This window comes from Mytilus galloprovincialis, chromosome 13 (assembly GCF_965363235.1).
Source record: "Mytilus galloprovincialis chromosome 13, xbMytGall1.hap1.1, whole genome shotgun sequence".
NCBI lineage: Eukaryota > Metazoa > Mollusca > Bivalvia > Mytilida > Mytilidae > Mytilus > Mytilus galloprovincialis.
The window spans coordinates 56,105,555-56,249,733 of NC_134850.1; the positions used below are offsets into that span (position 1 = coordinate 56,105,555).

The 144,179-nt window shown below is 31.8% G+C and overlaps 4 protein-coding genes, 2 long non-coding RNA genes and 1 pseudogene across 6 annotated transcripts; 5 read left to right on the forward strand and 2 right to left on the reverse strand.

Moving 5' to 3' along the window:
- Positions 1-16,687: 16,687 nt before the first annotated feature.
- Positions 16,688-32,427, reverse strand: LOC143056993 (uncharacterized). Its single transcript, XM_076230213.1, has 11 exons — positions 32,166-32,427; positions 30,491-30,619; positions 28,102-28,287; positions 25,955-26,177; positions 25,400-25,516; positions 24,308-24,487; positions 22,314-22,520; positions 21,065-21,214; positions 20,634-20,728; positions 19,438-19,580; positions 16,688-17,085 (listed from the first exon to the last, which is right to left on the reverse strand). The coding sequence occupies exons 1-11, from the start codon at positions 32,388-32,390 to the stop codon at positions 16,962-16,964; spliced, it is 1,779 nt and encodes a 592-aa protein (XP_076086328.1). The 5' UTR covers positions 32,391-32,427; the 3' UTR covers positions 16,688-16,961.
- Positions 32,428-40,434: 8,007 nt separating this feature from the next.
- On the forward strand, positions 40,435-43,411 carry LOC143056995 (leucine-rich repeat-containing protein 3-like; annotated as a pseudogene).
- A 1,909-nt stretch (positions 43,412-45,320) lies between these two features.
- On the reverse strand, positions 45,321-50,862 carry LOC143056996 (uncharacterized). Its single transcript, XM_076230214.1, has 6 exons — positions 50,559-50,862; positions 49,653-49,823; positions 48,818-48,991; positions 47,709-47,818; positions 46,084-46,174; positions 45,321-45,638 (listed from the first exon to the last, which is right to left on the reverse strand). Exons 1-6 carry the CDS (start codon positions 50,779-50,781, stop codon positions 45,412-45,414), a joined length of 996 nt encoding a protein of 331 aa, XP_076086329.1. The 5' UTR covers positions 50,782-50,862; the 3' UTR covers positions 45,321-45,411.
- Positions 50,863-51,963: 1,101 nt separating this feature from the next.
- Positions 51,964-59,173, forward strand: LOC143055987 (uncharacterized). Its single transcript, XR_012972194.1, has 3 exons — positions 51,964-52,102; positions 57,402-57,626; positions 58,724-59,173. It is a non-coding gene; the product is annotated as an uncharacterized LOC143055987 (long non-coding RNA).
- Positions 59,174-66,639: 7,466 nt separating this feature from the next.
- LOC143056157 (uncharacterized) lies at positions 66,640-78,488 on the forward strand. The gene is made up of 7 exons (XM_076229240.1): positions 66,640-66,766; positions 69,085-69,183; positions 71,029-71,187; positions 72,201-72,657; positions 73,643-73,793; positions 75,962-76,028; positions 78,360-78,488. The coding sequence occupies exons 1-7, from the start codon at positions 66,668-66,670 to the stop codon at positions 78,486-78,488; spliced, it is 1,161 nt and encodes a 386-aa protein (XP_076085355.1). The 5' UTR covers positions 66,640-66,667.
- A 3,238-nt stretch (positions 78,489-81,726) lies between these two features.
- On the forward strand, positions 81,727-85,428 carry LOC143056438 (uncharacterized). The gene is made up of 3 exons (XR_012972340.1): positions 81,727-81,845; positions 82,690-82,956; positions 85,239-85,428. It is a non-coding gene; the product is annotated as an uncharacterized LOC143056438 (long non-coding RNA).
- Positions 85,429-91,607: 6,179 nt separating this feature from the next.
- Positions 91,608-113,853, forward strand: LOC143056158 (uncharacterized). Its single transcript, XM_076229241.1, has 15 exons — positions 91,608-91,746; positions 92,841-92,950; positions 93,320-93,441; positions 94,769-94,893; positions 95,421-95,547; positions 96,260-96,378; positions 97,000-97,134; positions 97,493-97,672; positions 99,818-99,974; positions 101,272-101,375; positions 101,787-101,894; positions 110,465-110,593; positions 110,970-111,155; positions 112,596-112,794; positions 113,531-113,853. Exons 1-15 carry the CDS (start codon positions 91,608-91,610, stop codon positions 113,841-113,843), a joined length of 2,253 nt encoding a protein of 750 aa, XP_076085356.1. The 3' UTR covers positions 113,844-113,853.
- The last annotated feature ends 30,326 nt before the right edge of the window (positions 113,854-144,179 follow it).

Sequence of the window (144,179 nt, forward strand, 5' to 3'; positions counted from 1 at the left end):
TAGTTCATAGAATCCAAGCTAAACAAATTTGCATACAAAATTGACTTTTGTCGCCCAATTTTCAAATTAGGTAACAAAAGTAAAGTCTGTGTTACAAAAATGAATTTTGTCATGACAAAAGTTACTTTTGTCCACTGAAAGATAATTTTGTATGAAAACATTTTAAATTTGTAGTTTGCTACAAATTTTGTTAAACTGAACTCATTTTTGTTGAATAAAACTCACTTTTGTCCGTACAAAATTGAATTTCGAGTACAAAATCACAAGAGTCCAATTCGGCGCCCCGTAATTTGCACTTTTTTACCTGTAAATCGATAGGACATTTGCGCTTTAAAGTTAAATTCACCTGTATTAAATTTGATATGGAAATTAAAACACAAAAGTCAATTGTGTGAGACAAAATTCAATTTTGTGAGTCAATTTTGTCTCACAAAAGTCAATTTTGTATGCAGTTTTGTTTAGTTTGGATTCTATGAACTAATTTGCATACAAAATCGACTTTCGTGGGACAAAATTGACTTTTGTGAGACAAAACTCAATTTTGTGAGACAAAACTCAATTTTGTGGCGACAAAATTCAATTTTGTGACATTCAATTTTGTCATCAAAATTGACATTTGTGAGACAAAATTGGCTTTTATGAGACAAAACTCAATTTTGTGAGACAAAATTTAATTTTTGTCAATTTTGTCTCACAAAAGTCAATTTTGTCTCACAAATGTCAATTTTGTCTCACAAAAGTCAATTTTGTCTCACAAAAGTCAATTTTGTATGCAAATTAGTTCACAGAATCCAAACTAAACAAATTTGCATACAAAATTGACTTTTGTGAGACAAAATTGAATTTTGTGAGACAAAATTGAATTTTGTGAGACAAAATTGACTTTGTGAGACAAAACTCAATTTCGTGAGACGAAATTCAATTTTGTCTCACAAAAGTCAATTTTGTCTCACTAATGTCAATTTTGTCTCACAAAAGTCAATTTTGTCTCACAAAAGTCAATTTTGTCTCACAAATGTCAATTTTGTCTCACAAAAGTCAATTTTGTCTCACAAAAGTTAATATTGTGTCACAAAAGTCGATTTTGTATGCAAATTAGTTCATAGAATCCAAGCTAAACAAATTTGCATACAAAATTGACTTTTGTCGCCCAATTTTCAAATTAGGTAACAAAAGTAAAGTCTGTGTTACAAAAATGAATTTTGTCATGACAAATGTTACTTTTGTCCACTGAAAGATAATTTTGTATGAAAACATTTTAAATTTGTAGTTTGCTACACATTTTGTTAAACTGAACTCATTTTTGTTGAATAAAACTCACTTTTGTCCGTACAAAATTGAATTTCGAGTACAAAATCACAAGAGTCCAATTCGGCGCCCCGTAATTTGCACTTTTTTACCTGTAAATCGATAGGACATTTGCGCTTTAAAGTTAAATTCACCTGTATTAAATTGAACGGACATTTGCGCTTTTTCCTATATAGTCGTCTTCCTGTAGTTTTAATCATTATGTAAATAAATTCAATTTAAATTTGGCATTAGTTAGTCCACATTAAAACAGTCTAAGGCATGGATTTTAAAGTTATAGAGACTAGTAAAGGAAAAAAATGTATATGTCCTGATGTATTTTTTATATCGTTTTGATCAAACCCTCAAAAGTGAAGACTTTTCATGGAGATGCACCTTGAAAAATTGTATAAAGCTAGAAAAAAACCGGACAATGGGACTACTAATAGTTTGAGTCAGAAAAATGAACATAATCAAAAATAATTCGTGCTGGATTGAAATATGTAAGAAGATGTTGGTGAAAATTCTTTGCATCATAAGGATTTACAGTCTGTATCAAAGGTAAATATGTACAGGGAAAGATGAAAATCTCAACCGAATTTGCAAAAGACAAGAGAAGATGTTCACACTCTCTTTGAAGGTTATCCCTTACAGACCTCAAAATCCTAAACATTTCTCTGACAGTTTAAACCTGTCGGTCTCAAACCCGAATAAAACAGGAGAGAAGTCTCAAACACCAAATATTGCAAAAGCGCAAATGTCCTATGTAAATAGCACAAGTGTCCTTTTTTAAAAAGCGCAAATTTTCTATGATTTGAAGCGCAAGTGTCCAAAATTAAAAGCGCAAATGTCCTATGAAAAAGCGCAAACGTCCCGCGCCGATTGAAAACATAACAGTATTACATTCGATTACAGATCTAGTGACGTTTTTACACTAAATCCGATGGATGTTCGATATTTGCTGATTGATACTTTAGTCTTAAGATATTTAATATTTTTTATGAATAAACTGTTGTTATTTCAGTTTGCGTTAACACGTTGTCAGAAACTTTGAGTACGATGAGACATTTACTTAATTACATTTGTTCATATGTTGTACTGTTACACCCCTGTCCCTGGTTAGGAGAAGGTTGGGCTACCGCTTACATGTTTAACCCTGCCACATTCTGTATTCGTTTTTACCAAGTCAGGAGCCGGTTATTTAGTGGGTGTCGTTTGTTGCTGTTTGTATTTTTGTTTATTGTTGTGTGTTTTTTTTTCCAACCAAAAACAGGCTAATAGTTGTCTTGCTTGATTTGTAGTATATTTGTTATTTCGGATCCTTTCATATATGGCTATGTGGTACAGGTTTTGCTCATTATTGAAGACCAAACAGTGATTTGTTCTTGCTCTTAACTTTAGCAATATAAATTCTGGAAAGGCTTTTGCTTGAAAACAAACTGGCACACAGTTCATGTGTATAAATAAAACAAGCGTGCACAGCTGAAATGTCTCACCTGCTTTACTGACCATTTACTTTATGAAGAAAGTCTTAAAGATAAAAGTTTTACTAAAAGTATCACATAAACTTAACATCTCTAAAGTTATATGACAATGAGGTCAAGGTCAGATAAATTTTATCAGACAGACAATATTTTAAACAAGAAATACAGTTGGCCTATTGCTTATTGTAAATGAAAAACAGACCAAAACACAAAAACTTAACATTGACCAATAAATCATGAAAATGGTGTCAAGCCCAGATTATACCTGCTAGACAGACATGTACACCTTACACCGCGCGTCTGGTGTATTAAATTAGAATCTTGGTACCTTTGATAACTATTTTTAACTATTTTCATACACCAAATATAGCTGACCTATATTACTATTAGTATTTGAAAACAAGAATGTGTCCACAGTACACGGATGCCCCACTCACACTATCATTTTCTATGTTTAAAGGACTGTGAAATTGGAATAAATTCTCTAATTTGGCATTAAAATTAGAATGATCTTATCAAAGGGAACATGTATACTAAGTTTCAAGTTGATTGGACTTCTACTTTATCAAAAACTACCTTGACCAAAAACTTTAACCTGAAATTTGCACTATCATTTTCTATGTTCAGTGAACCGTAAAATTGGGGTCAAAACTCTAATTTGGCATTTAAATTAGAAAGATCATATCATAGGGCACATGTATACTAAGTTTCAAGTTGATTGGACTTCAACTTCATCAAAAACTACCTTGACCAAAAACTTTAACCTGAAGCCAAAAACTTTAACCTGAAATTTGCACTATCATTTTCTATGTTCAGTGAACCGTAAAATTGGGGTCAAAACTCTAATTTGGCATTTAAATTAGAAAGATCATATCATAGGGCACATGTATACTAAGTTTCAAGTTGATTGGACTTCAACTTCATCAAAAACTACCTTGACCAAAAACTTTAACCTGAAATTTGCACTATCATTTTCTATGTTCAGTGAACCGTAAAATTGGGGTCAAAACTCTAATTTGGCATTTAAATTAGAAAGATCATATCATAGGGCACATGTATACTAAGTTTCAAGTTGATTGGACTTCAACTTCATCAAAAACTACCTTGACCAAAAACTTTAACCTGAAGCCAAAAACTTTAACCTGAAATTTGCACTATCATTTTCTATCAGTGAACCGTAAAATTGGGGTCAAATCTCTAATTTGGCATTAAAATTAGAAAGATCATATCATAGGGAACATGTGTACCAAGTTTGAAGTCGATTGGACTTCAACTTCATCAAAAACTACCTCGACCAAAAACTTTAACCTGAAGCGGGACAGACGGACGAACGAACGGACGAACGAACGGACGAACGAACGGACGAACGGACGCACAGACCAGAAAACATAATGCCCCTCTACTATCGTAGGTGGGGCATAAAAAGACCAAAACACAAAAACTTTAAACTTCCCAATGAACAATTAAAATGAGGTCAGTCAGATGAAACCTACCAGACTGGCATGTACTTATAACAATCATTCCATACACCACACTTAGTTGACATATTGCTTACAGTACTTGAGCTACAGACCAAATTGAAAACACAAAAACTTAACATTTACCTACTGCTTATAGTATTTAAGAAATGGACCTAATAATGTAACTTTAACCTTGATCACTGATCTATGAAAGGAGGTCAAGGTTAAGTGTACCCTGTCTGACTGACATGTAGATGTTGCAAGGAACACATATACCAAATATAGCTTTTTTATAAAAAATTTCAATAAGTCACTAAACCATGAAAAATGAGGTCAAGGACAATGGATATATGACAAATAGAAAATTGTTACATATGGTATCTGCATACATGATATGAAGCATCCAGATCTTCTCTTCTGAAATATAAATTGTATAGATAATTTACGTCGTCTCTGCCACCAGATAGTAATACATAAGTCTCACATACTGTGACTTTCGTTTCAGACAAACAAAAACCAGATTTGTGTAATTCTAATCATGAGATGGCAGTATGTTTCCTTCCTGAAATCCATAGCTTGGGATATAGAAATACAAAATGTATACTCAGTTTTTAACTGAAAAATTAGTAAGGGTTTCCGTGGAACCCAGTGTCTTGCCTACGTACTTTTGCAGTTTACTGCAGGCGCAACAAAAACAAGCAAAAAGATAAATAAAATTATCATATACTTGTATACAATATTAGTAAAATTTTACAGTTCAATAACATTTGAAATTATCAAAAGGCTATGAAAGGATTACTAGGTATATTGACCAGGTTCCTAAGAACTTCCAAAGCGGGCTGATAAAGGTACCTTTATTGACTGCTTCCGGAATGTTATCACATGCCTTTCCGTTAATTTCCGTGACGTTTATCACATGCAACTTCGTGCATTTCCGGAAATTTGATTAAAAACGATAACAAAACGCGGAAAACGACAAGTGATACGACTTTTCACAAAATGTTTGAGGAGCAAAAATTATTTAAGTTAAACTTGTTTTAAAGACATAAATGAGGTAACAATATAATTGAAGAACATATGATAATTGTTGTGACAAGATAAATAAAATGCTTGTAATATCAATAAAAACAATTAAAGTTAAGATTTTTTTTTGGCTGTCTGTAAATATTATCTGAGAGTGCAAAGACAAACAAAATAAAATTTTAGTTGTTCTTGTCTGTATTTCTTCTGCTGAAGTATATGATAAAAAGATAATTACATGTCATTGTTCATATCAGACCCTTTATCGGCCCTCGTTCATGATATTAGCCCTCGAGCCTTCGGCTCTTGGGCTGATATCATAACCTTGGGCCGATAAAGGGTCTGATATGAAAAATGCCATGTAATAATCTATACATATTCCACTTGATACTGACGCAACGTTAGATATTGCTACTACCACGAAAAATAGCGCTAAGTAAATATTTGACGGAGAAATTTCCTTAGAAATGCAGAAAGAAATATTTCAAATTATATATGAAAATAAAGATTGCTTCTTAAATTTTCACATTATGATAGAAAAAGAACAGAAATATAATATCCGTGGGCTTTGGAAGACACAGACTATCAGAAAAAACGTTTACTTGGCCTTGTTCCATGTAACAAACTCGAAACATAAAACTCAAACAATTCGCGAAATGTTCACGCAACTCTAAGAAATTTTGCATGAACGTTCTATGACGTGATATATTTCAGAATTGGTTTACATGGCAGTCTCCATTAAACATTTGCATAGATATTTTTAAAAGAAGATGATGTACTAAATGTCCCAGGGGAAATTTAGTTTGGAAACTTGAAACATTTCAGTTAAAAAAATAAAATTTTGACAGATAATTTTTTTAATTGTAAGCACGACCGTTTCGTACTAAGTGTAAGCTCCAAAATTTCAAATTAATTAATAAATTGAGCTACATATTCAATTCAAAACAGCAGGTTTGTAATGTCTTAGGGAAATGTCCGATTTAAACTTTCATGCCTTCACAAAATTTTTACAGCCAAAAAAACAGAGATTTTATTTCGTGAAGATTATTTTTCGGCTTTAATTACTATACCAATAAAAAGTACTTTAAAAGTAGCAGTTGGTACACCAAATTGTATTAAGATTGCAGGGTTATCTATAAAATATACGAATTAATGAAAATGTCTTGGAAGGTTGTCCGTTAACATTATTTGACGTCGGTCTCACTAATTAGCGACAACAAGAATTTTAGCGACAACAAGCGTCAACAAGCGACAAGAAGCGACAACAAGAATTATTTTAGCGACAACAAGCGACAAGAAACTATTTAGCGACAAGAAAACAGTTTTTTTTTTTAATTAAAATTAATTATTGCAATAAATATTAAAAGAATATGCAAAAGAAAATAATTTTATCGACACGAAAATTAAAAATGATTGAAAAAAATGAAACATTATTTACATAATATTTTATCATCTATTATGAATAACAGTATTGCGTAATTAAATATTGTATTATGAGATTACCTTTCCTTGTGTTTTAGAACATATTATTTATCTTAAAATTTGTTTTTTAAAACTCTTATTATATATTCTGGCGCGTGTAGTTGTAGTCTGACGCGTGTACAAAGTTGAAGGTGTTAATTGGATGTTATTGTAGCAATAAAACAGGGGACACGCGACTCGTTAATCTCATTTGATGTTCCACATTGTGTGTACTGTTATTACCTTAGGGTGAAGCCACATCTAATGTTGTTCCTATCAAGAACAATGAATTATACTGTTAGAAAGGAAATAATATTTCATGTTTTTGTTTCAATAAATCCTTCAAAGGAAAGTTGACCTTTTTTTGGTTTTTGTTTCAATTTTATAGCGTGTGCATTTCCTTTGCTCTACCAAGCTGACTGAAGCCATTCAACTTTTATGTTTAGTATAAAGTAAATTGTCAGCATTTCAGTATTATTTTCGCAAAAGTTCGTTTATTCATACTTTGACTTTGATGAAAACAGATACATACATTATCATATACATATTCTTCATATTTAAAAATAAAAAAAAGAAGCTCAATCTCTCTCTTTTTCACAAATGTTAAATTTCTTCATCTACCAATATACTAATATAAACTTCACAATCTCTTTCTTTCTCACAAATGTTTCATTTCTTCGTCTATCTATATAATAAAACATTTTAATTAGACATATCTGCTCGTATATTTAAAAAAAAAAAACATTAAATACAAATTTCTTTATATCTAATAAAAAAAAAAATGTTTTCTTGTCGCTAAATAGTCTTCTTGTCGCTTGTTCTCGCTAAAATAATTTTTGTTGTCGCTTCTTGTCGCTTGTTGTCGCTAATTAGTGAGACCCTTTGACGTCGCCACAAGCGTAATATGCTATATATGAACGGCATGAACTGCATTTGCTGGTTTGCTTCCTGCACTTAATGTAAATGTCCTGCTTTCAACAAAACGAAATGATGCACATATTACAAAAATACACATCTATAAGACGATCAAAAAGTAAGAAAACTTCAGTATCATAATTATAAGCCATTGTCTTGTCTTTTGTACCACTGCTTGAATAAAATCATACTCGGGTGGAATATATAATGCAGCAATATTCCCCCAAAAAACACATAATTACTAGCAGTAAAATTTAATATCCTAAGTAAAATATAAAATCATATTGGATTGGAATCTCACGGCATTTCTACTTGTGTGTTATACTTTGCATTTATCCAACAAGGAAAGCAGGAAAAATTAGATAGTGCGCGTTTCCAATTTAACGTCATTTTTCTGTTACACTAAATGGTAGCAATATCTGACGTTGCGTCACTAGTATCTTTTGATTGTTAGCTGCTTCTGTCCAAGTTTGGTAAAAATCCAGGATAGTTTATGAATCTTATAAATGTTTTAAAAACTTAAACTGCAGACTGTATGTAATAATAACTGGGTCCATTTTAAAGTAAAATACGGAAAAACTGGTAAAAAATTTTATCAAATTTACTTCTGGATACTATTTTTATGATCATAAACAAGCTTCTGTCCAAGTTTGGTAAAAATCCAGGATAGATTAAGAAAGTTAATAAAATCTTAAAAACTTTAACCACAGAGTGAATGTAATGTTTTCTGGCAGAAAAACTAAGTCCATTTATAAGTTACATACAGAAAAACAGGAATTTTATTTTTAAAGATTTACTTCTGGATACTTACTATCTTATGATCATAAACAAGCTTCTGTCTAAGTTTGTAGAAATCCAGGATAGTTTAAGAAAGTTATTAAATATCAAAAATTTTAAGGACGAGTGAATATTTGTGGACATCGCACACTGACTACTGAATGTAGGATTGCTATGTCATGCTTTTTTGACTAAAGTCAAAGGCAAAAATCAGGTGGTAAAACCTATTTTTAGAGGGTTTTTCGTTTTACAATGCTGGATGTTAAACTTCATAGACACATTTTGTCGGAATGAGGTAATTAAATCCAATGTCTTGTGCAGGGGTCGAATTTAAGCTTTTTTGTGTACTGGCCAACCGGACCAGTGAACCGTAAATCTACTGGTCCGGCACCAAATCTACTGGTCCTAAATAATGACATTCATTCGACAACACTAATATAAATGGAATTTGTTTCGCAGCTATTTTTTTTTGTTTGTTAATAAACTGAGATTGTGTTGCAATCAGTGATTTTTATCAACAAAATCTACTGGTCCGACGTAAATTCTACTGGTCTCGGGACCACTGGAACAGTGCTAATTTCGACCCCTGGTCTTGTGCAAAGAGATTGCAAAGCACCTCTTGAGAAAATCTCTTTTATGTCCATAAGTGACCTTCTTCAAAACAAGATTTTTCTCATCTTACATGCCCTCCTTTTAAAATTTCAGTATAAATTTCTGTTCTTCTCACCAGTAGACCTACTTTAAAGACATACAAGCCTCTGGCCTATACTACAAATTGTTCCTATTGGGTTAATGTAATTTTGTCCATTATATGTAGGGGTTTAAATGAGAAAGCAAAAACAATTATGATGAACAACATGCTAATCACTATATAGCTCTATAAGAGTAATTGGTGAGGGCTCCAATAAATTAAACCCACAAATTAAAACAATAACCATTTATTGAAAACAGAAAGCACAGTGTACACAATTAAAGACATAATTAATCCTGCATGACAGGACATAGTTACAATAAATATATCAACTCTCAAAAAACTCTCTTAATTACATAATTATAAATCAATGCTTCATGATATGATATCCATGAAATACTTTAATATTCTGAGAAAAAAAAATATACTGCATTCAAAATAAGTTTGTTCTACAGAATGTAAAATTAACTTTGGAACATTTTTTCCAGCACTCAAATGTATATTACATCTCACATACATAAATTACAGTTCTAACAGGGGAAGGGTAGAGTTAAAACCTAAAATAGTCATTATTAAAGAAAAGTCTTCACATTTGTTATTTGAAAGTACAACAATTTGTATTACAATGCCCAGTTACTTAGATAATATTACATATTGTAGGTTTTTTTGCACTTACACTAAAACTGTTATCCTTATTGATATATCATGTTTCAAGAGCATGTGCTCAATGTTTGTAAATCTAACACATGATTAATGCACAAATTTGTTTACATGATTTTTATCCGTATAATCAATTCCCCCCCCCCCCTATATACATTGTATTACAAATATTAATCTTTTTTTGTTTCTAGTGAACTCATCAATTCAAAGGATTAAAATTATATTACAAAAATTCCTGGACATAAAAACATAAAGCTGAAAAAAATTATAAACTGGCTATTCATTTAAAAATGATTTGTGAATAAAATGCAATCGTACCACATCTCCTTAATTTCCTAATATATTGTTAACTGATGTCTTTACAAGAAGAATTAAAAACATACACTAAGTCCTTTATAGAACCACTAAAAACATACAATCAGGTTTTTTGGTCCCTTAGTGTGTTGTAATGATATTTGATTAAACTTTAAAACAAATTTGACACATAAGAAATAGTTTACATGATGATCTTATCAAAACTGTGTTAAAAACCACACACACACACACAAATACTCATTAAATCATAATCTAAGCACCATAAATTTTCATTATATTTAATTTCATTCAGTTTTGCATAGATGTTAGTAATACTGTTAAATCTGTAATTGTCTGTTTTCATATATATATATATAAACTGAAATGCTGTACATGTTTTTAAATTAAAAAAAATATAGATGAAATGTTAAACTTTGTTCATGCCAAGCATATGTTGTGTGAGGATATGCATTGTTTTCATTCCTAGAGCTTGTGCTAATTAGAAATTAAGGTGAGAGTGCAAGCTACATTTTGACGCATGTTCACTCCAGACATGTAGATACAAGCTAGCGTGAAGATAAAGACAGGAAACAATTGGGCATCACATATGATAATGTTTTTCAAAGGAAAGAGTGTTATACAGACTTTATCTATAAGCCAACTATTCAAGACCATCATGGGTAGTCAAAGTTGCAAACAAAAACATGCTGTTGTCCTTATCCATCATTATTTGTCAATTAGATCTGCACTTTCAATTAAAAGTATCTGTTTTGAAGCTGAGGTAATGTAAAACTCATAAAAAAGAAGGTAGTTCAATAAAAAAACAACATTTCTTTAACACAAATTTAAGTGGTTTTTGTATATCCTATATGTTTCCCAGCAATTAATCTCTATATATATAACTGTAAAACAAACAATTTCTATTATTTTGAAAAACAAATTATGCACCATAAAATCTTGATGACTACTTACAATACTTGAAAGACATATCAGTTAAATATTCACCCACGCACACACATCTACACATAATTCATTTGATTTTCTATTTTTTTTTTCAACACAAAATAAGGATCTTAAAACAAGGTATATATCTTACAATTCAATATCTTTTTTAACTGATAGTTTAAGCAGTCCAATAATAATGGTGTGATGGTACCCCAGATTTGATTTGAAAGGATAGTTTTCAAAATACATTTTTTTTGTAATCTATTACATTTTAATTATTCTTTTAAAGAGGTATAAAAGGTAAAAATTTCATAAGTTTAAATATGTTATTCTTAATTACAGTTGGTATATACTAAATACACCAAAAAATGCTATCAAAGAAAGACAACTGCACTCTTTTAGACATTATAAAGTTGAGTATATAAATGTTTAGCTTGAAATGTGGTATTAAACAACATTTTTAGGTACACTGAAATAGCAATGTTTTCAAGAAATATAATACAAGGAGAGTGTAGGCATCACAAAATCGGCACTATCAAAAATGTGTGCATATTTTAGTGACAGAAAATTTGTTTTTATTCTTATGAGAACATGTATTCAAAATGAAGCAACCAAGAATGTCTGTAGGATTGGATCTATAAACTACTGTTTCTTTACAGATAATGTTTGTTAAGGTGGTATCCAACACTTTAACTAAAATCAATTTTGCTCGTTTAATTTTTATAAAATTTTGACAAAGTATTTACTTAAATTGACCCTTTGACAAAAATATAAAAATTTCAAAAAATTTGAACCAACCGTTTTATCAGAAAATTAAACTGGTTATATAGCAGTTTGACAAACACTGATTTTGAACATTGAGAAGCTTAATATTCCCTTAACAACACAATGTAAGTAAAACGTTTAGCCGATTTTACAGAGTTATCTCCCTGTAGTGTTAGGTACCAACTATATAATCAGAATAAACCATTTGTGCAATGCAATTTCCAGTTCATGCTTACTGCAACTTACTCTAATAGTAAACAAAGCAAACCCAGACTATGCCTCAATTAACAGCAGATTATGAACATAGCACTAAACCTAAACTGCACCCAATAAGATATAAATATAACTGTAAATTCAGAAATTTTTAAGTGTGATTGTAAAATAACGGACAAAATATGTGAGAAAAATTATTACGTTTTCAGAAAATGCTGGATACAAATAATGTTATCAAAATTTAAAACATCAAAATTCTGAATTTAAAGTACATTATAAATGAAGCTGATGATATACCTGCAAATATACATTAATGAAATAGCAAAGCATATATCCAACTCCCTATGATGCAATATTAGACAAAAATTCTCAAACATTTCGTTCATTTCACATGATAACATTTTCTTTAAGTCTCTGAGAATCAATGATTACTTTCTTTTATAAATTATTGTATACATTTATAAACAAGAATGTGTCCAAAGTACACGGATGCCCCACTCAATCATTTTCCATGTTCCATGGACCGTGAAATAGGGTAAAAATCTAATTTGGCATTAAAATTAGAAAGATCATATCATAGGGCACATGTATACTAAGTTTCAAGTTGATTGGACTTCAACTTCATCAAAAACTACCTTGACCAAAAACTTTAACCTGAAGCCAAAAACTTTAACCTGAAATTTGCACTATCATTTTCTATGTTCAGTGAACCGTAAAATTGGGGTCAAAACTCTAATTTGGCATTTAAATTAGAAAGATCATATCATAGGGCACATGTATACTAAGTTTCAAGTTGATTGGACTTCAACTTCATCAAAAACTACCTTGACCAAAAACTTTAACCTGAAGCCAAAAACTTTAACCTGAAGCCAAAAACTTTAACCTGAAATTTGCACTATCATTTTCTATGTTCAGTGAACCGTAAAATTGGGGTCAAAACTCTAATTTGGCATCTAAATTAGAAAGATCATATCATAGGGCACATGTATACTAAGTTTCAAGTTGATTGGACTTCAACTTCATCAAAAACTACCTTGACCAAAAACTTTAACCTGAAGCCAAAAACTTTAACCTGAAATTTGCACTATCATTTTCTATGTTCAGTGAACCGTAAAATTGGGGTCAAAACTCTAATTTGGCATTTAAATTAGAAAGATCATATCATAGGGCACATGTATACTAAGTTTCAAGTTGATTGGACTTCAACTTCATCAAAAACTACCTTGACCAAAAACTTTAACCTGAAATTTGCACTATCATTTTCTATGTTCAGTGAACCGTAAAATTGGGGTCAAAACTCTAATTTGGCATTTAAATTAGAAAGATCATATCATAGGGCACATGTATACTAAGTTTCAAGTTGATTGGACTTCAACTTCATCAAAAACTACCTCGACCAAAAACTTTAACCTGAAGCGGGACAGACGGACGAACGGACGAACGAACGGACGAACGAACGGACGAACGAACGGACGAACGAACGGACGAACGGACGCACAGACCAGAAAACATAATGCCCCTCTACTATCGTAGGTGGGGCATAAAAAAGGATAATTACCTAGTCTCTAAATATAATGGTCCATTTATATACACATATAATTCATTTTCAAATTCAAAACTATTTATACATATGACATTTTCCATTTGCTTATATGTAACAAAAGTCATCAGTTTTTTTTATAATTTTCTATGATTATACAGTAAAAGATTGTATCAATACTTTAATGTACATTGGTATTAAAATACAAATAGCTCCCTTGTGCAAACTGTTCTGCTAAGTTTGCCTTTATATTTCATAAAAGCTACAAAAAGGTATTGATTTCTATTATGAATGGTATAACTTAATGTTTAATGAAAATGTATGTGTAGATATTCCAGACCATAAGAGTAATTGGATCGTATGTGTATAGTCCTACCGTAAGGTTGGACAGAATGAGCATACTCATACTTGAGGGTCTAATATGAGCAGGACCATTTATGTAATTGACCCATATGGGTTAATTTTAGACACACATTTATCTAATCTTTTATTGAGTTTTACAAATACTCATATGGTCTGGAACATAGACTTTAATAAAAAACAAATGAAGGAAAAAAATATGAACGGCATCAATGTTCTGATAGAGACAAGAAAAAAAGAAATGGCTAAGTTTTGGCACTGGAATATTTTTGAACATCAAATAAAAATTTGATTTCTTCTTTTTCAGATTAAGTACTGGTATTAAATATTAATGCTCTACTACTGAGCTAAAACAAGATGAGAAAAGAATCAACACTTTTGACCAAATGATTGAAAAAAAAACAATACTTATAACATGATAATTACATTTCATAGATCACTATCTAAAATCTTTTAAAAACTGTACCCCTGAAAATTCAATTCAGAGCTTAGCACACAATTAAAACCAGATGCTCCGCAGGGCGCAGCTTTATATGACCGCAGAGGTTGAACCCTGAACGGTTGGGGCAAGTATGGACACAACTTTCAAGCTGGATTCAGCTCTAAATTTGGACTGTGATTAAATAGTTGACACAGCATAGGTTTCTGACACAGAATGAATGTGGTCTAATGAACTTAAAATGTTTGTTTTGCCTTTGAGCAATTCACTATGCTGTTGAATATTAATCCTCTCAAAAAAATTGAAGAAATAGCAATAACTACTCATTTAAATACATCATAAAATATTAAAATGTAAAAAAAGTGCTTGTTATCACTGAATGGTAAAGATTGTTTTAATTTATCAGTTGGTAGTAAAAGTGAATATACATTGTATATTGTATAAAACAATGATTTAAGTTGATTCAACTACTATTCTGGACAAAGAAAGATAACTCCAATCAATTGAAAATTTCTTGCTATTGCACAATATTGTGCAATTAGATATTTCTTGCTATTGCGCAATACTGTGCAATTGAAAATATTTGCTATTGCACAACACTGGGCAATTGAAGATTTCTTGCTATTGCTCAATACTGTGTAATTGAAAATTTCTTGCTATTGCACAATACTGTGCAATTGAAGATTTCTTGCTATTGCTGAATACTGTGCAATTGAAAATTTCTTGCTATTGCACAATACTTAATATAATAATTTTGGATCCTGATTTGGACCAACTTGAAAACTGGGCCCATAATCAAAAATCTAAGTACATGTTTAGATTCAGCATATCAAAGAAGCCCAAGAATTCAATTTTTGTTAAAATCAAGCTAAGTTTAATTTTGGACCCTTTGGACCTTTATGTTGACCAATTTGAAAACGAGACCAAAAATTAAGAATCTACATACGCAGTTAGAATCGGCATATCAAAGAACCCCAATTATTCAATTTTTGATGAAATCAAACGTTTAATTTTGGACCCCGATTTGGACCAACTTGAAAACTGGGCCAATAATCAAAATTCTAAGTACATTTTTAGATTCAGCATATCAAAGAACCCCAAGGATTCAATTTTTGTCAAAATCAAACAAAAAGTTTAATTTTGGACCCTTTGGACCTTAATGTAGACCTATTTGAAAACGGGACCAAAAATTAAGAATCTACATACACAGTTAGATTCGGCATATCAAAGAACCCCAATTATTCAATTTTTGATGAAATCAAACAGAGTTTAATTTTGGACCTTTTGGGCCCCTTATTCCTAAACTGTTGGGACCAAAACTCCCAAAATCAATCCCAACCTTCCTTTTATGGTCATAAACCTTGTGTTTAAATTTCATAGATTTTTATTTACTTATACTAAAGTTATGGTGCAAAAACCAAGAAAAATGCTTATTTGGGCCCCTTTTTGGCCCCTTATTCCTAAACTGTTCGGACCTCAACTCCCAAAATCAATCCCAACCTTCCTTTTGTGGTTATAAACCTTGTGTTTAAATTTCATTGATTTCTATTTACTTATAGTAAAGTTATTGTGCGAAAACCAAGAATAATGTTTATTTGGGCCCTTTTTGGCCCCTAATTCCTAAAATGTTGGGATCAAAACTCCCAAAACCAATCCCAACCTTCCTTTTGTGGTCATAAACCTTGTGTTAAAATTTCATAGATTTCTATTCACTTTTACTAAAGTTAGAGTGCGAAAACTAAAAGTATTCGGACGACGACGACGCAGGACGACGACGCCAACGTGATAGCAATATACGACGAAAAATTAAAATTTTTGCGGTCGTATAAAAAGTATCTTGCAGCAAAAAACTTTTTAACCTTTTGGTCATTCTTCCTGATCTAAGATATAATTTAATAACTAATTGATATGATACAAAATTTATATCATGTTTTATCATTCAAATATCAAATGTAATTATAAAGTATAGTTGATCACTCCAACAAGATTGATTTTTTCGCTTGAGCCGGTACGGTGAAAGCGAGAAAAGCAATTGATTTGAGATGACCTATAATAATCTGTTTATCGCTATTTTACCTATGACGATGTTGTCAATTTCATGTCAATTTCATTAGCAACGCCACGTGCATCCTTAATTTCTAGCGATAATTTTCCATCTCAAGTGAGTAGTATGATATGAAAACACAAAAAAAAGATCAAAAGAAAAATGCACAAAAAAGCAATAATTATAAATAAAATAAAGGCAAATTTATTTCAAATTTCTCATAAATGACCCAATCTGTATCTGTGCTGGAATGTCTAGTGTCACTCAAATGATGTGACAACAAAAAACATACACAAGTAAATAATTTATACAGTTCCAGAATTAATGCAGGAGGGGGGGGACTTTGAGGACTATTTATTTCAGCCTTCATTAACGATTCTAACATCTTTATAAAACAAATCAATCAGAGATCTACATCTTCTTGAGCTGTTTCGATTATCATGATTATTCAAAATTTACAAGAAAATGTTGACAGTAGATACAAAAATCCTGAAGTTTTTACATTTCAATTTCTAACATTTTCCATGCATGGCTGTTTTAACAGTTGGACGACTTGTTTCCAAGCATGTCTGTATTAATTGGTGGGAAACTTGACAAAGTTGTAGATTAACCTTGATCTGTATGATTTCTGCAGTAAGATTGTCCTCTGACAGAACTCAGTCTACATGGGGTCCCACCACGTGTCAGGCCATTACAACGAGAACTCATACTGCTGCTAGGTGTTGAACCCCTACAATAAAGTTATTGATATATATGTAGGTATATATAAGAACAAAGGATAACATTACTATGCTTGTAAAAATTATTTCTAGAACATTGCCAATTAATTAGACAGCTTACATTTTGGAACAGAATTAGACTTGCAAAAAAAAGGACTACATATATAACTTTCAGAGGACCTGAGGTCATCCCTGGTTTTTGGTGGGGTTGGTGTTGTTCATTTCTTAGGTTTTCTATGTTGTTTTTTTGTATCAGTGTTCTCCGTTATTCACTAAGCATGCTAAGGTAAGGTGGGTGTTTTGAAAAATTCACTTGCAATCGGGTGTGTTTTTTTGTTTTAACATTTCCAACTGGTGTTTTTACTGTTGGTGGGATCATAAAAAGAAGGATTAGAATTGTATTTACATTTATTCAAACTGAACGGTTCTTTTGTTATCACTGCTAGCCTTTCATTTGACAAATTAGTTTTTCACATCTTGGATAGCCGATATGGCTCCTCCTGTATATGTATAGATTATTAATCCAGGTTTCTGTCCTGTTTCTCGCTTTAGTGCTGTATTTTTGGCACACAGAACAGTAACATCCTCCTTCTCTGACAATTAGCCATATTTATCAGCTTGGGAACAACCTCTCAATTGAGGGGTATGAGGGGTAACCGCCCAATGTAATGACTATCCCTTTTATGAGGGTACATTTCACGAGATCCAAATGAGAACATATTCATTTTATTTACAGAAACTTTTCCCCAAGAATTATACCATCAATTTTGTATTATATGTCCAAGAATTTTGTAATATTCCTCTTTATCATAAAAAATAATGGAACCCTCTAGAAAAGTTGTTCCAAATATAAAGATTTTTCCAATTATGAGTTTTTCTCTTTTGATTTCTTCAACAGTATTGGCATGACCTCTTGCCAGAAAGACAGTGCCTCAGTAAAGGGATATCTGTCATTTTGGGGATTGTTCTCAAGCTGTTTATCTTCGCGATCGCTTGCGTGCCTTTTTCGTTGTTTTAAATTTTTTTTCAGTTTCAATACAACTAATTGTCTTAATTGGCCCAGAATTTCCTTATCACCATCGTCATCTGCCTTTTTCTTCTACCAATTAATAGAAGAAAACATTGAAATTTGACAATCCGCCATTTTTGTCAATGAAAACAAAGCGAGGCGCGATTAGTATATAAATTTTAACGGTGCAGAACCGACAAAAATCCGGAATTTGAAAAAAAAAAGCCGACCATCTCCTAAAATGGAAAGGTGGTTGGCTTTTAAAAGAAGAGGGTTGGCACACCTGGCTTAAATGCCAAATGGAAAACACTATGTATACTACTGTTTGTCTTTGGTCTTTTATATTTTAGCCATGGCTTTGTTAGTTTATTTTCAACTTATAAGTTTGAATGTCCCTTTGGTATCTTTAGCCGCCATTAAGAAATGGTCATTTTCAGTGGTGTCCCACTTAGAATCCCTGTTGATAACAGCAATCTTTCATCTAAATATAAATACAATAATCAGAATTACACATTCTAAATCCTTTTGCCTTGTTCTAAATTGTAAAAGACACAAACAAAAATATACTGTTAATAATTGAATCTTTCAATATATAATTGTGTTTAACACTTAACGGGGCTTGCAGGTCTAAATCAAATTTTTTAATTTAATATAGGATTTCGCTATATTTTTCTATAAATGAACTTTATCGTATACTTAATAGAAAAATGAAATAAAAAATGGGGTCACCGTTCATTTACGCTCACTATCTGCCTCCGAAAGAAGTATACATTTTTGATAAGGTCCTTTTTTTCTGTTAAACTAATAGGAGAAATAGAGGTAATATCGAAATTAAAAAAGAACTAAATTACAGAAATCATTTAAATTTTACAAATATTTAGTTTATGTACAGCTTATTCGAAAACAACAATAAAAAATATAGGTCACCGATGAGAAAAAAAGATATTTCAATTTTAATGCCAAAAAAATGCATTTTTGCACCAAAGGGACCTAATTTGGAGTTTTTTCTTCTTTTTTTTTCAACTTCTGATACTTTATTTCACTATAATAGTTGTTAACAAAGCCCCTTAATGTTACAATAATGGCACTAATTTTTAATATGATAAAGTAATAACTACTAAAGGTAACAAATAAAATTTGTAATAAAATATAAATGTTTTATTTTTTTCTGAAAATTTGTACCTGCGAGCCTCCTTAATATATTCTTTTTAGCTTATCAAGCTTATGAATTAAATAATTTGTTGACTTGCTTTTGAGACGTAATTGGTGAGTTGCTTGATTTGTAATAAATCCACCTTCCCTAATTTAATATTAAAAGAAAATTTAAGAAAGTGATATATATATATATGTATACCTGACATTTCTGTAGTTGATTGAAGTTGAAGGCTGTGGTGTACTGGTCCTAGAGAATACAGGTGTACCCTCTCTGGAATGTGTAGAAAATCTCTCCATCGAACTATTCAATACAAATCTATGTACTCTGTCCACGTCTTCAGGCTAAAAATTAAAATATATGGCGACTACATTCGGATGTAAAGTTCTGCTTATGAATTTTACTCTGCGACTAAAAGTAAAGGCAGAAGAGGGGTCAAAAGGAAGCATTTCTAAGTGAAAATAAAATTGAAAATGGAAATGGGGAATGTGTCAAAGAGACAACAACCCGACCAAAATAAAAAAACACAACAGCAGAAGGTCACCAACAGGTCTTCAATGTAGTGAGAAATTCCCGCACCCGGAGGCGTCCTTCAGCTGGCCCCTAAACAAATATATACTAGTTCAGTGATAATGAACGCCATACTAATTTCCAAATTGTACACAAGAAACTAAAATTTAAATAATACAAGACTAACAAAGGCCAGAGGCTCCTGACTTGGGACAGGCGCAAAAAATGCGGCGGGGTTAAACATGTTTGTGAGATCTCAACCCTCCCCCTATACCTCTAACCAGTGTAGAAAAGTAAAAGCATAACAAAAAGGCTGTTACTGCATGCCAGCTCAGCTTAAAAATTTGTATCATCTATAAGTGAGCTTTCTTTTCTGATTTAGTTTTATTTCAGTAACATGGAGATATTGATAATCAGAAAAAACAGTTTCAATATAATTCCACACAATGCTACTTGGATCAACTAGATTAAATGTGCAAGAGACATCGATCATGATAATCATTTACAATAGAAAGCTCCAAAACTTTAATTTAAATTGTATATTTCTGTTCTAATCAGAAATTTTATACTAGTACAGCCACAAATAATCAATTAACAAATAGGAAGTCAACACCAGCTGACCTCTTCCAAAATTTTTTAAACAAAAAATAAAGATGATTCATGATTGCAATACTAATTACAAAGACTACATCTTTGCATGAAGACATATCTCTACAATTACATTTTTAAAAGTGTCCTTTCAATGGTCAGTATAAACAAGTTTCACAGAAATTGTTCTAAACTGTAATCTATGGCAAGCAAATATTCCATTATCAAGGATATAAGAAATGATGCCACATTTACATTCAGTGACATACTTCATTACAAATCATTGTATGATATCTTACCATAGTAGAAGAATCTGGTCTAGCCTGTGTTTCTATCTGTGTAACATTCGGTGTTGTTCTCATACTGGTATCATTACCTATACCACTCTCGTTTACTGTAAAACAAACCCAAAAACAATTATCACTTGTAAGTATGAAACAGTGCAAGCAAAGTAGTTTCAAGAGTCATTTTTATGAAGATCTGAGGTAGAATGTTAGATTTTTGTCTTCTTTAAAATGAAAGCATCAACCAATGTGAAAAAAAAATAAGATTCTATTAACAGACAAAATAGCCTTTATGTCGATCATCATGTGATGATTTGAAAGACAATTTTACTCCATGTAACACATTTTGTTTGTTAATTTTTTAGATAGATTAATTTTGTATCACAATAAATTTATCTGCACATGCTATAGAAACCGTATAATGATGATATATATTTATCACTCACATGAAAACTGTAGTCTTCCAACTATATTTGTCAAGTTCTGTAACTCTTCATGTGTGACTGGTTGAGTTGCATCAGGATCGGTTCCTGTAAGTCTTAAAGGAGCCTTTTGTATATTACCTTTGGATTTCCAAATATAGTATAAACCATTTGCTGCAAATTGAAAAAAAAAAATTCTCTTAAATGTGGACAGAAAGTAGCTCCTGTCTATGACATCTAAATTGTATTCAGTGTACTAAGTTTTTGTAATCCAATAAACATAAATATCGAAACCACAAAAGATATGAAAGAACCTTAAAATAAACTGTTAAATTTAAAAGATATAGATTCTCATATTCTTAAACAAGAGGCTGTCACATTGACAGCAAACCAGATTTAATAACATTTATTTGTGTCCTGGCAATATCACAAGAACCATAACTGATGAACGGTGAAAGTGAAAATCGTCAATATCAAATTTGACCTCCATTTTGTCATCAGTATCAATATATTAAAATTTGAAAAGCTTAGGTTGAATGGTTCATGAGTAAATGCAACAACATGAATGGAAAGGCCATTTTTCGATCTTTCAAGAATCATAACTCCTGAACGATAAAAGTCAAAATCGTCATTATTGAACTTGACCTCCATTTTGTCATCAGTAACAACATATTAAAATTTGGGAAGCTTTGGTTGAACAGTTCATGTGTAAATGCACGGACAGGACTGGAAACACCATTTTTCAAATCTTTCAAGAACCTTAACTCCTGAACAGTAAAAGTCAAGATTGTCATTATTGAACTTCACCTCCATTTTGTTGTCAGTATAAACATATTAAAATTTTAAAAGCTTTGGTTGAACGGTTCATGAGTAAATGCACGGAAACATTTGGTTGCAGCCCGGCCACCCGACCGCCTGCCGTACAACCCCAAATCAATAACCTACATTTTTGTCACAAAAATCCAGTTAAAAATCACAGTAACTTCTGAATTTACAGTAATTTGTTTACATTCCATGTGCTGACGGACATTATTAAATTTTTGATTAAAATGGAAATGTCTCTTAAATCAAATGATGAAATGGATGTGATGGAGTTGAGACAATATAGAAATCTTACTGTTATCTGGTAGATTGAAAAGCTCAAAAAATTCTTTGAGTATTAAATATAGAATATAATATTATGAAAATTTCAAAAAGCAACTACAAGGTCAAAATATCCAAAATTGAGTTTGTTGGCTGGTAAAAAAAATGTCAACTTTTATTGTGGTTTTACCCATTATAATAGAGAAGTCCACTCCAGCCATCCTTATAAATCCTGCTCCATTCCCAGACTGGATCTCTATAGCTGAGTTAGCAAAGGTAACAATGAGGATAAGAACACGAGACATTGAAGGAACCTGTAGGTAGGCTGTAAGGAACATTATCAGCATCAAAAATACTATATGTTGTCCAAACATCAATAATATTGTTATCTTCTCCTCTGGAAAAAGAAATATACATGTCATTAGAGTTGTAAAAGTACATTGTGCTGTTAAATAATATGATCAAAATTTCAGTGTGAATGACACATATTTTCCTTGTTTTTTTTTTAAGGATGTACACCTCTGAGGAGCCAAAAATTTCTAGAATTAAACTTTTTTTCTTAACCTGATTTTTGGGTTTATAAGACTGTAACAAAATAATTGGTGAAGAAAAAATCATATGGTGGTGCACTTCTTTTTTTGCTACGGCCCTTTGAAAATGCCCAAATTTGATGATTTTCCCATTTTTCATCGATTTTTACCTATTTTTGGGCTATTATCGTGAAAAAAATCACAGTTCCACATTTAAACTTTTTTTCATACTTTCTATAAAGATGAAGTGGACCAATCTGAATATATTTTACCTAAGAAAACTATAGGTAGGTGTTAACATCAGAAAGTTTTATTATATTTTGACGCTTTTTTGTGTAAAATTTACCATGCTGTCAATTTTGTATTTTTTTGATTTTTCTCAGTTTTAAGAACACAATGCCTATTATTTCAACTGTTTTGTTATACATGATTGAAGAAATACATATCTAAGAAATTTGAAAAGACCAAAATGATATGGGATGTACATGATTCTTTTAAAATCATTTTTTGTATCCCTCACCCATTTTCTCAAAATTTTGGCTAAAAATACTGACTTGATTGGTCGTAAAATTTGAAAACTGGATTACTCAAAAACCATTCATTGTAAATACACAATTTTTTCACAGTGTTATGTTTGATTATGATATTTTTAAGATTCATTGATATTTATTACTTGTATCACATGTTTTGGAAATTATTTAAGAACGATATTTCAACGAAACTGAACGAGACTGAAAAGTCAGAAGAATACATCCTTAATAACACTCTTTATGATCAGGTACAAATGAGAGAAAAAAACAGGTCCATACTTCTTTATTATATACCATTGTTATTTTTTTCCCATTAAAGCTAACTTTGTTTGTTAATGTATATTATATTGGATTTTTTTGTTCATTGTTTTGTACATAAACCAGAGCGCTAGATTTGTTTGAATTGTTTTACATTTGTCATATTGGGGACTTTTATAGCTGAATTAGTGGTATTGGGTTTGGTCATAATTGAAGGCTGTACGGTGACATATAGTAATTGATTTTTATGTCATTTGATCTCTGTTGGAGAGTTAGTTGTCTCATTGTCAATCATACCACATCTTCTTAATTTTGCAATTAGATCAATGTTTTACTTAGTTTGCTAATACAAATTCTTGGATATGTTAAGTGTATCTGTATTTCTATTTCTTTTCCATACATTCAAATACATGTTTATTATGAAATGTTTGTATCAGATATATACATTGTTTGAACTATAAACAATAACAGATCATAAGTATAATGTATAAAACATTTTCAAAATATTTTGTAAATATGATTTTAAGCTTTACTAAAGAATGTGACTTCTTGACCTAGAAATAAATTCCTTATTCATACGTACATTTAATTCTAATAATCGCGTTCACACCCTCTTCTTTTTTAATTCGAACTGATTCAAATTGGCTAATTCTCAATATCTAATTCTCATTAGAAATGTGGTTTTGTTAATACGAATTAAAAGTTAACGTCGTTTGGACAGTAAAGATGATTTGATGCGCATTGCAATTTGAAATGGAATTTAAATTAAGACGTAAAACGTTTCTAATGCAAATTAAACTAATTCAAATAAGTTAATGTGAATTGAATTCCAATTACTTGTGAACACAGCTAAAGAAGAAACCTACCCGTAGTTCCTAGTAAATGAGAAAACCAAGAAATCTTTTTGTCCAACTTTTCCTGCATACTATTTATAGATTTCATCAAATCTGTCACGGTTGAATTTATTTTTACCATCTTTTCATGCATCACTACATACTGTTTCTTCAGATCCTGGTGATTTTGTAAAAGATGCTGTGTACTTTTGTCTGAAAAATTAATCATTTATCTCAAAACCCAAGCGTTCACTGAGGTTTTCATTAACTGCAAATAGGATTCTTATCACTAATGAAGAATTTGTTTACAGTGGTGTTAAATCATTTGTTCCATATTTAACAAATTTAAAGAAAAGTCTGAAAACGGCTCATCGATAAAAGGAGAAAATAAGAATTAAACATCAGCAGGATAGCAACTCAACAACGCAAGGTTTATGTACTGTAGTTTCAGAAATGATTGCATGTACTTTTTAATGCTATCGTAGGTTCCAAATTGCAAAAAAATGTAAGGATTTATTTTGGCGATCAATCATTATGCCAGATCTATCTTGATATCTGTTTACAGTATTTATACACAAACACCTTTTTTTATCCATTAACCTAAGGACTTACAATTGTATTTCTTTAAATGATAGGTGTCACATATGAACTGGGTTCCAAGAAAGGACATCATGGTACATAATGTCAATGATTGATATTTCATGTCAGCTTTGAAACTTTTGATTTATGTGAATAATAAAAGGTAACTTATCCAAATTTCAGGTACAATTTTTTTATTTTCAAACTAATTGAGTCTTATACTTAAAGTAACATCAGTCAGGATATTACTTTGTTAAAATTATCTCCCTATCTTATTTTTATAATCGTAAACGGAACCCATTAATATTGTAGCTATATATATAGTGATGACACGCTGTCAATTTAGCTCTTGAAAACCATTAAATTTATCTGCATAGTATCATTACAATCCTTATATGCCAGTTGTATTTTAAAAGACAAATGATTCTACTAACTATTGAGCATCTTTGAATGAACTTTTATACATTTGACAACTTAAAACTTTTGTCTGATTGGTTGACGTTGTCAGGGGGGATTTTCCAAAGTTCAAAAATATTCCAATCTTACCTAGTTTATCTATTGTATCTTGAGCTTTTGTCTGTATGTTCATTAGATCTTGTATGATAATTTCATGGTTTGTCTTTTGTTCTTGATTCTGACTCTGTAAAGTTGTCATGGCTTCCTCTGAAAAAAGATAACCAAATGATCTATATTATTTAAATATAGATATAAATTTTAAAAAATCACTGTTTTTCAGAAAAATATGTAGTCATCCATTTTTAGGCTTCAGTTTGTTAAAATATTCCAATCAAAATATAATAAAAAATATTGATTTTCACAACTTGATACTACAATTCTTAGTTTTCAAAAACAAATTGTCTTTAAAGTCTCTTCAGGTGTTCATGTATCATGGCTTATTACAAAAAAAATTAAAAAGTTAAAACAAATCTGGTTTTAAACAAATTTTATAATAAGTGACTCGGAGGGAAAAAATTAAGCTTCAAGTTGATTTTACTATATCATCACAGTAAACTACCTGAAACCAAATTTGAACATGGAGAAAGTTTATAACAGACAGACACACAGACTAAACATAACTCATAAATGGAGCATAACAACAACCTAATTTGTTCTTTATATTGTAAGTCTGATCTGCCAGTTCTTTATTTCCAGCAGCAATCAAAGCTTTTTCTGTTTTAAGTGATGCCATATTGTCCGTTATCTGGGTCATGACTCCCTCTTGTGTTATCTGTAACTGTTGATGATGGCCTAGCATTTCCTGTTGACTCTCGTATAACTTTCTAATGGTGTCTGTAGCCATGTTGTGTAGTGCTTCCTGATTATTCTATAAATAAATAAATAATAATAATATTAAGGGGGTAGACCTGGTATATGGGAGACAACTCTTACACATGCATTGAAAGTCATTAGTGAGTTTTAACATAGCAGTAAATTAAACAGTGATCAAGCATTTATGTTGTTTACATTTGGCTGTGAGAATGATGCAGACAGATACAGACAGCTGTACATTTTTGACACCACAAAACAATAAACTAAAGAACATCTTCTTTTAATGATATGAATGAAAATGTAGAAGTTACCATTCATACATGAAACACTTAAAACAACACCAATGAACTGACTTTGAGGAGTTCTAGAGCAACTATATATACATGATATACTGACTTAAGAACCTTGTGGCATTACTTTAGAATAAAATCTTGGAAGTTTTGGGAAATTCGATTTGAACATATGAATTACATAATGAAGTAAAATGGTTTTAGTGAAGTCATTGATACAGAGATTTTACTCATGTTTGTGTTTTTTTTTTTCCCCCAATATAAAAAGCACAATTCTAGAAGATATGATCTGAACATCAATCCTAGTACAAGCATATGCTAATAGATAATCTACATTAACACAAAGTTAGTACTTAGATAGTGGCAGACGGTAAAAAACAATGAATTCTGATAGCGTCTGCTATTGATGACAGGGGCATTTGGAAGTCTGGGGAGTGAAACCAATAAATAAATGTGATAAAAATTATGTCAACTCGTCCCAAGGATACTCGTCCCATACTGAAGATTTCTGATTTCCTTATAAATTAATTAGAATTATTATTGGGACAGTAATCCTTTCCCTATAACACATTAAAAGAATGCAAAGACAGTCTGTAGAAGTTTTTGTAAGGGAAAAATGAATTTTCTACCAAAATTCTACTTTTTTCGTGTGTTAGCCAACTTGTTGAAAAATAAACGGCCAAATTCAATAAAATTTTGTGATTTTAAAGATTAATAACCAATAAATGTTTAAACAATTATTTGCTGGAATTAAACGACAAAAATGTTTTCTGGCTAAATTTGAAAAAAAAATATTATCTGAGCTGGCCATTTGGTGATTTTTACCTACTAGTGTTTTCGACTGTTTTTAGGGTACCCCAAAACTGGTCATATTCAATATACCCTACACATAAAATGAAACTGTGAATCTCCTTAAGACTTTGGCAGATGATTCATGGACCCTTACCTTTTCAATGATATAAATATAAGAAAAATTAAACGAGAGGAAAATTTTGGTTTTACCAAGGCCTACCCCTTAATTAAATATAGTCATGATAGTGCCTGTTGGATTTCATACTGTTACATTTACCTTTTCCAGTCATATAACAAAGGGAGCATGCGTGATAATTTTTCAAATATAAAAATATATCATTCTAGAAACATGGGACACGTGCATGCATTCCAATGTCTTTGACTTATTATAAAATTTTAGAAATATTGTATAAATAATTTTAGTAATGAAAATAATAATGTGTACTGTAGATATTAATATTAATAATAAGAGAGAAAATAATATGTATTATTAGAAAATTTATACAGCATGTATCATGTGTATAGAAAAAAACAATTTGTAGCTATATAAAATCGGGTAATAACAAGAATATGTCCATAGTACATGGACGCCCTGGGTCTACTCGCACTCTTATTTTCTTTTTTAATTGGACCGTAAAATTAAGGTTAAAACTCTAATTTGGCATACAATTTGGAAAGATCATATAATAGGGAACATGTGTAGTACTTTGTGTACTAAGTTTAAATTTGATTGGACTTCAACTTCATCAAAAACTAACTCGACCAAAAACTTTAAACGAATGAACGAACAGATTGAAAAACATAATGCCCATAAATAGGAAATAAAAAAAAGGAACTTTTGTAACTCTTATACTTTCAATCTTATAGCTGCTTTAGAACAGATAGAGGTAATCAGACCTTTATTAATTCCATGCTGTCCAGCTGATCTGTAGCTGCTGTCACCAAATTACTGACGGTCATCTCTGTCATCCTTCTAAACTGTTCCTGCTGTGTTGCGTAACACATTGCCCTAGCTCTGTTACCTACAATCTGATAGGCATTCCATGTTGGTCCATCCATCTCCCTTGTACAGTCAGCTAAAGTCTAAAGATAAATAAAACAACACAATCAATTCCATGTATTATGTAATTTATCAGAATTTTAGAGAGAGAAACTAGAGGCTCTAAAGAGCCTGTGTCGCTCACCTTGGTCTATGTGAATATTAAACAATGGACACAGATGGATTCATGTCAAAATTGTGTTCTGGTGATGGTGATGTGTTTGTAGATCTTACTTTACTAAACATTCTTGCTGCTTACAATTATCTCTACCTATAACAGTACTTTCTGTGGAAAATGTTATTGAAAATCTTCAAATTTTAAGAAAATTGTTAAAAATTGACTATGAAGGGCAATAACTCCTTAGGGGGTCAATTGACTATTTTGGTCATAGTGACTTATTTTTAGTTCTTACTTTGCTGTACATTATTGCTGTTTACAGTTTATCTCTATCTATAATAATATTCAAGATAACAAAAAAAACCAGCAAAATTTCCTCAAAATTACCAATTCAGGGGCAGCAACCTAACAACCGATTATCCGATTCATCTGAAAATTCCAGGGCAGATAGATCGTGACCTGATCAACAATTTTACTTCCTGTCAGATTTGCTCTTAATGCTTTGGTTTTAGAGTTATAAGCCAAAAACTGCATTTTACCCCTATGTTCTAATTTTTAGCCATGGCGGCCATCTTGGTTGGTTGGCCGGTCACCGGACACATTTTTTAAACTAGATACCTAAATGATGATTATGGCCAAGTTTGGTTAAATTTGGCCCAGTAGTTTCAGAGAAGAAGATTTTTCTAAAAGATTACTAAGATTTACGAAAAATGGTTAAAAATGGACTATAAAGGGCAATAACTCCTAAAGTGGTCAACTGACCATTTTGGTCATGTTGACTTATTTGTAAATCTTACTTTGCTGAACATTATTGCTGTTTACAGTTTATCTCTCTCTATAATTATATTCAAGATAATAACCAAAAACAGCAAAATTTCCTTAAAATTATCAATTCAGGGGCAGCAACCCAACAACGGGTTGTTCGATTCATCTGAAAATTTCAGGGCAGATAGATCTTGACCTGATGAACAATTTTACCCCATGACAGATTTGCTCTAAATGCTTTGGTTTTTGAGTTATAAGCCAAAAACTGCATTTTACCCCTATGTTCTATTTTTAGCCATGGCGGCCATCTTGGTTGGTTGGCCGGGTCACACCACACATTTTTTAAACTAGATACTCCAATGATGATTGTAGCCAAGTTTGGATTAATTTGTCCCAGTAGTTTCAGAGAAGATTTTTGTAAAAGATAACTAAGATTTACGAAAAATGGTTAAAAATGGACTAAAAAGGGCAATAACTCCTAAAGTGGTCAACTGACCATTTTGGTCATGTTGACTTATTTGTAGATCTTACTTTGCTGAACATTATTGCTGTTTACAGGTTATCTCTATCTATAATAATATTCAAGATAATAACCAAAAAAAAGCAATATTTCCTTAAAATTATCAATTCAGGGGCAGCAACCCAACAACGGGTTGTCCGATTCATCTGAAAATTTCAGGGCAGATAGATCTTGACCTGATAAACAATTTTACCCCCGTCAGATTTGCTCTAAATGCTTTGGTTTTTGAGTTATAACCCAAAAACTGCATTTTACCCCTATGTTCTATTTTTAGCCATGGCGGCCATCTTGGTTGGTTGGCCGGGTCACGCCACACATTTTTTAAACTAGTTACCCCAATGATGATTGTGGCCAAGTTTGGTGTAATTTGGCCCAATAGTTTCAGAGGAGAAGATTTTTGTAAAAGTTAACGACGACGACGGACGCCGGACGCAAAGTGATGGGAAAAGCTCACTTGGCCCTTCGGGCCAGGTGAGCTAAAAAAGGACAGCCTCTACAATTTCAATTACAAACATGGCAGTCTTAGACTATCAAATAAAATGTTAAATCTCATTTATAGTACTGTTAATTCAGAAAAATTATTGAGTGCATTTATCAAGAACAATCATGTATGTGATTAAAATGGAACTCCTGCACACATGATTTGATTTGATTTTAGATTTATGGTGCTTTTAAGCTCCTCATTTAATCTATTTCGTGGCTGGCAGTTTTTATTGGTGGTTGATGCCATAGTGCCAGGAAAAAAGAACCTCAGTGTTGACCTGCTAGTGATTACAGTAGTAACTACTTAAACCACTCAGCCATGTGACGATACATTATATATACCTTCAATCACAGTTCTTACCATGTCAGTAGTACATTTAAATACAGGTCTCCCTTCTGCCTGTGATTGACAGTTCAGTAGTTGTACTGCTAGCTTGTTCAATTCCTCTTCAGTAAGCTCCCCACACCTTTTCTTTAGACTAAATACTACCTATGAATAAAAGATAAAATGTAGGTCTTGAATTTCAAAATAGCCAAGTTGTAAGTACAAAATGTACACATGGTGTAGGCACACAAATATTTTATATATGTATTTATTATCATACTTGTAAATAGATTCAATTTGAAACTGTTGTACTGTTGTTATTTTGCATTAAATTTGATGTTCTGTTCTAACATGTCTAAGATAATGTGTTTGAAATAATAATTAAAAAAAATTCATACACTGAATGATACCAGACTTCCTACCCTTCTCAAAGGTAATGCCTGCCTCATATTATGGGGACGAAGTCCCCAATTGCGGTTGAAATATTAAAAAAAAAAAAAAATTCCTGAAATTTTCATTCTACTAATCATGCTAATGAACTCAAAATAGTTAACTTTTTTTTTAGACTTTCTTAAATCCCTGCATTTGTGCAGAAATCTACTTCCTTTTCAGGTCTTGTTTGCATATATATTTATCAGTGTAGTAAAATAGGATTGGTACTCAAAACTAATTCATTTTAAAATGGGGACAAAGTCCCCATTAACAGTAGAAAAAATCAATAAAAAAAAAAAAATAAAAAAAATCGGGAAAATTTTTCCGAAATTTTCATTGTACTAATGAACTCAAAATCGTTCAATTTTTTTGATGTCATGTTTTGAATTCCAGCATCTGCACAGAAATCTACAATGTACTTCCTTTTCCGGTCTCGTTTGTATGAAACTTTGAGTAAAATATATATTTATACCAATTTCATTTTTAATAATTTCTTGATATGAAAAAACGTGACTTGATGATAGCGTTTCTTTGTTTACATTGCATATAACGCCATAACTAAAATAACACCACAACTAAAATCCCTAACAACAGAAATAAAATCGGAAACATTACAGTATAATATTTAAGTTACACAACAATAATTCAAACAGACTTCGTCCCCATTTACAGGTAATGCCTGCCTCATATTAATTGTTTGATATGAAAAAAATGTTACATGATGAAAGCGTTTCTTTGTTTACATTGAGTATGACGTCATAACTTAAATAACAACTAAATCCTTAACAGAACCAAAATTGGAGATGTTGCTGTATTTCCGCTTCTTTTATTAATGTGTTTGAATCAAAAAACAAATCATACAGACTTCGTCCCCATACACCTTATCGCTATTTGTCCGCCATTACTGGATATTACACAGGTTCCCATAAAATTTTGACGTCATAAAACAAAATATCTTACGCCACAATAGAAAAGTGATTGTTGCATGCGTCAAAAGTTCAAGCGGCCAGGTCAGCTGGCCGATAAGGCTAATAACGATAAGGTGTATTCACAGGTAATGCCTGCCTCATATTATTTTATCCTTTGAGAAAGATTTTTTTATAGCATTGGATAAAATATTATAATTATACACATGTATAAGGAAAGTTCACAATGGAACTTGTTCTATGATAAAAGTTCTTTGGAACAACTATTATGGGGGGACTTAATTATATTCTGTGACTATCAGGTATATATAAGTATAAGCAGGAACATATATACTGTTCACATATATAATTACTATATGATAACAAGAATCTAAAGGAGACATCTCGTTCAGTTCACTGGCAAACTTCAGAAACTTTTTGTCTGTTGAAACCACTTCAAATTTCACATTTTTCGAGAATGATTTATCTATATCTGTGTCGGGGCCAAAAAGCCATCCTTTTATAGAGTCTAGGACCAAACTGTCAGTGTGGATAAAGCAAACTATCAATATGAAAAAAGAATAACTAATGCGCTGCATTTCAACAAATTAACAACAGGAAGTGGATTTTCATATTTTGAATGCCCCTCGCTGAATTATTTAGTCTATTTTGATTGGTTATTATTTTTAACGTTTTTTCGACACAAGTCATTTCGTCCCAACAGCAAACACCATATCGCTTCATAAAGGATTAGTCAGCATCAGTTCTATTTAATAACGGTTTATCACTTCCAATTGGACCTTAACGTGCAAAACTATGAAGTTGTTTTTATTTTGTAGTTTAAGTGAATAGTTTGGCATAAATGAAATAAAGTGAAGAGATTTGTTATGCAACCATGACTCGGCGGCTTGGTTAAGTCGGCACCGAAATATTCTGATAGACACAAGATGAATTTGTCTTTGTTGTACATAGTTAATTTCGCAGTCATGGTTAACATAGTTCTCTGCAAGTTATTAAGCCATTTCTATATATAAAAAAAAAAAAAAAAAAAATAGGCTATTTTGTCGGCTTGAATTAAGATATTTTAATCAGAGCCGGAAAATCATAGCAAATTTGCTATTTTAATGGCAAGTGCCTGCAAAATAGCCACTGTCCCTTTTAAGGCACTGTGTGCGCGTATCCGCATGCGGGTACCCGTATCCAAAAATTATGCCGTTAGTTTTCTCCTTTCAATGGTATTACATTGTCAATTCGGGGCCTTTTATAGCTGACTATGCGGTATGTACTTTGCTCATTGTTGAAGGCCGTGCGGTGACCTATTAAATTTCTGTGTCATATTGGTCTCTTGTTGAGAGTTGTCTCATTGGCAATCATACCACATATTCTTCATTATATCAGGGGCGGATGCGGGAATTTTCGAAAGGGGGGGGGGGTGCTAACCCAGGGCACCCAGGGCACCCAGGGCAAAGGGGGGTGCAAAACATATGTCCCGATACAAATGCATTGATCGGCAAAAATAAAGGGGGGTGCGCACCCCCGGAACCCCCCCCCCCCCCTTGGATCCGCCACTGTTATATTTCGTAGGCTGTATGCGTACCCGCAATTGATTTTATAATGAACTACCGGTTATTTCCTGACTTTGTGAATTCAGTGAAGATCAAATTCGAAACAGAAACAAAAATTTAAAATATCTAAAACGACTTAAAATAAAGTTATACGTTACAATTCAATAATTATACGTCTAACCTAAATATAAAGACCTGATATAGAAGCAGCAAGCAATAGATCCGGAGTTCTGAATGGATATATTATATAATTATCAAATGCATCTCCTGAATTTAAGACGTAATTATGGAATTTTACCGTATTACTTTAAATTGTGTATTCACTCAAACTTTATTTTTAATCGTTTAAAATATTTTATTTTGTTTCTGTTTCGAATTTCAAGTTATAAGAAATAACTTTCACACCCGAGTTTTTTAACATCAAATTCAGTATAATTTTATTCTTTTAATTATGCATTTTACATTTATTTTCTATTTTTCTAACGAATACCTTAGATATATTTGAGTCATATTGTAGACATGGAACACATTAGTTATAAATTCATATTTATCTTCAGGTTATTATTTGATGTAGCAATACACATATGATGTTAGTCTTGTGACCTTCAAATTAACACTTGAGGTAAGCAAATAGTTGTATTATGTTGTTAATTATTTGCTTATTTTGCTTACTTTATAGTGCTGAGTTGCTGCATGTAGATATTTTAATGTTTTACTGTTTTGCTTAGTTTATTACTATTTATGGAATCATGTAGAGTATATTATTTACATGGTAACAGAATATTTATTAGTTTATGAGCTGCATAAACTAATACATGTAAGACACAAGTTTAAGTTGAGTCTTGGAGACAGAAATATAGATGTAAAAGTTAGAGCAATGGACTTGTTCATAAACATGTTAGAGTTATCTTTCTTTGCACCAGTATTTATAGTATTTTATAATAATGTTTTGTAGGGTATTTATATGAGACAACTGTCGTTCTAAGACCTTTAATAAAGAATCCTTATATTTACAACCGAGTTTATGATGATGCCCATTTCCACCCGGTTTCACAAAGTAAAAAATATAACTTGCCATTATCTTCACTGAATTCACAAAGTCAGAAAATAACCGGAGCCCCAACTTTTGAGACACCAGTTGTATAGTCTAGCTATGCAGTAAAATAAGTGGACAATGCTTCTCGAAACATTTTTTATCCAATTTAAATAAATACACGATACATGACAACAATCATAAACATGTAATTTGATATTTTTCTTGACTTTTAATTCGTTTTTTAGTCAACAAATTGTTATGATCATCTAATTTTGCTTTCACTAACGTAAACTAATCTCAAATGTTACAATTATAAATGTATTAAAGGTATGACCCAATGAGCAAATTAAGGCAACAGTAGTATACCGCTGTTCGAAATTCATAAATCGATTGAGAAAAAACTAATCAGGGTTACAAACTAAAACTGAGGGAAACCATCAAATATAAGAGGAGAACAACGACACAACAGAAACACTAAAATTCAACACACACTGACTCGAACTATAATATAACAATGGCCCTTTTCCAACCTTGGTACAGGACATTTTAAGAATTAATGGTGGGTTGAACCTGGTTTTTTGGCTTGCCAAAACTTCCGGTTTTATGGCAATGTTAAATACAACATAAAAATATCAACATTACATGACAGGACTACAATATAAATAAATTGAAGAACATACAGGACAGAGAAACACACAAATAAACAATACAACAGAACATTACGACAAGCTAATAGTTATTAACGATACCAGGCTTATAAATAAACTCATCATAGATACCAGGACGTAATTTTGTATATACGCCAGACGCACGTTTCGTCTACAAAAGACTCATCAGTGACGCTCGAATCCAAAAAAGTTAAAAAGGCCAAATAAAATACGAAGTTGAAGAGCATTGAGGACCAAAATTCCTAAAAGTTTTGCCAAATACAGCTAAGGGCAATCTATGCCTGAGGTAGAAAAGCCTTAGTATTTCCAAAAAATCGAATTTTGTGAACAGTCAATTTATAAATAGAATCATATCAATGATAATTCATGTCAGCACAAAAAGTGCTGACTACTGGGCTTGTGATACCCTCGGGGAAATAAATCTCCACCAGCAGTGGCATCGACCCAGTGGTTGTTTAATTTAATACGTCAGACAAGTGTTTCGTCTACAGTCAGACTCTTCAGTGACGATTAGGTCAACATAGCAAAGAAAGCCAAACAAATATGGAAGCATTGATGCCCAAAATTCCAAAACGTAGGGTCAAATACGGTTAAGGTTATCTGCCTGGGATAAGAAAATCCTTAGTATTTAGAATAATTCATACTTTAGCAAAGAGTAAATTTATAAAAATGACTATATAATAGATATACATGTTATCACCGAAGTGGTGACTAGTTACAGAATAAAAATGAATACGTAAAACAACCTAAATCAACACATAAAAACAGCACAGCCGAACAATGTATTATATGTTAGCCGAAAAGATCGACGCACAAAAGTGACGTCACATTTAAATTTCAAAAAATTTCCCAAAAATAGGATAAAGTTCAAGATTTGGTTTGTAATACTAATATTACAATACTTATTAATATAAAAATGTGGTAGCAATTATACAATTTTGAATTGTATTATCTGGCTATGTCGGTATTTCTTCTAAATCAAACTGCAAAACGATTACATCGTGTTAATTTAGTTGACCCAAACTAAAATCTTATAAATGAACTGGGTGATTTATTATCTTTACTTTAACACACGAATAGAAAGGAAAATAATAAGATTTACAACTACAAACGCTAAGACAGTTGACAATATCCGACCAGAATAACAAATATAACATCAAGGCTGAATACATGAATTTTGGATAGGAAAATACCGTGGCACGTCTTAAAGCAATGCAAATTAACAGCTGCAAAACAGTCACAATCGGGAATTAGTCACGTTCGGTACTTAAAGATCAGACGACGTAATGACAAACCATAATTTAAGACGTGGTAAAAATGTCCTTAGTTAGTTTAGACAAAAACACATCGCATGGATCAACCAATTCGTGATGGTGTCCATAAAATTTACGGAGTGTCATTTTTATCTGCCCTCCTGTCAAACAGAGTCAATAAAGATTTGTTTGAGCATATATATTTAATTGGGTTATGCGTAAAGTTAAGTAAGAGTTTGTGGTAGTCTCACTGATTGTGTTTTGTCCTTGTAGGTTGAGTCAGAAAAATCTTTTATCACATTATGTAATAAATCTCTATATCATCAATATTTAAGTTTCCAATTTCATAAAATAAAATGCGCATTTTGATATTGATATAAACATAAAGACATGCGGTATAGGAACTTACAGGAAAAAAAGATACATTCAAAATAATCGTTTTGTAAGCCTGGTAAAATGTATAAAGTAAAATAACAAAAATACCACTTTCCAAGGAAAATTAAAAACGGAAAGTCCCTTATCAATTGTAAAAAAGATCAAAAACATCAAACGAAGGGAAAACAACTGTTCATGGCTAGCTTTTGTTTGATATATTAAAACGACTAAGCGACTATAGCTTTAATTCCAATTTGTCTGCATGACTGTTTTTCACTCATTTAATAAAATTGAGAATGAAAATGGGGAACGTGTCAAAGCAACAACAATCCGACCAAAGAACAGACAACAGCCGAAGACCACCAATGGGTCTTCAATGTAGCGAGAAACTCCCGCACCAGGAGGCATCCTTCAGCTGGCCCCTAAACAAATATGCATACTAGTTCAGTGATAATGGACGTCATACTAAACTCCGAATTATACACAAGAAACTAAAATTAAAAATCATACAAGACTTACAAAGGCCAGCGGCCCCTGACTTGGGACAGGCACGAAATTGCGGTGGGGTAAAACATGTTTTTTTGAGATCTCAACCCTCCCCCTATACATCTAGCCAATGCAGTAGAACAAACGCACAACAATACGCACAGTAAAACTCAGTTTAAGAGAAGTCCAAATCCGATGTCAGAATATGAAACCAAAGAAAATAAACAAAATGACAATAATACATAAATAACAACAGACTACTAGCAGTTACTGACATACCAGCTCCAGACTTCAATTAAACTGATTGAAAGATTATGTCTTCATCATATGAATATCAGGCACAATTTCTCCTGTCAAGGGTTTATTATTATATCATCATGACATATATGAGAAGAACATAACCCATGTCATGCCAACAACTAGTTTTAGCATAAATGTGTTTAATTCCGATGCAAAGACCCTCTAACTGTATCGATATTAAAGCCAAAATATGCAATTTTTAATGACCTGACAGTATCGTAACTTTATCCCTTCTTGATAAGTCTGTTTAAATGTTTGTTAGCTTTTGAGGTGAATATTGACATTTATGTGCTTTGTAAAGAATATTACCATAAAAGATTGGATGTGAAATACCTGAACGTATAACATTTCTGCATGTTGAGTTATATTTACGAATTATTTCCTTGTACCTATGATAAAATTAAGTAAATGTTTTGACTAGTTTGTGATATCGAAAACCCTGGAATAATAATTTTTCAGTAATACATAAATTTCTCTGGCTAAAATCTAACACGTTGTTACATACACGAGCGAATCGCACAAGTTGAGAAACATAAACACCATGATATGGTGACAAGGGAACGTCACCATCTAAAAATGGATAGTTAACGATATGAAATGAAAAATCATCTCTTTTATCATATTTTTTTTGTATTAAGCTTCCCGTTAATGATATAGATATCAAGTTCAAGGAAAGGGCAGTGGTCATTGGTAGTATTCGCTTTATTTAAAGTAAGTTCAACAGGATAAAATTCTTTAGTATACATACTGAAGTCGTCATTATTGAGAGCCAATATATCATCCAAATATCTAAAAGTATTGTTAAATTTTTGTATCAAATGCTGTTTCGATGGGTCTTTGCTGATTTTAGTCTTAAATTGTAACTCATAACAATACAAAATCAGGTCCACAATAAGTGGTGTACAGTTAGTCCCCATGGAATTCCAATAACTTGACGATATACGGAATCTCCAAAGTAACTCATAACAATACAAAAACAGGTCCGCAATAAGTGGCGCACAGTGAGTACCAATTGGAATTCCAATAACTTGACGATATACGGAATCTCCAAAGAACAAATATTTAGGAATTTTTTTAGCACATATTGTGTGACATTGAACGCATTTATGTTTTATGAATCTGTGTTGTTCTTTTTTGAAACTTGAATTTGCTTCGTCTGAAAATAAAACTTAAATATGATATAATTGCCAATGTTTCCTGCACAAACCAAAAAACGTAGAAGTTATCAGCTTTAGGTCACAGTACGGTCTACAACAATAAGCGAAATCAACACCACACAGCAAACTATAAAAGACAGCGACATGATAAATGTGTAATAATACAAAGGAGAAAACTAACGGCCTTATTCGTGTGAAAAACGATAAACAACAACCGAAAACGGGATCGTGGCTCTGTTAAACTTTTGGTATACTAATATATAAGTTCGTGCATGTTAAAATGTAATGATACGGACTTTGATGAAATATCTGTGGTCCTAACTCACGACGACGTCAAATGGTTATGAGGAACCGCGACTGAAATTGACAAACTATAAGCTTGACGGTCCAAATGATAAATTCGTTTGAACAAACAATCCATATGTATCGCAATTGAACATGGACATGTTTGCGCAGTCCCAGATCTGTAGATGCCAGATGAGGGAGCTGCCATTAGGTTTTTAGGGGAGGAGGCTAGAATGCAATTTGAAAAAAGGCAAGACAGGTGTTTTGAATACAAAATACAAAAACAGGATGAGCCCTTAGTTTAAAAAAAAAAGGCAGGATGACAATTTATGTAAAACAAAGTAAGGATAAACTATATTATAAAAAAGAGACAGGACCGATAAGGATGAAAAATAAAAAGGCAGGACAGAGATTATAACTAAAATAAATGCAAGATTTGTTTTTTATCCGAGCTCTCCCCTAAAAATTAAATTGTAGCTCCCTTACACATTGACTGAATGTGGATTTGTATCATGTGGATGGCGGAAGATGTGATCACATCAGGAGATGCTTACCCAACCACACATTCGATCTAGCTACTATTAGAGTTCACGCGATTACCTCCCGTTATATCTTTACGTAATTTACGAAATGGTTACACATTCTTACGTAATCATAAAATTTAGAATGGAAATGGGGAATGTGCCAAAGAGACAACAACCCGACCATAGAAAAAAACAACAGCAGAAGGTCACCAACAAGTCGTCAATGTAGCGAGAAATTCCCGCACCCGGAGGCGTCCTTCAACTGGCCCCTAAACAAATATATACTAGTTCAGTGATAATGAACGCCATACTAATTTCCAAAATTGTACACAAGAAACTAAAATTAAAATAATACTAGACTAACAAAGGCCAGAGGCTCCTGACTTGGGACAGGCGCAAAAATGCGGCGGGGTTAAACATGTTTGTGAGATCTCAACCCTCCCCCTATACCTCTAGTCAATGTAGAAAAGTAAACGCATAACAATACGTAATCATGGTTGTTTATGAAAACTGTAGTTACTGGTGTAGAACTGTTTATGCATGGTATTGGTATTTTCCAATGAGATGTTTTAGAAAATGTACGAGACGTCCTTTGACATAACCCTGGTTCATCAACTGTCTGGTCAGACACTGGAATAAAAACTGTTTGATTGCATGTAACTGAACACACATATTTGCAAACGTGTCATCCATTGTCATGTACACTGCATTAAAAACTGATTATTTTTTTTTAATTTATTGACCTCACATTGTGTTTGTGAAACCAGCAACAGATACACATGATTTACTGTTTTTCTTAAATTACAAACTTTTTGTAACCAATGTCCTTATTAGTAATTATACCATGATTGTACTTTTTATCGCGTTTAAATGTTTTTAATCTTTCCACACCAGTGTGCATTCATGTACATATAAACGTTTACCGTAAGTCATAAATCTTTTATACTCGTTAGCATAAATCTCTATTACATGTACGCTATTTTTATACCAGGAAGCGTTGTTCACCAAAACCATGAAAACATATGTATGTAAATAATATTTTGTCTGGACAACTAAATGAATATGCGTCAGTTCTAAAAACTCTCTAAAGTCACAAATACTAACCATCTGCGAGATAATCTATAACGGTGAGTAACATAGAAGACATACAATTATAACACCCTTTCAGTTTCATATCCTTCCGAAGCTCTTTTACATGATCTACTTTCACCAGGAACGTATTCTCATTTAAATAAGTACCTTGTGAATAAATATTATCCTTCAGATAACTGTTTTTTTTTGTAATTTTCTGCCTGACATAATTTGTAGTTTTTATTTCTTTTCAGAAATATCAATAGAAAAGACTTGAAATAGTGAGAACACATTCCCTTTTTTCCACCAGCAATATAGTTGGTTAGATTTTAAAATATTGCAACATGCGAGTGGACTGTCATCAAAGTGTTGTTTTAATTACGTTGTGAAGTAGTAAAAACTTCTCATTTTTCTGAATATAGAATTATTTTTAAGTTATCTTTGCTGAAATATGTATTTTCTTAGGACTTTTAATTTGATGACATTGCTCTCCGTATTAGGCACGATGCTTATGTTGCCAATGTTACAATGCTCTCCGCCAGCCTGTGACTATGATGTTATGACGTTTAACAAACCACCATCATATGATTTAGATTCAAAGCACGTGATTACGGTAGATAGGTATGTGTATGTATACAACAAAGACAAAGATACAAGATGCAATCTTAACATCAACACAATTTTAAACAAGTTTACCTTTCCTGAAGAATTGTTTGTTATTGGTGTGTTTAGCTTTCATTGCGACGGAAATGTTAGAATATCATTCGATATTCAAATACAGCCGTTTTTGTCAACTTTTGTGATTAGCGATGTAGAGTTTGCTTCCTGTATTCTTAGTGTTACTGATCTAGATACGTTGCTTTTAAAGTCAAAAGCACGAGTTCTGGTAATGAATCGAGTGCAGCTCGTAACCGATGCCCACCCTAATTGTTGTGAAGGTTTCAATAAACTTACATCTTTATCAATGATTGCTATGGTTGAGGATGAAATGAACCTCATAAAGAAAATATTTAAATCATCAGATTCATTGAAAGAATTTTTTATTTTGGGATGTAAAGGAATCGTGAAACAATCAATCATACGAAAAAGATTTCCCAAACTACAATTATTACATTTATCACACTGTGCTGTCGATGGAACTTTAACATTTCCATGGACTTCAAGTATAGCCCATCTTCCTGAGAACCTTGCAGTGTCAGAATATTTTATAGAGGCGGATTCGATTCATCATCGTTTAAACATTGCAAAGACTATGTTTCGTAGAGCATTGACATTAGTAAACAATGGAATTACAATCCCTGAACAAATTCAAGTGAGCGGTAACTTACATTTCATTGAAATTTCGGATAATCTGATCCACAAACTTTCATATCAGATGTTCATAAAGACGCATGGAATGCAGTGTTTAGTGTTAAAACGAAATCATATAATAGAAGTAGAGGAGTTGAGTTTTGCAGGTCAAACTGAGCTATTGTATTTAGATATGAGTTACAATGAAATTAGAACACTACCTCCTCACATTTTTGATGATCTGCACGACCTAATTGATTTAGATCTAAGTCATAACAAATTACACAGACTCCCAAATGAAATATTTATTCGTCTTAACTGCTTAGAAAGACTAAAGATGGATAATAACTCTATTATAACATTAAACAACAATATTCTTCCAATACACAGTGTAAAACTGAAATTTGTTAGTTTCAATAATAACCCACTTAAAGATTTTCCAGTTTCGATACTGTATATCAGGAGTTTGGAAAAGGCAGAAATACGATACACTAATATGTCGTTTAGTAATTTGGACACAACTCTGAGACGTGTTGATCGTTTATTGCTGATAAAAAGTATTATTCGATCGTCCAGTCCTCTTTTTACTAACATTTATGAAACTACATATAAGTGGAGAAATTTAGATCTAACAGGCAGTAATATTTCTGGATTGTTCATTCCCGATGGTCTTGATCCGACTTATAAAGAGATATTTTTGATTGTCTTCAAACATTTCAAATTCATTCTTCATGAAAATAAGTTTATATGCAATTCTGATATCCTTCCCTTCAATCATTTAATGAAAGGATTTAAAGACCTTTCGTACTGGAGTGGGAAAGAATATTTCTATACAGATTGGACATGTAGTTACCCGGAAGAGTTGAATGGAAAGACAGTCTTGACAATTGAAGCAGAAGATGTTTATAGCAATATTAATAGTAACTGTCCGTCTGATTGTAAATGTTTCAGATATTCACAAAGCAAAGTTACAATTATCGATTGTCGTAATAGAGGTCTTTCTCATTTTCCTAAAAGTGTTCCCTCAGGTATGGTTGACCTTTAGTTGGATTTAAATAATATAACGATATTAAGTTTTCAAACATATTTCTTTCATGTGAGACAGCTTTGTATGTCTAACAATATTTTGTCTAAAATTGATTCTGATATTTTTAGCAAAATGCCTAATTTAAAAATTTTAAAGCTAGATAGAAATTTAATTTTTTATTTACCTGAAAGTTTGCAATCACTCACATTGGACCAATTAACATTAGACCACAACCCACTTAAATGCGACTGTAAAACGCTTTGGTTGAAGAAATGGATTATGAACAGTACTTCGTCGATTCAAAATATAACCGAAGTCACATGTCAAAATGAAGATGGTAAAATTAATCAGTTTATAGCTGTTCTTGATGACGAGTTTTCCTGTTTGCAATGGTCATCGTATATAAATATAGCTATCTTCAGCACAGTTATAGCGTCAGTACTCTTTGCAATATTTATTTGTATATAAATGCAGATTTGTAGATTTGCATTTTTTTTTTATTCATAATTAAATCGAATAAATAAAAAAGTATGTTTTCATGTATTTGCGTCCAGAAGTAAAATCACAAAAAAAACTCCGAGGAAAATTCAAAAAGGAAAGTCATTAATCAAATGGCAAAATCAAAAGCCCAAACACATTAAACGAATGAATAACAACTGTCATATTTCTGATTTAGTACTGGCATTTTTGTATGCAGAAAATAGTGAATTGACCCTTGCTTTATAGGTAGATAAACCTCTTACTTGTATGACAGTCAAATTTAATTCCATTATATTGACAACGATACGTGCACAAAACAAACAGACATAAAAAATAGGGGTACAAAACGAATGCACGACAAACACATAAAATATCATAGAGGCAAAGTAGTCAAAAGAGAGGAGAAACATAGCAAAGGGACACTCAAACTGAGTCAAAAGAGATATTCGACAGTGCCCTGGCCAATAAAAAAAGACCCTGAAAAAAAAACAACAGTAAATTCAACACAACATAAAAAAGACTGATGAACACGAACACAAAAAAAAAGGAAAAATATCCGAGCGTGATCTCCGGAGCCCCATCTTTTGAGACACCAGATGTATAGCAAAGCTATGTAATAAACACGCCTGACCTAATGCCTCTCGAATTTTTTGTTTTACCCAATTCCAATAATTACGCGATCCATATATAATACTAATTATAAACATGTAATTCGATAATTGTTTCTTGACTAATTTTCCGTCAACTAACTAGATCATGCTTATACTTTTAACATAACATATGAATATTGTTAGAAAGCTAAAATTCTGTGATCAAAATTTGATTCCTTTTTTAAGTATTCAAATATGCCGTTGCAAAATAGTAATGGTCATCCGATTTTACTTTCACAAACTTAAAATATCTCAAATGTTACAATTATAAATGTATTGTAGGTATAACCAAATGTGTTGCACCAGGCAAAACAGAGTCAGTAAGGGGTTGTTTGAGCATCTATTAAAAAAGTCTTATACGGTAGATAACATTCGTGAAAAAAGAAGAATATAATCGACATTAGGAACACATCCGTTATCATCTGTGAAACGGTTTTATTTTATAACGGTCTACCAACTTCACCATTTGGAACTCTTTTTTAATAGCTGTCTTGTGAGCAGCAATACCCTATCAAAGAAATAAGGAAATACAAGCCCGGGAATATCGTATCAATTGGGAGATATATACTCCGTATGCAGGCGCTGCTGGAATGTTGCTACATAGAAATGGAGAGATGTGGTGAAGTAACGAACATAACGAAAAATGCATTCAAAAGGGTCGTTTTGAAAGCCTAGTATAAAGGAAAATAAAAAAAAAACGGAGAGTCCCTTATCAAATGTGAAAAGTCCAAACAGATCAAACGAAGGGAAAACTACTGCCATTGGTTAGCTTTTGTTAGATATAATATAACGACTAATTGACAATAATTTTAATTCCGATTTGTCTGTGTTTCACTCATTTAAGGTGGTACCCAACACCTTCACTTAGATTAATATTGCTCGTTTAATTTTCATAAAAGTTTGACAAAGTATTTACTTTGACCCTTTAACAAAAATATAAAAATTTCAAAAAATTTGAACCAACCAATTGATCAGAAAAAATACACTGATTATATAGCAATTTGACAAACACCAATTTTGATCATTGAGAAGCTTAATATCCCTCTTACAACATAACGTAATTAAAATGTTTAACTAACTTTACATAGTTATCTCCCTGTAGTTTTAGGTACCACCTTAAGTACATGTAAGTAGAAAATTAACTAGCAAATGTTGTGTGACTTTCAACACATTTTTTTTTATGATGCTATGTTCTCTTTGGGAATTTATAAGGCTGAACCATAAAAACGCCCTAGTCGTGAACTATTTTGTTATTCAGAATATATTTGGCCATGGGTCTTTTTCTTTTCAACTTTTACCAATAGCCAATAATCATATAGTAATCAAGTGGGTGTTGTTCGATAAATAATCAAACTAGCCATCTAGGATTAACATGATTCAATTTTATTGTAAAAGAACGAAGAAAAATGACACTAAATAGTGTCTTGTTTTCAAACCATATCCTTCGTTTATCTTACAGATTATTTTTACAGACGAATGGCTGACGATAACCACAGTCAAAGTCATCCCATTGATATGAGGAACTTTGCCATATTTGTACACAAATGTAAGTTTTATGTCTCGGATAAAGCACTGGTTCATTAGGAGCCCAGTTTGTAAAATTCATTCTGCCATATCCCGATGAAAGAATCCATTTATATTCATATCTGACATTTTTACCTCCGATCCATACATCCTTACCTAAAATCAAAATACAATAACATAACATTATTGTTTTGAAATGTACAGAAACAAATTGTGAACTTGAAACAAATAGTTCTATCAAAATTATCTTTGAGCAATATTTATACACTAACGATTTTCCAGAAATGCTTGTACCACAAGTTTTATTGCGATCTGTTGAATTATCAATTTTCACACCAACATGGTCAACGGGAAAAATCCAATTCAATTAAGTCGATCTTTTGGATAATGTTGACATAAAATCACACGTAAAGTAGACTGCGGTTAAAAATTTTATCGATCTTTTACATACTGTGAAAAAGGCTTTAAATAAACGCATGAATCGTTCAGGAAGAGTTCTGTCATATGAAACATGAATTGAGTTGTATTCATTTTCAAATTAGTATTAATTTTAAAAATATATACTTATCATAACATGCATAATGTATAATGATTTACCTACCTATATCGGTTCGTATTTTACGAGACAACCAGTCAGATTCAGCTTTAGAATATACTGGTGATAGTTCGGCCTTCTGTTGTCTACAATACGTCTGAAATATCAAGAGATGGTAAATTAATTTGTCAATGTATTCAAATTGTATGAAAAATGAATTATACAATATATCGTTGTGTTCAAATTATTTTTAAAATGAGTCATTGTTTTCTATGTCATTTGGTCTTTTTGAATAGTTGTCTCATTGGCAGTATGATATCTCTGTTTATATAAACAATTTAACGTTGTATTCAAGTTATTTTTAGGCTAGGGAAAACAATCAATCAATGTATTCATTTACATAAGAAAATGCCTGTACCAAGTCAGAAATATGACAGCTGTTATCCATTTGTTTGATGTGTTTGAGCTTTTGATTTTGCCATTTGATTAGGGACTTTCCGTTTTGAATTTTCCTCGGAGTTCATCATTTTTGTGATTTTACTTTTTTCATATTATATTAAAGCACAGTAAAACAATATCGATGTATTCAATTTATATTACGTCATATTAAAACAATCTTTCATTGCATAAAAATTATTTTAAGAATCCTAGACAACTTTGTATGAATCCATCTTGGAAAATTACGAAATCCCACCGTCATAATAAAAAAAAAACAATCTCAAAAATAATTGTACACTAAGAAAATTGTATTTGAATCAGATTTTCAGGATTAGTTAGCTACATAATAACTATGTAAAAAAAAAGCTATCTGATTTCTTTTATTACTTAGAGTTCCAGTACTCTTGCAACAATTAAAACACATTGTAGACTGAAATGAGAACTTACCAGTTAACCCTGTTTATATCACATCCGAAGAGAAAAAAATAGTTATATATGATAATATTTTGTTTTTGTTTATCCAAAAAGAACTGTCAAAAACAAGAACGAAAGGTATATTGAAATCTATCTGTATATACAGATAAATCATGAAAATATGAATGATGAATTTTCAATAGTTTAAAATAATGGCGAGAGATACTTACTTTACTTTCAAAGATAAGTAAACGAAATGAAACTTACAACGATATGTCGAAAAACGAAATGCTACGAAAATGCAAACTAGCATATTACAACACATTGAATATAAAACGTCATAAAAATGCATGACCTTGTACATCGGCAAAATATAAAAGGCATGCATGCACAGAACAAGCAGTGATTAAACATTTACAATAATGAGATGCATAACATTTCTCTTTACATTTCGTTGTGTATTTTCTGTGCAATGCTTACTATATGCATATAAATCCCCCTTTTGTATCAACCATAGTCTTTATAATCATTTTCAGAGTTACAGGAATGAAACAACGTATTCATATTAGCTTGTGTAACGTTTGTAATATATGCAATTTCTTTAAAGGATAGTAAAAACCTTAGCTTCATCTCGTCGAACAAAGAGAACTGACAGTGTTCTTCAGTATTAAATCATCGTATTAAAATGGTATCATCATACATAAAAACTGTTTGATATTGTCAGAATATTTGGTCACATAAAACACACATTCACATTCACATAACAAAAACTGGACAACTTTTACTAGATACTTTGGGAAGTACTACTCTATGTCACAATTTAACTGTTGACAAGTTACCTGAGCGTTATCCCATGAGGCATGTCTTTTACTGAAACAATAACATGCATTGAAGTCATCATTCCGTATCCAACCATTTACACATTGTAGATTGTCTGGTTTTGTTATTCCTGAAACCGTAATCAAATCATATAATGCTTTTATTGATACATTATTTATTTGGATGTTGATTCTATTATCATACGTGATAACGATTAACCATGGTCTAATTTAAAATTTGGAATTTACTGTCTATGAATAAGTTTTGATTGCAAAGTTTTTTTTTTTACATATTATGTATATGTATGTAGCTCATTAATCTGAAGTCGATAAACGACAAACAGTTTTAAAATTAAAATGAGATGTATTCTGTAAGTAAAAGCTGTACATGTGGGACGGAACAATCACAAGAGATACGATAAATGTTGTCCTAATATCCTCTTTAAAGTTCTCTATTTATGTATAGTCGTAACGTCTGGAAACTTTTATTGTATTCTAATAATTCAATTAAGGAAGTCTCAAGATTGTAATAATAATTATAAAGAATGAAATAGTCAGTTGTCGACAAATCTTTTATTCTTTATCAAACATATTGTAGTCGTTTTTTTCCTCTAACATACTAACAGTTGTTGTGTTTTCCTAGGTTTTAGTTTGTAACCCGGATTTTTTTCTCTCTCAATCGATTAATGACTTTTGAAAAGCGGTATACTACTGATGCCCTTATTCAAAGCATTCTTATTACAAGTATAAAGGTTTTTTTTTTTATAAATGTCCATAAAATGAAAACAGAACGTTAATTAAGTTAATGCATCCGAAGCGCTTTTCTGGATTAACCTTCAACTCTTTTAACTGGATATATTCTTTTTTGTTAAGCGATATACAAATATTTTTTAAATAATAATAATAGTATTTACTAGTAACGCTCAAAGAGAGTTGAAACCATAGTTTCCTTATTATTTAAACTTTCTTAAACGGATAATTTTTGAAAGGTTTGTTTTAAATAATGTCAGTACCGAATGTTATTGTACATGCTCAGTTGCCAACTGTATTGGGTATGAGCGTCCCAGATAAATGTAAATCAAGAACAACAAAACATATAAAAATTGTTATTTTAACGTTTTGATTCTTACCAGGGCAACATTCTTGTTCATTACATAATGTTTGTTTAGTTCTTTGGCCCGTACATGGCTTTCCACCATTTTGTGGATATGGGTTGGAACATTTCCTAAACCTGTTCTGTGTGCCTTTACCACATGTGACACTGCAAGGTCCATCTACAATCCAGTCACTCCATTGTCCATCAACTACAATGTAGGAATTTAATTATGCAGTTTCATTTTTAGATTTAAAACGATACGAGGATATAATTTTGTTTATTTCAACTGTATCTCGTTATTTTTTAGGAATAAACATATGACAATTAGGTTTGATAGGAAGTGACTCAACTTTCCGTCATTAAAAACAAAATGAAGATGTGAATAACGACAGCTTTTAATTATGAATTAAACCCATAGACTGAATGTTCAGCTAAAAAAAAGCTAGATTAGTCAAAATATGACTATGTACATAGCTTTAGTTATCAAAGGTCCCAGGCTTATAATTTGATAAGTCTACTTATAAGACTCATCAGTGACACTCAATTCGAAATAGTTGTAAAGCCAAACAAGTACAAAGTGGAAAAGCATTGAGGACCTAAAATTCCAAAAAGTTGTGCCAAACACGGTTAAGTTAATTTTCATTAGAATTTTGAAAAATTCAGAACATTTGTAAACAGTAAATTTATTAAAACTGTTAATATTTTTAATTCACTTTGTTTTTGTTAGACAGTTTTCAATTTATGTACCACTACAACAGGAAAATTTTCCAAAACGTCGACGCAGAGTAAATGTCAAGAAACAGGTAAGCTAAAAGGTTTGAACTAATAGTCTTTTAACATAACGAGTTCTTATCGTATATCTGTCTTACCTTTGCAGTGTCCAATACTACAAGGTCTTGTCATAATTTCTGTTTCATTGCCTACACAAAGCGTTTCACTAAGGCACGTTCTTGACCTATCTCCATTTTGTGTACCATGACCACAGGTAACGGAACAAGGTTGCCACTTCCAGTCGCCATAACTACTCCACACATCATTTCCTGTTTAAAACAGAATAAAACATAATTTTACAATAGACGTTACAATAAACATACATCAAAACATACACCGTGTGGATAGATTAAAATAAAAAAATAATGTTATGTAGCACACCAGTTAACGTCCTAGTTCTATATATTATAATAACTTGCATAATCATTGTGTGTTATGGTGTTAATGATTAAAAAATACCTCTGACTGAATGTAGGCCTTCACAAAATGTTGGTTACAAAATGTGTGAAGAGTTTATGCATTACCGTCCTTCTTATAATATATTGATTTTTTTAATACCTATGATGTACGACTTAAAAAAACATCCTGATAATAGGAACACAGTATATGAACGTTGTTGGTAGATAGATGATGGACAATAACCTATTATTTTGCCTAAAATGAACGATATTTTTTTTCTATTTTGTTCCATAATACATTAACCACGTGTTTTTCTGAGAAATAGCAAATGCACCTTGTTAATTTTGGGTCTGTTTGTTGTTTTCTTATCAACGATTGGCCTTAATCGATGACTTCACGGTACTAAGAGAGAATATATGCGGTGAAAATTGTCAGTCCCCTGAATACATATTGCATATTAATTATCTTTTCAGACTTGGAATCACTTAATTAACAACGTTCAAGTCGGACAAGTACACGACATAATTTCACAGTTAATGAACATACAAATGTTAATATTTCATTTCTTTAAATATTTCACTTCTTTTAAGTCAATGATAACTCACCTGTTGATGGAATCAATGCATTGTGAAACTGCAAATATGGTGCTATAATAAGCATCAGAGACAGAGTCATAACAACTGTTATAACACATCCTGTAGCTAAACCAATTAAACATGACGTCCATTTTAAGGTATACAACACTCTGATAATACTCCAGCTATTACCGTTATAAGAAGTTGCTTGATCATTTTGATGATCTACATTTAATAATTTTCGGCGGTCCATTTTGTGAAGTGCATAACAAAAGTAATAAAATAAACATTGACATACATGTAGCCAGTAAGCTGATGCACTTATGAAATCATTAACTCGTATCTTAAATTTCTTATTACTGTGTCAGAAACAGGCGGTACTTCAAGTACCTAGTTAACATTTTCAAGTGGGATTATATCTACAGTGAAATTATCAAGTAAATCACTGTACAGGTCACTGATTGTGCAAGCTAAGTGTTTGGAAATTTTGTTACATTTGTTTGTATCATCGAAATAGATCATCAACACGTCATAATGTATTTTGCTAATGAACGCAAAAAGAACAAAATAAAACCTTTTTGAGAGTACGCTCATAAGATTTGGCGATCTTATAAACATATGTGAACCCAAAATAACAATATAAGCGTAGAGAAAGTAATGAGGGACCGTCTCAATTATGGCATATTTCCTTTTTTAGTTGTAGACATTTATTGTAATTGATAAATGGGATTTTCATTAAGAAGTCTGTACACATGTACTAACATATTTGTTAGTTTATTTGATCACATCTTTATTGTCCTAAAGATCTCAAAAAATCAGAAATTGAGCACAAACATATTTTTCTAAACTAATATACAATCCATTAATTGGCTAGTAAAGGTGTAATCTGTAAAATTATCCTGGCACCAATAAATATACTGTTATAGTCTAAGATTTAACAGTTGTTTAACATACACAAGTATAATATAAACAATGGTTTCCGTTTTATCGAATCAGAGACTGCAATTTGGGTTTAAAAATAAAAAATAAAGGTTACAAAATAAAACTATATTGACTGGGTCTGGAAAGGATTATTAAATCAAACACACAAAAACTCATTGAAGAATGTGTCAATAAAACAAGCATCACAGTATATCGTTTAGAAAGATGTTAATTATGCTAAGAAAGGGCACAAAAATTTAAAATAATGGACATATCACAAAACGAACACTTCAACACCAGTATACAACTTCTCTTACAAAATAGCGGATTTATAAACAAACAAAAACCAACATTTCAATTTAATTCATACAAGTTGAACAATGCGGAAGAACCACTATTACAGTGCAACCATGGGAAACTGGTATTAGAGCGAACTATACCTCATGTACACACATTTTACAATTTAGACTACATGTGGGTTATGAACATATTCTTATCTTATCTGTCATGTAGGAAGTAGTCTTTAATAATTATGGCGGCTTTCTTTATATCGTTCGTTCTGTTTGTTTTAAATGAAAATGTTTTAACTGTCAGAATACAACCATCGGACCAATCACTCATCAGTACAAAACATGAATTGGACACCATTAAGGGTATGTATACCGACTGGTACAAATTTGTTTTCTTGAGTGAACACTGCACTTGTCTTCATTAAATATTATCATCAAACACACACACACACACATGCAATTATATGGTAAAGGGCATGTGTTGTGCCAAAATTACTGGAAATAAACTTGTTTATACATTTTTTTTATCCATCATCAAAATCGCTGCACAATTCTAAAGGTTGCACTTTGTAAATACAGCTCTTTAAAAAAACATATATAATATTCATAGATATCTTGTTTTGTTTACGTAACGGTTCTATAATATGATCATTAGTATTCATTAATAATAGAGATTATAAAAATTTCATATTTTCAATAATCTGGTTTAATTCAATCAAATATTTGTGTGGGTGTGTGGGTGTTGCAGCCTGTAGCTCATTGCCATATTCGGCATGGCCATAGAGGGCGCTCGCAGCTTGAATCAGAATTTTGGAATTCCCGTATCAGCTTGAATTAGAATTTTGGAATTCCCGAATCGGGCACTTGTTAATTTGCTGTCGACTAGAAAGCAGGTGTTACACAAATTAGTTAAACTTTTAAAAGAAAAAGAAAAGATGCCAAACAAGAGAAATGCCGTAGGATCGCCATCAAGGGCCATGGGAAAGAAGAGAAGAACGGCTAACAGGACAGGCGGACAGATAATGCAGAACGAGGAAATAACCCAAAAGAAGGACAGAGCTGGCCGGAGAAGAATTGCAAAGAAAACACAAGGGGTCGGACACGTGGTGGCAGAAGGACCGGTGGAAACTACTGATTTTTCATCAGGTAATGAGTCGGAGGAGGATGCACGAGCGTTCACCTCTTTAAGGCACGACCCGTTACACAAAAAATTTGAAATTGCAAATAATTCCATTGATTTCACTCCTTCACAAGAATCTAGCATTCATGACACGTGCCTTTTAAAATTAAGGAAAAAATTTGGGAGGGAAAGTTTATTGAGCTGCATTCTCTTTTGAGAACGCAAAAAGCAATGGAAGAGGTGGACGGGGGCGATTTGAAATTAAAAAAGGGAAAAATTTGCATTGAAAAAAGATCGTCGAGTGTTAATTTGTCCATAAATGAATGGACTTCAGCATTCATGGTTTTTATGAGTGTCTACATTGAGAAATACGGCACACGGGCACAGGAATTGTTAAAATATATGCGCGATATAAGACTAGCGGCAACGAGGTCAGAAAACTGGGCCACCTATGACGAGCAATTTAGGCTAAAAATAGAGAAGAATCCAAATTTATCTTGGGGAAATATACACGGTGAATATTGGCTATTACACATCACATCTCCCATAGTACAAAACAGCGTGTCAGTGCAATCACAGGGTTAAAGGACACATACACAACATCCGCTAATCTGATGATTATAAATTCCTAACTGTCAGTATTAATTATAAGCCGATTCAACTATAAATTAGTGATAACGTATAATGTAAACATAACCAGACAAGGTCGTTAAACACTTCCATTTGTTTGTTGTTAACATAACAATCCTCCCCCTTTTAATTAAGATGATCAAGATAAACAAGATTAATCTCCAGTGAATGAAAGCAATAAATTCAATTTGCACTCAATTGAACTAAATAGCTACACGTTTTAATGTTCAATTATGAAATCCTAAACCTACAGTTATATCACTGCACTAACTTAATTAACCACAATTATTTACAGTCATATATGTTTTCAATAAGTCTCTATCAGTCTGGTGCCTTTCTTACTCTTTATGTGCGGTGCATAACTATAGTATCATTAGCATCTTCAATTGTTCTATTTTCGGTTATTTCAGTTTGTTCGGATTCATTGTTATTTTCAGATTTTTCGGTATCGCGAGTGAATTACATGTTGGTTAGGTTATTAATTCAGTGTAAATATCAGATATGGTAATTTCAAGTATGTTTGGTATGTTTTTATTTTCCTGCGGTATGAAGTTACGAATCTGAAAAATATGTCACTTCTAGATAAGTTACTGTTCCGAGTTTATGAACGATAGCTCCTTGTTTCCACTTGTTATTGTCTCTATAGTCTCTTTAAGATTTGAACTCCCTACTGGATGCAAAAAGAATATTTGTTTTTACCATCTCCCCATTTTATTATTATTCTCTGTGGAGCTATTGATTTGACATATTTAGAATTGACATCAAATGGTTTAATTGAAAATGAAAAAATGGTCTACCCTACGTAACCAGGCTTTATTTAAAAAGGTTATTATAATATGGCCTTTATTGCTACAGTACGTCTGGCATGTTGCACCCTTGAATGTGGGTGCAATAATAGAACAGAACAGAAAAAGAGTGATTTAGTGGCCAAAACTCTTTGTTACGGAAAAGAGGGGTAAAGCTATATTACATGAGAACATTAGGGCAAGTGAAGTGTCTTTATACAAAACAAATGGAACTTATTTGTCACAAACTGGAAATCAGGTTTTCTTGAATAATATACAAGGGTTTGTGTAGGGGGGTGTCGGTCCTACGCACAACATAATCAACTTTTCCTTAGAGTCAATAAAGAAAATTTTGTAAAGGTGAGAACCCATGTCAGATTTGGAAGCTGACTTGGGCTCTCATGTGGCGGTCCAGGGAGACTGGTAGTGATTGGGGGATTATTTCACTCGGCCCTTGCTCTGGGCCTGACAAGTTATAAAATTTGCAGGTTTGGAAAATGTGGTTAGTGGTAACGGTGTGGTCTACAGATGGGTGACTCTGGGACCTCCTCCACCTCATCTCATAGAGGGGAGGCCTACACCTGCCAACAGGTGGGGCGCTAACTGGAGCATTGGTAATACGAGTGTTTTCCCCGGTCACTCCCCATGGTAGGTGGTGGTGTAACCGTGTTTAACTACCAGGGGTTTTATGACACTATGTCAACATAGGTCAGCTGATAGCCATTGTGTGTAGGTAATCAGTAGTCACCCTGGCGCCTCAACAAAATATCATAGAATACTCTGTAGCCAAAGTATTGCCAAAAAGTAAAAAATGTATATTCTAGTCATGAAAATGTAAATACAAGTTGGTGTAATAAAATGTATGTTTAATTCAAAGGATTGTTTTTGTATAAGTTGTTTATGAATTACAGAGGATGGAACCTCTACACAAATGAGTATAATATACAGAAAGTCTTGAGTTAGTATTTGGTATTTGTGAATTATAATTCACAACAGAAAAAGGGAGACAACTCTTGATTAAGTTTTAATATGTTTAGAAAATACGTCAACAACTCTGGATCGTTGTTTTTCATCTCATTGTTATTCGTTCAGTATTGAAATAGGGTCTTCATATATGAGTATTGCAATTAATAGAGATTATAAAAATTTCATATTTTCAATAATCTGGTTTAATTCAATCAAATATTTGTGTGGGTGTGTGGGTGTTGCAGCCTGTAGCTCATTGCCATATTCGGCATGGCCATAGAGGGCGCTCGCAGCTTGAATCAGAATTTTGGAATTCCCGTATCAGCTTGAATTAGAATTTTGGAATTCCCGAATCGGGCACTTGTTAATTTGCTGTCGACTAGATAGCAGGTGTTACACAAATTAGTTAAACTTTTAAAACCCGCCCGCCCTCCCTATGAGAATAGTTGCTGCTGTTTTTGTTTTATATTTTCAGGCATCTGTTTGCTGTATTTGATTGGCATATTATGGTTACCAGTATCCAAGCAGGACCTTCATAGTATTGGACCAATACAGGATAATTTCGAATAAACTTGCGTTTCTATGAATTGGACATTTCTGTTATTAAGCACTTTATTAACATATTATGGACTATTGTGATTTGAGCATCCAGCATTAATTTTAGTTTTTATTAATTAACAATTATATTAATTGAAACGAAAACAAGACATTTTTAAAAAATCAATTATTTTCTTTACCTAAGGCGCAGAGTCAATTTTGAATGGGGGGAGGTCCAGGGAGACTGGTAGTGATTGGGGGATTATTTCACTCGGCCCTTGCTCTGGGCCTGACAAGTTATAAAATTTGCAGGTTTGGAAAATGTGGTTAGTGGTAACGGTGTGGTCTACAGATGGGTGACTCTGGGACCTCCTCCACCTCATCTCATAGAGGGGAGGCCTACACCTGCCAACAGGTGGGGCGCTAACTGGAGCATTGGTAATACGAGTGTTTTCCCCGGTCACTCCCCATGGTAGGTGGTGGTGTAACCGTGTTTAACTACCAGGGGTTTTATGACACTATGTCAACATAGGTCAGCTGATAGCCATTGTGTGTAGGTAATCAGTAGTCACCCTGGCGCCTCAACAAAATATCATAGAATACTCTGTAGCCAAAGTATTGCAATATGATCATTAGTATTCATTAATAATTCTTTTAATTGATCTTAAACCAAGTCTTAAATTTGTATAGTTGATTTGTTGTAATATTTTTCTAAACATATTTGGTCTATTTTTAACTTTGTAGTTTCGTGTATGTACGAACTTGTGTATATTTGTTTTAACATGTAAACATGTTGCGCAAAAATGTTCTTTTCGCGTAAAATAAACAGTGGTTGGCATGACACGTGTTATGTTCTTCTCATATATGTTATGATGGTTTGACACTAAACCCATAACGGGAAGGATTATGCCTGATATTAATATAATGAAGACATAATCTTTCAATTAGTTTAATTAAAGTCTGGTGCTGGCATGTCAGTTAACTGCTAGTAGTCTGTTGTTATTTATGTATAATTGTCATTTTGTTTATTTTCTTTGGTTACCTTATATCTTCTGACATCAGACTCGGACTTCCTTGAATTGAATTTAACTGAATTTTAATATGCGTATTGTATTGTTATGCGTTTACTTTTCTATATTGGCTAGAGGTATAGGCGGAGAGATCTCATAAACATGTTTAACCCCGCCGCATTTTTGCGCCTGTCCCAAGTTAGGAGCCTCTGGACTTTGTTAGTCTTGTATTATTTTCAATTTTAGTTTCTTGTGTACAATTTGGAGTTCAGTATGGCGTTCATTATCACTTAAGACCTGTTGGTGACCTTCTGCTGTTGTCTGTTCTATGGTCGGGTTGTTGTCTCTTTGACACTTTCTCAATTTCCATTCTCAATTTTATGGTAAAGTGCTTAGAGTAATTGTAGTGTTATACATAGAAACATTTAGAACAAATATCAAAATATGTATGATATGTTATTTAATTGATAACTAGTATACTAAATAATACACAATATTCCGAAAGACCAATGAATAACACTACTCGTAAAAAAACATTTATTAATCTACATATTTAGGGTTTGTTTATTTCTATGATTTTTATTTATCAACAATGCCTGATTTTTCATTTTAAGACGAAATTCTATTCCTTCGAGAAAAGCTTGTAACAGAAACTTTGAAACCACAACAACACATCTCATCACTAAGATTGGAAATGGATACTATGAAAAACACTCTGAACGCAGACATTATGTCTTTGCGAATGGAACTAGCAAATAAAGGGAGCTGTTCTTGTCAATCTAATGTTAATTCGTCTGATGTTCATTTAAACAGAGCTGAAAGGTTATTAGCTCCTAGTGGTAAGTCATTACACACAGAATCGCATGATTATGATTATAAGTTAAAGTCATTTGTGCGCCTCACATACGAGGTTTCGGAGCGGAAGAGTAAGTCATATGTACCATTTTCTACATTTGAAAATGCCTGTACCAAGTAAGGAATATGACAGTTCTTGTCCATTCGTTTTTTATGTGTTTTGTTATTTGATTTTGCCATGTGACTATGGACTTTCAGATTAGATTTTCCTCTAAGTTCAGTATTTTTGTGATTTTACTTTTTATGCATTTACATGAGGTGCAGAAGTTCTTGCATATGCACTTGCATCTATCTTTGCAAGTAAAATTCTGATAAACAATCACATTTGGTGATACAGGTTAAGGTAATCATTGTTTTAAATTTGTTATTTGCATTTACAAGGATGTTGAAAGGTCGGACATGTATTCACGGACAATATATTTCTACCAAAAAATGAAGTTTTTATGTAAAAAATTAGCATCCAATTATATTAGATTTTACATGAGAAAAGATCGGCGGCTTCAACACACAAGCTGCAATCATGGTTTTAAAAAAATGAAGGATACCAAATTTGAACAACAAGTAAACTGACTTCGTCGGAAAAAGATTATAAAACTATTCAAATAAAACAAAGACTCGGTGTGGAAATATGTCAACTAACTGAGAACCACAGTCAATATTTATTAAGGATATTGATTCTACCATATGATTTTAAAATAAAACCGACAGCACCACACAAACACCTAAACACCAGCTTATCACAAACACTTCAACACCAGCATAACACAAACACTACAACAACAGCATAACATTAACTCTTCAACACCAGCGCACAACTTACAAACTAACAGACTTATAAAACAACCAACAATTCATATTACTTTTAACAAGCTGCACAATGCGGAAAAACAATATTACAGTGTAATCACTGGAAACTGACATCAGAACGATCAAACATAGCTGTAATCGAAAATCATTTAGAAACACAATTCTGTTAAGAATTTAAGCAGCTTTTGTTTAATTATACTATCGTTATTGAAACAAAAATCATCAAATTTAACTTAACAAAACTTGTTTAAAAGAATATGATGGTTATTTGTAGAGAGCACACCACAATCAACTACCACTATACACGTTGCCTTTTCTGCTGTTCTTACACACATGATCAGTCTTGGAGAGTTACAAGAAATTAAGTATGACAAAGTCCTTCTGAATATTGGGAGCGGATATGATGCTAGGCATAGTCATTTTACTTCTCCGGTCAATGGAGTGTACCTTTTGTCTTCAAGTACCTTTAAGCACCACATTGCAGACAATTTGTACGTAGAGATGGTTAAAAATGGTGTTCAGTTGGTAGCAAATGAAGCTGCCATATCAGAATATAACGCGGGCTCTCATACCATTGTAATTCAAATGAACAAGGGAGATATGGTTTGGGTTCGCCACTACAAGACCAAAACATCAATAGAAGTATATGGAACAAACGAAACACCTTTTACAACGTTCTCTGGAGTTTTGTTGTTTATATATAAAATGTGTACAAATCTAGATATATATGTCTTTAATTGTTTTATATTTCTTTTGCTACCTATTTCAATGTATTCAATCGCATCTTTTTACACATATCGTGGAATTTTTGTCACGTTCATATATCTTATACGTAGCTTATTCATTTTCAACGTCCAACTTTTCCAGTTATATGTTAAAGAACAATTCTAAATTGATTTCAATTTTAATGCAAAATGTGTCATAGCTTTTATCTAAATTTTTGAATAGTTATTTTTGTCAAATAACCTTTGATCTGGGTTATTCGTCAGTCAGACATCAACTCTGTGGCGATTCCATTCATAAAAGCAGTATAGGTCGTCCATCGCGTCAGCACTCAGCCGTACAATCAAAGCAATATAGGTCGTAAACAACGTCAGTCAGTTCGTGTTGCTAAGTCTTTAGTTTTGTATGTTGTGTCTCGTGTACTATTGTTTTTCTTTTCTAATTTATCCATGGCGTTGTCAGTTTATTTTCAATCTATGAGTTTGAATACCCCTCTGATATCTTGCGCCCCTCTTTCAGACAACAACTCAGCAACAACGAATCTATTCAGTAATAAAGGCAATAGTAATGAACCACTGTTCGAAAGTGATTAATCGATCGAGACAAAAACAAATCCGGGTTACAAACTAAAACCGAGTGAAACACATCAAGTATAAGAGGAAAATAATTAAACAACAGAAACACTAAAGTGCAACAAAAACCCAAACGAAGATATAACACATACAGTAACGAACTATAAGATAACAATTGCCATTTTCCTGACTTTGTACAGCCGTGTAGGTCTTCACTACGTCAGTCAGACGTCCAAAAAAAAAAATCAAAACAAATCCATTTTTAAAAGCAGTATATGTCGTCTTTTTCGCCAGACAAACCACAACTCAAGCAAGAATTTATTCATTAAAGCCGTATATGTCTTTTTCGTCCTCAGTCAAACCACAACTCAAACGCGAATTCATTCATAAAAGCAGTATACTAGTATGTTGTTTAATTTTTCAGTCAGACAGCAACTCAGCCGCAAATAAATTTGTAAAATCAGTATGGTTCGTCAACCTCAATTAGATATATATGCATTGAAAGAGTAACTAAATGAACTTATCACTGATTAAAGTTTTGTTCGCCAAACGCGCACATAAGGTACGGCGCTGAAGAGCAACTCATATCTGCAGATCACACGTGTTTGATAGCATTCGTCATTGGAAAGAACCTATACAATTTTTTTCCGTTTCTAATGCAAACAAATATTAACATATGTATTATAAATATCAACGTTAAGAAGGTAAGAAGTTGCTTAATGCATAACATGCTTGAATAGAGAGGCGAAAAATGCGATCAGATGATTTGAATATCAAGTTTGTGTAATATGGCAGACTGCAACAATTAGCTTATTTCCAGTTAAAACAAATGGGGGAAAAGGAAATATAGAATTATTGTTATGAATTAGATTCAAGATATAATAGTATAATAAAAATACTGAACTCCAAAGCAAATTCAAAAAGGAGAAGTCCATACAAAAATTACAAACTCAAACGCTGTCAATTAACGGAACAAGTTTATATTATAGTTTGTTTATTTTCAATTATCTTCATTCATAGTTTTCTTCCTTTTAAATTGAACAAAATTTGCTCCTAAGTATCTTAATCAATCGAACGAATGACGAATGAACTATTCGAAATACTAAGGATTTTCTTATCCCATCCATAGATTACCTTAGCCGTATTTAGCACAACTTTTTTGAATATTGGGTCATCCATGCTCTTCAACTTTATACTTGTTTGGCTTGCTTACTAATTTGATCTGAGCGTCACTGATGATTAAATTTTGTCATTACGCCTGACGTGCGTTTCGTCTACAAAAGACTCACAAGTGACGCTCGAATCAAATAAAGTAAGAAAGGCCAGATAAAGTAGAAAATTGAAGAATATTGAGAACCGAAATTCCTAAAAGGTATGCGAAATGCAGCTAAGGTAAATATTCCGGAGGTAGAAAAACCTTAGTATTTCAAATATTCAAAAGTTTGGTACCTTTGATCACTATTGAGTGTATTTACAATTCAACTATCAGGAACATGCATTTAATCATTTATTCTACTGATTATTTAGGTATTAAAATGTAATCAACAAATTAAAAAAAACAGGAAGACCGTAAATAAATACACAAAAATAACAAGCAGGAAAATTCAGATGTAGATTAACACACTTTAAAGAAAAAGAAATTATAGTTACTAAATAATCGAATATATTTGATTTAAACGTCCTATAATCCTACTCGTGCAAATTGAAACACAGAAATAACGAGTTGGAATGGGTTACTAATAACTCTTTATTTATCGGCAGAATTTTTATTAGATTTCATCGGTGAAAATTTTCCTAATCGGTAAATAATGAAGATTAACGTCTAATGTAGCAGAAAACACAGACACAACTAAATGACTTTGTCGTAACTGACAGTTCCTTCGATAATTTAAAGAATTATCTTCAATGTGCATAAATATTATTATAAAAATGCCATTTATTATGACCCTAATCATTTGTGGTGCAACTTGCAAATAACAAAAATATCAAATTCGGAATTGTAGATTTGTAGTTAAAACGGTTGCCTAAATGTAAATGATGAAAGACAAATAAAGGCAAAAGTAGTATACCGATGTATACCGAAAAAATCCGATGAGAAAAACAAATATAGCATCAAAACTAAATACATGAATTTGGGATAGAAAAGTACCGAGACACGTCTTATAGTAATGTGAATTAACATTAAAATATAAGAGAAAACAAACGACACAAAAGAAACACAACGTTAAAATAAACACACACAGAAACGAACTATAATACAACAATGACCATATATGACCATATATGTTAAAAAAGAAAAAATGGAGGGTTGAACCTGGTTTTGTGGCATGCCAAACCTCCCGCTTTAATGGCTATGTTAAATATAACATTAAAATGACAACACAACATTACAGGACTGCAATACAAATAATTAGGAGAACATATTTGACACAGAAACACACAAATAATAGCTAACAAAAGACACCAGGTTTAAAATTAAATACGCCATAAGTGCGTTTCGTCCACACAAGACCCACCAGTGACGCCCAGATACAAAAGTTTGAAAGCCAAAACAAGTACAAAGTTGAACAGCATCGAGAACCAAAAGTTAAAAAAAGTTGTGTCAGGGTTTTCTGTTTGTGACCAGAACATCTCTATTATTTAGAAAAATTCATACTTTTGCATACAGTAAATTTTATAAAATGACTATATATTAAAAAGATATACATGATACAACTGAAGTATTAACCTATTTCAGAAAACAACCGGATGCATTACATAAACCGACAAAATCCAATACAAAAAATAGACACACCCGAATTAGTCAACACCTCAACGTAAAACGACGTCAGATTTGAAATTGTGACGTCACTTTACAAAACAGACAACAAGCGGCATTGTTTTTTTTTTTTTTTTTTTTTTTTTTTTTTTTTTTTTTTATCTTACTTGATTTCTTAAAAGGTATCTTAATGAAACTAAAGGAATATTCCAAATCATAAGTCGACTTCAACCTTACGTATACATTGCCAGGGTAAAAATAAAGCAAAAAAAAAAAAAAAAAAAAAAACAACCCGAACAAAACATAAACAACAGTCTATTCAACACAGTGTAAAGAAAACCGAAAACTGAGAAACACCAATTCCAAACAAAACCAGCGTTATCCTAGGTGATCCCGAAAACTCATAAGGTCCTGCTCAACTTGTGATACCAGTTGTTTGCATTACCAAACAAAAGCACTATAATCAAGTGATCATGAATCATGCAACAGTCAATTGGTAATTGACCATTATCAAATAATGAAACATCGGCAAATTCGTAAACCATCGATGAGGCTTAAACTTTAACCAAGATTGGAACTCAAACAAGATTGCTGCTTGTATAATGAACAACACAAACATTAACATATTAAAAGCCTCGATATCATAATTCTCTTGACATCTTCCGGTACTTACACATACAAGTTAACGTATATGAAGAAAAGTGAGGTTTTCAATTCTAACTGTTGTAACACAATTGTTTTGCCTAGTTTGTGAGATTGTAAGAGGCGTTGTTAAGAATTAATTAAAAGACAAAAGTATAAGGGCTTCTTTGCATTGTAAAAGATTTCATATTAATGTCGATTTTCTCTGCTTATAAATCAGGTTCTGATAATACACTCGTGTACATCTTCATTGATGTGATTTATTTGCTGACCTCTAAAGTGTCTTTTCTAAGTGTGTATTTAGGAGGTCGTCACATTGCGTCACCTTATAAGTATCATAGGATAATACGAGACCAAAAAAAAAAAAAAAAAAACAATTCAATGTTTTATCCTTTGAAAGTGATGAATTATTATAAAGTAAGCAGTACATTTAACATATATTTTATCTATATCTTATCAAAACACGTATGCACGTATTGCTTTGTATTTTTCTCTTAAAAAGACAATAAATATTGTAAGATACTTTTTCGCCATTATTAACCGGTTATAATCAATGAATTGATAACATGTGTTTTCTTCTTTATTCTCTTAGTGTAACGAGGTGACAACCATTTATTATTAACATGATTTAATACTTTTAACATTTCTTAAGTCACTTTTAGTACCGTTTATGGTTTGCAAACGTGTAAAGCATAGTTCTCTCACAAAGTTTTTTCAGGTGTTTAATTATTATACTGAAGCCGTTATTAATGACAACAACAATTGATTCTGTAACATCTGAAATTGTATTATGTATTTTTGATACATCATAGGTATATTTTCTTATTTTTTTTTATGAGTTTTATATAGAATTTAAAGAATATATTATGTTGTTTGGTCTTATCAAATGTATATTTTGAAGATCTGTTAAAACACGATATATTGTAAACAGGTCAAAATAAACAAATATTACAGGGACGTTAAATCAAATACATCTGCCTGATTAATCTATCTCCTGCGACCTTTTGAAGCCCATTGGACTACTGTGAAAAAATGATAAATTAGTCACATGAAAGACAAAAATCACAAAAACAATCAATATTAAAGTCATATGAAACGAGTGAGTGGTGAAAAATAATGTTTATCCAATTCTTGAACCAATGCATGTATATATCATAAACTTAATCCTCTGTGGACGATTTTATAATTTTTTTACGCAAATATATCGTATAATCGTCAATTTTTCTCTCTGTCTGTTATGATTTAACAAATATGGCTGCTCATTAAATGCCGTGTTTTGAAGCCGAAGTTTACCGATTATCACCATATAGTGTACAAATAACAAAAAGCATGGGTATTGAGCACGTGTTTAACATGTACAAACAGATAATTGTTTGTTTATTTTAATGACAGATCCATGCGTATTGTGATCACCGGATTTTTAAGAGGAGGGTTACGCTCAGGTCATTATGCATACGGAAAATATGTCGGCGAATTACCTCCTGGAAGCAAGCAATTAAAAATAAGTAAACTTCTTCTAAATGTGGACAAATTAAAGAATTTTCCTCAGAAAAAGGTATGTGTACATAAGCTGTTTAATGAAAACTTTCCATTTAGTTATACAAAAAAAACATATGCATATTTCTTTTTTAATTTGAGGTTTCTTATGACTTTAAGTTTAATATGTAACACCGTAGGAAAAAGACAAACAAAAGTGCGTATACTATATACAAAAAAAAAACTTATTCAAATTATGTTATACAATACATGTACCATTTCCCTTCCGGCACACTTCTTGGTTGAGTGTAGGAAAAATATTTGAACAGTTATACATTTCCCTCTGGTAAAATCAATCATAATAAATAGATAGAAGGACTGAAAAAAACTTATTCAAATCAATTATTGAATACACGAGTATTCCTGCTGAAAAAAAAAACTATGGTTAATTGCATTTTATTGAAAATTCAACATTAACGTATTTTTTTTAATACATATTGACATTGTAGGTCAAATAATAATTTTTTTCATACGTATTGTTTGAACCTATCTTGACTTGTGGTTTAGAAATATATTATTGAAAGCACAGGGTATGTCATTTTTTTATATTTTCTTTTGTTTCTGCATCGTACAAAAAATAAAGAAATATCAGTAGCAACGTAGATTGAACATGTTCATGCATATATTTGATATTTTTTGTGATAGATTAATGAAATTATTGATTGAATAAACTATAGTTTATATAAACTTAAATTATTTCTTGGGACACGAGTTCAACATCTTCGTCACATATATTCTAGAGAGTGTGCAACATCGAGGTAATAAACAATTCACCGTTTAATCACTTTTCTTTAACTGTGTTTTGGACCTCTTACAACAAAAGCAAAGGTATGATTTAAATTATTAGAAGAGAGAATGCTTGTATTGTAACGATACTTTTGATATGGTAAAACTTTTAAGTTAAATGTCTACACATCTTTTTTTTCCAAATAATAAGGATTGTCTACTTCAGGACAATAATAATTCAAATGCATTTGGCAAATTATTTCGGAACTTTATGTAGGTAATGCTCTTCAAATTGGTTCGTTTTTTGATTATTAATATTTCTTTTTTCATTTGAGCGTCACTGGTGAGTTTTGAGTAGACGAAACGCCAGTCTGTCGTATAAAAAAGAAAACAAAACGTTTAATAATTTCTTGCGTCCGAAGCGCTTTTCTGGATTTACCTTGATCAGGAATGCTCAAAGCCAAACCTTTGAAATCCGCAGATTATAAGTACGAAACCGTCGAAGAGCTGTATGTAAAAAAAATACCTAAATATCCTGTCGTCTTTGGTGAGTTCATTTAAGGTGGTACCTAACACTACAGGGAGATAACTCTGTAAAGTCACCTAAACGTTTCAATTACGTTGTGTTGTAAAAGGAATATTAAGCTTTTCAATGATCAGAATTGGTGTTTGTCAAACTGTTATATTTTTGTTCAAGGGTCAAAGTAAATACTTAGACAAAATTTTATGAAAATTAAACGTGCCAAATAAATTTTAGTTAAAGTGTTGGGTACCACCTTAACAATTTGTAAATGTTCAAAACATACTGGTTTGATAAAGGGATTTTAATAAAAAAAAAATATATGATAAGGGATTATGACACAAAACAGTGATTACAAAATATCTATTAATTATGTTTTCAAATAATTCAATGGATATCATTTCGATAACCATGCGATAATAATTTTTGAAATTAATGGTATGCTATTGTGACTGACTAGTTTAATAGATATCAGATTTTTTTCTAATACTTTGCATTATGTATTTATTGTTTAATTGAACTGATGAAAATACTTTTCACAACCATATTTTTATATCTTCCAATATAAAGGCAGTGTATCATCACTGTCAATATTTATTTTTCTTTATTAGAGCCCAACTTACAAAATTAGGACAGACATATTAGTCGTGTTTAAATATGTTGAAAATCCAATTAAAAAGGTTTTGTTTTCTACAGTTGTATGATTCATCATTTCTGTTACTAGTAAGTGCTACAGACATCATGGCAAAGAAATACCAGATTAATTTGTTTATATTGACAATAGTGATGACAGTCCGTTGTTGTGCGATATCCATATCTGCAGAGGACTTACCCGATTATGTAAGTTGATACATGTTTATTTCATCTTAACATTAATTGAATTTATATTCTATTAAAACCAGCAATAACAAAAAGATCAACACATATACAAATGTAAAAAAAGAAATAAAGAAATAAAAAAAAAAAAAAAAAAAAACACCACCCAATTGAGATTTTTCAAACTTACTGATGATTTGCTGAATAATTAACGAAATGTATTGCAGTCTTACGCAAAGCTATTAAACAAATCTCGTTTTCTGTGGTTCACTAGCCATTATATATTATTCCTTATTTGTTTGTAAAACAGTTTCTTTGTTCGTTGTATATTTGTTTTATTTGTCTGTACTGTTTAAGTATAGTGTCATGAATCATACCGTTTTCCACATATTTGATTTTATATATAAATGAAAATAAACTCATCATAGATACCAGGACTAAATTTAGTATATACGCCAGACGTGCGTTTCGTCTACAAAAGACTTATCAGTGACGCTCGAATCCAAAAAAGTTAAAAAGGCCAAATAAAGTACGAAGTTGAAGAGCATTGAGGATCAAAATTCCTAAAAGTTTTGCCAAATACAGCTAAGGTAATCTATGCCTGAGGTAGAAAACTGAGGATGTTTAATGTATGATATAATTACAATATCGGACAACTGTTAAATTCATATTTTCACTACATCCAAAAACAATATGAACGATACAATACAATAAAATAATCAAACCAACTAATCAAAATGACCTAATATACATTCACAAATACCAAAACAAATAAAACATACATACTTAGAGTGTTTTTTTAATACAATAGAGTTGTACGATCAATTTTAAGACAGTATATTGGCCTCGGAAGCAAGCACTACATGTTTTATTTCCCCGATGAAAGAATATTGGATGATGACAACAAATGGCAGTTTTTCACGACCTTGACTGGCTATACAGCCCTTGCACGGTCGGTAAAACATCATTGGATGATGATGACGACGTTATAGTTGGTTTTTTTTATTATAATATCATATTATCCAAAAGCTCTGAATTATGATCATTCACATTACTTGTTATCTTTTTATTTATAAATTATTTCTTTGTCTAAAATGGACTTATCTCCCTAGAAAAACTTAGGTTCTACATTTTTATTTCTCATTTAAAAAAAACTTGTTACAATACAACGCATAACGTTTTTTACTACAAGAAAGTCATATGATATTGTATTCTTGTGTGGGTGGAAATGTCAGTTGAATTTAGTTTTAGATGTCTTTATTTTGGTATGAAATCCATCTTTTATAACTCGTTGCTTTAATTTCTTATTATCTAATATGCATTAAGTTTTAATTTGCAAACTTTGAATTATATCAAAACTGCATCGGAAACTTTCTGTTAATATATCTCTTGTTGTGAGTTGACGAGTCTAACTTCTAAGACGATGAATATTATGACATCTGTCTATAGGTTGTTTATAGTTTCCTTATTCTGAGATTTGTTTGTACAATGAGGGTCTATTGATGTTTTTGCTATTTCTTTTTACCATTAATCTTTATATTTAGATAAATGTTAGTGCCATCTATATCATGTTACGTAGTGTTGTTTAAATTGATATTATAAGTTTTTCGGAGTATAATTTGCACACATTAAAACCAAACTCAAAATCAATTAAAATTATCAAGATTTATACACTTATGCTTACTCAAATAATCGTGTCTTATATTTATACATATTGCCAAAATACATTACAATAATTGCAACAAATCTATTAATTACATGTATAACAAATATCAAAGGAGTTTCTCGTTTTAACTGATTTAACATATTTTCTTTAAAGATAAGATCAACTTTCAAAAATGGCTTTATACTTGTTACCCATACTTCCCACCTCCAATACAGTACCTAGAAAAACATTTTAATTCTATTCGCATGATTAGTAGCCACGAGGTGCTCTAATGTACATAAAATTACATCGATCATCCATCTTTAACATTTACGTATTTTTGTGGGCCGTTGAAGGGAGAGCTAGTTTATAGTTATCGCTTTAGTTTCTAGTTTCAATATATTTTTTGACAATGCAAGCATTTTAAATGTAAGAACAATTGAGTGCTCTTCTTTTTGTGCGGGAAAGCACATTTATTGCAAAATTTATTAAAAAATAACGATGGCTGTAATGTCGTTAGTATATGAAAGACATGATCCTTCAATAGGATAAGATCGACAGGATTACAGTCTGTCCTGACTACGAGTTGACTTCGTTCGCCAATTAATTCTGAATTGTTAAAACAATTGTCAAATGAACAATTATATATATAGCTATTTGTGACGCCAGTGTTTAACGTTTCTCTTTTGATCCTCAGAATAAAGGTGACAAAGAGGACATGTACCGACCTATTGCTGTAGTAATAGGAAAGAAAAGTCACAGTTACGGAAACTTTAAGAAGATGAACGAGATGCGTGTATGTTTTAACACTATTAATATGTATAATTATATAAAAGAATTATTTTTATACGTTAATGGAACCCTGATATTGCAATATCTATTTTCAATAAAAATATTTATAAAAAGAAGCTATTTAGTTAGGTATGTAAAATGGGAAGTTAACAATTCAAAATTCAGATAACAAAAAACAAACAAGACAAATTAATCGACAAGTAACCGTACAACGAAACAAAAGTATTTTTACAGACTTAATTTATCTGTAAATCGAATGTTTCTCTTTAAAAACAATATACGATTGATTATACTGCAATCAGCTATTTTACTATACAGATAAAGCTATACGTTTAAACGTTAGCTTTATACGTCATTGACCTCAACTCACCTATAAGCCTTACAACGTCACGTCACAACCATGACAACGTGTAGTAACAATGGTCAAACTTTTATGAATTTAAACTTGTTATGTCTTCAAATTGGTAATGTATATACCATGTTTATCAAATGTTATTAATTAAAATTCATTTTCCCTGTCTTATTCCTTAAAATGTCAATTTTGTACCGCCTGGACTACGCTCAAAGGGAAATATCCCAAAATGGTACCCCAAGAGGGAAATTCTAAACACTTTTTAAAAAAAATATTTGTTTCATATTTTTATTTTTTTTTTTATTTTTTGTCGATTTCAGTATAAAAACAATATACGTATAGTGTCTTGAAATAAGAAAATTATTTGTATTCGGCACGAAACGGGAAAATGCTCGGTAGAACCTCGCATTTCCCCCGTTTCTAAGCCTCATACAAATAAATTTCATATTTCAAAACACTATACATATATTGTCTAAGTATATACATGTAAAACTAGAATTGATGTAACTCTTTGTAAGAATTTGAATGACATGGATGAAAGCAACTAAAGATCACCGTACGACCTTTATCAATGAGCAAGGCCAAATCAGTAATGTAAGCTTAAAAAAACTCCGACATAAAAAGTAAACAATTCAATCAAGAACATCAGAACATTTATGTATAACTCAAAACAAATATGATCTATCTTAACCAACAGAAACTACTAAATTGTACGCTTCTGGCTTGGAACAGGTACATAAAGAATGTGAGAGGGCTATACATGTTTGTTAGTGCTCAACCTTTTCCATAAACTGGTTTAGTTTCGTAACAGCACAATTTTAGAAAAAAAAACCTGTGAAAATCAGTTGGCGTCAACTCTCAGATCGGGACGAAACAAAAACAAAAAAAACATATGAAAATATTAATTACTGGACTCTCACAAATAGTGCATAGAATATTCATCGTTGGAAAAGTTGAAAAAAATGTTAAGAAACTAAGGTTTAAACTCCTTCAGGTAAAATTGACTTCAGATTAATTCCTCTAATCTTTTTAGATCCTTCCAACGTTTCAATCCTTCAACCTTGGCTTTCAAATGTCTTTGTGTGAACAGTCCTGATGACGGTAGATTATGAAAGAGTCCCTTCGACATTAACATTTTTTCAAGTGTTATTTTAATTCAAACAAGTTAACCCCATGACTTTTTGTGCATGTACTCTAAGGGCAATCAAGACTATATGTTTTCCGTTTTGATATATTTGAATCTATTTATTGGAGGAGTCGAATGTTTGTGGTTTGTAGTATTGGAGATCCCTGTTACCTTGTATGTGCAAAAAGTAAAATCACCAAAAAACGTTCAGAGGAAAATTAAAAACAGAAAGTCCCTTATCAAGTTGCAAACTCAAAAGCTCGAACACATCAAACGAATGGAGTTGCGTTTTTTATTGCGTTCATTACAGACTGGTGATAAGTGTTTAAGAAAAACCATGTTTTATAATTCACGTTATATTCTCAATGAAGGAAGAGAAATTAGAGGAAATGAAATCAGGATATACAGAGCAAACGATTGAGGAGGAAGAAATCGAGTTAGAAGATGTGGAGTATCGAGAGAAAATAGCAGAAAAGAGAGGACAAGATCCGGATAAAATATGGAAATCAGAGAAACTTAAAAAGTTCATAGTAGGTGTTAAACAAGCAAAAATATTGGATTGTTTCGATGAAATAACAAATGAAATACAATAGAACTAAAAGGGATATTTGGAATTATAATCCTGACAAAAATACACAAAAGAGAAGATATAAAATAATCAAGTTACAGTGAAACAAGTTGTTACAGATGATAAAAGTAAACATCATATCTTTTGTTATTTGCTCAGTATTCCTGCTGTTTCCTTGACGTTTGTCCCTCATTTTTGTCAGTTCCTATTTATTTTTTGGCTTTGTTTAATTTGGTTTTTTTTTGTATTGCATTATTCGCATATTTACTGATTTCAACGATGCAACATGGCGGCTCCTTAGTTACGAAATGTCAACTTTGGATTTGACGGTAGCTTACGAGAAAAACATGCAAATTAAAAATGACAAATGCTGGGTTTGAGAATTAAAATAATTAAATAGATTTTTTAGCAGTTATTCACGAAATAATCCATGCAAGCTATAGATTTATGAGAAAGCTTGAGCTTTATCAAACGTAGAGTAGAAAAGAACAGCCACATACACAGCATACCCGCTCGCGCTTCAGTTTTTTAATAACCGTATTTGTCTTATTAGAATCAAAATAATTCATGGATAATTTCTTAAATCAAACATTTGTCCTGATTATGTCTATAGTTCTAAAACTTACAAATTATGCAGGTTACGTGTGACCAAAAAGCTCCTCTCTTTTTTTTACTACACTTAGCTTGGGCATAGTAGGCGACAAGTTCTCATAATTTTGAACTATGAAACAGTTTATTCTATAATATCCGAAATATTAGAGAATTAATTCTAGACAAATTCAAATAGACATTATTCCGATATTAACATGCTAAAACGCAAAGAAGACAAAAATAAAACAAAATTTAAGTAATTACATCAATTATACAGCAAAAACACTGTTTAATCAAATATACAGATGTACGAAGAAAAAAGACGAAAATTATCCGTGTTAAAAGCAAAACTAAAATATGATGTTAATGAAGACTGTTTTTTAGGAAAAATATCCAAATGTGCATGCGTCCGGTAAGAAAAATAAAGAAGACGAAAAGAAAAATAAAGAAGATGAGAAGAAGAAAAGAAAAGACAAAAAGAAAAAGAAAGTCAATGAAAAGATTGATAAAAAAGGTGAAAAGAATAACAAGGGAGATAAAATAAATAATGAAGGACAAGTAATAAATATTGAAGGAGATGAAATTAATATACAAAGAAATAAAATGAATAACGAAGAACATGAAATGAATAATGAAGTACATGGAATAAATATTGAAGGAGATGAAATTAATATACAACGAAATAAAATGAATAATGAAGAACATGAGATAAATAATGAAGAAGGGGACAAGCATCATATGGGAGGTGCGAAGAAAAGGCGAAAAAGATTGGCTATTGCAAATGTGGAACGTTACTGGCCAAAGGCAATAATACCTTATGTTTGGACTCAATATTACGATGGTATGTATGAACAGACTGATATACAGGTCTGATCAAGGTTCTATAACATTTGATAATTAGATTAACACAACGTTGGAAATTAGGGGTCCTGTGAAAGACTAACATCTTGATATTTACCTGTAATTCACCTGTTCTTATCTAAAATATCTAAAAAGGGTATTTTTTAAAAGTTACATTGTTATCTATAAAAACATTAACATTTAATAACAATAATTGGTTTTTCATATGTATTTTTTTAAATAGTTTCCGAAGATTTTAAAGTCGATATAAACTAGAACGGTTTTCATAATAATGTGTTTTTGATTATATAATTTTTCGATGGTGAAATGAATAATTATTTAATATTCCGAAATCTATTAAGATTTATAATAGCTGGAGTCATATTATATATATGTGTGCATTGTCATTCACACTATTTTTTCTTCAGCAGATAATTCCATGTAGTTTATTCGAAACATTTAATGACATCACACTTATGATTTTTATGACAATATATGACCACCCTAGTGAATAAGGAGAATTGGTGTAACTGTGGATGAAACACTAATAACCAGGTCCAAAAGACATGTATGTTAGCAAGTGCCAACAATATATCACCGTACGACCATAATCATTGATCAAACTCATACCGTACAGTAAGCTATAAAAGACCCATACATGAAAAAACAAATCAATGACCTATTTTTTTCAAAACTTTAAATGACAAATAAATATGACAGAGAGTTAACAACGAAACTTCTTAAATACAGGAACTTGACTATAAATTTTTGTAAGTGTATGTTCCTCTCATGTATTAACTTTACTTTTAAAAAATAAAAAAGTAAACAGGTGCATTTGAATTATGTTTACTCTAAATGGAAACACATTATGTAAGCATGTAATACTTATCTTCTGATTAAAATACTAAAATTGCAGATTGCTTTTGTTATTGAATCTACAAATTCTGTAATTATTACTTATTAAAACTAATTTTATCATCGTATAGGAGATAATGCAATTAGAAAAAGAGGCGTTTATAGAGCTTTCCGTCATATTGAATACTGGACCTGTGTACGTTTTGTTGAGTGGACAAACAGTACCCGTATTGACTATGGACTGGACCATGACAGTAGATTAAAGTTTATAAGAACAGGAGGGTTTGTAATAATTAACATGTTTTTTCTTTCTTTTTTTTATTACTGTACATGTATTTCATTTTATCTGTGGTCTCTGATCTAGTTTTCAAAAGAAAAGGATGTGTGATATGATTGCCAATGAGACCACTATCCAAGAGAGTTAAAATATCTAAACAACTAAAGGTCATTTAGCAGCCATCAACAATAAACAAACCTCATACCGTACAGTCAGCCAAAAAAGTCCAGAGTTTAACTGGAGATATCTCAACCTTCCCATAATTTGGAACATTGGTGTAACAACAAAATATATATACAAAATTAGTTTAAAATGGTTTGACTTGTCAAATTGGCGCAAAGCAAACAAAAACGAACTGACAAAAAGACAAAAGAAACAAAGCACTTATTCAAGAGTACTTGAAGTTACTGAATCAAGTTCAGAATCCATTTCAACTTATTAGTGCTAATAATGCATTAGGTATGAGAATGGTAAAATAACAAATTTTAACCGAATTCAACGACTATTGAACTTACAAGCTGTCGCTGTCTTATAATACAAATAATCTGACATATACCTTTTCATTATTACGTTACTGAAATCGTGTAACAATTGTTTATTGTATATCTCTGGTTATCACAAATACCGACACATGGTTGCTTGATCTGTCTCGCTATTTACAAATGATCATGTGTTACAGAAATAAGGACAGGTTATAGGTTTGAGATACCGTAGACCAATGTCTTTAACAATGAGCTTAGCTGATATGTATAGCAGTCTATCAATGCCCAGGCATGTCAAAATATGAACAATTTAAAAGTGAATATCAAAGGCTTGATTGCTAAAAGAGAAGAAAAAAATAAATGGGCTCACAGCACACAACGACAACCACTGAATTGTAGACTGCTAAATTTGCAAGGCACATAAAAAATGTTGCGGTTCTTAACATGTTTGATAGCGTTCAGCATTCACTAAATACTGAACATGCAGTAATATAAAAGAACACAGAACGAACCTTTACATTAAGTTGAAGGGACGGACTCATTAGATTGGTACGAAACAAAAAACACAAATACTCACCTTTACTGAGAGCTAGTGTAATGTCGATTTTGACTAATCAGTAAGCCATGTTTCCTGAAACAAAACACAAACGTTTCTACGAGTGAATTATTTGGCACATATTTGTCCATTAGTAACATAAATCTGATTGTATCAAAATTTACCATCTGAATTATTATCAATTTGTTCAAGTCCTATATATACATGAAATATTTGCCGCTGGGTGTTAGGAGAGTATCAAACAATTGATTTAATTTTAGCATTGAAGAAAACATAGATATTTCAATCATGTTAGCATTGAGCAACCACTTTTACATCGGAACAGTACTTAGATAAAACTATTATCAATTTGACAATAGCTGCAAAAGTTAATTTATTATGGGCTATGATATATAAAAAAGAAGATTTGGTATGATTGTCAATGAGACAACTCTCCACAAGAGACCAAATGACACAGAAATTAAAAACCATAGGTCATCGTACGGCATTCAACAATGAGCCAGGCTAATTCCGCATAGTCAGCTATAAAAGGCCTCGAGATGACAGTGTAAAACAATTCAAACGAGAATACTAACGGCCTAATCTATGTGCAAAAAAATGAACGAAAAACAAATATGTAACTCAGAAACAAACGACATCCACTCAATTACAGGCTGTTGACTTGGGACAGGAACGTAAATACAGAATGTGGCGGGGTTAAACATGATAGCAAGATCATAACTCTTCCCCAACCTGGGACAGTGGTGTAACTGTACAACATTAGAACGAACTATAAAAATCAGTTGAAAAGGCTTAACTCATCAGATGCAAATACAAATAATACATAAACAAGTGGACGTGGTTGGGTACTTTTACATCCCTATAAAAAAGACACTTAGTACAGATCTGAGAGTACTCGCAGCTAGGTCAAAGCCACTTACAACTTATAAAAAATACCATGCATCTAAGAGTAGGTTATCTATCAGTACACATCCAACATCCAATGAATTTAGTGTAAAGACGTCATAAACAGTCAGAGAAAAACATGACCTTGTTCACTGCCAAGATACAGGTATTGAAAGATTGTAGATCCATGAATGTGTATATAATATTTAGTTTGCATTTGATGTTATATGCTAAAAAAAATATTTAATAGATGCAATAGCCTAATCGGAAGATCACCAATTGCTCTAAACGGTCAGAAAATCAACTGCTGTGACGATGTGAGTTTAAGTTGTTGTTTAAATGTCGATTGACACTCATTTCTTTATAAATCCATTTATTTTATTTTTTTTATAGAAAACATATGTAATATTATTAAACAGAAAGTATATAATGTTTTTTTTTTCAATACCAAATTCGTATATATTTGAAGCATCAATAAAATCCCGAGAGCTTTGCTCGAGAAATAGTAGTCCGAGATTACTCTGACGTCCAACGGCTGTTTTTCCAGACAAGCTGGGGCCGTGGGATGTCAGAGCTCGTCCCATATCAAAAAGTGGATATTTGCCAATCCAAAATAGATGTGCTGCTTCGTCGCTTCTGGTGCCAACAGACGGCCTTGAAATTAAATAAATCGGGTATCAATTTGTTCATTTTTCATTTATCTCTTCATTTATGTAAGTTTCACCTACCTGCCACCCTGTATTTTCTCATATTTAGACCGTTTTTACAGCGATCCATTGATTCAGACATTTTTACTTTTATGTTCAAATGGACGTCAAGTTACGAGACCTCAGGACTCAAATGAGCAAATATTTATACTTTTTTACCTCCTTTAAAGGAGATCGATATTGAACATTTAGTAGCCAACCGCGATTTTTCACCTCCTTTACAGGAGATCGGAATTAAGCATTTAGTGCCAACCACGATAACATTCGGAAGCTCTTGGATATTAACATTGCTTTCATCGCAAATGTGCGAGGTGTTAGATTATATATTCATATTGACCTAGGGTCATATGCATACATCATTTCCCATAGTCCAGTGTGCCTTACTTTTTCTCCTGATCACATGACAATCTTTCAAAATGAAAGTCAAAATACCAGAATCGGTGGGTCACTGTGAAAACTCTAAATATGAGAAAATAAAGGGTGGCAGGTAGGTGAAACTTACATCAATGAAAAAATAATTGTGATGAAATTAATAAACAACGTTTGCATGAACAATGTAAAATTAAGGATTTTTAGAATGTAGTTTTAGTAAAAGTGTGTATGCGCCGTGCAACATGCTGTTTTTGACCGACCAACGAAAAGCTTAAAACTATTGGCGTACAAACTAAGTAAATACAAATATACATGTGATCAAGTTTAAAGGAATCACACATCCTTGATAATATTCGAATAATAATATTTAATCAATACCGGAGATTTCAAGTTTATACGTCAATGCGTTATACATGTACCTGTTTGGATTGAATTGACCCAGGGTCCATATATACATATAACCTTAGAGAAAGTCCTTAATTTGAACATTGCATATGTAAATCATGGTGTAAGTTTGGAAATGATATAGTCTCGGTGATACTATTTATAATTGAAAAAAAATGAAATAAGGATGTATTCTTCTGACTTTTCAGTCTCGTTCAGTCTCGTTGAAATCTCGTTCTTTAATTATTCCCAAAACATGTGATAGAGGTGGAAAATATCAATGAATTTTAAAAATATTATAAGCAAACATAAATATGTTAAAAAAAATTTGTGTATTGACAATGAATAGTTTTTGCGTAATCCAGTTTTCAAATTTTACGACTAATTAAGTCAGTATTTTAAGCCAAAATTTTGAGAAAATGGGTGAGGGATACAAAAATGATTTTACAAGAATCATGTAAATCCCATATCATTTTGGTCTTTTCAAATTTCTTAGATATGTCTTTTTTCATTCATTTATAACAAAAAAGTTGAAATAATATGCATTTTGTTCTTAAAACTGAGAAAAATCACAAAAATACCAAATTGACAGTATGGTAAATTTTAAACAAAAAAAGCGCGTCAAAATATGATAAAACTTTCTTATATTAACACCTACCTATAGTTTTTGTACGTAAAATTTATTCAGATTGGTCCACTTCATCTTTATAGAAAGTATGAGAAAAAGTTTAATTGTGGAACTGTGATTTTTTTCATGATAATAGCCCAAAAATAGGTAAAAATCGATGAAAAATGGGAAAATCATCAAAATTTGGAATTTTCAAAGGGCCGTAGCAAAAAAAGAAGTGCACCACCATATAATTTTTTCTTCACCAATTATTTTGTTACAGTCTTATAAACCCAAAAATCAGGTTAAGAAAAAAAGTTTAATTCTAGAAATTTTTGGCTCCTCAGAGGTGTATATCCTTAAAAGAGTGGAGACAGATACCAGAAGGACATCCAAACTCATAAGTCTAAAGACAAAAAGTAACAACAGACAAACAAAGGAACAAAATTTCTGATTGAATGGATATTTTTATTATAGAATAATTCTATTTATATTTAAAAACTTATATTCATTATCTAACCGTCTCATTTATTATCAATAATAATAATTTTAATTCACACATTGTTTTCATTTTTCAGAGAACATGTGTTCATGAATTAGGTCATTCAATTGGACTATTCCACGAACAAAGAAGTCCTTTTGGTAGAGATTATATACGGGTTTCTTACAACAACATTAATTCTGAAGGTTCGGATTTTTCTTTTTAAATTTTATGTATGAATAAAGGCGACAGTAATATATTGCTGTTCGAAAGTCATAAATCGATCGGGTTACAAACTAAAACCGAGGGAAAGACATCAACTATAAGAGGAAAACAACGAAACAACATAAACACTAAAGTGCAGCAAAAAAAAACCAAAAACAAACGACAATGTAACACGTACAGAAACGAACTAAAAGACTGACTTTCTAATCACATATTAGACGTAAATCAATCTGATGAGTTGTTGAACCTACAACAATAAACACTTTTTTAATCACATATATCTTTTACTTTTGTTTTTAACCTTATCTTTGTTTAATAAAATTATATATTTGATCTATGTTCAACGACAACCACTGAATTATAGGTTCCTGACTTGAGAAAAACACATACATATAACATATGGCGGGGTTAAACATGATAGCGAGATCCTAACCTCACCTTCTAACCTGGGACAGTGGTGTAACAGTACAACATAAGAACAGGATATATGCACTAACATAATTTTAGTTCATATATCATAAAATTGTTAATGGAAATAGGGAATGTGACAAAGAGACAACAACCCGACCATAGAACAGACAACCGCAGAAGGTCGCCAACAGGTCATCAATGCAGCGAGAAATGCCCGCACCCAGAGGCGTCCTTCAGCTGACCCCTAAACAAATATAAATACTATATACGCCATACTAAACTCTAAATTGTACACAAGAAACTAAAATTAAAAATAATACATGACAGATGAATATTTGAGAATAAACAGCAGCCGTGAAAAGAAATTTCCTAGGCTTAGTGGCTAAGAAGATTACTTTTCCCTTAATTTGATCGGTCTGTCTAGAATTAAGTACGACGGTTACCACAAATGGATCATGCTCGGTTTTCCCTTCCTGAGATCATCTTCAGTTTTTGTTGGGTTCATGTTGCTCACACTTTAGTTATCTATGTTTTTTGTACTATTTTTCGTCTTTTCGTAGTTTTTTTGTTTTTTATCATCGCATGGTCAGTTTATGTTCAATAAATAAATCCAATTGGTATCTTTCGCCTTTTTTAGCAAACACTATTGATTATATGTTTTAGTCTGTACAACGTTTTTCAACTCTTATTTTGTCAATTACTTATTTACGCTTTTAGCTACAAATGTACAGAATTTTAAGAAAATAGCCTCAAATTTAATCCGATTTTATGGAAGATACGATTTGTCCTCATTGATGCATTATGGGGCATTTGTAAGTAGAACATATTCATAAGTTATATAAAAAAGAAGATGTGGTATAATTGCAAATGAGACAACTCTGCAAAAGAGACCAAATGACACACAAATAAACAACTATATGTCACTGTATGACCTTTAACAATGAGCAAAGCCCATACTGCATAGTCAGCTATAAAAGGCCCCGAAATTAAAAATGTATAACAGTTCAAACGAGAAAACTAACGACCTAATTTATATGTAACACATCAACAAACGGCAACCGCTGAATCACAGACTTCAGACAGGCACATACATTATTTGGCGGGGTTAAACATGTCAGCAGGGTCCCAACCCTCACATAACCTGGGACAGTGATGTAACATTATAGCTTAAGAACGAATTAAAAAAAACAGAAAAAAGATTCTATTCATCAGATGGATACCAATAGAAATCCTACACAGTTCTTTTGTTTAAAGCTTAAGGGTGAAATAAAAGCTAAAGATTATATGCTCCCATGACAGTTGAATAGATAGAATAGATCTTACCAAACATCAAATTATTGTCTTCCTTTTGGAGGATTTGTTTTGTTAAATTCATCAATGTTTATATTTTGATTTTATGAATAGAATAAAATGCAGATTTTCTTAAAATCACCTGAACAAAAATATAGTCCTGCAACATTTTAGTCCACTGTCTTAACCAGTTTATCAACGGAAAAACAAAATATCACGCGATCAACCGCCGCTAAATACAAAACAATTAACAGGAATATTTGTATTTAGATCGAACATGCCAATTTTGAGATATGTTTGGTTTTCCCAGCGTCTGAACTCATTTAATTGAAGTAGGGGAAACTCAAACAATCAAACCAAACGAACAAACAGAAGGAAAAATGTTCTGTTTGCAGTGTTTGAAGTTAAAAACAATCTATGTATCTCACTTGAAGATTTTAGGAAACTTTACTTTGTTGTTAGTGAAAAACCTAAGGTAAGGTAAGATTTTCTACTAATGTTATATGTGTCTGTTCAAATTAACTAAGAACTCTTATCCGATCGACAACCATGATTTACATTAGAGTAGTATAACATACAAAGTACTTACTTTATTTCATTTATTGCATGTGGTACACTCAGCATGGACACATTGATTACCAAGATACTCTGAAAGTACTGGATTCTGACCATGAGTTGATTCTACTGAATGGCGACCCTACTGACTACTATATGTTTGAAGTTGTCAACGACATTAATAATTGTAAAGGTAAAATCATTTAATACTAGTATTGCATAGCTGTAACATTTTCGTATTGATATAGAATATAATCAACTTGTTTATCACTGATTAAAAAAGTCTGACATATAATTTAAATATTTTGATATTCTAATTTATTTAAGTTTCTTTGACCGTCTGGTTTTAACTTTGTGATTGAAACATATAGTTTGTCATTTTGCAATATGAACTTACCGTTATACAAATGACAGATGCGACTTGTGGAACAGGATCTTCTTACCCTTCTGTTGCATTTGAGACCAGACTCAGAATTAAGTGGGGTTAATATATAGTTTTAAATCAGTGTGTAGTGGATTTTTTTGTATTTTCAAAGTCCTCTTTTCATATTATGTCAGAGCCAGTATAGTTTGACTAACTTTCTATTTTAAATTCATACTTTCGTTGACACTTTTCGTTCTCCTGATTATTAATTAATGTTTACTGGATTCAAGTCGCCAATCAAATGCGCAATTTTGAGATAGATGTCTCAATTCAGCATGAATCTGTATTCAAATAAATAATAGATTCTAGTAAAATAATGGTTATTCATTTTTATTTTTTTCCACTCCATTTTCTTACAAACACCAAAAACCTTATATGTCATGCACCACTGGTACCGTAAGAACAAGTGTAACCACACGATATGAAGACAACATATTTGATTATAATTTGATTTTATAGCAACCCACCACCACAAGTTTAGCAAGGATCATCATATAGGTAGAAGCCCCAATCAATGATAAATGTAAATATTTTTGTTCTTTGTAGCTTTGCATTGTGGGGACTCTCAGTTACAATGTGATAATTGGGGATATCTAACAGTAATACGAGATCGATGCCAGTGTAGGTGTATAGATGGTTTAGATCCACACTCAGGATGTACTTCATTATACTATTCAGGTGACTTGTCTATTCAATATAGTTATATATCTTTACGATTTTAGAACTATTTAAAAAGTAAAATCACAAACATTCTGAATTCCGAGGAAAATTCAAAACGGAAAATCCCTATACAAATGGCAAAATCAAATGATAAAACACATCAAACGAATGGGCAACATCTGTCTTATTCCTGACTTGGTACAGGCATTTTCAAATGTAAAAAAATAGTAGATTGAGCCTGGTGTTATAGTGCTAAATCTCACACTTGTATGACAGTCGCATCAAATTCCATTATATATACAACGATGCATGAACAAAACAGACATAATGCTCACAATAAACATTCTTTTTAAATCAAATGTCTACCTTCGTGATTATCATTATATAAATGTATATGCAAAACGTCATACTAGTACTTTTCTTGTCAAATTATGTTTTTTGTCTTTTTTTATCTGATTGGCTTATATTGGCAATTTTTACTTCATCCGACTTATTTTAATTGATATCTGATGGAAAACGAACGGAAATGTTCTTGTCAGGTTCGTACGCACGAAGTTTCATAATGTTATTTCATTTTCAACTTTATTTTGTCGCTTGGTGCCTGTGAAAGTCCGTTAACGTGTTACAAGGTTCTAAAAAATACTGATATCGACAAGGAAAATAACAACAAGAGCAGTTATAATGATGACAGTTTTTTACTTACCCTTTAGTCTTGCCATCAATCGCACGGGATTTAAAAGAAGAAATGAAAAGGTTATGACTGAAAAGTAACAGCAAATGACTTTATTGGTGCCAAATCAATGAAACTGTCAATGTTCTTACATATTCATGTATTTAATGAAAACCAATATTTGGCTTGTAGATTTAACAGCTGTAGAAAATTGGCCCTCGGAAGGTTTCTCCCTTCTCAAACCCAAGACAGGTTGTCCTATAGGGTTCGTGGAGGGAAATATAAAATATACAACACTTCGGAACAGTCAATCGATAAATCATGGCGCATTCATAACAATAGATGGCCAATCTTTGACACAATCTTTTTGTACAAGGAAATCATCAGTTGGTGGTGAAAGTGTCCAATGGGGACCTGGGAAATACTGTATATATCAACATGGCAATTCTTGTCCTTCAGGTAAGATATCTATTGAATAGTTAACATAGTTTCAACAGTCTAAACATTTATTAATGCCCGCGTCACACTGTCCCGATTTTTACGCCGATGTCAACACGATTATGGAAATTTTCAAAATCGGGACTGATCGTATCCAGATCGGGCTATTTGTAGAGCCACCTTTAACCATCGTAGAACCATCGACCACTTTTCTAGCCTTCGGAGACAACTTCGGGAAGGGTTCTAAATTTTTTAACTTGTTAAAAAATCTCCGAAGGTGCGTCCGATGTTGAGGGTTCGTGTTGAGTTCGTATTACTATCCTCACCATCGTAATGTCACCGGGAATGCATCTTTGAACATCGTATTGCATTCGTGTTGCCATTGTTTCCATCGGGCAGTTTTGATATTACGATGTCTACACGAATGAATCACGAAGCTACTCGAAGGTCTTACGATGGCAACACGACTTCGTGAAGACCTCGTAATCCCGTCGTGTTGCCATCGAATAAAAGTACGAAGGCGACAAGCTGGAACTACGACGGCAATAAATCCAGCTAAATGTAAGTTAATTTTTGCGCTAAAATACATTTAAAGTGCCATGCGCGATATGCACTAGCCAGTCTATACGACAGTTAAGAAAGACGTTCACAAAACATGGAGCACATATCATATGATTCTGTGAGAACAAGAAAGGCGACAGCGTTGTTTCTATTAATTCAAATGGAACAAGAAGAGCAGCTATTACAGGCTCAGAATTTACGTTTACAAGTAAATATTATTTTTTGTTAATTTGTCATATCAAGTAACATAATGAAAATCATAAACGCGCCTCGTACACCAACACTGCAGGTACACGTATATAGGGAAACCATCTTTTTCTTCATTATTCTGATTTTTTTATGTATCGTCTGAGATGTTGTGACACGAATGTTTACTTCATAACCATTTTGTTTTCTATATGTCATATTTTGCCGCATTTATAGCTTTCCCACATCCTTTCTTTTGTCTATATTATTATGATATTCTCCTGGGAAGAGCTCTTTTTGAATAAAAGGGATCAACGAACCCATTACCTTACCTTTAAGATAGATATGTAAACATTGGCATAATTATGGATGATTATTCAGACTAGTGCAGTTCAAACAAGGCAATGCCGAGCGTGGCATCCCCTCGTATGTAACATATTGGGGACAAATATGGACACTATATTTGTATATGACACATGCAGAAAATGGTAAATTGAATATACATATTTGATACATAAACTATGTTTTTAGAAATCAACCAAAACATTCAGTAACTGGAAATACCTTTAATATTGTCTTTAGAACCAGAAGGTAAAAAAATGAGCAACCAATTTCCTGTGTATTATGTTATTTCAAGGAGAAAAAAAAGTCCATTGCATGATCTTGACCTTTGGTCTTGAACGTAAAAAAATGTCAGATCCTTACAAGGAGGAACAATATACCAAATGTGGTTAAAATCTTTTGAAGCATATTGGTTTTAGAGTGTCCACAAGGGTGATATTGCCTTGTTTTACAACTGCCACTGTGACCTTGACCTTTGAACTTTAAAGTCAATAGCGCTTAAGATATTCTTAACGAGTAACACCATACCAAGTTTTGAGCATTTTGGTTCTAGAGTGTCCATAACAATTTTATCTACGACGTCTTTTAGACATCGTATGGCCATCGTGCCATCATCGTAATCCATCGTGTAGCCTTCGTAATCCATCGTGTAGCCTTCGTGATCCATCGTGTAGGTTTAGGCTGAGATATGAAGCTGAAATACCCGTCTTCGGTTAACCTTCGTATGAACTTACAATTTTCGCATTCGGGTGTCCATCGTATATAAAAATCGGGACAGTGTGACGCGAGCATTCCAAATAGCATTAGTACTTTAATTAAAAAAAATATGCATTTTCGTTTTAAATAGCTAAAATCAGTCGAATGATTATTTTGTTTTTTACTATCTTGTTTTGATGAAAACATTTTAATTTTAATACAATTTGAATACTTCTACATAAAAAGCGATGATATTATTTTGAATGTTAGGACGGAATTGTGAAGAGATATATTTTTCTCTGAACGTTGGGGAACATGAGTAACCTATTTTTATGCATCTATGCAAAAATTCTTGCTGTATCCTCTTCATCTGTGTTTATGAGTTTTTGAACGCGATATATCATATTGCGTGATAAACATGTTTCCCTCTAGGTTTTTTGCTTTATAAATCAAGCAAAGAAACTTTTGCTAGTATGTTAAGCAATATATTTTGAACTGTCACTTCTTCAAAATGACAGGATTTACCAGTGGAGCTGCAAGGATAGACACACTAGATAACCCAGTTACAGATGGGTTTCAACCTGACGGAGAGTACGAGAAAGATGTACTATGGCAGTTTTGCTGTCGGTCCGATGATCGATTAGCTAAACCTCTCTATTTACCAAACAAGGAACCGTTTATACTCTTCCAGAAAACTTTCTATGGATGTCAAGCCGTACATGGTAGGTCATCTTACTTTTGACTTTTCCGCATTTGGCAATTTTTTGGAATGCTTTTCAAATCTGTACTCGTTTTGTCTTTCTATTTGTTTTTATCTGAACGTCACTGATGCGTCTTATGTAGACCAAACGCGCGTATGGCGTATCAAATTATAAGCCCGGTACCTTTGATAACAATTTACGCCACTGGTTAGTTAACGTTTCGTCCCGAGGATATCACTAGCCCAGTAGCATGCACTTTGTTGTTGGCACGAATATCAACTATATTGTCATTTTTATAAATTTCACTGTTTGCTACAGTATGAATTATTAGATATACTAATGACTTTCTTATCCCATGCAACGATTACCTAAGATGCATTTGGCACAATGTATTTGAATTTTGGGACCACAATGCTCATCAAGTTTGTTCTTTTCTTGGCTTTATGACTTTTTTTTATCTAAACGTTAAGTGATACGTAGACGAAGCGCACGTCTTGCGTATCAAATTATAACCCTAGTGCCTTTGATAACTATTCGATATGCTACCAATATATTTATTAAAAGTATAGGTGCATATAAGATGAAACAAAAACATATATCAATTATTTTTCACATTATACTGTATTTTGTTATACTGTTGATCGTCTTATATTGCAACGACTTTGCCAGTTTAACTTCAACTTACGTATTTGAAATACCCTTTTGGTATCTTTAGCCTTTCTTCAATGTTATGGTAAGTGACAGTAAACAATACTTTTCTTGTTTTTCTTATATCTAGTTTTCAATTTGTCAATCTTGTATTCATATAACCATGAAGATATTGATCCAATTATATGCTTATTGTCATTTCTGATATAGCAGTACTTTTAACATAGTTAAATCAGGTATAAATTCTCTGATTTTAAGATTGCCTTAAAAATTGGCGTTCACATTTGCATCTAGTTATTCATTGTTTTACCATAAAAAAGTAAAATCACAAAAAATACTGAACTCCGAGGAAAATTCAAAACAGAAAGTCCTAAATCAAATAGCAAAACCACTAGCTAAAACATACCAAACGAATGATTTAAAACTGTCATATTCCTGACTTGGTACAGACATCTTCTCATGTAGAAAATGGTGGATTGAACATTTTGTTATAGCGCTAAACCTTTCACTTGCACGACAGCCTTGTCAAACCCCACTACATCGACAACGATGCGTGAATAAAACAAACAGAAATGATGGGCGAAAATGTCTAACCTAGGAGTACAACAGACAACATTGTGTTATAATCTTAATTACAATTAAAACAGAAAAATATTAAACAAAGAAACACAAAGAAGGCATCAATAAAAATTTAACAACCACATTCTTATTTTTGCATTTTTAGCTCACATGGCCCGAAGGGCCAAGTGAGCTTTTCTCATCACTTTGCGTCCGTCGTCCGTCGTCGTCGTCGTCTGTTAACTTTTACAAAAATCTTCTCCTCTGAAACTACTGGGCCAAATTTAACCAAACTTAGCCACAATCATTATTGAGGTATCTAGTTTAAAAAATGTGTCCGGTGACCCGGCATTACAACCAAGATGGCCGACATGGCTAAAAATAGAACATAGGGGTAAAATGTAGATTTTGGCTTATAACTCTGACACCGAGGCATTTAGAGCAAATCTGACATGGGTAAAATTGTTACTCAGGTCAAGATCTATCTGCTCTAAATTTTCAGACTAATCAGACAACTGGCTGTTGGGTTGCTGCCCCTGAATTGGCAATTTTAAGGAAATTTTGCGTTTTTTTGGCTATTATCTTGAATATTATTATAGATAGAGATAAACTGTAAACAGCAATAATGTTCAGCAAAGTTAGATCTACAAATAAGTCAACTTGACCAATATGGTTAAAAAATGTGTGCGGTGACCCAGCCAACCAACCAAGATGGCCGCCATGGCTAAAAATAGAACATAGGGGTAAAATGTAGATTTTGGCTTATAACTCTGAAATCAAAGCATTAAGAGCAATCAGACATGGGGTTAAATTGTTTTGCAAGTCAACATCTATCTACCCTGAAATTTTCAGATAAATCCGACAACCGGCTGTTGGGTTGCTGCCCCTGAATTGGTAATTTTTAAGGAAATTTTGCGGTTTTCGGTTCTTTATCGGAATATTATTATAGATAGAGATAAACTGTATACAGTAATAATGTTCAGCAAAGTAAGATCCACAAATAGGTCAACATGACCAAAATGGTAAGTTGACCCCTTGTGGAGTTATTGCCCTTTATAGTCAATTTTTAATAATTTTCATTAATTTTGTTAATTTTTGTAAATTTTAGCAAAATATTTTCCTCTGTAACTAATGGGCCAAGTTCATTATAAATAGTGATTATTGTAAGAAGCAAGAATGTTCAGTACCGTAAGATCTACAAACATCACCATCACCAAAAACACAATTTTGTCATGAATCCATCTGTGTCCTTTGTTTAATATGCACATAGACCAAGGTGAGCGACACAGGCTCTTAAGAGCCTCTAGTTATTTATGTATTTTAAATCCACCCATAAAGAATTGAAAGTTTTAAATACTGGGACCAAATGGTTAGATTAACATTAACTCTGACGAAGAATCGCGCGTTTGATGTCACTCAGTTAGAGATATAAAATAATTTGGTCGTTCAAATTAGGAAAAAAATATAGTCTAGATCTTTTATGTATATCTTGCACAATTTAAATTAGAAGTTTACCTTGTCCATGTTGTCCATCTTACTGCTTGTCTATATGCTTATTGTTTTTTCTACTTATTTTCGTCATTATGTATCAACGAAACGCAAAAGACCTTATAAACAAAACATTAGCAAATATGAAACACAAGAATACAAAAACAATACGATAGAACAATAACAAAGAACACATAGAGTCACACGGACAAATCACATAAGCAAACATGAAAGATAATAAAAACAACACAATGACGGGATGCATAAAAACAGAGCCACGTCAAATGGATATAAAAAATACCAGACCAAACAGTAAAAGTAATATTGATAAAGACATGAAAGACAAATAAAAGAACACAAAACATGAAACTAAGATAATAGACAACGTCAGTAAGTGTATTATTTGTGAAGTATATACGGAATATTTATCAACAAGGTATTGGTACCTTTCGGTGAACTGGTTTTACAAAACGAACGAGACTTTCTTTGACAAACTTCTGGTTCATCAGCTTTTTGCTCAGACACTTGGTGACGTTTTACAAAGTCTTAGTAGGAGCTGCAAGCTCTGGAATACCGAATAAATTTGGAAATCTATATCATATATGTAGGTGAAGCTGGTATATTGCTACTAAGTTAAGCGAAATTGATAATTTCAAAATTAAAATCGTCGAGTTTGTCATATATAGATTCCGGTACTGATATGACTGTGTATGTCAAATTCGAGGTATAAGTTTAAATGAGGAAGCCGTGTCTGTAAATTATAAGATATTAATTTAAGAAACATAATAACTATCACAATTTATCAACGATTTGTTATAAATATAGTACTAGTATGTTTTTTTTTATATTTCTAGGTATGAAATCTACAGTACAGTATTTCAAAGTGAAGAATCTTGACCTCAAAGTCGCCTACAGGGGTGGCTATCACCCGCGTATCAAGGCGGCCTTTCGCCACTTTAAATTTTTCTACTGTTATTATACACCAGAAAACTTCGGTAAGGTTATATTTTATAGTAGAATATTGTTATATAAGATACAAACACTTTATGTACATACTCTTTAATTTAATTTCAACATTTTACAATTTTTAAAAGATATGTTAAAAGTAGATTAAGAAAGGGTATTCTCCTGTAAAGTGAAAAAGATCTAGCAGACATTTCACTGTGTTGATAGCAACTAGTCCTACATTGTTTTCCTATCATTTTTAAACATGTTTATTTTTAACCTGCACATAAATCTGCATTTGATATCATAATTCTTGGTGAGGTTTCCCTAAATAAGAAGCAAATTATCCACATTGATCAGAGTGAATCGATATTATTCTATATGACCATGATTTTGAAAAATATTAAAAGAAATGTTTTTATATTTAATTTTTCACAGAAAGTCAAGTGTTTTATAATCGTTGGCCTGCTGAGCCGTTTTCGATGCTAAAATCACAAGACGGATGTCCAGAGGGATTTGCTGAAAGTTCTCTTCAGCAGTTTACAGAATCATTGCCGATTATGTCTGACACGATGTATTCAGCCGTGACGGTTGGATCAAACAACGTGACGTATACGTTTTGCTCAAAACCTAAAAGTGAACCTTTAGGACCATCAAGTTACTGGCAGAAAGGGTCTTATTGCATACTTAGCTATACAGGAATATGTCCTACAGGTAAAGAAGGCTATTTGATTTGAATTTTGACATAACATAAATAAAATGAATGATTTCATTAATTGTGAAATCCTCTACTTTTTTTATCTAACACTTACCTATTAAATAAGAAATATCGGAAATACAATTAAGACAATTTGATACCCGAAAAAGGGGAACACAGAATATCAAAAGGCTTTATAAAGCGAAATGTTATAAATTGCTATACTAAAGTTAACAAAACATCTAAGATATCTCGTCCACAAGAAGACGATGTCAACTACAAACACGTTAAACATTTCTTTTGGATCTTAAATTGATATAGACAAACAAGTGAACTACGCTATTTTAATGTACACTTTTTGATTGAGTTAAGCCTGCCAATTGATATTTTACCGTGTGTTTTCTATGTTGTGATGTTATGCTATTGTTTCAGAAAAAGGGAGAAGGTTTGGATCCATTAAAACTTTTAATCCCGCTGCAAATGTTTGCACCTGTCCTAAGTCAGGAATCTGATGTACAGTAGTTGTCGTTTGTTTATGTAATTTAAACGTGTTTCTCGTTTCTCGTTTTGTTTTAAATTTTATATAGATTACACCTTTGATTTTCCCGTTTGAATGGTTTTCCACTAGTAATTTTGGGGTCCTTTATAGCTTGTTGTTCGGTGTAAGACAAAGCTCCGTGTTGAAAGCCGTATATTGACCTATAATGGTTTACTTTTTTTAAATGCTTATTTGGATGGAGAGTTGTCTCATTGGCACTCACACCACATCTTCCTATATCTAAATGCTGTTTTGTCGTGAACCATTCATCTTCTTGCTGCGTGGATCTACAATTTTCTTTCAGTAGTAATTACGGAAAAGGCATTGTAAAAACATAAGACAAACTGTTAATATGGCGTTTGAAACATAACTGAATGATGTAAATATATCGGAAGTGACGTGTCAATGTTTTAATATATCAATGCTGTTTTGATAGGATTTGAAGACGGATTCATCAAGTTTGATGACATACAACCACCCAAAATGTTAGCAGGTCAATTTTTACCTAATGGGGATTTTACTACAGATGTTAAAATCCATTTTTGTTGTCGGGACGATGGTACTTGGTCAGATCCTATTACACTTCCAACACATGATTCTTTTGTTTTGTTTCGCCATAGCAAATTCCCGTGCCAGAAGGTTGTAGGTAAATATGTTAAAAACATTAAGGATATTTTCTTATTATGATCTCAATTAATGAAATCAACAAAAATTCAACGCACAATAAAAGGCGACGTCAATTATTAGCAGCTGGTAAATACTACCAATAACTGCAAGCATTCTTGAAGATTATAATAGAAATATTTATTCGTTTTTATATACATGTATCTTGTTCATTAAATTGATAATAACCTTGTATACATTTTTTGTGTGTCTTAAACCCTGTTCTGGATTTATTTTAATCAGGAACGATCAAATTCAAGCATTTGAAAGACAAAGATAATAATATGTCGAAAAACACTACTCAGAGACGAATATACAAGTATTGAAAGAGTAAATCAGACAGATCATCATCCGCGTTGTGAATCAACTGACAAAATCGGGATTAGGTCACAAACAATAAAAACAAATCTGTAAACTATTCTTTGATCTTAAGATTTAATATCGATTTTAGTTGTTTTCTTCATAACTCTGTTGGAGCAGTTTGTGTATCAGGAGCACACATATGTTAAATACGCCCGTATAGTGTGGAATATAAATTCGTAATGTATTAGAAGTTGAAGAACTTTAAGAAAAGTGATACTTTTAATATATTTGTTGAACGTATCGATTCACATTATAAAGTATGTTTAACATTCTTTTCCCTACAGATATGATAGACACAGAGGAATATTTAACTATCCGAAACGATGCATCCAATAACCAGGCCTTATATGGGTTTGTTCCTAAAGTGAGTGGTATTGGGAGAGTTTATCAAGTTCACCTTTGCCACTACCACCATGCTGATACAAGTGAGTATACTTCAAAATAAATTGTTGTAATTTCTATGTAAAGATGGCGTTTGATAAATTGGTATTTTAGTCCAGTTGTATTTTAGTGCGACACGGCTATCTTACCATGAAATCAAACAAAAGGTTGATATTTGAAATCTTTAAATGACGTAAAGATGTCAGACAGACATGAACATTTCCAATCAAATTATCAAATTAAGTAAACGTTTTACTCAACGAAAAATGACGGTCTTCAGTCCAAAAACTATGGATGGAGAATGAATCGTGAAAAAATCATGCCATAATTAAACATAATAGTCTTTTGACATTTAAGTAAGACCACAGTGAATGGATACATATTTTCGTATTTAAGAAGATGCTTTGCAAGTCCGACTTTATAACGTATCATACCATATGAGCTGTGCTATCAATGGTAGATTATTTGAAAGTTTAAGAGGAAGATTAAAATATCCCTTTTACCACAAGATGTAACCATTCATATTTGATCACAAAAGGCGTTGCTGATATTTGTGTTTATTAGAAAATGTTACATCTCTTTTTGAGCAATATCCTGTTACATTCGATGAATTAAAGTTTGACTTTTCCTATAAATTCAATCATTCGTTACCTAATAAAGAACTCCATAGGTGTAAACTAAAAACAAGCCAATGAATTAAATAATATGTGTGCTTTGAATGTTGTTAGAGATGTTTTATTGATTTTATAAAATAATATATATGTGGGGATTCACATTGAAAGGTGAGCATATGAGACTTTACAGCTCTTCTTGTCATACAATTTTATGTTTACCATTCCAAGTCACCTGAGATCACCCCAAGTTTTGCTTGGGTTCATGTTGCTTAGTCTTTAGTTGTTTCTATGTTGTGTGTTTTGTATACTATTATTTGTCTGTTTATCTTTTTTCTTTTTGAGCTATTGCGTTTTCAGTTTATTTTAGACTTCAGAGTTTGAATGTCCCTCTGGTATGTTTCGCATCACTTTTACAATTCTCCCTGTCAATTAAATTCTGTTCAAGTTTTATCAAACCATTTCTTATATTCTATCAGGAAATCTCAATTTAATAATACAACTTGCTTCCTGTTTTGTTACTTCAGATTGTGGTGCTATTTATCAACTGAATTCGTCAAATCCAGTTGTGCACATAGCGACTCCTAATTTCCCGGGACCATATGTTGCAAGACAAAGATGTAATTTTATATTCAAGGTAAGCTAGTTTTATGTTTCTTTTCAATGTTATACTTGATTAAAATGGTGTTAATAGTATGTGTTCGAACGTACACTTTTGTTTTAAATTCTACTAATATTCAAAATTGAAAAGAACAACATATGAACAGAAAAGTCAGAATACAAAAACATGGTTTGTATTACAATATTCGATTTTAATCATAATGCCGTCTAACAAACAAACAAAACATTTCGGACGCACCTTATTTGTTATATAAGTTTTTTTTTATTATTCCTGAACACATATGATTTTACATTTGACAATTTACATGCATGAAATTTCTAGTAAACAAACGAGAAATATTTAGAAGCAAGTACTATCATATCACACTTTTTCTTAATTTAACAGGGCCCTAAAGATTCCAAACTGATTTTGAATTTTCATACGTTTAACGTTGAAGTTGGTGATAGTGGAGAATGTGTATCTACAGTTGGTATCAGAAGTGCTCTACCAGGTCAACCGGAAATAAAGTAAAGTATTAATTGGGGTATTGTCATCACGTAGAAAACAATCGGGTCTGTTCGAAATAAAGTTGATTCCTAAAATTTCCAAGTTCAATAAAAGCTCAAGAGCGAAACTATGTTTTGCACATTCAAGCATTAAAATAATGTGTAGGTAAAATATTGGAAAACAAATACATATTTGAGGGAAAAAAAATCGCAATTCAAATTTTTGTCAAACTTATATTTTTCAACGCTCTGTGTAAAAATACTCTTTCGTCAGTTCATACTTACAAAGTTAAATTACAAAATACTGAGCTCCAAGAAATATTCAAAACGGAAAGTCCCTATACAAATGGCAAAATCAAATGATAAAACACATCAAACGAATGGACAACAACTGTCATATTCCTGACTTGGTACAGGCATTTTCAAATGCAGAAAATGTGGGATAAAATCTTTTATAGTTGCGAAGCAGTGTGTATCACATATTTCATAATATAGCAAATATTAACACTTAAACATGTTTTTGATGGAGCACATAAATGAATAAAAGTTTATCCAAAGAATACCTAAAAGTCCAAAAGGGAGGGATAACAGGAATCACTAAAAATAATAACAGTACAGCAGACCACCAACACCTGATGACTCCCAAAAAGACACACAAAAAAGACAAACAACACGTGGTTTAAATAGACAAAGGCACTTGATGTGGTTGGATTAAACTAGGTTTAACTGCACATGTAACGTAACCGTTGCCTATCCGTATCCTTATGTTGTGAAACTTAAATACTCATTAAAAAAATGCAGTCTGATGCGACCAAGAAGATCACGCATTCAACCAATTAATAAACAAAACAAAAACAGCTTGTATTAACTATGTGCATTCGAAGTTTTGCAACTTAATACACGAAAAACAATACATATTGTGTCAATTAGGTTCATATAACTATCATTCAAATGAACGGGAAGGTATCAAAAAAGATATTAAAAAATGAGTTTTTTTCTCATGTTTTCGTCAAAAATATTCATAACACTTTAGACAAACGACAATTATAAAATGTTGTTTTTATCTACAAAAAAGCTGACCCTTTTGTAACATGTGTAGCTAGTTCAATAAAGAATTCCAAGTGCAAACTACTGTACAAAAAGCAAAATTACGAAAATACCGAACACAAAGTAAAATTCAAAATGAAAAGTCCCATAACAAGCTAAGTTTCAAAACCAAAATCTGAAACACATCAAACGAACGGAAAACAATTGACACCTTGGTGTTGCCTTGGGTTTTCTATTTCATTGTTTAATTTACGAATCATGTATCTTTGATCAATGCAACACACATATTTTATAATTACAGATACTGTGGCGATGACTTTAAGAGATCTGTGATGACAGATATGAATTTCCTAGGAATAACATTTACAAGTGGAAACAACAATCAGCTACTGACAGGGTTTAATGCTACAATATCACTGATAAGAGGTTTGTACCATAATGTTGGACTTTATATTTTAGTAAGCATATCTTATTATTCCTTAAATTTGGTTTCAATGTTAATATACATCTGACAACTTGATGACAAAAAAAAATCAGACAACAAACATACAAAAATGCAGAAAGGCATCTAACATTTTACCAGATATGTTTATATATATATATATATAACAATAATTTTATTCTAAATAGAGGAAACAAATGGTGCTCTGTTTGATGTTGATCATTGCATGGATCATAATAATAAGTTATGCTTTTTGGTTTGATCAGCTCTTCGACAAATTTTTTCTTTCCATTACACTTGAATGTTTTTCACTAGAACTGTAATGTATTGTCATTTATATGTGGATTGTCAACTTTATGTTGTATATTTTATAAACAGATAAAATGAAGTTATCTGGAACGATAGATAAACTCATACCATGAACTCTATTTTTCATTTTGTTTTAGGATGTAATGTATTTTTATCTAATTAAAAACCTTTGAAATGATTTAAAATATAAATTATCTTACAGACCGAGACATGTGTTACAACGGAAATGGAACTACTTACAATGGAAACGTTAATGTTACAAAAAAGTTCCAGACATGTCTACATTGGAGTAAAGTTACACATTGTGTGAATAATCTATATCAAAGAAGGTATTATGAAACATCAAATATGATTTACTATAACAGACACAGCAGTGCGATATCGAACCAAATGTACTATTTCATTTTAAAAACGGAAATTAAATAATAAGGATGCAATTAACAATCATATTTGAAAGTCAAGTAACAAAATGACAAAATGAATGGCATAAGGATAAAAGTCTGAAAGTCTGAATGACAATCAAAAGTTCAAATGTACGTGAAATAATACAAGAATACTGGTACTTACTCGCTAAAAAACATAACTGCTCCACCAGGGTACGCTTTTAATTATCCAAAAGTTGAATTTTCAATTTACTCTAGATTAAAAATAAAGCTTTGAATGTGATGATAAGTCATGAATAAGGGAGGCAACACACTTGTATACATTATTCCACATTTGTTTATTTTGTTACTAATCAATTATTTATTGACCTAAGTTTGTAAGATGAACAACTACTTTAATATACATGTTCGTGTTAATGGGATATTTCTGCATTTTTGTATGTCTGGAAATACTACATTAACAATTAGAATATGTGTGTTCGACTGTCCATACATACATGTTTATTATACACTTAAATTTCTATAACATTTTTTTTTATTTTCTAGAGTATCGTTTGAAAGTCAATTGAATATAATATGTCGTGTGTCCTGTTTTGAAGGAATCTATTTTACTAGAATACTTAGCATAATTTATATTTTGGTTTTGTTATCATTGTAGTGAATCTGCATCCTTTTTAAAAGAAAACTTCTGTAGGCGTGCCGGCGATGGTTTAGCACCATGGTGTTATACTGATGAAGACCAGTGTTCACGTGACTATTGTGATGTTTGCAATCTTGGTAGGTATATGGTTAATTAATACCAAACCCATTGACATATTAATGTTTATTCCAATTTGCATTTCATCCACATTTTGTTTAAAATTATCCAATTATCCAAAAGAGTACTAACAAATTCGGATTTTCCTATATCGTCACTGCGTTTGTACTGACATAATGTAAAAACACCTTTCTTGGTAAGAACAATGTAAAGATACACAGACTAAGTAATATATCTCTCGTGACAAGCTGGTAATAGATAGTATTGCGTGTTTTGTAAAGTCGAATCTGCGCTGTGCGCTTTTAACACTCAACAAAAATGATTTGAAAAATGTATTTTCAGAATATGCCTTTGTACGACAAAAACAATGAAACATTTTAGGACACATTGATACATACCATTAGACCATAAGCAGTTTTAAAAATGAAAACTCTGTTTTGTAGGTTTCATACATAAAATAATTACTCGTCAATTAACTTGGTAGTATAAATATGATACAAGATAGAATATGACATTTCTTTCATTGAAATATTAAGAACATTATTCAATTAAAATTAAAAATGAATATGTTTCATCAAATTATATTTGTTTTCTAAATTTATAGATTTTGACGTAGTGTCACAAATTGTTTATTCTTGCAGAGAAATGTTATGACATCTTCGATGACTGTAATGATTTAATGACAGAAGATAAGAAGTTTTGTTCTGAGGATATAGAGGCATCACGTGGTTGTAGAAAAAGTTGCAAATTGTGTAGTTTTGAGAAGCCATTACCAGGTACTGTTTATGAGAAATATTGTATTGATGATAAAATACTGTAAATTCAGAAATTATTGCGAAATATGGGACAGGATTATAATCGCAATAATTTAAACTCGCATTTTGAAATATTTTATATGAATTAAACAGGATTTTACTCAATATCGCAAAAATTAAAGTCACATTTTAGTCTTAAATGACAAAATCACAATAATATATGCTAGCAATAATTTTTGAATTTACTGCATTAATGATAAGATATGCTTGAATTTGAATTCCCGTTACGGACTAAATCATATCTTAAATAAATAATATGCCAAATTATTAATTCTTGTAATTCTAAATAAAACGGAATTGATGAAAAATTACATTGTAGTGAAACGTGTATCTTGTACCAGCCCACTAATACCTTTTGATGGGATTCCAAAAGTACCTTTGAAAACTAGCTATGCAGTTGGAGAAACTGTATTGTTCATGTGTATAAACGGTGTGGAAACAGATACCCATGTATGTTTGGCTGATGGTACATGGTCAGGAGGAAACTTTGTCTGTGGAAGTACGTATTGAACTTCTTTTCAGAGGGAAAACATTTAAATTATTACCTTTTAGTGAACAGGACAAAGTATTGGGTAATTTTAACTGCTTTACGCTTTGGTTGTACCAGCATATATTTCCCGTCGTTGTTATCACATAGTGCATTGGTATAGCTGTAGAATTTTCATCTTTTTTATTCGCATATTATTTGTTTCTTTTTTCAATTACATCTGCTTTATATGTTGAGTTTACTAGAATGCTTTTGACATCAACTTTCATAAAATGTTATGCAAAAAGAAAACACAAATTGAAAAAAAAACATTGATCAAAGGCTTTCTTATAATTACCAGTAGCGCAAATAAATGAAAACATACAACAATTACTCCGTGTTATACATTATGTAAATATTGAATTTCCTTTCTGTTTAATACAACGAACGAAACAGATATAATTATTTTCCTTCTTTTAAACAGTTATCAAGATTATAAGATTACTTTTCATAAATATCTTCTTCTTTTAAATACTTTATTTAAAATCACTATAAAGCTTTCCTCGAAAAGACTTCTTAAACAGATGTCTTTGAGATCCTAAACAATACCCATTTGGCAAGCTAACTGACTGTTTTATTGTTAAGATCCGTACACATTTTGTTAATTTTCATACATTAGCCAAATCGAATTCTCACCATATACAATTGAACAAGCTATTCAGTCTTCTAGTGACTCTGGCATTTTATCACGTTTGCATTATCTATCCAACATTTACCTCAAAGGGGTTAAGGCTTTCACAATCTTTTCTTTTTGTTTCAACTTGTAGGAGCGGTAGGTAAGTGCATCTTTTTCAAAATGAAAATATTTGAAAACAACGTGGACTGAAACAATAATTGTGAGAGCGTACGTGTTTATGAGTTTACGTTCATTATCTGTAGTGGTTCGTTTTGTCCCGTTTCTTGGTTTCGTTTTTTTTTTTGTAAGGTCATTATGGGACACACACTAAACTTTGATGTTTGCAAATATAAGCCAAATAGGAAGATTACTGTCGACATCAGATTGTAAATCTAGATTTTGAAATATTTTAGTTTTTATTTAACTTGATTTTGCATTCAATGCATTGCTAATAGGTTTAATAGGAACTTCTAATAACACGCTGGCCATCATTCCGACTAGACTGAATAATAAATAGAAATATATCAGTTTCTAACATTGTAAGTATGACTATAAATACTTTAGTAGTATTAAATTTTAGGAACTAGCAATAATTTTTGGTGAACATTTTATATATACAAGCCTTATTTTAGTATTAGTATTGTCATCTGATAAAGTCATGCCGATTATAAGATACACAGTTTTTCTCTACTTTCAAGTCTTTCTGTTTGAACCCGTCGAACTGAAACAATAATATTAATTATTTGGAAAATAAAAGGTCCTGGAATGGAGTATTTTTTAATCAACAGCATTGTCCTATATAAGTTATAAATAAAGTTGAATTCTTTGCTTCGCTGTTTTACGTCATGCCCACTAACAAATTGAAAACTGTACCTATACGCCTTATTTTTAGTCCAGATTTTTAGTATTCGTATTGTTATCTTAGAAAGTCTTACTGATTAAAATACTACAATAGGTAACAATTTGACAATTTAGTAGTGTCAACCCTGTGGTTATGACCCGTGTATATAGCATATTAATCCTGAATACAACGTTTGGTGGTGCGCCTGTCAGATGCGGAACGGACAGATAAGGTAATAGGTAAAAGGTGAATATACTATTGGTATCGGTAGCGGACTCGACCCGGAACTTCTTAATTATTGGCAATATTAATTACGTGGAAAACAAAAGGGCCTGGAGTGGTGTAATTTTTAATCTACACCTTTGTACTATATTAGTTATATATAAAGTTGAATTCTGTGATTCGTCGTTTTTACGTGATGACGGCTGACAAATTGGACCTCGTAATTTTAGTATTATAGAAGTTACCGTTCATTGCAGTACTAATTATTTTATAGGCTTTTATAAAGAGTTATCTCATTGGCAATCAAACCCCATTTTATTTTTTTCATAATACACAAACTTTGGCAGCACTATAAAATAAAATATAAACGAACATACAATTATTCTTCCATCCCCCACGAAAAAGAATGAATCCACAATATTATTTTTGTTGTTTGTAGAATGTCCGCCAGGGTGGATAACCTATTCTGAAAGATGTTATAAATGGTTCGATGTTTATATGACAGTTTATGAAGGAAGAGAACTCTGTGCCAACATGAGCGCATCCATGTCGTCTGCTAAGGATTTAGAGGAAAACGATTTTTTGTTGACGTTAAGGTACATTTAATATGCCAACTTAATGAATAAATAGATATAAGAAGATGTGGTACGAGTGCCAATGAGACAACTCTCTATCTAAATAACAATTTATAAAGATAAACAAGCAGTTATTTGTACAGCTCACCTGCTCAGAAAAAGCACATATCAGTTATTTCTGTTACTTGCACTCGTCGTCCTTTTAATCAGGTAGAGATTGTTTCGATTTAAGTTTACTGTTTTGTTGTGAAAATTAGACCACAAACCCCTCAACCAAGTGAATCGTATAATAAAATAACAAAAGAATTGACAGGGTAATACCAACTTTTTATCTAATTATAGTAACATTTTCATGGTTGCACTGATGTGAGTTCCTTTTGCTACAGTAGTAACTGGTTTTAAAAATTTGAGTGACATTGTGCAGTGTTCATCTTTTAAAGTCTTTTTTGGGGGATTAAATCTGAACTCATTGCATAAACATTATGAGATGTCATACAAAACAACTTTCCCTAGGAAATGGCCTGTCGCAAACAATGATATAGAATGTACAAATGATTTCAATTTTAAAAATTCGTAAAATGTGAATCATTCATCATAGTTGTACTAAAGACGATAGATTTGATGCATCCATAGCTTAATTAACCTTCACTAGGAACACGACTATATACAAAAACATACATAAATCAGTGCTTAAATACATTAAAGGCTAAATATCACAAGGGATGTAATTGAATTCCAAACATCTAATGTTTACTTTCCATGAGAAGGTTTGAAAATGTACATTGTAATAGTAATTGGTGATTTGAGCTGATGTGTTTTACACAAAATGCATCTATGGTGAATTATGAGTGGGGTACCATTAAAGACTTTTAACAAGAAAACATAGCTGTCTTGGTTATGTTTTACAAAAATTACCGTAGCTGTATATACTGAAATCGATCCTTCTTCAATTTGAGTTACTTTTGGAACCTTACATGTCGTTACAAAGGACCATTCAGATGAAGACACGTCCTATTTAAAAAGTAACAATTTTAATAGATGTTTTTATAAATAATGTTGATATTAAAAGGAAATGTTTGCAAATCATTTTACGTTCGTTTAAAAACGATGAAAAGAGAGAAGAATCATCAACCAAAAAAAGAATAAGAATAAATAATTATTCTAAACTTAGTATCTGAGATTCAAATGATGGACAATACATAAGCATTTCTTTGATACTTTACAAAACAACTGGTAAGAATTTCAGACAGATTTAACTATTCATTTAGATGTTTTGGGTCCTATAATGATAAATGTTTCCCATTTATTTTTTTAACAGCGATAACAGTCGTTCCTTCTGGCTAGGTATAGAAAAAGATGAAAATGATGAGTATATATGGAAAGAAGATGGTTCAATTGTTACGTGGACAAATTGGGGAAGAGGTTAAATTCATTATTACATGTCAATTTTGTTTATGTTTAAATATGATTTGAATTTTTATGCTTTTTATCATAGTACTCAATCAAAAAGTATTTCTTTCCAACTTATTACATGTCGAATTAAATTTATTGGTATTCCGTTCATTTGTATATGCTCGTAACAAAATATAAACAGTCGAATAGCAACACAAACAGTTATTGAAATATTTTCAAAATTCAACGAAAAAAACCTTCGAATAATTTATTCCGTCTGTTAGATGAATAGATAAACAGTGTAGAATCAAAATCAAAGTATAATTAGGCCGAAAAATAAGCAAATGATATAATTATACAGTTTAAGTCAAGAATATGCATTTAACCAAAATGTGGTTTTTTTTTGGTAAATGATCAAAGTTTTAAACTTTTGTTTTGTAGGAAATGATACATCAAATGCATGTGCCAATGTAAACGATGAGGGAAAGTGGAATCGTTGGGGTTGTGATTGGGATTATTTATCTATTATCTGTAAACTCACTCCATCTAGTAAGTTATAATGCACCTTTCAATCTGGAGAGTAATGAACACGCTTATTAAGGCCAATAAAAGATTTGCGAACGATAGTAGAGGAACATTCAAGCTCATAGATACAAAAATAAACTGACAACGCCTTTGCTAACAAAGAAAAAGACAAACAGATAAATAATAGTACACAAATCACAACATAGAAAACTAAAAATTAATCAACATGAATCCCACCAAAAACTAGGGATGATCTCAAGGTGCTACGAAAGATTTAGCTGACCTCCCTCCACATGTGGTACTCGTTCGTGTCATGTCAAAAAAGGTCCCTTTGTTAAGGCACATTGAATTACAAACTCAAACATAGAACACAAATCCATCCATAAAATCTGCAGATGCTCACAAGATTTGATTATGTAAATAATCAGTATTTAAAATTTAAAATTTTGTCTTGCATATTTTATATAGGGCTCCAAACTGTATGTATTTAATATAACAAAAACTGCAAAACTCATCCCTTCGATTTTGAGATATTTACCAACTGCACTGCCTGAAAGTATTTATTGTGATAGAATTTGACTTGTACAAAGATTTTAATGTAAATGTTTCCCTTTGTCTACAATTTGAGATCTAACCTAAATAATCAGTAATAAAATTGAGAATGGAAATGGGGAATGTGTCAAAGAGACAACAACCCGACCATAGAGCAGACAACAGCAAATGGTCACCAACAGGTCTTCAATGCAACGAGAAATTCCTGCACCCGGAGTCGTCCTTCAGCTGGCTCCTAAACAAATATACACTAGCACAGTGATAAGTATGTTTTTTCATCAGTTATTACAAAATATGACAATGTTTAATATGATGGAAATACAAAAGTGTTTTAATCATATTAAATTTAGCAAACAGTGACTGACACAAAGCCGAATAATGTGAAAAGTAAAATCACAAAAATACTGAACTCAGAGGAAAATCAATTTGGAAAGTCCATAATCACATTGCAAAATCAAACAACAAAACGCATCAAAAACGAATGGACAAGAACTGTCATATTCCTGACTTGGTACAGGCATTTCCAAATGTAGAAAATGGTGGATTGAACCTGGTTTTATAGCTAGCTAAACCTCTCACTTGTACGACAGTCGTATCACATTCCATTATATTGTCACTTGTATGACAGTCGTATCACATTCCATTATATTGTCACCTAAATTATCAGTAATAAAATTGCGAATGGAAATGGGGAATGTGCCAAAGAGACAACAACCCGACCATACAGCAGACAACAGCAAAAGGTCACCAACAGGTCTTCAATGCAACGAGAAATTCCCGCACCCGGAGTCGTCGTTCAGCTGACCCCTAAACAAATATATACACTTTTAAATGAAGTATGTGTTGATTATCGGTTATGCATGATGTATTTATTCTAGAGCTGATGTGTTTTTTTTTCCTAATATAGTTATTGATTTTATTATGTACGTTCCCATCACTTAAAGAAGTGATTGCCTCAAATATTTAACCTGACCTAGTTAAAGTTGTATTTGCATCGTGTAGTACATAAAATCACGGAATAACGCGAGATGAAACTTATTACTTTAACACTCATTTTAGCTCACCTGGCCCAAAGGGCCAAGTGAGCTTTTCTCATCACTTGGCGTCCGGCGTCCGTCGTCGTCCGTCGTCGTCCTGTGTTAACTTTTACAAAAATCTTCTCCTCTGAAACTACTGGGCCAAATTAAACCAAACTTGGCCACAATCATCATTTGGGTATCTAGTTTAAAAAATGTGTCCGGTGACCCGGCCAACTAACCAAGATGGCCGCCATGGCTAAAAATAGAACGTAGGGGTAAAATGCAGTTTTTGGCTTATAACTCAAAAACCAAAGCATTTAGAGCAAATCTGACATCGGGTAAAATTGGTTATCAGGTGAAGATATATCTGCCCTGAAATTTTTAGATGAATTGGACAATCCGTTGTTGGGTTGCTGCCCCGAATTGGTAATTTTAAGGAAATTTTACTGTTTTTGGTTATTATCTTGAATATTATTATAGATAGAGATAAACTGTAAACAGCAATAATGTTTAGCAAAGTAAGATTTACAAATAAGTCAACATGACCCAAATGGTCAGTTGACCCCTTTAGGTGTTATTGCCCTTTATAGTCAATTTTTAACAATTTTCATAAAATTTGTAAATTTTCACTAACATTTTCCACTGAAACTACTGGGCCAAGTTTATTATAGATAGAGATAATTGTAAGCAGCAAGAATGCTTGGTAAAGTAAGATCTACAAACACATCACCATCACCAAAACACAATTTTGTCATGAATCCATCTTTTGCTTTGTTTAATATTCACATAGAGCAAGGTGAGCGACACAGGCTCTTTAGAGCCTCTAGTTGAAATAACCAAGTGTTGTCGGATGTCAATAAACATATGAACACCAATGAGTTCATGGAAAGATGAAAGCAAGCACTGTTCAAAAGATATGTTTTATGTGAAATCAATTAATCTAAAACAAAATCCCTATTTTACATTAAAAAAAGATACGAGGGAACATCAATTATCAAAACCAAATTTATTATATATTTGATACAAACAAAGCCTAATATGTACAAAAACATGAAAAACAAATGATCAGGTTGCAAGAAATGATATAAAAGAGTCAATACAACAAATAGCAGAACTAGCTTCCACTATAGTCGTTAAGGAAGCACTTGGGACATGCAATCATGGATATTCCCACTAAGCTAAGTGTGTTTATACATCCCTAATTCAAACATACAGATATATTCTTTGATGTGAAATGCACAATGTGTATTACCTTTTCTCGTGGATTCAATCAAGTGCCAATGTTGTAAACTTTCTGAGGGAAAACCCGAGAGTTTAAAACATTGGCACCGTTATGTATGTACAGTATCCAAAATGAAAATAAATTGCGCAGGTATATTACATCAAACCCAGTATGTTTCTTTGTTGTCACTGATTAAGACGACATAGAAAAGCATAATCAGAACGCTTTTTGTTTGCATAGCATTGCCAAAATTTGTAATGAATTGCAATAGACTAAACAGACGATTTTATATATTTACATATGTCAATGGTGTCGCAATAATTTTAGTTCGAATATCTGTCAAGGAACGATGTTTGCATGTGTAAACACAATTCTAATAATAAAATATATGTTAAAGCAAAAACAATAGATGAAATGTCTCCTTTCTTATCGCTGATGTTGTCGTTTTGTTTTTACTTCTTATCATATTACATGTCTACCTATTTCGTCATTGCGTAGGTTAATAATGACTTACAAACATTTTTTTAAATCTTGACTTTTTACATAAAAATTTTTGTTACAAATATATATAAATAGATATATTGATAGAATTTTAATAAAAGTCTGATATTTACTGTCCTTTTATTAGCTTGCCTAGACGAGTACAGCACTAAATTTTATATTAACAAACCTTATAACCCAATTATGATTTTTTCTTTCTGATTCATTCTGGCAGTATTGGTTCACGGAGGTAACGTGAAATTTACTCTAAATGAATAGTAGAAGTAGAAACACGTCCATCCGACACTAACACACAAGAGATAAGAAGAGATTAAGAGATATAAGTTGCTTATGGGCAGGGATGGGGTAATTGAAAATGTAATGGTAATTAAGTGTAATGCAATACAATTTTCCATGTAATTGAATGTAATGTGTAATGGAGCATTCTTTTAATTACTTGTAATTGTAATTTAATTTTAAAATTACAATGAAAAAATCATGTAATGCTCAATTACTTTTGAATTACATTTCAATTACATGTACTTTTATGGTGTTAATGATAAAGGAATTATGTTTAATAATATAAATTGTAAAATTATATTCATTTTTCAAATATTGATATCACATACTTTCAGTAATTTATTCTTAAGTTTTTATATTACTTATTTGACCAACAGACGTTTTTTCTGAATAGTCTTATGATTTGAAAAAATGCATATGTTTTTTAAGAAAGATCTTTAACTAAATAGATTGAAAAGTAATAAATCACCATGTTAATCAAAAAACAAAAAAATGTGTGAAAAATCTTTATGAGAGTTCATTTAGAATTTAAATTTATTGCACAGAATCATTTGGTCTATATAGTATACAGAAAAGGATTATAGAGATAAAAATTAACAGCTGTAAAAACAAACAGCAATTAATCGGATTAAAATGTCCAGGGGCAATGCCACTATTACATGTATTTTATCTAATTAGCAAAATATTGCTAAGATATTGTTTTTTGTCCATAGATTTACGATGTTTGAACAGCAGTATACTACTGTTGCCTTTATTTATAGACATTATATACATTGTTTGTACTAAAAACTATTTTCAATGTTGAGACAAGCATACCTTTTAATAATTATTAAGTGATTTTTTTTTATTTATTGATAATTTCATTATTCATGCTATGTTTTATTTAAATAACTTCATTTCTGAGATGTCAAAATACCCCTTAATGTATTGGCAAGTTTATAGGAACTAATTTCCTCTTCTATCAACACATCTACTGATTATAGAAGTATAATACCTCCATGTTCTAATCAAGCGATATATGCCACATTAGCTAAGAGTGTACAGACCATAGAGATTCAGACTTATGACAAAACATTAAAATTACTCATGATTATCAAATGCAACGCTTTAACTATGTTTACATGTATATTTTACACATACATTATTATACGATGATGACTGATGTACCTATATTTTTGACTATCTAATTTATTGTGTCTGTTTAGTTTACGCATCAATGTAAATATAACGGAACTTGATGAGACTGTCATCAAAGTGAGAGGGTTGGCGGTATAAAACCAGGTTTGCAAATTTTTTGTACCTGAGAACGTCAAGTCCTACGATCGGAGCACCTCCGTACAAAAACGTAATTATTTTTTCCCCGGCATTTATAATGTCTTCAACAAGAGACCCTTTTAGAAATATCTCAGCAAGATCTTTCAATATTTGACTGTCGATACATTTCTTTAATGTAGCTACCTTCCCTACACCATACAGCTTTGATGTCGTGTCACAACCGCTTATTGCGTGAATGATCGGAAGGACTTTGCACATGTTTTGTCAAAGAACGCCTTTCGTTTATTTATGTCCCATATTTTTTACTTTGTCTTCTTATTATGATTTGGTTTAAAGATCAGATTCATAGATCCAAAATTGTTATAGTACATGTACAACAGAAGTACCAACAGGTCAGTATCTTCACCAAGGAATATTGTTGGGTTCGAAATGGCAGATTTTTACTGACGTTGACAATAAGCGAATTCTACATAGATTCACTAAATGTTTATAATTTGTGTGCATAAAAATGCACCGAGTTCAGTTTTGGAACGAATCAACTAAGCAGAATTAAAAACAGCAATATTCCTGTTTAAAAGTGTTGCCTTTTAAAGCTATATCACCTATTGCCTTTCAAAACTAAGTAATTTTCAGTCATTCCTTATAATGTAATACTAACCCACATCTTAATCGGAGAAAATCATGAAAAGACGATGATGACGTCACGGTCACATGACAAAATTATGTCTATGAGCTGAAAACGCTGTCAGCCAATTAGAAGACGCGTTACATTCAAAATTAAATTGTTACAGAATAACAGAAATATCTTCAAACATCAACTTTTATTCAATGAAAGGGGTTATGTACTGCTAGAAAATACTTCAAATATCATATTTTTTCAACAATAGGTTTTTCCTAAATTACATATAGTAAATAAGGAGAAAAACTAAAGAGGAAACTTGACATTCACATTATTTTAAAAGATTCAACACATATATCGAATTGGTTTCACACACACACAGACTATTTGTTGTATCTGTTCATCTATTCGGTAAAAAACCTTTTGATAATGTTCTGATTTTTATGAACTTTTTTACCAGGACTTGGATGTTATTTTCCTGAACACTCTCTAGAAAGCGTGAAAGCAATATTTTTAATTTCTGGGTCAATTTGTATAAAAAAAAAACAAACATAGTTACATTGGTTGCAATGAATTACATTGATTTCCCAGTTAAATAAAAACCGATAATTTCACATGTGAAATAAACGTGGTTATTTCATTTTCTGACGTCATACAACAAATGCGTTGTCAAGACGTTGATAACGGCGGATCAAAACAAATTGTGAATGCATAGAAAAAAGATATAGTTCCTTATATGTTTAACATGAATTTAAAAAAAAAAAAAAAAGCCATTTGCCAATGTAATAAAAAGAACAACTAATTAAAGAATTTCAGTATAGAAATATATTCAACTCGTTACCGAACAACACTGATAATTAACTAATGAGCTACGTGCATTCGTGAATTAATGTGTTGTTCGGTCACTCGTTGAATTTTTTCTCTATATGAATTCGTCGATTAGTTATTCTATAATTATGTGATCTTAACTGTCGAATTGGGAGGTATAAAGACTTACAATTATTTTCAGTACAGTTGGTTTTTATAAATCTCTAAAAGTTATTGTAGTATATTTGAACGTTCTGGATATTCAAGCTACTGGAAGGGAATTGAATCATTGGCAACCAAAGTGTCCCTTTTTATTTCTAGACTGGTTAATAGTTGTCATTAAAACACCAATGTACCATCCGACAAAGAAAGCAAAAAAAGAAGACATTTAAAAAAATATTGCGACAATTGGGCGTCAGATAAAACTCCAAAACATATAAATAAACTAAAATAAAAAAAAAATCACACAAGATCAACAAAGGCTACCGGCTACGGACTAGAGACAGGCGCAAAAATTATGTATGTTTCGTAAGATTTCAACCCTCCACTATACCATCAGTCAATGTAGAAAAAACCAACACAGAGCAATATGCACAGTAAAATAACGTTTTATAGAAGTCCGAGTCCGATGTCAGAATAGGTAACAAAAGCAACTAAACAAAATGACAATGATACATGAATTAACATAGGACTTTTGGCAGTAACTTACATGCGAGTTCCAGACGTCAACTAAACTGATTGATAGTTTATTATTACATAAGATAAGTTGAAATCAAGCACAATCTCTCCCGTAAGGGGTTTAGCACCATACCATCAAAATCATATGAGAAGAACATAACCCGCATTATGCAAAGAACTGGTTTTAGAATAAATGTGTTTATTTCCGATGCAAATACACTATAAGTGATTCAAAATTGATATCAAAATATGTCATCTTTAATAATGACAACAGTTTCGTAATTATATTCATCCTAAATAAGTCTGTTTAAAGGTTTGGTTAGCTTTTGAAGTGAATGCAGACATTTATGTGCTTTTTAAAAAATTACCATAGAAGTTCTATGTAATCATTTATAAAAGAGGGACGAAAGATACCAAAGGGACAGTCAAACTCATAAATCTAAAACAAACTGACAACGCCATGGCTAAAAATGAAAAAGACAAACAGAAAAACAATAGTACACATGACACAACATAGAAAACTAAAGAATAAACAACACGAACCCCACCAAAAACTAGGGGTGATCTCAGGTGCTCCGGAAGGGTAAGCAGATCCTGCTCCACATGTGGCACCCGTCGTGTTGCTTATGTGATTACAAATCCGGTAAATAGTCTAATTCGGTAGGTCACATTCATGAAAGGGAAGGGGATTGTAGTTACGACGTAAGGAACATATCCGATATCATTTGTGAAACGGTTATTCCATAACGGTCAACCAACTCGTGATGGCGTCCGTAAAATTTACGAAGGGATGATTTCAACTTCACCATTTGGAACTCTTGGTTTAATAGCTTCCTTGTGAGCAGTAACCCTCTATCAAGAAAATCATGATAGGAAATGCAAGAACGGGAATATCGTATCAATTGGGAGATATATACCCCGTATGCAGGTGCTGTGGAATGTTGCTACTTAGAAATTGAAAGTTCACAATTGGAAAGCTGAAATCATCTCTTTTGTCGTAAAGTTTTGTTTTCAACCGACCCTCATTGTCAATTTCTAGATGTAAGTCAAGATATGAAGCCGACTTAACTGTATCTGTAGTATCCTTTATCTCCAATTCGATGGGATAGATGCGTTCCACATAGTCACCAAATTTTGAATTGTTTAGTGAAAGAACGTCATCTATATAGCGGAAAGTAGAGTTAAAGGATATTGTTAACTTCTTATCTTTCTTCCTAAGAAGTTCCTGCATGAAGTCAGCCTCATAATAGTAAAGAAACAAGTCGGCAAGTAGAGGGGCACAGTTTGTTCCCATTGGGATGCCGACAGTCTGTTGAAAAACACGTTCTCCGAACGTTACAAATATGTTGTCAATCAAGAAATCAAGCATCTTGATAATATCGGTTTCAGAGAATTTTTTGTTTGAATCAGAGTGATTCTTTACAAAGTATGATTTATAAAAGAATTCAAAAATAGAAAATATCTAATGAGTGACAGAACAGCACATTCATTCACAATGAATTAATTTGCATTTGTTAATAACCCGTTGAATTTGGAAACGAGTTGAATTTATTTCTATTTTTTGAATGGTATTGGCGTTGGTATAATCGTCTGTATATACGACTTTCCCAAAATGTCTTACAATCGTTACTTTCTGTTTTAGATCGTGTTGAATGTCTAGACTACAGACTTGATTGCTTAGATCTATTAAAAGATGATCCAGGGATGTGTATAGATTTCGAAGAGTTTGCCAGGGACAATTGTCCATGGACATGTGGGTTCTGTGGATCAGGTGAGATAAATATGAATGATAATCTTTTATACAGTGTTTTTTTTTATTCAAAGAATTTCTTTTTTAATTTTCCTAAATTGTCAAAACTTGTATTACAGTACTATTTAGTCTTGCGCTAGTTCAGCTCCGGTAGACAATTCCTAAATATTTCATATAGTCATATATACATGTATTCTCAAAAGTTTTCTATGTTGTGTCTTGTGTACTATTATTCGTCTGTTTTTCTGTTTCATTTTTAGTCATGGCGTTGTCAGTTTATTTTCAATCTATGAGTTTGAATGTCCCTCTAGAATATTAGTCCCCCCCTTTTTTTTTAAGGTAAACAGGAAACATCAATCTAGAATTATGTTTATACTTATTAGATTTCAAATTTTAGCAACCATATGTGCCGTGCCAACCTTGCAACCGAAAACCATTATGAAAGCAGGAAGTGCTTTACGAACCCGGGTGGGAGGAATATTTTCATACGATTGTGTTGAAGGCTATGAATTAGACAGTGGTAATGATAAAAGAGCCTGTCTCAGGGACGGAAGTTTAACAGGTGACCCGCCAGTATGCATAGGTAATTTATGTATGGGTCTTTCTAAATAATTAGAAAGCTCACTCATATTAGTCACAAAAGTTGTAGGCAGTTGGAAACACTAAAAATATAATCAAAGTAGAATAATGGGGGCATCTTCATCATGTTCATGACAATGCAGATGGTATATAAGCACAATTAAACGATCAAATATCAACTTACGTTCATTTGTAGTGTCAAATGTATGTATTTACCTCACATTTACTTTTATGCCAGTCAAACGTTTTGTATTTAAAAAACTATCATACATGTAACCTCCTCATTTTGGAATCTTCATATGATCAGCAGAATCATTCGAATGATTTTAGAAAAGAAACCCATTTTTTTACTAGTCAAATAAATATGTATGAACAGGTGTTATATTCATGTAAGTTTAAAAATACAAATAAAGGGAAAAAACGATTTGTATGGCCACGCAACGAAGTTGTCGGTGCCTTATAGTTTTACCCTTGTCCGTCATTCCGAAGTTCAGTCATTCCGCAACAAACCATTTTATGGAGTTTTTTATGCCCCACCTACGATAGTAGAAGGGCATTATGTTCTCTGGTCTGTGCCTCCGTTCGTCCGTTCGTCCGTTCGTCCGTTCGTCCGTTCGTGCGTCCGTTCGCTTTAGGTTAAAGTTTTTGGTCAAGGTAGTTTTTGATGAAGTTGAAGTCCAATCAACTTGAAACTTAGTACACATGTTACCCATGATATGATCTTTGTAATTTTAATGCCAAATTATAGTTTTGACCCGAATTTCATGGTCCACTGAACATAGAAAATGATAGTGCGAAGTTCAGGTTAAAGTTTTTGGTCAAGGTAGTTTTTGATGAAGTTAAAGTTACATCAATTTGAAACTTAGTACACATGTTCCCTATGATATGATATTTCTAATTTAAAGTTTTGACCCCAATTTCACGGTCCACTGAACATAGAAAATGATAGTGCGAGGGGGAATCCGTGTACTATGGACACATTCTTGTTTCTAAATGCCTTCAGAAATTAGGCTTATTTTTGGTATGTGATTTAACCATGATGAGTAACAGATCAAGTTTAAGTTTCGTTCCGCTCCACTAATATTTGGCGAAATTACGGGCTTTGGATGAATTATTGAAAATCACAGTTATACGGATTTTTTCTCTATTCCTCTCCAGATTTTAAGCTGATTTTTGATATGTGAGACTACCATTATGTTTGTGTCCACATGTGTTTATTGTAAATGTTTGAAATTGCAGATTTTTCAACTATTTGGGACGGGGCCATTCGTGTCGCTTTGACATATCTAGTTTTTTTTATTGTATGTCAATTATAAAAATGTTTCAATTACAAAGATAACATAAATATTATTTTCAAAGAATGAAGTTTTTGTTACTTTCTCGTTGACTTTTTACACCATATTTACTTCATATCTTAAAAATAATGAAAAAAACATGATTTCAGAGACCCACTTAGTGCAATCAAGAAACAATGAGGTGTCTCTTCGCTCTCGACGCATGCTCGCCAATGAAAGAAAAATGTATATAGGAAACAGCAAATCAATGCGCATTCACAAATCCGGGAGAGTTGTTGCGTGGACGTTCTATTCAATGGTTGACTGTGAAGTTACCTTCAGTATTTGGAGACCTGTAGATAAGGGACGGTGTGTATAGTTAATGATATACTTCTTTAATGTAAGAGTAAGGTATCGTATTGCATGACATAATATAAGTAATATTACTGAGCGCTCAAGAAGAAACTATACCAAAAGAATACTGCTTTTTTCGTAGAAACAGTGAGGTCACTTTCATGGCGAAAACCTTACGGTCTTATTACAACATCAGAACGGCCCAGGGAAACCATTCAAAGATATGAACGGAGTTAACTGCTAGATATCAATCCTTTAACATTTGGTTTATATGTAAAAGAGGGACGAAAGATACCAAAGGGACAGTCAAACTCATAAATCTAAAACAAACTGACAACGCCATGGCTAAAAATGAAAAAGACAAACAAAAAACTGCACACATGACACAACATAGAAAACTAAAGAATAAACAACACGAACCCCCAAAAAACTAGGGGTGATCTCAGGTGCTCCAGAAGGGTAAGCAGATTTTGCTCCGCATGTGGCACGTGTCGTGTTGCTTATGGGATAACAAATCCGGTAAATAGTCTAATTCGGTAGGTCACATTCATGAAAGGAAAGGGGGTTGTAGTTACGACGTAAGGAACATGTAAATTAGAAAGAAAAAAGTTTATCCAGAAAAATACCGAACTGCAAAGTAAATTCAATAATTGACAAGACCATATAGTCTGACACAATCAACGTTTTAATATTTCTGACAATTTGGTATTAGCAATTTATTATATTAATCCTTCTAATGTTACTTCCTCAGGTTTACCCTTATTGGACGGAATACTATTGACAAAAGTCGACACGATAGGAAACGACAAGTTAATATTCCCTTTGGTGAACAAATAAGTGCACTTAAAGGTGATATAATGGGTGTATTTTTTGCCTACGGAAAAGGATCTTGCATTCCATATGATCTTTGTAATCTAAATATGGACAAATACGGGAATCAGATGGAATCAATGAACATGAAAGGAAAGGCTGTGGTCTGGAATATTAAAGAAACTTATCAGTTCAAAACTCTAACAGACAGTTCGCGGTGTAAAATCTGGTCGTTCTCAGCTGTTGTTCAATAAATATGCTTTTGAATTATATGTGTGAATACAGTCAGTATATCCAGTATAGGGAATATTTCAATGTGACAGTAAAAATAATAAGAAACAGGAACGTATGTTAAGGTCTACAATTGAATGTTTACAGTGTTTAACAAGTTTTTTTTGTTTCCAATCTTTATACTCTAGAATATGGAGACAATATAAATAAATTTGACAAATCCTGCCAAAAATCCTACTTCCTTAGTCAATTCTCTAAAGGACAAGACAGACACTTAATCATAACGAAAGATAAACACCAAAAAAAGTTCCCAGTTTAGGTTTTTACACATTATTTACTTTATAATATTCATTTCTGGCCGTTCCTGATACGGGTAAATCCATATAAGCACATATAACGCATGACATAAATAAAGTGTTATCTTCATTTTTTTTTTTAAAAAGTCTATTTTTGTGAAACTTATTTCACCTAGTTTTTGTATTTTAAAATTTGTGTCGCTTGATTAAATACATGCTACAACAGCAACATAGAAAAACAAACAATTAATAATTTGTCTCTTTTATGCAATAATCTACACTCTTTTTTGCATCAATATCACGATGGTAACATAATATTTGATACTTATAAAAATGATATGTTGGGTGCAGGTCAATAATACAGCGATCAAAACAATAAAACACATCTTTAATATAAAAAAGAAGACGTGGTATGATTGCCAATTAGACAACTCTCCACAAGAGACCGAATGGCACAGAAATTAACAACTATAGGTCAACAATAAGCCAAGCTTATACAGCATAGAAAGCCGATTTATATCTTTAAAAATGTCTGTGCAAAAAAGATACAGAGGTGTAAATTGCACCGAGTCCGGTAAAATAATTAGATTTGTCATAAAATATCAAAGATACCCTGTATGACAACAAACCAATTAGATATAACGTAAGGTATTCAACGATGAGGTTTACGACTTCGCATGTGCTCGACTGAACTGATATGTGAGTCAAATTATCTTTCTTGACAGCTGAACCGGCTACCTTTAATCTCAATGTCTAGGATAAGAAAAACATACAATATATTTATACGAGCTAACTTCGTAATACCGGTAAAGTAAAACTTTTTTTTTTCACTTTTTATTGACCTTTACACATTATAAAAAGATTATGTAACCTTCAGTACCTGACTATTGTATGTATGTATCAGTGGCTAGTAACATCACCAATGCGAAATTAAAGATTTAATTCACACCTTCATGTGATATTAAGTGCAATTCGGTTTATAATAATTTCTTATTACAATAAACCACTTTTGTCTGCCCATTACTATTTTTGATGGAGATTTTCACGTATATAAATGAGATTATTTAGTTTTTCACAAAGTCCTCCAAAAAAGATCGAATATAGGACAAAATTAAAAAATCATGTTTATATGGGATTACCATTTTGTATTGCATATTTATTTTTTAACTTTAACATTAACTAATCTCTTAATAAGATGATACAAGGGGAGTAAACCATTTGCAACATTTACTACATGTATTTCCTACATTAACGCCTCTTACGTTTCTTTTACGACCTAAATATTGAATACTTCAAATTTGCAAGATTTATGTCTATCAATATATGAACACTCACAACAAGGTCTCTTAAGTATAACGAAAGTCCAAAATTGGAATCAAAATAGTTAAACCTGAATACAAAACAATTTCCTTCTGAATAAACATATTTAATAATTGATTACCATCCCAAACAAACATGCAGAAACATTACAGCAGATTTTTTTCGTCATCTTGACTAAATTGCAAAGAATATAAATATCAAAGTAAAAATGGAACGTCATTATCAAATGGCAAAATCAAAAGCTCCAAAACATTAAACAAATGGAAAATAACTGTCATATATTCCTGACTTGGTACATTTATTACATTATACAGAAAATGGTTGATATATCCTGATCTTATGGATACTTTACCTCTCATTTGTATGAGAAGTGTTTAGAATACCAATATATTGACAAAAATTAGTGAGCAACACAAAACGTCATGATAATAGTTAAAACTGTCAAAAAATGTGGTACATCAATCCACGTTTTTATTGTTGATAGAAAGACCATCATTAATATGTCTGAATACGAAATTATTGATATGGCTCCCTTTATCTTTTTTGATTGACTAGTGTTTGATGGAACTCCTACGAAATAAGAAAAGATCTACCTTCAAATTCAACAAATATGCTATCAATAAGAAACTCCGGCATACTGATCAATTGTTCCTCTTTGAAGCATGTTCATGTTTTGTTCACTGTTATCAAAATTTGTCTTACGGTATCTGAAAGTAATAAACTTATATCGTGTGCTACCATTTCTAGTTTGAAAAGCATTGTGAACTGTTTCTTTCAGAAGATTTTTTCAATTTCACAAGGGTAATAATGGGATATAAGGTTGAAAAATCAAAAGTTATGATTGAATAAATTTTAGGCAAAGGTCTGAAATTAACCAGAATTTGTTTACAGTATTTTGGAATCCACATAACAATGTAACACTTTTCATAATATCAGTTTCACAGACGATAACGGATATTTTCCTGATGTCGTAATTGCAATCCCGTACCCTTTCTATGAATGTGACCTACCGAATTAGACTAATTATCGGGTTTGTAAAATTAGTCAAGTCAAAATAAGTTTGATCTTTAAACTGATTACAACAGAAAATGTGTTAGTTCCAATCTATAGCATTAAACCCCAAATATACACAACCCCAAAGTCACATAAAATCTATCTTGAGGAGAACTTAAAATCAGCATGTCTAATTTCCTATGGTATTAACATTTGAAACGGAGATAACTCCGCAAACAATAGTCTTTTTTGTCAGTTTTTGGTTTATTTTCTTAGAATTCTTGTAAAGAATGACACTTTGATGGGGTTATAAGTTCGCATTTGACTTCATTATACAATCTTCTGCCCATGAAATGTACAAAACCAAAGTGTCATGGGTATCTTTAGTTATTTTTTTGGAACATTTTTCTTTAAAGAAATTGCAAATTTATGGCTTTGTAACTTATTTCGAAAAGATAATGTGAATATTTTGTATTGATTATATGGCTAGAAATTATATTTGTTTAGCATTTACCTTGTTTCAAGATGATTTAAACCACAAAACGAAGAAACGGTGCTTAATCATTTTTTTTTTATTAAATTTGAGATCCTTTTCCTTGCCATGTTGAAAAATCTAATAAATGGTCAACTAATGAATTATGAAATCTAGGTTGTATGACATGAAAGCACCTTTAGAAATGTGTGTTATACACTAAAGACGTCTAAAATATAAAAAAAAAAAAACAGATCATTTAGTTGAATAGAAGCGGTAAAGTTATGATTTTGTATCAATTTTTATTGATATTTCTGACTTTTTGCAGAGTTATCTCCCATTTCAATGCAAATCTCCATAGGAATTTTAAAATCGTTTTTATTTAGTTTTCTTCAAGTTAGCTTTTATATACTTTTTCTGTGTATATTTGGGGTATATTGCTAAAGATAAAAACTTCTATTGCAATTACTTCAAGTTTAGGTTCAAATTTATGCTAGATTGACTAGACTATAACATTAACAACAATACGGTGTCACATGTGAAGCAGGATCTGCTTACCCTAGGAACATTAACAACAATACGATGTCAAATGCTAAGCAGGATCTGCTTACCCTGTAGGAGCACCTGCAAACGCTGGGTGTAACTCACTCATTAGTTTTCTATGTTGTGCTTTGTGTACGGTTGTTTGTCTGTTTATCTTTATCTTTTTCTTTTTCATTATTAGCCATGGCTTTGTATGTTTATTTTCGACATATGAGTTTGAATGTCCTTTTGGTGGCTCTCGCTGCTCTTTAACTGACTTGTATCAATTTGATTGTTTTAAAGTTATTTAATTTCATCTAACTTCATTTTAAAACTTTATTCCATTGACTCTTTTAAAATAGAAAAAATACATTTTTAATAGGTCTGACATATGATAAAAATAAATTTAAAGAGTTGAATAACCACATCAATATCTAATATTATTTGAAATTAGCCGTTATTTATAAAAAAAAAAAATGAGGCAGATTTTACTACGTTTTAAAATTTTGTGATAAGCACAAACAACTAATCTAGTAGCATTGTTGTTTAATTTCTATGTGGTCGTAGGCGATATTGAAAAAAAAGAAAATGTGGGATGCGAGTCAATGTGAAAGCAATCTTTTAAACTACCAGAAAGACATTAATATGTAGAATGCAACATATTATCTTTAACATAATAAAGATGCACAGGCGGAAACCCAATTTAAATAGAACAATAGAATCGAAGCTCTTTGTTAGGGACGGCGATAAATGCTTACTGTAATGTTTACTATAGTAACAAAAAAAAATAAAAGTTAATAGAATCAAATAAAACGACAATTTTCTTATCAATTACGAAGTGTTTTATTTTAAAAACATCATTTAATTTATAATAATTTATCTATTACATGGTAATGCAGAACAATTAGATATCAAGTCGACGACATGTGTATCTATCAAGTTGGATGTAGAAAATGCATAACCTCCGATTAAACAAAAAATACCACGGACGGAGAACATATCAATCTATTATTTGTTACTGCCCTACCATTATGTAACACAAGAAAAAAATCCCAAAAATGGATAACCGTTGTATCGAAAAGAGAAAATCGAGTGCACCTTTTTATGTACGGGTGTGTTTGAGGTGTATATTTTGTCTTTAAAACGTACAAAGCAAGCGTATTTGATATATCATCTCGCTTCAGATTCTATCATTTTTATATATCAAAGCTACAGGTTGACTTTATAACATAAAAAAATTACGAAAACATGAAAAATATGGGTCAAGTGAAATATCTATTTAATGATTCAAAAAAAAAAAAAGAGTAGGTGTGTTCGAATAGCTATTTTTTACTAAAAGTACTTGACGACAGTCTTTAAAGTTGGATGATGAAAATGCATATCTTCAAAAAATACAAGTGTGTGATTACTAGAGTTTATAATCTTCAACCACTGAACATTTTTAGTATGCCCTTCCACGACATATTTAATTAGAATTGTTTTACATGTTTAAGGATTTTCGAAAATTCCACCCGTCAACCGATCAGACAATATTTTTAAGTTGAATTAATGCAGACAAGATTATTAACTGATACTCACAATAGCTAGTAGACACAGTTGTCTTTTAAAATACAACTGACATGTAAGGATCGTAATGGTTCTATGTGGATAAATTTATCGGTTTTACAGAGCAAAAATGACGAAGTAGAATTTGACTGGTCAAACTCACCGAAACCATAAAAAATATCTCAAAATTGATAATTAACATATGATATACGACCTAATTTACTAAAATTGTCCGTTTATAAATTTTGAAATTATTATGAAACTAAGGTTTCAACTCCCTCAGGCAAAGTTGGCTTTAGATGAATTTGGCTATTTATTTTAGGTATTTTTAACATATAGCTCTTCAACGATTTTCGGTACTTATACATCTTCGGATTTCAAATGTTTGGCTTTGAGCGTTCCTGATGAAGGTAAATCCAGAAAAGCGCTTCGGACGCAATAAATTATTAAACGTGTTGTTTTATATTTTTACATCACTGGGTCGATACCTCTGCTGGTGGACTATCAGTCCCCGAGGGTATCATCAGCTCAGTAGTCAGTGCTTCGGTACTGACATGATTAAACAAACTTTACTAAAATTGTCCGTTTATAAATTTTGAAATTATTATGAAACTAAGGTTTCAACTCCCTCAGGCAAAGTTGGCTTTAGATGAATTTGGCTATTTATTTTAGGTATTTTTAACATATAGCTCTTCAACGATTTTCGGTACTTATACATCTTCGGATTTCAAATGTTTGGCTTTGAGCGTTCCTGATGAAGGTAAATCCAGAAAAGCGCTTCGGACGCAATAAATTATTAAACGTGTTGTTTTATATTTTTACATCACTGGGTCGATACCTCTGCTGGTGGACTATCAGTCCCCGAGGGTATCATCAGCTCAGTAGTCAGTGCTTCGGTACTGACATGATTAAACAAACTTTACTAAAATTGTCCGTTTATAAATTTTGAAATTATTATGAAACTAAGGTTTCAACTCCCTCAGGCAAAGTTGGCTTTAGATGAATTTGGCTATTTATTTTAGGTATTTTTAACATATAGCTCTTCAACGATTTTCGGTACTTATACATCTTCGGATTTCAAATGTTTGGCTTTGAGCGTTCCTGATGAAGGTAAATCCAGAAAAGCGCTTCGGACGCAATAAATTATTAAACGTGTTGTTTTATATTTTTATCAATATATAAAAAAGAAGATGTGGTATGATTACCAATGAGACAACTGTCCACAAGAGACCAAAATGACACAGACATTAACAACTATAGGTCACCGTACGGCCTTCAACAATGAGCAATGTCCATACCGCATAGTCAGCTATAAAAGGTCCCGATATGACAATGTAAAACAATGCAAACGAGAAAACTAACAGCCTTATTTATTTAAAAAAAAATGAAAGAAAAACAAACATGCAACACATAAACAAACGACAACCACTGAATTACAGGCTCATTTATACGAAACCGTACGACATTCAACAATGAGAAAAACTAATACCTAATGATTGGCTATAAACAGTTTCCAAAAATATAAAACCATTTATTTGAAAAAAATAACGTCCAATTCATACCAAACCATTAACAGAAAACAAATACGACAGACCAATGATAACAACTGAACTGGAGGCTCCTGACTTATGACAGACACATACAGAATGTAAACATGTTTGTGATTGCTCAATCCGCCAATAACCTTTGGCAGTAGTGTAAGAGTACAATATTAGAGTAAACTTTAAACATCAGTTAAAAAGGCTCAATTCATCAGAAGGATAAAACTAGAAATACGTCTAACAAAATCAGAGTGGTTATTACCATTTGGCTGATTTTTTTTTTTATATTTCATCCCTATATGTTTTTCCAATGTGTGTTTCTTTTGTGAATATCCTCTCATGCATTGGTAAAGAAGAATATCTGGACGTCTCGATATTGACGTATCCCGGAATATGTTTCCGTATAAAGTACACTACAAAAGGTCGTTAACTGAAACATCCATTGCTTTAACATCGGCAGCACCTGATTTCACTCCGAGTAAAGTGATAGCCTTGTACTTGCTACACATACTATGCTATATCTGAAGGAATATTTCGACCTTTTGTCATCTTTTGAAGTTTTGACGTTGTTTTCTGTTCTATATGGGATTATGTTTTGTCCCATTTATCTGTATAGTTGACAACGTGTAAGCAGATCAATTTTAAGAAAATGAAAACTTGTTACTATTATAACAATTAGTAAAGTCTTTAATCCTTTATCAATTATTCACTGCCGTTAGTTGTCCTTGGATGTCCAGTACATAAAAGTATAAAACGTTGTCAGAGAGACAAATAATCGACCAAAAACAAACCAGGGCCACCAAACGGGTTTTCAATGCAACTAGAAAATTTCGCACACGGGAGCAGAGTTCAGCTGGTCGTTATACATAAATGTGTAATAATCAGAGGAAATAGTGTCTTTCGAAACTCCGAAACAATAAATCCAACGAATATTAAAAACAAATACACAGCTAACAAAAGCCCTGATTCCTGACGAGGTGTGAATAGTGTAGTAATTTACGAGTTACTTCCCTTTGTTTTGCTTCAAACACATCTGTACTATTTTCATTTGTAAAACATGTGAACATCTTTTAGATAAGTAATTACCTGCTTACTGAACATAATTGATAATTTTTATACTAATGATATATGTTAGAAATAGATACATTATTTTGTCATTTTAAAAGCAGTTCTAGAAATTGTGTTTAAAATTTGTCGATAGGAATGAATGATTAGCAAATTGTAAAAAAAGATACCTAATGGAAACCAAAAAAAGATATTAAGAATTAAAAATATTGGAAACATTATGTTCCTCCGGCTTAAAAAGAGCCGTAAAGACAGGGATAAACAACAAAGAACAGCAATTAATCAAAAATATCTGACGATACAAACACGTACAAAGCAGAATTTTTAAAACAAATTTATACGATTATGGAAATATAACCAACAAATAGGTCCATTACTTTCTTCGAAGATTGGAAACGAATTTAATATTTGAATATTTGATTTCAAGTTGCTAAAATTAAATACAAGCTTATATAAACTTAAATTCGTGATTAACCTACACCCACGATTAATAATGGGTACAGCTTTATCAAAAATGTAATAGCAAATTTTAGCGCTAATTCCTATTACAAAACAACAGATACTGTAACGAAGAAAATAAACATATTTTTAATGCCATAACATTTACTTATGGGCTTGCCTTTGTTCGTTTTATATCTTCCTTCAATAAATGTTAAAGTACACTTATATTTGATTTTTTATTGATGCTCTTTTAACTTATATATATAAAAAACCTCATTTTTAAATTTAGTTAGAAAGTATAGTACAAAATGTATATTGATAAAAAATTTAGGAGATTTTGAACGATTCTAAAGATTGTAAATGAGACAAATGTACTACTTCTAGATTTTTTACATTTATATATAAGCTTCGTTTCATTGATGATTAATTTATCTACGTCAACATTTTTCTTTCTCTTCATTCTATATAACACCACATTTTTGTGATCGTATAAAACAGACATTTCCCATTTAAGAAAAATAACTTCCATTTATTTGTTTTTAGTGTGTTTTTTTCTGATTAAAGAGGCGTCATAAATACAAGAGTGACATTCAAACTCATCAATAGAAAATAACCTAACAACACCATGGATAAAAAGACAAACAGACAAACAGACAAACAATAGTATATAAAACACAACATAGAAAGCTAAAGACTATGAAACACGAACCCCAGCAAACACTGGGGATGTTATCGTGTGCTCTGGAAGGGAATAGTTATCAAAGGTACCAGGATTATAATTTAGTACGCCAGACGCCAGGGAAATCAGATTATGTTCCACATATTGCAACCGTACTATTACGATGATGTTAGATAAATAGATAAACAAATACACTACTTTGACATTCTTTTCATTAGTAATATTATTGAGATGTATGTTTTCCTATTGAGTTTTTGTGATCTTTGTTTTGCTGAGTATGTGCTATAACGTAGCTTTGATATCCGTAGGATGTTCAATTATTAACAGAAATGTAAACGTAAAGACTTTTCAAAAACAGTCTAAAGGTTTTTGATTTTATTATTTAAAATTCTTAAGGTTTTGATAAATATGGCCGTTTTTACAGCACAAATTATAAAAATGAAGATGTGGTATGATTGCCAATGAGACAACTATCCACAAATGACCAACATGACACAGACATTAACAACTATAGTTCACCGTACGGCCTTCAACAATGAGCAAAGCCCATACCGCATAGTCAGCTATAAAATCTACTTTGAGTAAAGACAAACTTGTGCAACTATTGTAAAGTTTGAAGGTATGGCAGGACCTAGATATGTAGTCAATATTTAAGAAAATCAAAAAATTACCTGGTATTTGATATGCTTTTTTCCAGTTTGACAAAAATAGCAAAATAAACAAATACATAAATTTCAATTGATACGGTTCACTTAGTTACACAGTTTTAATCATCACTGTCTATTGTCCACCTATTTTCAATTTTAATCATTACTACTCACAATATTGATTAAATGAGCGTAGCTTCTCAAAATTTTCTCCAACTTAGTTTATTTTTGCACCTGATGCACCTGATGCAGGAATGAAAAAAAATTCAGAAACGTTTATCAATTTCTGTAACATAAAATGCATTTATGTTTTAATAATTAGGTCCTGCCATGCCTTAAAACTTCTCAAGTGCACAAGTTTGTCTGTACTCAGAGTAAAATTGATGGTGTGAATACGGTCATATTAGTAAAAAGGTTATGATGAACCTTAAGTAATTTCAAGTAAGGATTCGTTAGTTTATATATGAAGACGCTTAATAATAACTTTTGTGTGTTTTTTATACGTCCGTCAAAATTTTGACGGGACGTATTATGCTATACAAATGTCCGGTGTCCGTCCGTCCGTCCGTCTGTCCGTCTGTCCGTCTGTCCGTCTGTCTGTCCGGCGTAAACATGTCGCACCGTAACTTGAGAACGACCTATCCAAATTTCATGAAACTTAATGTAGTTGTTTCTTATGATGGTCAAATGATCTGTATACTTTTTGGTGAAAATGAGATGAATACTTTTTGAGTTACGGCACTTTGTAACTAAAACAGGGGGGAGGGGGTTTCACATGTCGCACCGTATCTTAAAAAAGATTCTTGATTATGGCTTAAAACTTTAAACACTTCTTAGTTATATAAATCTTAATATCTGTACACTTTTTGGAGCTGATTCAAAATTTCATTTTTGAGTTATTGAGTATTTTGTAAAAAAGGGGGAGGGTTTTTTTTACATGTCGCGCCATATCTCAAAAACGATTTATGATTATTGCTTAAAACTTTAAACACTTCTTAGTTATATTAATCTCAATATCTGTATACTTTTTGGTGCTGATTCAAAATTTCATTTTTGAGTTATTGAGTATTTTGTAAAAAAGGGGAGGGTTTTTTTACATGTCGCGCAATATCTCAAAAATGATTTATGATTATTGCTTAAAACTTTACACATGTCTTTGTTATATTAATCTTAAGATCTGTATACTTTTTGGTTTTGAATCAAAATTTTGTTTTAGTAATATTTAGGTTTTTGTAAAAAAAAAGAAAAAAAAACAGGGTGGGGGTTTCACATGTCCCGCCGTGTCTCAAAAAAAATATATGGTTATTGCTTAAAACTTTATCAGAAACTATTGATGATTTTGCATAAAACTTCCACACAAGACGTTGGGCGCATCATGCGTTCATGGCGCAGCTGTTTATTCATATTTATACTTGTGTGAGTCTGAACAAGCAAGAATATGGAGATGTGAAAAAATTTCCAATAAAAGACATCAATTTAATTAACATTCAAAGAACAAAGAACAAAGATTGATCAGTTACAGATTCTTTTTCAGCCTTTATAAAAATATTTGACTATAGACCTCACCGAACAAAACACCTGACTACTCAGAAACAGATGAATACAAACATAACGGAAAAAACACGTATAACACGTGTTCCGATTGTCTCGAACTCACATCAATATATGTCATTATCATCTCCTTTATTGTTGATTCCTTTGTCGTAGAATTTAGTGCAAAAAGAGACTCGCATGTAATTACAGAACTGAGTCGTGTCGCAGTTTTAATGCTTTCAGTGAAATCTAAATAATGCTACAGAATATATCAAATTGATATTAATCTAGTCTAATGACAAAACCGAATAATCAGAAATCACGTGGATTCAGAATTCACCAAAAAGAAAAGGGAGAGTCAAATTACCTGTGGTGTCTAGTCAAATGTAATATATCATCGTAACGAGGATCACTAAGGTTCTTTGTGTTTTACATGATCCCATACTCCTTAAAACACAAATAACTCTTCAAGTAGAATATCATTCAGATTGAACCCATATAATGTCTTTATAACAAACATTAGAGTATGTCATTGTGTCATTAAAAGGAAGATTAGATAAGACTTTATAAACATATTACTCCAATGCTAATTGCATTTCTACAAAGACAAAAACATGCTGTTATTTCTTAATTTTAACTGTACACTTGATTTTTAATCCCATCGAAAAGAAAGATATGACAAGAAGGTAGATACAAGTCAAAAAACAATCGTCATCTTTTTTTATTTTGTTCGTTTCATTTTCTAAACATCGTCGAATATCCAAACCAACTTTTTATATCCTTTTGTATTGCATGTTTTAGAATACAACTACTGTCCCCATTTGATAAATCGTAATATACCTGCAAAATATATGGTAACCTAACAGTATTATTGCTATTAGATTTATACACCATTACTATCATATAACCGTCAACCCTTTTACCAGTATAGTATATTCAAATTAGATTCTAGTAAATAAAGGCAACAGTAGTATACAGCTGTTCAAAACTCATAAATCTGTGGACAAAAAACTAAATCGGGGTAACAAACTAAAACTGAGGAAAACGCATTAAATATTAGAGGAGAACAACGTTACAACATTAAAATGAAACGCACACAGCAACGGACTAAGCATTAGACAAAATCCGATGAGAATAACCAATATAACATCAAAACCAAATACATGAATTTGGGATAGAAAAGTATCGTGACACGTCTTATAGTATTTATTTTGAGATGCAATACTTTATTAAAGTGGTCTGGGAATTCAACCTCTAGAACAAAGGCATGCTACTGTTATGTTAATTTCTTTCAATCTCCAATCAGATGCTAAAATATTAGGGAGACTTCTATCTAAACATCGCTCTCTAAATTGTCTGTAGATAACTTCCATTTTGTATACGACAGACTGACAAAAGTAGTGTCCATACCAACACGCACCAGAGTTACAGATTCCATCTTGGATAAAACGCGGGAAATGGTTTTCGCCCAAGTCCTTCCAGAATGTTTCAAATGCACATGTCCATGGTAAATGAACATTTGGTGAAAACTGTTCATTTACACTGTAAATTGTTGGTTGCAATCGTGAACGTTTAGAACCAAATAGTCCGCCAATGGTATTCCTGGGTGTGACTAATGAATGAGGGTCTACACAGTTTGGTAGATTGTCCGGTTCAGTGAAAAATTCAAATCCAGCTGGAAGGACCACCTGCATGAAGAAAAAAATATTATATTAATCTATCATTTTTTTTTAAATCACATTATATCTGAACGTCACTGGTGAGTCTTATGTAGACGAAACGCGCGTCTGGCATATTAAATTATAATCCTGGTACCTTTGATAACTAATTATATTGATGAACGTATGAAATGGTATTACCAAAACCTTAGTCCAACTTTACTTAAAGATTGCTAACATAAATTAATTATTATTGTCTTAAAAAAGGGCATGCTGCCGGAATGCCACTTCATTTTCGTATACAAATATATCCTATTGTTCATTTTTAATTATAAAGTTATTAATAAACAATGCTTAGTCGGCAGAGTAGTATATACTTTGGAGGGCAAGAAACTTAACAAGAACTAAACATAACAACCAAAATATTAAAAATATACCTTACCTGAGCGAGTTATACAAGCAATTACATCAATATTTCATTTGAAAATCAATTATTAGTCACATCATAATTATAAAAGATCGACAAATATTTGTGATTAACAACAAAATCCTGAATTGTTACAAGACATAGTTTTTATTGATATATAACTTTTCAGTCGAAAATATGAATCCCTTTCTTTATTTTATCTTTTATAGTTGAGGAATTAAAAATCAGTATAAATTCGAGCTGAAGCCCATTAAATCATTCCTATAATTAGATAAATATTCCGGACCATATGCATATTCGGAACATACACATGATCACATGTGTATACAAAACAAAAGCGTAAACTCATCAAACGAATGGTTAACATCTGTCATATTCTTACAGGTATTTTCTTAAATAGAAAATGGTGGATTGAACGTGGTTTTATATCTAGTTATACCTCTCACTTGTATGGCAGCTACATATGATGTACGATGTGTGAACAAAACAAACACACATAATAGATGAAAATATCAAAAATTGCGAAGGCAAGCTTAAGATAACACGTAATGACCCTTTGCTTGCGTAAAGTCCAAAAGATTACTTCTTTTGAATCGAGGCTTTTATGGTTAAAGAAATTATCTGATGTTCCCGTAATTAATACTAACATAAAAGACAGAAGAAAAACGAATCAATTACCAAACTTGTGCCATGAGTAAACGATTAGAATGTACGACAAGAACCGAATTAAATGTAATATACTTAGTATACGTATACCAGTTGTGAAGGCATAAAACTTTGCTCAATGCTCGGAGCACAAAAATCATGCTCGAAACATGAAATCCAGCAATTTGATTGGTTGATTTTCGAGTCTGAGTACAAAAATCATGCTCGAAAGTTTTATGACCCTGAGGCCAGTTGTGTGAAGAAAGTTAATTACTGGGCAATTATTTCAAATCTAGTTGATAGTCGTAATGATTCAGCAGAGTAAATTACACCACACAAACTGAATAGCAGGATGTATTTCACTTTATGATAAATAAAAGAACTTTTTTGTTAAATGTCTGAATCTATACGCACAAATAACCGAAAGATATTTGCAAAGCTTCCCTTTAAGAATAGGATCTCAATGATAGTATTTAGTTATGGAAACATCCAAAGCAGAGCAATAGAAACCCTGGCAAAACAAGCGGCGAAAAGACAAACCAAGTCCACAAAACCCACACAGCAAACATAGCATTCAGGCTAAAGGTTGAAACAAATGCAGACGGTTTTAATTTTTTAATAGGCGCCAACCATCACCTAAACTGAAACAAATGTGTAACATCACAACATAGGAAGGCCCTATACAAAATATTAATTAAAATGACAACCTCAATTAAAAGACACATTAAACACTAAACGACAACTTGTTTAACTTCTTTATGTATGTTCTTATATACCGAGAATTTAAACTTTCTATCGTACTATTCCTTGATATGATCCACTGCAGCACGCAAAATAGACACTAATTGATATAATGAGTTGTCAGATTACGATTATTTTTCTGATGATAAAATATTGTGATTTAAGAAATAATTCATGGGGGCTTGAATATATCGTGATTTTACCACGGGTTGGCCCTTTATGACAAATATTTTACCCCTGAGCGATAGCGAGGGGTAAAATATCGGCATAAAGGGACAACCCGTGGTAAAATCTAGATATATTCAAGCCCCCATGAATTATTTCGATTCTGATAGGACACATACGGCAATTCTTTTGGATCGAAGCGCTCTAGGTGTAGGCAAATATTTGCCGTTCCCATAAATAAACGCACTAATAAACTAGCGTAAAAGAACGGAGCAAACTGTATTAGTGACATGCTTAAACTATTTAAAATAATGTATTTAGACAGTTTTGGATAAATTTGAATGATAATTTATTTATATGTCTTATATGATGTACAATAAAGGGCTTTTGCCACATTTTAGCATCATTTGTGTATGTTTCCTTGTGATGATTTTCGGATTCACAAGCGTGTATTTTCCCGTAAAATGCTTACATTCTAACGTCATTGTTCTATGACGTCGGGTATCTCATTCATAAAAAAGCATATGACGTGGGAGTACAATCGGAACAGCACTGGCAATATATTCATATTTTACCACGGGTGTGTACTCAAAGCGTTTGAAGGACGTCATGTTAGAATGAAGAATCATCTGGGTTCTGCAATGATTTCAGTAGAAGAAAGCTAACAAATGTCTTAATAGTCAATAATACAAAAAATCGACCAAAAACACTAAATTCTTTTCCGATTTCTCAGTTGTTGATCTTGATAATTGAAACCAAGCATAAATTATAATCAGCTGTTTTATTCCCGTTTGAAAAGTCTAGATACGTATGTTTGGAACAGTCTGAATGTTTTCGAAGTCAGACATATATTATTAGCAATCACCGACACTTAATTACCTCTTTTTCTTCTTATATGACTAATGTGTTATGAGTATTCACAACCATAAAACAAATAAATATTTTAGAAAGAAATCAGCTGAAATATGTGAATTTGTTGGTGGTGCAGTTGTGTACAGTAAAAAAATCTTATCCCCATTCTTTTTTTCTTCTTAGCCTTAACCTTATCATATATAATAATGGTTTTCCATTCAAAGCTTTATTTTTTGAATCGACATTCAACATTTCTTTTTTTTCTCTTTTCTGGAATGCAATATTCTGTTTTTTTACCTCATGTTGTCATTATTTATAAATCGTATAATCTAAACTGTTAATAATTTACAGTTTTAACTGTTTCAATAATTTACTTGTCTGGTTAAAGGCGTATTTGTCTAAAATATGGGTTGAGAGGTGAACACATTTCAAGAGTGATATCATGATATGTGTATTGAATACTAAGGACAAAACAATTGAGGTCAGACTCAAAGGTACATTACCATTCAGTAATATTTACGTAAAAAAAATAACATTTCTTGGAAAAAAATCATGTTTTTTAACCTTGATGTAACACTTACAAATTTAGTCAGTTTTTATTGATATTTATTGACGTGGCCTGGTACTAGTACATCTCGTTATTGTTTTTTTTGTTTTTTTTTTTGTTCTATGATAAATATCGTATTCTTGTCTTTCGTTTTTGCTTATGATCTTTGTCTATATGCCTTTATGTTTTTCCTTTGATACATAGGACTTAGCTCTTTACTAATTCATCCCGATATTGTGCTATTGTAAAACATTTTTCTATTCTTGTCTTTCTTTTGAACTAATGTGCTTTTTTTTTTTATGTTTCTTTGATACATAAATGACGTGGCTCTGTACGTCTACATCCCGTCATTTTGTATTGAACTATGGTAAATTTGTGTATTCTTGTCTATTCCATTTTGTGCTTCTGTCTTACATATTTGTTTGTTTTTATAGTGAGTAAGCTTAAAACACAATGTTCACTGATGTTCCTCTTTTTTTGACATGTTTACTTACTTTGTCTGTTTGTTTTTATAGTAAGTGAGCTTAAAACACAATGTTGACTGATGTACCTCTATTTTTCACATGTTTACTTACTTTGTTTGTTTTATAATGAGTAAGCTTAAAACACAATGTTGACTGATGTACCTCTATTTTGACATGTTTTCTTTCTTTGTCTGTTTGTTTTTATAGTGAGTAAGCTTAAAACACAATGTTGACTGATGTACCTCTATTTTTGACATGTTTACTTACTTTGTCTGTTTGTTTTTATAGTTCTTACTTTCTCTGTTTATTGTGTTTACACATCGATCGTCAATATAACTGAATTCGATGCGACTGTCATACAAGTGGTTTAGCTAGCTATAAAACCAGGTTTAGTCAACCATTTCCTATAAGAAAATTCCTTAACCAAGTCAGGAATATGACAGTTGTTATCCATTCGATTGATGTGTTTGAGCTTTTGATTTTGTCATTTGATTAGGAACTTTCCTTTTTTAATCTTCGTCGGAGTTTAGTATTTTGTGAGTTAATGTATTAACAACCGGTGGGTCAAATTTTTGAAGTAATTAGGTCTTTTTTAATTCGTCGTATCACATATCTATTCGTCACTTTAATGTGTATGTTTTATGTTATACTGCAAAGAGTGTAAAATAATAAGACGAAATGGTCTGCCTTTTTACCTTTTAACGAATGAAACATTAAACTAAATACATTATCCCAGATAAAAGAGGGACGAAAGATCCTAGAGGGACAGTCAAACTCATAAATCGAAAATAAACTGACCACGCCATGGCTAAAAATGAAAAAGACAAACAGACAAACAATAGTACACATGACACAACAGTCAACATAGAAAACTAAAGACCAAAACAACACGAATCCCACCAAAAACTAAGGTCAGGGATCTCAGGTGCTCCGTAATGGTAAGCAGGTCCTGTTCCACATGTGGCATCCGTCGTGTTGCTTATGTGATTATAAATCCGGTAAATAGTCTAATCTCGGTAAAAAAAAGACAAACAAAGTGTTACATGTGTTATCAACTCTGATGTTGTGTGTTTTAGTAATATAGATCTTCAATTTCATGTCATTACCTATTGAAAATAATGTCAGACGTAAATGCAATATGTCAATTAGTTGGCGTTATTGAATAAGGTAGCAATACTATCTAATAAAAGGTTAATATAGCAAATATAAAAATGCAAAGGGCATTTCCTCATTCTTGTCTTTGTAGAAATCAATAACCGAAAGTACAATACTGTAGGTTTTTCTTTATTATTGATAAAATAACATAAACTCAACGATATACGTGTATCCATAAGTTAAAAGTAATGACACCTCCACTGTGTGCAATTCAAAAGTATTTATATACTATCGTACAAAATGATAAATATTATGGATACCACAGAGCCTTTTTGGAACTATGAAAAAATTATTCAACCGAGTGTATGTCTCTACTGTTGATATCTCTCCTTGAATCTGTGAATATTTGGTTTAATTGCATTGTTTGACAATTTCAGTATCAAAGAATGTTTCTAAAATCAGTACAGACCCATCCTAACAATATATGATACAAACATTTAACAATACTTTTAGATATTTGGATGATATATTGGCTCCCAATAATGACGACTTCAGTATGTATACTAAACAAATATATCCTGTTGAACTAACGTTAAATAAAGCTAATACTTATAATGAATGCTGCCCCTTCCTCGATCTTGATATTAATATCATTAACAGGAAAATCAATATCAAAATTTTGGGAGAAATGAAATGATTTTTGCATTTCCTATAGTTCATTCTACATTTTAAGATGGTGACGTTCCCTTGTCACCATCTAATTGTGTTTATATATCTCAACTTGTAATAATCGCTCACATATGTAACAACGTATCAGATTTTATTATTTTTGAAAATTATTACACCAGAGTTATCGATATCACAAACTAGTAAAAACATCTACTAAATTACCATCGGTACAAGAACATCAATCGTAAATATAATTCAACATGCAGACATCTTATGCGTTCAGGCAATTCACATGCATTTAAACAAACAGACAAACATTAGAACACATGACACAACATAGAAAACTAAAGAATAAGCAAGACGAACCCCACCAAAAAAATAGGGGAGATCTCAGGTTTTCCGGAAGGGTAAGCAGATCTTGCTCCAAATGTGGCACCAGTCGTGTTAAATTCCGATGTTTGAATTTTTTGGCTTTCTGTAGATAATACGTAATCAATTTTGCATTCTCGCATATTTTGCAAGTTTCGTTTCCTTTTAGGTTGGTTTAATTGTTTTATTTTGTTCGACATTTTTGTTTAACAATTTTAATAAAACTATTTCATCCCTTTCCTGATTTAAACTTTACCAGAAATGAGAAAAAAGGTTGTGATGTTAAGGAATCTATTTTCTTTTTGTTTTATGCACCGTATTTTGATTCTTCTGGCTGGTAATTCTGGAAGTCCCGTTTCTATTGAACTTTATTTCCAGAGCTTACTGATATTGTTAGTGTGACTTAGGCTTACTTGGTTGTCATCTTGGTTTATGCTCCTTTATAATGCTTTTCTTACATCTATAAAAACTGCGAAAACCAAAAGTTTCGTCTCTGTATTGTTTTTTGTTATGGCCATAGTTTATAACTTAATACTTGTTTAGCTTTATAAATATTTTTATATGAGCGTCACTGATGAGTCTTATGTAGATGAAACTCGCGTTTGGTGTACTAAATTATAATCCTTCTACCTTTGATAACTAATTACAAACGTTAAGGAACCCTTGAGCACTCTTATGGAATATATAAAGTTATTTGAAATCAAATTATAAGATATCCCCATGTTAATCTGATTTCAAAATATGAAATGAAACACTTTTATACACACATGATATTTCAGTAAAATGCTATATATTGAGTTATAACGCAGTTAATTAGCTATTTTATCATATATATTTCAACTAATAAAAACAAATATCGATACATTTTTCAGTATTAATTTGCGTTGCGTGTAAATCTAACACAATATGTTTGTTTTTACTCGAAAATGTGAAACATTATAGAATTTAACAAATTAGGTTGATAATAAGTTCAAAGATTTTATTCGGCCTAAAGATGACTAACCTATGTGATCACTATTATAAATCTCGAAGAATGATTCCAGAATGAAGATTTCATAAAATAATACCAGGCGGGTAAAGACAGAGAAAGTAATTGACAGGAGATAATATCATGAACTTATAAAGAGCTGCATTACGAAACTACATTGTTATGAAAAATTAGGATGTGCTAGACCGTTTTGAATTAGTTGTCTTCAGGTATAGCCTCACTTACAAAACAAATCTGTCTATCTATCGACGAAATAAGTAAAGGTTTTAAGTAATTTGTGTAAACCAAATACTTTACTTTATAATTTACAAATAAAACATAGATCCCGTTTATTGATATCAAAAATGTCTACAGTGAACGATTTGTGATATAGCAACACTGTTAAGTGATCAAAGGTACCAGGCTTCTAACTTTATAGACCAGACGCGCGTTTCGTCTACATAAGACTCCTCAGTGACGCTCAGATCAAAATAGTTATACAAACACACAAGTACAAAGTTGAATACTAGTAGCATTGGAAAATTCAAAACATTGTGGCAAAGATGGTTTAGGTGATTTATAACAGTACGGGAAATATCAGCGTTAAAATGAAATAACATATACCTTGTACATTTCGTAAAGACTACCAGCATCATTTTAAATATGGAAAATTATCATTTCCTGATATTGAAATTGTCAATCTGTTATATATCTATACAATGAAAAGAAAATTGATTCTTATAATCGGATGGGGGTATTAAGGATGTATTCTTCTGACTTTTCAGTCTCGTTCAGTCTCGTTGAAATCTCGTTCTTGAATTATTTCCAAAATATGTGATAGAAGTGAAAAATATCAATGAATTTTAAAAATATTATAAGCAAACATAAATCTGTGAAAAAAATGTGTATTTACAATGAATGGTTTTTGCGGAATCCAGTTTTCAAATTTTACGACCAATCAAGTCAGTATTTTTAGCCAAAATTTTGAGAAAATGGGTGAGGGATACAAAAAATGATTTTACAAGAATCATGTACATCCCATATCATTTTGGTCTTTTCAAATTTCTTTGATATGTCTTTTGTCATTCATTTATAACAAAAAAGTTGAAATAATATGCATTTTGTTCTTAAAACTGAGAAAAATCACAAAAATACAAAATTGACAGCATGGTAAATTTTACACAAAAAAGCGTCAAACTATGATAAAACTTTCTTATATTAACACCTACCTATAGTTTTTGTAAGTAAAATTTATTCAGATTGGTCCACTTCATCTTTATAGAAAGTATGAGAAAAAGTTTAATTGTGGAACTGTGATTTTTTTCATGATAATAGCCCAAAAATAGGTAAAAATCGATGAAAAATGTGAAAATCATCAAAATTGGGCATTTTCAAAGGGCCGTAGCAAAAAAAGAAGTGCACCACTATATGATTATTTCTTCACCAATTATTTTGTTACAGTCTTATAAACCCAAAAATCAGGTTAAGAAAAAAAGTTTAATTCTAGAAATTTTTGGCTCCTCAGAGGTGTACATCCTTAAGGGCAACTACAAAAGGTTCTTTGGAACTTATTTTTCCAAAACAAAATAATGTGAGATAATTTCTGTTTGGATTCAAACGAACCTTATCGCTATTTGGAATTTTGTCCCGGCTGACATTAGAATCTGTCCCGTTTGAACCGTTGACGTCATACAACAATCACTTTACCAGTTTGACGTCAGATATTTTGTATTATGACGTCAACATTTTACGAGAACCTTTGTGATGCACAGTAATGGCGGACAAATAGCAATAAGTTGTATAAAAGCAGAATAGCACAGGTTTAGCTGATTAGTTGTTTGTGGTTTTTTTTTTTTTTTTTGTAGTTGTTAGGCGTTTTAATTTTTTGATGATACAAACGTATTATTTGGTTTAAAAAAAAACACTAAAATATCATACGTGTTCACAACATGAGAAAATAAAAACAACTTAAAACAAACTATAATTTTGACTATTCTGCGTCATTCAACATCGAATTTATAAATAATCAACAATTTTAAAATATAATGTAGTAGCAAAAGAGAGGCAAAAGATACTAGAGGGACAATCAAACTCATAGATCGAAAATAAACTGACAACTCCATGGCTAAAAAAGAAAAACACAAAACTTGGCAACACGAAAAACACGTGTGTTCTTTACGGCCTTTTCGTATGCGCAAACCCCATACCGTGTATACAATAACCTGTATAATAAAATTTGAAACCATTCAAAAGAGATAATAGACGGCATGATTTATGCTAAATTAACTAGCGAAAAACAAATTCGACAGACAATTTCAAACTGCAGACGACAATCACTAAATTACGTTCTTTGTCACCAAGACCAAGAGTTAAAAAAGATTTTAAAATGATATTCCCAAGTCTAATACTATACATATATATTTCCATATTAAGCATTCTTGATAGTTATGCCTATTAACGTCTACATTTTCACAAATGAAATAGTAAGAAAATGAAGACTTACATGAATCTGGATCAGTACTGAATACAACCAGTAAGCCAACATCTTATGTTTCAAGTTAAAGGAATACTGTCTCTTATGAATACATTTAATATCCTCTAAACATTGCATGTCCTTACTATGATCTTACGTGAAATATAATAAACAAAGCTGTTAATTTAATGAAAAGGTCGTCATCGCAGATGCTAATTTTCAAGGGAGTTTGCTCAAAGTTTATGTATTGGCAACCAATATGAATCGGAGACAATAATAACAATAAAATGTAATGTACAATTATTAAGAAAATAAACTCGTTTTTTTATTCTAAACGTATTATTTTAATTGTTTTGAACCAGGTTTCAGTATTCAGCACTTTTGGGCTGACATGCAATGTCTTTTATTTGTTTATTGTTTGTAAATAATTTGTTGCGTTTTAATGTCGAATTATTTGACATTAATATTTTGTGTAACACTATACACTTACCAAACGTTTGATAACACTTCTCCTAATTTGGCATATTAATTGTAGAGATTTAAGCACCACTGATGAGTTTTGTGTAGATTAGAATCACGAATGTACAAATGCATAAGACTGTTACACTAAAAGAGGGACGAAAGTTACCGGAGGGACAGTCATAAAATCTATGACAAACGGGATGATTTAAACGTAAAAATTATCAATTAACTTCCTATACGTAGAAACTGGTCAAACAGAGTTATGAGGAGGAAAGATTAAAAATGACACTCCATACATTTTATAGACAGCATCTCGAATTGGTTGATCTATACGACGTGTCTATGTCTAAACCAACTAATGACAGTTTTATCACGTCTAAGATTGTGATTAATAACTGTGTGTTAAATACCAAACGTTTCATATTCCAGAATAAAGCTTATATACCGTGTGTGAGTTTGCATTCTATACGACGTGTCTCAGTTTTTTGTACAGCCAAAATCCACGTATTTATTTTTGGTGTTTCCGTTGTGGTTTTTATGTTGTGTCTTATCGTTTGTAGTCCACATAATTATAAAATTGCCTTTTTATACCATCATTGTTATGAACATTGTTTTGACTGATATTAGGAAATTAATTGTATGAAGTTCGAGATTGCATGTTCGTTAGTTACATAAGTGTGTCACTGTGTGTGATGCTTGAAAATGTTGCCTATTGTTATATCATAGTTCATTTCTGTGTGTGTAACATTTTTACGTTGTGTTTCCGTTGTGTCGTTTGTTTTCTCCTATTTTTGAGTGTGAATTCACATTACTATAAGACGTGTCACGGTACTTTTCTATCCCCAATTCATGTATTTGGTTTTGATGTTATATTGGTTATTCTCATCGGATGTTGTCTAATGCTTAGTCCGTTGCTGTGTGTGTTACATTTTAATGTTGTGTCGTTGTTCTCCTCTAATGTTTAATGCGTTTCCCTCAGTTTTAGTTTGTTACCCCGATTTTGTTTTTCGTCCATAGATTTATGAGTTTTGAACAGCGGTATACTACTGTTGCCTTTATCTATTGTTTTGCGGATTGCGTGTTGTGTAGACTGTTATACTATGTGTGTGTACGTTCCTCTGTGACGAGAGTTCCTGCGTGTGTTTGTGGTGTATTTCTCTCACGTAGTGTTGTCATTTTAGCGATAAATTTTCACATTGTCATATAAACGTGAGGTTTGTCTAGCCATAAAACCAGGTTTAACATTCCATAAGTTCATATACAATTATAAATAAAAAGATTGGATTACTTTAATTGCATAAACTTCAATTTAAAACATTGCTTTATCTTACTTATCCTTTAGGAGAATACTTTTCTAGTACCGCTTCTTCTAAAAACAAATTGCAACCTCACCTGATTATGGGATATACATTTCCCAACTAAATGATTGATTAACTAGTTGTTTCTCAAAGAACGTTTGTGCTTTTTCTTAAAAGATTTTTTTCTATGTTGACATATTAGTTTTAATTTTCTTAGTAATTAATATTATAGCACAATGTTGATCGCTGTATCTATATTTTGGACATTTCAACCTATCATGCATGTTTATTTTGTTCACACATTGTTGTCAATGTTATGAAACTTTATGCGACTTTTTTTTTATTATTATTATTTTACTTTTTCATCTAACATCGGTCAGAGGTGTTACAGCAAAATATAGAAACAAACTGTCTAAATCACTTTTAAATTACTTAATTTAATAGATGGTACGAAACACAAAAATAAACTGTCATAAAAAAAATTAAAGACAAAGCACTGATATGAGTGTACATGTAATTATTGGTAGTTTAAACAGTTACAATTAATAAATATGTTTTTTTTTTTCCTAGTAGACTAGAGTATCAATGCACATCCCGCGGGTTTAATTCAAATATGCAATAAACAGTCCGAAAAATGTACGATCTTAGTCTTATTTATGAGTTGATCATGAGTTCACCCCTATTTAGAGCGGATTAACAGGATATCTTATTTGTGAACTTTTTCTTTTTTCTTCTATTTTTTTTTTTTTTTTTTTTTTTTTTTATTGACATAAAGGAACATTTTGGTCACAATTATTTTATATAGCTGAACTTTCAGAAAATCACTATGTTAAAATCTATAAGAATCAAGTGAAGTAACGCATAGCTTATTTCCAATCATATTAACCTCTGACTCCTTTTCTTGATGATATTGCAGGAATCCAAAAACAAGAATCTTTTGAAATAAAGGATTATGTTGAATAATTGTTCATTAACCTATATTGCCTTATCAACCAAAAAGACTATTGAATGACAGATGAAATAATTTGGTTAAAGGATAGCAAGATATAAATGCAATTTGTTCTAATAAATATCTAATAAAAAAAATGTATTTGGACGATATAATCTTATAGCGAGACAAAGAAGGCGTATGAAAATTAAACAAGACGAGGACGGGTTTTAAACTGCTGCATAACTGGTGGAATAGTAATACAACTTTTTAAACATGGGGTAGAACTGGTTCAGACTTTAATCAGGTACATATTACAGTCGGATATGGTGAAGAATAAAGATGGGGAAGATGGGCGCCAAGAAATATCTGGGATGTTTTGGATTTATTCAGACTGGCAGAGAAGAAAACCAGTGCAGTCTAATTAACAAACCGTCTACTTCTGATTGGTTCGTAGAGACAGGAACGAAAACTTTCACGATTATTAATTTACAAACTGTATATTTAAGAATTACATGGTACGACGCACAAACAAAACATCGTTCATAAACACCAGACACGGTTTAAGGGGGAAGGAGGACCAGGCCCCCTTTTCTGGAAAATAATTGGTTGATTATTTGAGAAATCACTGAAGCATATATGAAGTGGGCCCCTTAGAAAGTAAGTGTGCCCCCATTTATCAATATTTCTAGATCTGCATGTATGGAGTGGGTCCCTTAGAAAGTCAGTGTGCCCCCATTTATCAATATTTCTAGATCTGCAATTAACACTTTTAACACAAAGCACTGATATGAAAGAACATGCAGTTACAGAACGCTAGTTCAAAGTCAATTACAACTTATAAATAAATTATATTCCCCTACACTGAATACCAATTAAGACATTTCCAACGGATTTAGGCTAAAAATGTCTGCAACAGACTGACAAAATCAGGACCTTAGCATAATTTAAAATTTATGATAACTTAAGGTGGTACCCAACACTTTCACTAAAATTAATTTGGCTCGTTTAATTTTCAAAAAATTTTGACAAAGTATTTACTTTGACCCTTGAACAAAAATATAAAAATTTCAAGAATTTGGAACCAACCGCTTTGTCAGAAAAATCACACTGGTTATATAGCAGTTTGACAAACACCAATTTTGATCATTGAGAAGCTTAATATTCCATTTACAACACAACGTAATCAAAACGTTTAGCTGACTTTACAGAGTTATCTCCCTGTAGTGTTAGGTACCACCTTAATCCCGTTTTGATCACGCTGTTTTGGTTGGTGATATTTTATGTTTTATTTGTGAACTTTTCTTCTTATATTTAGGACCATTAAAGGAATTTTATGGTTAGTAAATAAAGGCAATAGTAGTATACCGATGTTCAAAAGATTATTTAATCTAGCTGAACATTTCTGAAAATTCCTATCTTCAGTATCTTGTATAGTCTCTGATGGATAGTAGAAGAGTTAATCGACAATGATATCTGCTGGAATTCGATAATACATTTTTTTTTTAAATAAAGGCTAAACTAAATAATAAGAAATTGTTTAAATCAAGAGATTAACATTAGTCACTATAATCCTAATCCTCCCTGGTGCACTCTGAATAACACAACTATAAAATAATATATGTACAAATATGATGAGAACATATAAAAAACGTATGATGTATCATAAACATGTTTCCTTAAACAAGTATATATGGACTTTAGAGTACAGATACATTTAGATGATAACTATTTCATTGGTTCTACATTTTGTAAAAACATATTTCATTCTAAAAACCAAAAATTAGGATATCTTAGTCTAGCTTTTTCTGTCTCACGTGTGTTTTCTTTTTCTTTTCGGAATGGCTATTTGTCCGGCTAGTCGGACGAATAGTGTCAGGGCTATTTGTCCGGTCATTACAGTGCGCATGTCATATAATGTGTGTTCGGAAGTGAGTGTAATATTATCTTTAGTAGCACCAAGGGGCGCGTGTAATCCGATCACTGATATTTCAATTTTAAGATCATATGGCTGAAAACGGCGATATCAAAATTTATGATAAATTTTGCACTTTTCGGAATTTGACAATGGAATACGATAGTATGAACTTCAAGGAATGATATAATCTTATAAAAGGGACTAAAAAAAATTGAAATCACAAGGAAAATGGGAAATTAAAGATAATTGATCGGAGAACTATATAGTCAGTTTACAAAATTATTCAACTCGCTACAGCTGTGTAAATGGTGGAAAAGATTTTCAAAGCAAAAATAGATAAGAAAGGCCTTTACCATGACATGTGTTACTGAATAAAACTTAGAAAATGAATTTTGCAAGTAGCCCTCGAAAAGGGGGGGGGGGGGTGTTGAGGTTACAAACTTGAAGTGGAGATGTCGGATATACTAGAATTATAAAAAGTGGGGTATGAAATACACGGGAAAACAAAGGTGGGATCAGGATAAAAAAAAAGAAAAGAGGAATTTGGGAAAAGGAACACACCGTGTCACCCGACCCCCTTACGTAAATGAAATAAAATCCCACCTGGAATTTCTGAATAAGATTTTAACAGTGTTGTTTACTTTTTTATGGGGGGTGGGGGTGGGGCATTGTAGAAAAATCTTCCGTCTCTATCTCAAAATATCAAAATCCTTTACGTTCACGTTCACTCAAAATGCACGAGTCAAACACTACCCAAGTTTGTTTTACAAGTAATTTCTTCTCTCTTATTACAATGTAAAGCCATATATAGATAAAGATGAAGTAATAAATATGGGATATATATGATTTTTTTCTTCTAAGTATTCGTTATCCACGTTGGACCATATACTAGTATGAAGAAAACAACAATTTCGATTACCAGTAGCAAGATTAGGCCCTAACAATGAAGAAGATTAAAATATTTGCTACCCCTGGTGCTACTGAAGATAATATTACACCCACACACAAATAGTGACATGCGCATTGTATTGGCCGGACAAATAGTACTGGTACTATTCGTCCGGCTAGCCGGACAAATAGCAACTGCCTTTTCTTTTTATACATATACAGAAATACCGTTTCAAAGAACTGTACCGGAATATTGAACTGTATTTATCATAAAAATCGTTTAAAACATGTTTGTTAACGTGGTATGAAAAAGACAATTATTGTCAAATGCATGAACACAAAAATATCTTGCTGCCTTGACATTTTGTTAAGTCTTGAACAATTGACACAGATAATGAGGTGCAATAATATTTGCACACACATATACATTATTACTCCTTTGTGATATATATATTTATAGATCATTCTTTTTTTAAAAGTTAATCATTCTAATTGTGTAAATAAAAATTTTGATATTATTTTAATGATTTGCTTCAATAATTATTATAGTAAGATATAAGAGCAGATTGTTCTTCATTTAAAATAATTCATAAAATTAATTTGGACAACATAATCTTATAGCGTGACAAAGAAGGCGTTTGAAAAGTATATTAATTGTTTCAACAACGGAAATAACCATCAACATTGCATAGTTTATGTTCAATTATCTGGATTTATCCCAATTTCAGCTTTTAAGGCATCGAAATTAAGATTTAATTTAAAGACATCAATCTTGAAATGTACTAATCATAACTTAATTGTAGATGAGTATTTTTTAGTATTAGTGGAGACCTTTTTTTGGATGGTCAGAAATCATATCCGGTAGTCCCTCATTCATGTTTGATACGCTGAATTAGAACTGTTGTATTTCAAATATAATAGTTATTTTTACCTTTATTACTTTTTGTAATGTACAAAAAATGTATTTGGTTAAATTGTTTTTTTTTTTTTCATTCTTTTGTTGATTTTTTTACTTGACAAAGAGTCTTTCCTCAACCATCATAACCGCAACTAAATTTCAATTAGTGTGAGTGTATGAGGCGCTGTTTTTCTATTTATTCCCTTATATCAGGGATTCGATTTTTTTATATACAAAATTCGATTTTTTTTTATATCAGAAAATATTTCATTTTTTTCATATCAAGAAATTGATTTTCTGATATCAAAAATTGATTTTGTGATATCAAGAAATATGCTTCACTTTTTTTATATCAGAAAATAAGAAAAAAAATAATGGCGGCCCCCTTACATGCGCATGCGTAATATATTCATTTGATTTTCTGTTATCAATAAATATAATTCTTGATATCAAAAAATGTAAATGATTTTCTGATATCAAATAATAGAATTTTTTATATAAAAAAATAGAATTCTTGATATAAAAAAAATTTCTTGATATAAAAAAAATCAGAAAATATCTTTTGATATCAGAAAACATTTTTTGATATCAAAAAAATTATTATTGATATCACAAATTCTAACTTTTGATATCAGAAAATAGTGAATAAATATAAAACGGCGTCTCATATAAGAGTGCCAAATAACTTTTCTATAGTAGCAGATTTTAGTCATTGTACAAAAACAAACCAAAAAAGCTTTTTATTTGTTAGGAAACGACTCTGGTTTCCGTTTCCATTTAACTATTTCTTCCCTTTAGGCTACACACCTTTTTAATATGTACATCTCCTCCAAATGGCATTAAAGACGGCAGTTCTTTTTCGTGGATGAGGGCGGCAAGTTTTAAAGGGTGAGATATTGAACAAGAAACCAGTATTTTAGTAACTACAGGCATTATCTCTATTTCATCAGCATTATTTTCGAGCAACAGAATGTCCGTTGATGGTCGCTAGTATACCTATTGTGTATCAGCAGACACAGTATAATTGTGTTGCTGTCTCAGTGCTCATCTACGTTTGTACAAGCTGGTACAACCAATTACAACTAACACATCAATCATGTGTTTTCCCCGACTTTCCCAACTAAAATATTAATCAGTACACATCAAACGTATGCATGCGTCAAGAACAGCCTGAGAAAAGATAGACCTTGTGCAATGCCAACATATACATGTAAGTGTCAACAGGATGTAGGTCCATAAATTTTCGTAACTGGATAGCAATACATTTTTAGTTATGTTTTTATTATATAGAACCGACCATACCTTACAGGTGTAATACCACCAAAGCATGGTACGTCTCATCCGGTTGCAATAGGTCGAAAAAAATATTCCCTTGAATTTGACAGTTACTGTAGTAGGTAATTAATCCTACATTTTATTGCAGTAAAACATTTCTGTGTCATACACACATATCTTGGTTATTTCAAAACACCACTAATTTTTTATTTGGGTTTCTTTATATAGAATATTTTGGAAACTGAAGGTGACATGGTGAAAGCTTCAACACAGGTTGAATAAGGGGAAATTTTGATTGGTTAACTTCCAGTGATGGTTATGTTATTATATGCAATGAAATGTTCTGTGATTTTTTTTTCTATAGTACTGGACAGGATAAAACTTTACTCATGCCCAATATTTCTTTATTTGAAACAGATTTTTTGAAAAGTGCAAATTTAACAAAGACTAAAAGGATACATCAATGATGGTATTACACCTACATGAACTACTAACCAATTCTTAGCAGAAATTTCATTACACAATAGTGTCTTCTTTCTCGGCGTGGCTTCTAATTCAACCTGGGC

Excerpts from the sequence above, each read along its gene's own strand:
- LOC143056993 (XM_076230213.1), bottom strand. The coding sequence starts at position 32,390 with ATGCAGCGCATTAGTTATTCTTTTTTCATATTGATAGTTTGCTTTATC. Across the intron at positions 20,729-21,064 it reads TGGAAGACTACAGTTTTCAT|TAAACGAGAGTGGTATAGGT; the intron begins GTGAGTGATAAA and ends TTTGTTTTACAG. Across the intron at positions 17,086-19,437 it reads ATCAACTACAGAAATGTCAG|GGGTTCAACACCTAGCAGCA; the intron begins GTATACATATAT and ends ACTTTATTGTAG.
- LOC143056158 (XM_076229241.1), top strand. The coding sequence starts at position 91,608 with ATGATAGACACAGAGGAATATTTAACTATCCGAAACGATGCATCCAAT. Across the intron at positions 101,376-101,786 it reads GTGGACAAATTGGGGAAGAG|GAAATGATACATCAAATGCA; the intron begins GTTAAATTCATT and ends TTTGTTTTGTAG. Across the intron at positions 101,895-110,464 it reads CTGTAAACTCACTCCATCTA|ATCGTGTTGAATGTCTAGAC; the intron begins GTAAGTTATAAT and ends TTTCTGTTTTAG.
- LOC143056157 (XM_076229240.1), top strand. The coding sequence starts at position 66,668 with ATGGCAAAGAAATACCAGATTAATTTGTTTATATTGACAATAGTGATG. Across the intron at positions 72,658-73,642 it reads TTGGACTCAATATTACGATG|GAGATAATGCAATTAGAAAA; the intron begins GTATGTATGAAC and ends ATCATCGTATAG. Across the intron at positions 76,029-78,359 it reads AAATCAACTGCTGTGACGAT|AGAACATGTGTTCATGAATT; the intron begins GTGAGTTTAAGT and ends TTCATTTTTCAG.
- LOC143056996 (XM_076230214.1), bottom strand. The coding sequence starts at position 50,781 with ATGGACCGCCGAAAATTATTAAATGTAGATCATCAAAATGATCAAGCA. Across the intron at positions 47,819-48,817 it reads TGAACAAGAATGTTGCCCTG|GAATAACAAAACCAGACAAT; the intron begins GTAAGAATCAAA and ends TTACGGTTTCAG. Across the intron at positions 45,639-46,083 it reads TAAAATACGAACCGATATAG|GTAAGGATGTATGGATCGGA; the intron begins GTAGGTAAATCA and ends TTTTGATTTTAG.